The sequence below is a fragment of the Pipistrellus kuhlii genome, unplaced genomic scaffold (genome assembly GCF_014108245.1).
Source record: "Pipistrellus kuhlii isolate mPipKuh1 unplaced genomic scaffold, mPipKuh1.p scaffold_m20_p_19, whole genome shotgun sequence".
In the NCBI taxonomy this organism is placed as follows: domain Eukaryota; kingdom Metazoa; phylum Chordata; class Mammalia; order Chiroptera; family Vespertilionidae; genus Pipistrellus; species Pipistrellus kuhlii.
Window position 1 is genome coordinate 774,424 of NW_023425504.1, and position 144,179 is coordinate 918,602.

The following is a 144,179-nucleotide window of genomic DNA, read 5'->3' on the forward strand; positions in this document are numbered from 1 at the left end:
GAACTTTGGAAAAGAATTGACCTCACCAAAGCCTTATTACCCTCATTGTTGTGAGGATTTGATGTGTAGGAAGAAAGTACTTAGCCAACCACAGATAGAAGTTTAAGTAGCCAATAAGTTTAGCTAGTATCCTTTCCAAATCTCTCTTTCTGTATCTGAAAACAAGGACGGTTAGTAGTCGTGCATACGATAAGAAAGATAACACCTATTACAAGGGTTATGGAGATTAAATGCCTTTGATTAAATATACACTGAGTGGCCAGATTATTATGATCTCTGAACACATAATAATCTGGCCACTCAGTGTGTGTGTGTGTGTATATATAGTATATTACAGGTCCGGTGCATGAATTCATGCATGGGTGGGGTCTGGCCAGCCTGGCCAGGGGAGGGGATATGGGCAGTTGACCAGCCTGCCTGCTGGTTGAACTCAGTGTGTGTGTGTGTATATATAGTATATTACAGGTCCGGTGCATGAATTCATGCATGGGTGGGGTCTGGCCAGCCTGGCCAGGGGAGGGGATATGGGCAGTTGACCAGCCTGCCTGCTGGTTGAACTCCTGGTCGAGGGGACAATTTGCATATTAGCCTTTTGTTTTATAGGATATACACTGAGAGGCCAGATTATTATGCATTTAGAGATCATAATAATCTGGCCACTCAGTGTGTGTGTGAATGTAATCCTATATAATAAAGAGGTAATATACAAATTGACCATCACTCCAATACACAAGATGGCCGCCCCCATGTGGTCAAAGATGGCCACCCCCATGTGGACACAAGATGGCTACCACAAGATGGCCAGCAGGGGAGGGCAGTTGGGAGAAACCAGGACTGCAGGGGAGGGTAGTTGGGGGAAATCAGGCATGCAGGGGAGGGCAGTTATGGGTGACCGGGCTGGCAGTTGGGGGGGACAAGGTCAGCAGGGGAGAGAAGTTAGGTGAAACCAGCTGGCAGGGGAGGGCAGTTAGGGGCAACCGGGCCTGTAGGGGAGGGCAGTTGCAGAGGACCAGGCCTGCAGGGTAGGGCAGTTAGGGGCGACCAGGCCTGCAGGGGAAGGCAGGTGCGGGTGTCCAGGCTGGGAGGGGAGGACAGTTGGAGGCCATCAAGCTGGCAGAGGAAAGCAATTGCGGGGAGGGGGGGGGAGGGGATCAGGACAGCAAGGGAGGGCAGTTGGGGGAAAAATCAAACTGACAGGGGAGGATAGTTGGGCGTGACCAGGCTGGTAGGGGAGGGCAGTTAGGGATGACCAGGCCGGTAGGGGAGGGCAGTTAGGGGCAATTGGGCCTGCAAGGGAGCAATTAGGTATCAATCAGGCAGACAGGGGAGTGGTTAAGGAGTGATCAGTCAGGCAGGAAAGCAAGCAGTTGGGAGCCAGCAGTCCTGAATTGTGAAAGGGATCCCAGATTGGAGAGATTGCAGGCTGGACTGAGGGACACATACACACACCCGTGCACAAATTTTGTGCACCAGACCTCTAGTAACCTTAGAATATTGCCTAGTACATAGTAAGTGATATATAAGTGTTAACTATTTATTAATTCATTTTAAATATTATTGATAATGGCAATAATAATCACAGAGCCCCTTGAGAACAAAGGACTGTAATACTTGATTGTATTAAGCTCCAGCTTCCCAGGGAGGAGCATCTTGAGTTTTTGATCCTAGTAGATCTAGCTGGTTCTGTCTACAATGAACCATATGCCTTAGTACGGTGGATCCCAGCCCTACTACTTCAGAATCATCTGTAAGGTTTGAAAAATACAGTTGTCACAGCCCCCAACAAAACTATTGAATTAGACTCTTTGGGATGTATCCAAAGCATCGTTATTTGTAACAAGAGCTGCAGGTGATTCTGATGCATGACACATTTTGAGAAGCACTGCCTTAGATGGTCTTTCATGGGCCTATAAAATTTTATGAGACCATTATTCCATTATAAATGTCATCCAGAATCATACTCAGTGGACAAAATATTTTCTAAGAATGAGTTAAAGGCACAGGAAAGAGGTGATTAAAGTACAAGAAAATATGAACTACAATGAAAGATGAAATGTCTGTAATTACTTAATTTGAAGCAAGAAAGCCTAGGAAGGAAATTAATAATCTGAAGAAGTAAATGAAGGAAGACTACATAGAAATGAGAGTGGCCATATATTCTGGATGGAACAACACAAATACATCAACACAGTAATTTTATACATGCTACAAAACTCAATCAACAGACACTTATTCAGTGAAAGAATTAGGGCATCTGCAACATCTTTCTCTTCTCTCTCTCTCTCTCTCTCTCTCTCTCTCTCTCTCTCTCTCTCTTTCTCTCACCCACAGCACCTTAAACATTGACTGTTTAATGTTCCTAATAATCCAATAATGCAGATACTACCATTAACATCATCATCCCTATTTGTTATAGATGAGGAAACTAAGGCACATAGAAATTATATTACTTATTGAATATCACATAACTAAGAAAAGTTGGAGCCAAAATCAGAACCCAGGCAGGTAATGCTAGATGTCATACTTTTGACCACTATTTTATATTGCATCTTATCCTAATATATTTTTGAAAAATAAAATGTTTCCAGGTTCCCCACAATATTTTTCCACCATTGTCTAGGTTTATATTTCTATCACATCATTAATACCACTCAGAAGCTAGATTAGAATCATGAATGTGAAATGTGTATGCTATTTATTTATAGGATATTGACAAACTTTTTCTATGCCTTGATTTTTATACCTGTAAAATGGAATCAATGTCATTTAGGATACTAAATATTCGTGAGATAATGATGTGTAGGGCTGAATGACATGTATAACCCAAAATATTTATGAAAAATTATATATAAGCTAGATAGATGAATGCACTTCAAATCCTTATTTTTCTGTAGGAAAGTACATTCCCACATCATAATAAAGCTGTTTTTTTGCCTTCACTTTTGCATTAGCTGTGGCAAATGTTACTACATGTACTATCTGTTTGATGTATGTGGACTGCAAACTGATTGTAAATTAATCATAGAAGTTCCTCCAGCACAATTACAGGATGTCACAGCAAAGATCAAGTGGTTTATAATTATGATTGCTCAGTAAATTGATTGGTAGCAAGATAACTCACCAACCGGGTCTATTATTAATATAGCACACACTTTATAAAATCTGGATTGCTGATAAAAGTGCAATAAAAACGATTTTGGTGACAGAAGAATGCATTGAAAATACTTGGACTGATAACTGTATCATGTTCTTGCCTCGCTCTTTCAGAATTTGAGAGCATGTAGGTAGTAATTGGTAGGAAGGGAGAAAATAAAGCTGTTGAGTGAAGATTTTTTTCCCCTAAAAAATTTATAAAAAGTTCTTCGTGTTCCAGTGTCAACCAGTGTATTCCAGAGGAAAAATAGTGAGTTGCTGACTGACAGCTGTCAGAAAGGAAGAGGGTTGGAGGCTGGGTGAAAGAGGTGATAGGATTAAGCAGAAAAAGACAAGAGATTCATAAATACATGTAACAGTATGGTAATTTACCACAGAGAAAAGGAGGTGAAAGTAGGTAGAAGAGGGTAAAGAAGGGATAATAGGATGGCATGAGACTTAACTTTGGGTGGTAAAAACATAATACAATATACAGATGATGTATTATAGAATTGTACACCTGAAACCTATAATATATCATTTTATTAACCAATGTCACCTCAATAAATTCAATTAAAATTTTAAAGTACTTGTACCAGACTAGAGTATGCAGTCTCAGAAATGGGCTTGTACATGTAGAAATGGAGAGAGATCCCAGTGGAGGTTGTGATTCCTCTCTCTCTTCCTTCCCACTTATCTGTGGTAAAACAGAAAGATCAGGTTGTCAAAATACAACCTTTTATTTTATTGCATTGGAACCATGCATTATAGTATACTTTAATTAATTACAATGGTTAGAAAGGGATTTTTCTGGTTAATTGAACACTTGAGAATATTGAAATATTCTGTTGTCAAGCATATGAATATGCTATACATGCCCTACATGATTCTGAAAGGCAGTCTGATTTGTGAACTACCACTGTATGCCACATTGGGGGGTCCAATTTTTGAAGTGAAAATGAAATATATATTACTGTAACTACACTGAACAGAAATTCATTTTAAATTTATAATTTGTAAGATAAAACAAACTCTTGCCTTATTTTTAGTAGGCCATCTTTTTCTTAACCAGTACTGTAGGTAAAAGAAGTAGAAGAGAAAGTGAATCTTCCATAGTGATTCCAGGAAAAGCCCACAAAATTCCTTGCTTAAAAAGATCCCTGTTAGCTGCATTTCCTATATCTGGCTAACATCTTTCCACCTGCATGTCCCACCATTACCTCTCATATCAAAATCTTCCCTCCCAAATCTACTCCTCCGACTGTGTTCCCTCTTTGGATTAATGAAAGGGAAATATCAATAGTCTAACTAGATAGTATGGGAAGAGGAACACTTAAGTAAAAAATGATATAATAGGCGAAAGATTTATGCGGTCTGAGAACATCATGCTGAGTGAAATAAGCCAATCAATGAAAGAGAAACACTACATGACCCCACTCATTTGTGGATAATAAATATCATTATAAACTGATGAACCAAAAGATAGATATAGAGACAGTAAAGCAACAAGCAGATTGTCAAATTACAGCGGGGAGGGGAGGAGGATCTGGGGGAGATAATAGATCAACCGAAGGACTTGTATAAATGCATATAAGTACAACCAATGGACATAAAACTCTGGGGAGGGAGAGGATATGTGGGAGGGAGGGAGGAGGGCAAAAAAATCATTAAAATATGTAAAAAAATAAATTAATTAATTTAAAAAAAGTAAAAAAAAATGATATAATAATGGCCTGGAGACCTAGGAGCCTGGGATTCACTTGAGTTGCAAAGAAAAGGCTACTCTTAGAAATACAATCTTCAATCAAGGCAAGAAGATGTTAAAAGTGGCTAGAGAAAGTACTAGGATTATAATGAAACTACTTAATAATGAAATTGATATTCCTAAAGGCAAAGAGGAAGAGAGCTGAGAAGAGGAAAAGGGAAAAAAGGCAGGCTAGATGGGACTGCTGAAGTTAAATGCTGAAAGAAAAGGTTTGAACTCCAAAAGGAGATTGTGACTTCTAAACTTTGAGGTCCTTGAAAGCAGAATTGTGTCTCATCTCTTATAGTCTATACAGTACCCACTAGTAGGCAACCCGTAGTGAACTGGTAAATGTTGAACAACTGAATTCCCAAGAAAACAAAAGTCCTGATGTGTAGTGTTTGCTGATTTCTAGTGTACATATTCCCACCATGGCTGATTTCACATTACCAAACTTAAGTCACTGAAAGTAAAACTAGGAAGAAACATGTACAATCAGTTTTTGCTGGAAGATATGAGCTGGTTCCAGCACATTGCTGGTGTTCATTAAATATTTCTTAAATTCACAGAATGACTCTAAGTCTAGAATTGGGAGATAGGCAAGAGGAATTTTTTTTTCATCTAATTAATGATTGCTCGTTTGTAGGATTAATTATGTTCATCAGACAAAAGCACATCCTGGCTCTGGATATACTTCACAATGATTGAATTCATAAAGAATAAATATGATCATTCCCTCCATCTATTATCTTGCCTTTCACATACATTTAATTTTCTTTCAAGTAATGAATGGCAGGACCTTATACAGTGCAGTGCCTTGTCAATGTACCCTTTGTGTTTTCATCATTGGCCACTGATGGATGGGCCATAGATGTCATCTTTAGCCTTTACTTTCAAATAGATTAGAACCTAATTTACAATTTTTCCCAGCCGGCGTTCTCTAGTGTTAAAGCAGATATTTTACTAGGCTGTACAGCTACATATTACAACAGTTTTTGTGATTCTGGTTCAGGCTAGCAGACACCACCAGTGTATTAGAAGCCAAAACCAGCAATCAAAGGAAGGAGAATGGCATTAGGCCAGTGTCAGTCATCAAGGAGAGGCTGGAAATCCAGGCTTCTGGAGGCATAAAACCAGCCAGAAAGTTCATATACTAAGAGATCAAGAAATATCCAGCTGAGGCAGGGTCAATTTATATACTCCAGGCCCAAGCAAGGTAGGAATCTCAAAGCAAAGTGGGCCCAAAAACCTGAGGCAGGAAATGAGGTCAGTTTAGTCAATAGTACTAAGATAACAAGGACTGCTTTCATATCTGCTTACAGAGACAACAAAAGAGCTATCATTTGAGCTGATGAACAATAGTGCTCTTTTGAATCTCTCTACATTCTATTGTACTTGCAACTTCTTGTTTATTCTTTTCATTAAACTGTGTAAAGTTTTTGCTTTTTTTTTTTCAGGGGGAAAAAAAGCCCTGATAGGAGAATGAAAAACAAAGCTACAAACTTGGGAAAAATCTTAGTAAATTCCATATCTGAAAAAGTTAACTAATTTACTAGTGAAGTCCTCTGAACCGTTAACCCAGTCTCCACCAATAGTGACATTTTATATAATGTACTAAAATATCAAAATCAGGAAATTGATATGACAACACTGTTAACTGGACCATAGACCTTAAACAAAATATACTGTATATAAAAACTCTCAAAATTCAACAGTAAAAATAAAATAATTCAATTGGAAATTGTGCAAAAAACATAAACAGACATTTAACGAAAGAGAAGTTATGAAAAGCAAATAAGTACATGAAAAGATGTTCCAGATTAGTGATTGGGAAAATTGACATTAAAACTGTACATAGATATCACTATCTGCCTACATACCAAAATAACTAAAACAAAAATAGTTACAATACCAAATGCTGAAGAGGATGTGGAAACCAGATCACTATACATTGCTGGTGGGAATGTAAAATGGTACAGCCACTCTAGAAAGGGTATGACACTTTCTTCCAAAACTGCATATTCATCTATCCACAGCCAAGCAATTACATTCTTGAGCATTTGTCTCAGAGAAATGAAAAAATTTTGCCCCACTCAAAATCCTACACATCAATGTTCATAAAGTTGCTCATAAGAGTTGAAAACTGGAAGCAACCAAAATGTCTCTGGTACAAACTCTGCTACATATTCATAATGGAATACTACCACTCAGCAATAAAAAGAAAGAAAATATTGATACAAGCATTAACTTGAATGGATCTCAAGTATGTCATTCTGAATGGGGGGAAATAGCCAATTTCAAAAGGTTGCATACTACATGATTGAATTTATATGAAATTCTTGAAAGAGGAATACAAAATGGTCAGGCCAGAAAAGCAATTAAATCAGAGAACATCCACTCTGAATTAACAAGTTAGACACAGATGAGGAGACAATTATCAATAAGGAAGGGCAGAGGATGTGTAAAGAATGTTACTTGCCAGCCATAACCTTCATGAAACTATCACTGTTCCCCAACAGTGAGTGATGCAATACCTACATCCCGGCAGGCTGCCAGATGTCTACAAGGAGTGCATGCCGCAAAAGTGAGTTCCCACACCAGGCCTCCTCACCATCCCAATGGGACCCATAATCCTAGGATCCAGCTCCAAGACCCCACAGTGAGTGCAACCCAGAGGAAACCCTGTGCCCCACCACTAGCCCAGACCCCAGAACTGTGTTGCTAGCCTGACCTGGAATCAACCAGCACCCGCGCCAACATGAGACTTGGGACTTGCTGCCTTAGGACTTGCAACCCAGAGCAACCCAGAGCATGTTCCATTCTGGGCCAGAGGGGAGCTCTCACTGTACAACACATAGTAACCCACACCTACTCCACCCCAGTACTGGGGACAGTTTTGCTGGGGCCATCCGGAGCAACCCAATGTGCACCTCATTCTGGGCAACAGGGGAGCTTGGACTGAGTGACCCAGGGCAACCCCCCTAACTCCGTACTGAGGAGGGGTGAACTGGAGTAACCAGCACACATCTTACTCTGGGGTACAAGAAAGCTAGGATTGTGTGACCCAGAACAACCTGTGCCCACTCCACCCTAAGCCCAGGGTCTTGCTGTCAGGCAATCTGGAGTAACCCAGTGCTCTCCCCACCCAGGAAACAGATGAGCTCTGACTGTGTGACCCAGAGCAACCCACACCTGCTTCACCTGGGACCCCAAGACAGTTCATCCAGGGCCATCTGGAGCAACCCAATGCACACTTTACTCTGGGTGACAGAGGAACACTGCCAGGAGGGTCCATAGCAAGCCTGTGTGCCCAGTCAAATAGTGACAGTTCCCAGAAGTGGGACTTTTTAAGGAGCTACAAAATCCATGCACCCCTCCAGTGGCTACAAGATTCTGATAGTTATGAGGCTACTACTGTCTTTCAAGGCTATTGTGAAGCTATGGAGAGAAAGGTGGGAATAGGACAAGTTTAAAAGCCACAGATTTTTATGGTCACTGAGATTCAGCAGTTTTTCTTAAATACTCCTAAAATTGTTTTAAGTCTTTAATTAATATCCAGATTTCTAAAAAAAAAAAAAGTTGATTTTTAAAATACTTTTTCCGCCAGCTTCATTGCTTTTATGAATAAGCAGATTTATGGAGATCCTCACATTGTCATTCTTAGCATATTCACTTCTAAGTACATGACTTTAATAAATATATCTTTCAGATTAAAGTATTTTCTTGTATTCTTAGTTTGCTAAAAATTTTATTATGAAATGATGCGGAATTTTGTCACTTGATTTATCTGCATATATTGAAATGGTCATATTGTTTTTCTCCTTTAATTTGTTTATGTGGTGAATTACATTGTTTGGCTTTTTAATGCTAAAGTAATCTTATATTCTTGGGATAGATCCTACTTTGTCATGATTTATCCTATTTATATTTATATTTATATTTATATATTGCTGAATTATATTTGCTAATATTTAGTTAGGGATTTTGCATATATTATAATGAAAGAATATCTTTCATTTTGCCTTTATCTTAATATTTTAATCTTAATGTATTATAATTATGCTGGCATCATGAAAAAAGTCAGGAATGCTCATTCATTTTCTGTTTTCTAGAAGACTTTGTGCAAAACTTGTTGTTTTTTCTTGCTTGAGTACTTAGGAGAAATTGCCAGTGAAACCATCTGGGGCTGGCATTTCCTTTATGAGAAGATCCTGTTTAGTGACTGAATATCTTGGTTTCTAACTATCAAGTGAGTTTGCTATGTTACATTTTCCAGGAATACATCTGTTTTATCTATATTTTCTAATTTGTTGATAAATAATTCTTCATAATAATTTCTTATATTTCTTTAATATATGAGGCATCTTCAGTGACATCTTTTTCATTGCTGATGATAAATATTTCACAGGACAGATATAAAGGCATATGATTTTTTTCTCTTTTTGTAAAAAATGTTATCATGATGTGATTTTTTTAAAAATATGTCTTAATTTTAAAATTCTTGATACTCCTATTCTAAAACTAAAATTTTTGAAATTACTGGAATTCAGCACTTCTTCCCAATGAGATATCAGATGGCAAATTCTAAGGAAATTATCACTAGTAGTATAAGATTTCTTTTAAAAATAATTTAAAATTCATATTTTGCCAATCTTTATTTTTCATGCCATCTTCCCAGTCTTCTTTGTAACCTCCCATTCCTCTCTATAAACCCTACATTCTATCATATTTCTCTGATCACCATACCATAAACACATCACACTCCTTTTCACCTCTGATCTTTGCTTTGTCATTCCCTCTACCTGTAAGCCTTTTCCTCAAGTACCTCCATCTGTCAGAGTCCTAACTAACCATCCTCACTTAGGCAACTACTCCTGAGATGAGAGAATTTCATTCTCCTTCCTACACTACCTTTATCCTCCCCCAAAGGAATAGCTAATATAGTATTCTCTCTGATATGACTTTAGGGAGACTGAACTACTTACACAAGGAGGTAGAATTAAAAAGATCAAAATGAACACAAGTAACATGGAGATTTTGGAGATATCCCTACTCTGTAATGGAACTACAGAAAAATCCCACCTTACTTAGTTTTTGTGTTCGGTTGTGGGTGTCTCAAAACAATCTCCTTTTGAGATAGCATTATCTCCCTGTGACTCTGACATAAGAATTTGAAGATACCAGTTATTTGTTTTTCACACTACCTGAACATCTTGCTCTTTTAGAAAGTTTTGATGTATAAGCAATATTAACATCTGTTTCAAAGATCTCTGCTGGAATTGCAGCTTCACATAGCCAAATTGCCTATGCTTCCATCAAGGAAATGGCTATTTATTTTATGCAGCCATCTGGGCTCTAACTAGGATTGTTTTCATTTGTAGTTTTGTTTTCTGGCTTTTTCTCTTAAGGATAAAAATTTGATGACTTCAGAAGCAAATTTTCTATCAATATACATGCACATTCAAACTTATGAGTAAATGTTCCATAAGTTCTTCACAATGTTACTGTGGTGATAAATATTTGGGTCTGACATCCTCCCTTTCCTAAACTACTGTTATTTGGATCTACAACATTTACACATTGGTTAAAAACAAATTAAGGAACTCCACAGGGCCCATATTCAGTTGCTTGAAGACTTTTTGCAGGACTCCACTTTATTTGAAAAGAGGCAGGCTATATTGAGACTCAATATACTACTAAATTCAATTATCCCCTACTTTCCTACCTCTTGACAGTCTCCAAAGAAAATGGCTTATCTGATGACTTTAATAAACACTCTTTATCACCTCAAACATTACACAATTTTCTGCATCTTTTATGGTGGCTTCTCAAGAGGCATAGCACAAATGACTTGTGATCTAGAGTGAAATTTCAATGACTACCAGAGTAGGATATATTGGGGGTTGGGGTGACCTGAAAAAATGTTGTCCTTTAAAATGCTAGTCCCAGAAGAACCAAGATGGTAGCATAGGCAACTGCATGTACTCACCACCTTCCACAACCACATAAAAATTACAACTAAAATACAGAACAAACATCCAGAACCACCATAAAGCTGGCTGAATGAAAGTCCTACAACTATAGAAATCAAGAAGAAAGCACACAGAGACTGGTAGGAGGTGTGGAATCATTGAACAGGCTGGTCTGGCATTCACGTGACACTTTTTTAATCCAGAAGGAGACTGTCTTTGGGGAGGCCATCTGGAGGAGCAAGGGGTCCCAATCCTACACCAGATGCCCAGCCAAGGGTCTCAGAGCTGGGAAAAGAAGTCCCTATGGGCAGTAAGAACTACAAACTATAAAAACCAGTGCTGGTTGGGGCGCAGTGACACAGCGGATGCTGGAGACCCAGCTACTCATCTTAAAAGGCCAGCATATAAACTGAACTTACACGTTCCCGTCTCCTCTGAGCTCCAGTGCTGGGAGAGGCTCTGGGAGATCCAGACACATACCAGTAGGAACTAGACTATTTGGCATCTGGACAGGAACTTGGGGCAGCTTTCTCCCAGGTGGAGGTGTCTGCAGCAGTCATTGTTCCCATGTTGGTATCTCCCCAGTTGCAGGGCTGACTGGCAGCCATTTCTGTTTGCTCCACCCCACGATTCCCTGAGACCCCGCCCCATCCAATTTACAATCCCACCCAAGCTGTGTGCAGTTGGTTTTGCATATGAATGGCCTGTCCTTAATCAGAGTAAAACCTGTCAGACAAGCTGCAGCTGGGTCGGGGAGCCAGAAACCTATCAATAAAAGGCCCAACACCTGGAACCAGCATCAGCCTGCCTTGCTTCACAGCTGAGCCTCATCTGGGCACTTCTTTTTTTTTTTTTTTTAATATATTTTATTGATTTTTTACAGAGAGGAAAGGAGAGAGATAGAGAGCTAGAAACGTCGATGAGAGAGAAACATCGAGCAGCTGCCTCCTGCACACCCCCAACAGGGGATGTGCCCGCAACCAATGCACATGCCCTTGACAGGAATCGAACCTGGGACCTTTCAGTCCGCAGACCAATGCTCTACCACTGAGCCAAACCAGCTTCGGCTCATCTGGGCACTTCTAAACCTGCTACAAAGAGGAGGAATCTGCAGATATCTCTGTAACTCCTGCTGGGTGGCCCCTGACAGTGGCTGACTTTGCACCTCCCAAGAGCCAGTTGTCAGTGACAGACCATACCAAATTACAACACACTCAGGGGGGGCAGTCTCAGTGAACACCAAAGCCCCACTGAAGAAAATACTGCTCCATAAGGGTTTCTCCTTCACAGCAGCTCTCCCACTATAGTCACAGCTGTTCCCCACAGCCAATTGGCCTGGAGGTCAGTTCCTCCCAGCAATCAAGGCTCAGCTACAACAAGACTGTGCACATAGTCCACAAAGGGGTGCACCAAGAGTGTCCATCTCAGGTGAATCGGGAGGCTGAGCAACTGGGAGCTATAGGACACCAACTACACAAGGCCACTCTATCAACTCAAGGAAACATAGCAGCTCTACACAATACATAGAAACAAACACAGAGAAGCAGCCAAAATGAAGAGACAAAGAAACATGTCACAAATAAAAGAAATGGAAGAAAGCAAACTACTGGATACAGAGTTCAAAACCATAGTTATAAGATTGCTCAAGAATCTTCTGGAAACCTTCAAGGGACTTAGTAAGACTTTCAAGGATCTTAGTTAGAATGCCCCCCAAAAATGGAAAAGGACCAGTCAGAAATTAAGCATACACTCATTGAAATAAAGAATAATATACACAGTAGACTAAAGGGTCCCAAGAATCAAATTAATGATTTGAAATATGAGGAAGCAAAAAATACCCAACCAGAAGAGCAAAAAGAAGAAAAAAAAACAAAAATGTGAAAATAGTGAAGTTGCCTCTAGGACAACTTCAAGCATACCAACTTCCAAATTATGAGGGTGCCAGACAAAGAGAGAGAGCAAGATATTGAAAACCTATTTGAAGAAATAATGACAGAAAACTTCCCTGATATAGGGAATAAAAAGAAAAAAAAATCACACAAATCCTAGAAGCTCACAGAGTCCCAAGCAAAATGAATCCTAAAAGATCAACACCAAGGCACATTATAATTAAATTGGCAAACACCAAAACCAAAGTAAGAATATTAAAAGTGGCCAGAGAGAGAGAAAGTTATATACAAAGGCACACTCATCAGACTAGCAACTGATTTATCAATAGAAACTCATCAGGCCAGAAGGGAATGAAATGCAATATACAAAGTCATGCAAAGGAATGGTCTGAATCCCAGAATAATGTACCCAACAAAACTATCAATCAAAAATGAGGTGAAATCAGGAGCTTCACAGACAAAAAAGAACTAAGGTAATTTATTACCACCAAACCATCAATTCAAGAAATGCTAAAGCGTCAGTTGTAGAAAAAAAAATATAGGAAGCAAAGAAGGAACACAGGGGTAAAAAAATAAAAATGGCGACAAATAAGTACCTATCAATAATAACTTTAAATGTAAATGGATTAAATGCCCCAATCAAAAGACATAGGGTAACGAATTGGATAAGGAAACAAGACCCATATATCTGCTAACTACAACAAACCCACCTCAGAAAAAAAGATGCACACAGACTGAGGGTGAAAGGATGGAGAAAGTTTTCCCAGGTTAATAGAAATGAGAAAAGCTGGGGTAGCAGTACTTATATCTGACAAATTAGATCTCAGCTGGTCCCCACAGCCAATTGGCCTGGAGGCCAGTTCCTCCCAGCAATCAAGGCTGGAAGGACATAACAAGACATAACGAAGGCCATTTCATAATACTAATAAGATAAATTCTACAATAAGAAATAACTCTTGTAAACATATATGCACCCAATATAGGAGCACCCAAATACATAAAAATCCTCCTGGAGGATATCAAGGGAGAGATTGACAGCAATACAATCATAGTAGGAGACTTTAATGCTCCACTATCACCTTTGGACAAATCCTCTAAACAAAAAATCAGCAAAGAAACATCAATCCTAAATGATTCACTAGATCAGATGGAATTAGTTGATATCTTCATGACATTTCACCCCAAAGCCACAGAATATACATATTTTTCAAGTGCACATGGATCATTTTCAAAGATGGGACATAGGCAAAGTCTCTTCAAATTCAAGAAGATAGAAATCATATCAAGCATCTTCTCAGATCACAGTGGCATACAACTGGAAATCAACTACAATAAAAACAATCCCAAAAAACCAAACACATAGAGACTAAACAGCATGCTATTGAACAATGTCTGAGTTACCAGTCAAGGAAGAAATAAAAAACATCATGGCAACAAATGACAATGAAGACACATTGTCCCAAGATCTATAGGACACAGTGAAAGCAGTCTTGAGAGGGAAACTCATAGCTCTACCAGCCTACTGGGGGGAAAAACAAAAAACAAAAACAAAAAAAAAACACCCCACAATGGTATTAAATTACCTAACCCTACAACACAAATAGTTATAAAGAGAGCAAGAAGAAAAACCCAGTGGTAACAGAAGGAAGGAAATAATAAAGATTAGAGCAGAGATAAACGATATATAGATCAAAGAAACAATACAAAAGATCAACAAAACCACCAGCTAGTTCTTTGAAAGGATAAACAAGATTGATGATCCTCTGCCCAGGCTCACCAAGGAGCAAAGAAAGAGGACCCTAATAAACAAAATCAGAAATGAAAGAGGTGAAATAACAACAGACCCAACCAAAATACAAAGGACTGTTTAAAAAAATACAACAAACTGGACAATCTGGAGAAAATGGACATATTCCTAGAAATATATAACCTTCCGAAACTCAATTAGGAAGAATTTAAACAGCTCAATAAACCAATAACTATGGAATAAATTGAAGCATTAATCAAAAAGCTTCCGGCAAACAAAAGCATGGGCCAGACGTTTCACAAGAGAGTTTTATCAAACATCGAAGGAAGAACTAAAGCCTATCCTCCTCAGACTATTTAAGAGAAAGGAACACTTCCAAGCTTTCTATGAAGCCAGCACCACCCTAATACAAAAGCCAAATAAAGACAACATAATGAAAGACAATTACAGGCCAATATCCCTCATAAACATAGATGCCAAAATCCTCAACAAAATTCTAGCAAATTGGATCCAGCAGTATATCAGAAAGATCATACACCATGAACAAATAGGATTTATCCCAGGAATGGAAGGATGGTACAATATACACAAATAAATAAACATGATAAATCACATAAACAAATTGAGAGATAAAAATTACATGGTCATATCAATTGATGCAGAAAAAGCATTTGATAAAATCCAACTCCCTTTCTTGATAAAAACCCTCAGCAAGGTGGGAATAAAAGGATCAAACCTCAACACAATAAAATCTATATATGATAAACCCACAGCTAACATCATATTCCATGGGCAAATAATAAAACCATTTCCCCTAAGAACAGGAACAAGACAGGGATACCCACTCTCACCACTCCTGTTTGACATAGTACTGTAAGTATTAGCCATTGCAATTAGATAAGAAGAAGAAATAAAAGGCATCCAAATTGGAAAAGAGTAAGTAAAGCTGTCCTTATTTGCAGATGACATGATATTGTACATTAAAAAAAAAAACCTGAAAGTCTCCATCAAAATTTAATAGACTTATTAAATGAATTCAGCAATATAGCAGGATAAAATATTAATGCTAAGAAATCTATGGAATTCTTATACACCAATAATGAACTTACAGAAAGAGAAACTAAAAAAGCAATCTCATTTGCCATCGCACCTAAAAAATTAAGATACATAGGAATAAACTTAACTAAGGAGGTAAAAGACCTATATGTGGAAAACTACAGGACACTGAAAAAAAGAAATAGAGAAAGACGTACACAGATGGGAAAATATACCATGTTCATGGTTTGGTAGAATCAACATCATTAAAATGTTCATACTACCCAAAGCATTGTATAGATTCAATGCATTCCCCATTAAAATATGAATGGCATATTTCACAGACTTAGAAAGAACTCTCCAAAATTTCATCTGGAATAAAAAAGAACCCTAATAGCCACAGCAATCCTGAGAAAGAAGAATAAAGTAGGAGGGATCTCAATACCAGATTTCAAGCTATATTACAAAGTCACTCTTTTCAAAACAGCCTGGTACTGGTACAAGAACAGACATATAGACCAATGGAATAGAATAGGGAATCCAGACATTGACCCAAACCACTATGCTCAATTAATATTTGACAAAGGAGGCATGAACATACAATGGAGTCAAGACAGTCTCTTCAATAAATGGTGTTGGGAAAATTGGATAAATAATGCAAAAAATGAAACTATATCACCAACTTACACCAAACAAAAATAAACTCAAAATGGATACAGGACTTCAACATAAGACAGGAAACCATAAATATTCTAGAGGAATCCAGAGGCAACAAAATCTCAAACATATGCTGAAAGAATGTCTTCTCTGATACTGCTTCTAAGGCAATGGAAGCTAAAGAGAAAAGAAATAAATGGGACTACATCAAAATAAAGAGCTTTTTCACAGCAAAAGAAACCATCAACAAAACAACAAGAAAGCCCATTGTATTGGAGAACATATTTGCAAACCTTATCACTGATAAAGGTTTAATCTCCAACATCTACAGGCAACTTATATAACTTAACAAGAGGAAGATAAGTGATCCAATAAAAAAAAAAATGGCAAGGTACCTAAATAGGAAGAAGACAGAAGGAAAGCCAAGAGACACATGAAAACATGCTCAAAGTCACTAATTATCTGAGAGATGCAAATCAAAACAACAATGGGGTACTATCTCACACCTGTCAGAAAGGCTATCATCAACAAATCAACAAACTGACAAGTGTTGGATAAGATGTGGAGAAAAAGGAACCTTCGTGCAATGCTGGTAGAATGCAGACTGGGGCAGCCACTGTGGAGAACAGTATTGAGTTTCCTCAAAAAACTAAAAGTGGAGCTCCCATTTGACCCAGTAATCTCACTCTTTGGAATATATCCTAAGAAACTAGAAACACTAATCAGAAAGTATATATGCACCCCTATGTTCATAGCAGCACAATTTACAATAGCTAAGATTTGGAAACAGCCGAGGTGCCTATCAGCAGATTACTGGATCAGAAAACGATGGTACATCTACACAATGGAATATTATGCTGCCATAAAAAAGAAGGAATTTGCAACAACCTGGATAGAATTGGAGAGCATTGTGTTAAGTGAAATAAGCCAGTCGATGAAAGAAAAATTTCACATGATGATCTCACTCATTTATGGATAATAAAAAACATAAACTGATGAACAAAAAGATAGGTACTGAGTTAGTAAAGCATCAAACAGACTGTCAAATTACAGTAGGAAGGTTAGGGAGAGGTGGGGGAGATAAGAGATCAACCGAAGGACTTGTATCCATGCATATAGGCATAACCAATGGACTGGGTGGTGAGGGCATGTAAGGCAGTGGGGTGGGAGGAAGCATTGGTAAGATATGTACACATATAATACTTTAATTAAAAATTGCAAAAAGTTCCGAGATCGGATTGGCTCAGTGGATAGAGCGTCAGCCTGTGGACTGAAAGGTCCTGGGTTTGATTCCGGTCTAGGGCATGTACCTTGGTTGCGGGCACATCCCCAATAGAGGGTGTACAAGAGGCAGCTGATCGATGATTCTCTCATCAATGTTTCCAACTCTTCCTCTCTGTAAAAAACCAATAAAATATATATTTTTTAAAATAAAAATTGAAAAAAGTTATGGATGTGAAATAACTTTCCTGAAAAGGCAAGAAGATTACATAGTGCTGAAAAAAGAACATTAAAATCAGAATCAGAAAAAATAGGCTATTGCCCTTTTTCTCCCAAGCCACAAGTCTTATGACCTCTCTGAGCCTCCTCCTCCCCAGATGAAACTTGAGGAAATCAGGTGAGGCTATACAAGAGTGACAGATACTTCTAGGTGTCTAACCCAACATCCATTCTTCTATTCAAACTTAGTTTAGAACCCTAGGATGAATTACTAAACTAGCTGCAAAATAAGCACAGTTGACCAACTTGTTCAAAGAACAGCCAGATCCATGAATGCCCAATGAATCCCATGGTTTCAATAAATAGCAGCATGTATTGATCCAGAACTGAGGTTTGATCTACCTCTACCTGGACTATTAAGTCCAGAAGGCATAGGAGTCAGTGGCTCACACTAATTCACAATACTATTATAAATGCTCTCATTATCTGATGTTTCATTCTAGCCTATTTTTACTTCACAAATTAGATATTGTTTTATTACTATATACCATCAGTGTTACTCTAGATTTACATCCATGCTTACCAACATTTTATTCACATTCCTTAATGTCTGCCAGGCTTCCTCTCTGGGATCATTTTCCTCCTCTCTGAAGTATAGCCTTAACATTTTTCATTAGTCTGGGGTTGTTGTGTTTTTTTGTTTGTTTTTTGTTTTTTTTACAATAAATGCCAATTTTTGCTTTTCTAAAAATATATTTGTGTCATTTTTGAAAATTATTTTTGTTGTGTATACAACCTAGGTTGATGATTACACCATGGGGGGCACAGGGCAGCCAAGGGCTCTGCTCACCAATATTGCAGGTTAGACCCCAGGCATTGTATGTTCAGGCACACAGCTGGTTCTCCGAATCCCACCATTTAGGTGGATTGAGCCTCTATAACTGGTCTGTGTGCCCTAGGGGCTTTGGGTCCAAGCAGTGGGGCCACAAACAACCGTCCTTGGTTTAAAGACCCTGGAGTAGGGCCATTCCCAGCAGCCACCTCCCATGGAAGACCCTGTGGTTCCCTGAAAATGTCAAGTTCTCTACTCAAGTGGAGAGAAGCTCTAAGGCCAAGCAATATGCCACAGCTGCCGCTGGCAGTTCCTCCGCCAGAATGTCTCAAGATGCTCGCCTGGACTCCCATTCCTACAAACAGATGCCTTTCCACACTCACACACCCTCACTTATGATCTGCCTGCTGCCATGTCTATAGATATATTGAGACAACATTTTAGATACACATTAGGAGTTTTGTGGACCAAATTTAATAAATTGGTATTTATTCAATAAAAAGAATCCATAGAATGATACAGTGAAATGGCATGTTCTGTTCATACTTTTGTATATCTCTTCACGTAAGTGTATTCACAAAGCAAACACAATCTTTTATTGGATTTCACAACCTGCTTTTCAAATCAGAAAATAAGGTCACCTTATAAAAATCTGCAAACACATGCTAAATGTTTTCCTCTACTGCCATCTTGTGGATTCTTTCATGAAAAATAAGAAAAGGCTATAGGGTTTTTTATCTATAATTTTTCAAAACCCATATACCATTTACCTATATTCACCAACTCTTAAAATCTTGTTACACCCACTCCAACTCACAACATACCCAAACCCACACTTCACTTTTTCAAAATCAAAGAAAACTGAGCTATTTCCATCATGACACTTCACCACAAAATATTTCAGTATGCATTTCCCAAGAAAAGATCCTGTTATTTAGTTGAAACATCAACACACCTGAAAAAAAAATCACAATAAATCAAATATCTAGTATTCAGTACAGACTAAATTTTCTTCTGTTGTCCCTAAAATGTCATTTATAGATTCTGTTTTTTCTAATCCAAATTCCACTCAGTATTCACTCAAAGAATTTGGCTGTTATCTCTTTGGTGTCCTGAAATCAAGAATAATCACTCTACCTCCCTCTCTTCTTCATGACATCAAATCATTTGAAGAGTCCTGGTCAGTTGTTCATCACACCCCACATTGTAAATTGCCTGTTTTCTTGTGACAAAATTTGGGTCAAACATTTCTAGCAAGAGCCTCACATAAATGACATTGCAGGCATCTACAGTACAAAGTCAAACCACTATTGGTGCTGCCAAGCTTGACCACTTGCTTAAGGTGGTTACCACTGGAATTTTCCATTGTAAGAGTGCATTTGTTATTTTATTGACAAAAATCTGTGAACAGCCAGACTCATAAAAAAAGAGGGACCCAAATAAATAAAATCAGAAATGAAAGAGAAGTAACAACTAACACCATAAAAATAAAAAGGATTGTAAGAAAATATTATAAACAACTATATGCGAACAAATTGTTCAACCAGGACAAAATGGACAAATTCCTGGAAAAATAAAATCTTCCAAAACTTAATCAGGAAGAATCAGAAAACCTGAATAGGTTGGTAACAACAAGTGAAATTGAAGCAATAATCAAAATATTCCCAGCAAACAAAAGTCATGAACTGGATGGCTTCATAGATGAGTTTTACCAAACATTCAAAGAAGAACTAACACCTATCCTTCTCAAACTATTACAAATATTTCTAGAGGAAGGAAAACTTTCAAGCTATTTTTACAAGGCCAGATTTAGTCTAATTCCAAAACCAGATAAAGACACTAAAAAGAAAGAAAATTAGAGCCAATATCCCTGATCAACATAGATGCTAAAATTATCAACGAAATATTAGAAAATAGGATCTATCAATACATTAAAAATATCATACACAATAACCAGTGGGATTTATTCTGGGATATAAGGCTGGTACAATATTCACAAATCAATAAATGTGATACATCACATAAACAAAATGAAGGATAAAAACCATGTGATCATATCATTAGATATAGAAAAAGCATTTGACAAAATTCAACACCCATTTTTAATAAAAACTCTCAGCAAAGCATGAATAGTGGAATCAAATTTCAACATAATAAATACTATATATGACAACCTTACAGCCAACATCATACTCAATGGGCAAAAACTAAAAGTGTCTCCCTTCAGAACAGGAACAAGATAGGGATGTCCACTTTCCCCACTCATGTTCAGCATCGTTCTAGAACTTCAAGCCACAGAGATCAAAAGGCATTCAAATTGGAAAGGAGGAGGTAAAATTGTCATTTTTCACAGACATGTGAAGGCTATATTTATGTTCTTTTGTTTTTTGTTTTTGTTTTTGTTTTTTTGTCTAACGCATTATTTGGAAAGTCACACAGGTGTCAGTCAGCCCAAACCTTGTCTCCCAGCCTTGGTGTTCAATTAAGACAAAGTAAACAGAATACTTGGAAGTCATGTTGGCTTTTCCTGGAAGATGCTAGTTTCTGTTACCTATTTTTTGTTTTTGTTCCTCTGTTTTTTAAACTCTTTTGGAAATAATTATAAATTCAGAGTAAGTTGCAAATATAGAACAGAAGGGTCTCTATTATTTTTCATTCAGTTTCCTCCAATGGTAATATCACATATAGTTATAGTACAATATCAAAACCAAGAAATTGACATTGGTACAATGTGTGCATATAGTTCTATATAATTTTATCAAATGTACAGGTTCATTATTACCATTATCCAGATACAGCACTATTTCTTCACCACAAATATCTCGCTGGTGCTAGATTATAGCAAGTCTCACCTCCCCCCCCTACATAACCTATTTTTAAACATTTAGGGAATACACTGCCCCAGGTAGAATTTAACTGATTCCAAAGACAGTCCTCCATAATATTCATTACCAAGAAATCTCTGACAACTCATCAAAGCTCTGTTTTGAGCCTGGGCACACATCTGTTTGCTTTATTGCCATAAAAAAAATCTGAGCGATATCAGAACCTTTCCAATATTATCAAATATAGGCGGAGATCCAAGATGGTGACCAATGGAACAACAGGCTGCAAGATAGTGTGTGAGTGAGAGAGCAAGAGGAGAGTGCATGGACATGTGTCAGTATTTGTGAGTGAGGGACAGTTATATTTCACAGGACTCTTGGGAACTGGCAGACAATGCTACCCTGGCCAGGCAGCCTCTACTACCACTGAAAACCTCTCCCAGAATGGCTGGCTCTGCCTCAAAGACAATGCCATCTTGAAGGGGAGAGCAGCTGTGACTGGGAGCCCGGCCTCACCTCCACCCTGGGAGACCTCAGACACCATCTGGGGCTTTACAGCTACAACGCAAGGGGACCAGCTGCCTCAGTTACAAAAACAGGAACATAGAGACTCCAGTCTCCCAGGCTGCAGGCACCTAAAAATTATGTCCAGGGAAAGACAAGGTGGCGGCCAAATGCTCGGACGGGTCCTGCACCTTCTCACAGAGCAGGAAGAAAGAATAGCTGAATCAAATAACATACACCTGAAATTGGCAAATTAAACACAGCTGGTGAGGCAATCCGTGGATGGAAAGGTCATAGATCACCTGGAGAGAGGTGGGATCTGGGTTCCAAGCTGGAGGAAGAAACATGCACCACTGGGTCTAGAGTTGCAGAGGGAGATTGCTCTCCACCAAATCTGTAGCCCTTGGAGTAAGTGTAGCCCTCGAATGTGGAAGTGGGTCCATAAGGCTGCTGGCAGAGAGAGAGACTCTGAATCTAAGCCCTCAGCTGTGGGAGACTCTACCAAGAAAGGCAGCCTGAAGTTCTATTCCGGCCTTGCTGTGCCAGGGGAGAACGCAACACGAAGCAGCAAGGTTGCTTTGTATTTTTTACTTCTTTGCTTTTGCTTGCAAAGTCCAGGACATAGAATCTTCCGATTAAAAAACACTCACTGAGACTACAGGGAAATGTGGTTTTGGTGGAAACTGTGAAACAGAATAGGGAGAGATGAGCAGGAAACCAGCTCTGGGACAGTCTGTCCCTCCAACCTACTCTTGAGTGTGGCAAGAAAAGGAAGAGTCTAAACACTGGGTGGAGGGGCCATTTGGTCCCAGAAACTAAAACAGAAACACTGCTACTCAGGTGCTGTGTCAGAAATGGATGCTTCTGTAAATACAACTGAAAGCAGGCAGAGAAACAAAGTGAGCAGAGTGATCCTGTCTATTTGAAACAGAGGTTGTAGCTTATGACACAAAGGAGTGGTCATTGTGGGGAACTACAACACTGTGCTGACTACCTTACAGGAAACAAATGTGCCAGGCAGAAAAGTATAGAGAGGTCTTAAACAATAGCACAGGGGTCATTGAAGCTCTGCAGAAGCAAATGACCTTCACTACTTCACTTTTTTATGTTTTACCTTTTACTTAAGAAACTAGAATTGCTGAAACCGGTTTGGCTCAGTTTATAGAGCGTCGGTCTGCAGACTGAAAGGTCCCAGGTTCAATTCCAGGCAGGGGCATGTACGTTGGTTGCGGGCACATCCCCGGTAGGGGGTGTGCAAGAGGCAGCTAGTCGATGTTTCTCTCTCATTGACGTTTCTAGCTCTCTATCCTTCTCCCTTCCTCTCTGTAAAAAATCAATAAAATATATATTTTTTAAAAGAAACTAGAATTTTCTCACTTTATTTTACTTTTTATTATATTTTTAATTATTATTGCTATTATTTTACCTTTTTAAAAGTTTTATTTTATTTTTTCTTCATTTTATTTTTTGTATTAATGTTCTACATTCTATTTTTATTTTTATTTTAGCATTATTTTACTCTATCTCAATTTTTTCTCTATGCCAACACTTTTCCCCTTTTTCATCCTGTTTATCTTACTTTGTTCCTGCTTTAGTTTTTCTTTAGCCTTTAATTTCACTCCCTGTTAAAAATTGATCTTACACATATATCTAATTTCCTCTCCCCTGCTCCAAGTCCATGCACACTTCTCTTTTCTTTCTTCTTGACTAACCAAATATTTTTCTTCCTTTTCCTCCCCCCCCCTTTTCTGTCTTGTTGTTATTTGTTTGATTGTTTATTAATTTGCTTGTTGGGGATATTTTTTCTTTTCCTTTCATTTATTTATTTATTTGTTTGTTTGTTTGCTCGTTTGTTTTTGGCTTCTGTTTTTCCTCTCCTTGCTTGCACTCTTCTTCTGCTAATAGCTTAATTCATTTCAATCACCAACTCAGGCCTATCTACTCTCTATTCTCCTTTGCCAAAAACAGACAAATACATAGATATATAAAATTAAAGAAGGGGTGGGGGGGAGAAATATATATATAATTTTGTTTTTTATTTTTCTTCTTATGCACTCATTCTCTTTCTACCTCCTCTATACTGAATTGTGGCCATTTCCCTATTCATTCAATTCCTTGACATTACCTTCTAGAAATAAGCTCTGTCTCTTCAAATTCAGCTTCCCTCCTTTTTTCTGGATGTTTGTTGTTTGCATTTTTTACATTAGTTGTTGGTTTTGTGGAGTGTTCTCCCCATATACATATATTTTTACCCATTCTCTTTTCTTCTCTTTTTTTTCACTCCTACATTTTTTTTTCTTTTCTCAATATCATTTTTGCACTCTTTTCTCTCATCTAATTCTCTTTTCTCTGGTGGTTAATTTTATTTGAGTTATTTGCATCATGAATACATTTGTGCTTGGCGCCCTGTGTGTTGTATCTTGTTATGTTGTACTTTGTGCCTTTAAGTCAATGCAGAAGAGACAGGGCAACATAACCAAACACCTTGAGAGGAGCAAACATGGGGAGATAAAGAAACATCCCCCTTATGAAAGAAAAGGAGGAATCAATGGAAAAGGACGTAAACAAATGGAAGCAAGCAATTTATCAGAGAAATCATTCAGAGCAATGGTCATATGGACGTTGAAAAGGATGGAAGACAAATTCAACAACAAGTATAAGAACCAAGAGGAAATAAAGAAGAACCAAGAAGAAATGAAGAATGACATCACTGCAATAAAGAACACACTAGAAAGCATCAGCAGTACACATGAAGAATCAGAGGAATGCATCAGTAAGCTAGAACAGAAGATAGCAAAAAAATACCCAAGTTGCCCTAACCAGTTTGGCCCCGTGGATGGAGTGTTGGCCTGGGGACTGAAGTGCCCCAGGTTTGATTCCAGTCAAGGGCATATACCTTGGTTCTGGATACATCCCCAGTAGGGAGTGTGCAGGAAGCAGCTGATGAATGTTTCTCTCTCGTCGATGTTTCTAACTATTCAACCAAAAAAGAAGAAATAAAAGGCATCTAAATTGGAAAAGAAGAAGCAAAATTATCATTAATTCCAGATGACACAATATTATACATAAAAAACCCTAAAGACTACATTAAAAAAAAACTATTAGATTTAATAAATGGATATGGCAATGTAGCAGGATATAAAATTAACACCAAGAAATCTATGGCTGCCGAAACTGGTTTGGCTCAGTGGATGAAGTGTCTGTCGCCCTGCAGACTGAAGGGTCCCGGGTTTGATTCCAGTCAAGGGCATGTACCTTGGTTGTGGGCAATCCTCAGTGGGGGTGTGCAGGAGGCAGCTGATCAATGATTCTCTCTCATTGATGTTTCTAACTCTCTGTCCCTCTTCCTTCCTCTCTGTAAAACATCAATAAAATATATTTTTTAAAAGAAAGAAATCTGTGGCTTTTTTTATACACCTATGATGAACTCACAGAATAGAAACTAAAAAGAAAACAACAATCCAATTTACCATTGTAACAAAAAAAGTAAGATACCTAGGAATAAACTTAATTAAGGAGGTAAAGGACCTGTACTCAGAAAACTACAGGACCTTTAAAAAAGAGATAGAGGAAGACATAAATAATTGAAAGAATATAGTGTGTTTATGGATTGGCAGGATCAACATCATTAAAATGTCCATACTACCCAAAGCAGTCTACAGATTCAATGCAATTCGCATTAAGATACCAATGGCATATTTCCCAGACTTAAAACAAACTCCAAAAATTCATATGAAATAAGGAAAAACCTTGAATATCCACAGAAATCTTAAGAAAAAAGAATAAAGTTGGAGGGATCACAATGCCAGATATCAGGCTATATTACAAAGCCACTGTTCTCAAAAGTGCCTGGTACTGGCACAAGAACAAACATACAGACCAATGGATCAGAACAGAGAACCCAGAAATTGACCCAAGCCATTATGTTCAATTAATATTGACAAAGAAGGCAAGAGCATACAATAGGGTCAAGAGAGTCTGTTCAATAAATGATGTTGGGAAAATTGGACAGATACATGCAAAAAATTGAAACTAGACCACCAACTTACACATACACAAAAATAAAATCAAAATGGATAAAGGAGTTAAACATAATATGGAAACCATAAAAATCTTAGAAGAATCCATAGGCACAAAAATAGCAGGCATATGTCGCAGCAAAATCTTTACCTATACAGTTCCTATGACAATGGAAACTAATGAGAAAGCAAACAAATGGGACTACATCAAAATAAAAAAGCTTCTGCACAGCAAAAGAAACCATCAATGAAACAACAAGAAACCCCTCTGCATGGGAAAACATATTTGCCAATGTTTTCTCTGATAAGGGTTTAATCTCCAAAATTGACAGGGAACTCATACACCTTAACAAAAGGAAGGTAAACAATCCAATCAAAAAGGACAAAGGACTTAAATAGACAATTTTCAAAAGAAGACATACAGAAAACCAAGAGACATATGAAAACATGCTCAAAGTAGCTAATCATCCAAGAGATTCAAATCAAAATGACAATGAGGTACCAGTTCACACCTGTCAGAATAGCTGTCTTCAACAAATCAACAAATGACCAGTGCTGGTTAGGATGTGGAGAAAAAGGAACCTTCGTGCACTGCTGGTGGAAATGTAGACTGTTACAGCCACCATGGAAAACAGTATAGCATTTTCTCAAAGAATTAAAAATGGAACTTCCATTTAACCCAGTAATCCCACTTCTAGGACTATATCCCAAGAAACCAGAAACACCAATCAAAAAGGATATATGCATCCCTATGTCCATAGCACCACAATTTACAGTACCTAAGATTTGGAAACAGCCTAAGTGCCCATCAGAAGATGAATGAATTAAAAAACAGTGATACAATCCCACAATGGAATATTATACTGCTGTGAAAAATAATGCACTCTTACCATTTGCAAAAGCATGGATAGAACTGGAGAGCATTATGCTAAGTGAAATAAGCCAGTTGGAAAAAAATAAATATCACATGATCTCACTAATTTGTGGAATATAATGAACAACCTAAACTGATGTACATAAATAGGACAAGGATCATAGAAGCATGGAACAAACCATCCAACATAAGAGGGAAAGTGTCAGGGGGTACAGAGTATGGGGTAAGAAATCAACCAAAGAATTTGTATGCATGCATATGAGCATAACCAATGGATACAGATAGTAGGGGGTGAGGGCATGTTCTATGGGGTGGGAGCAGCTGAGGATAGGTCAATTTGGGAAAAGGAGAGTTATGTAATACTTTAAACAATAAGGAATTTAAATTAAAACAGAAGAAAAAATACCAATAGTATACCTCACAGAACTAGAATATTCCAAAAATTTCTATGGACCACCCCTGCCCCCCCCAAAAAATAATAATAAATAATAATAATAATAATAATAATATCAATAATAGAAACAGGGAAAGCCTTGGCAATCTTGAGAAAGAAAAACAAAGTTGGAGGGATCACAATAACTGATGTGAAACTATGCTATATATCTATTATAATTAAAACAGCCTGGTACAGATACTGTCATAAGAACAAGCATATCGTAGATCAACGGAACAGAACAAAGAGCCTGGAAATAAACACATGCCCTTATAGTCAAATAATATTTGACAAAGGAAGCAAGAGCATACAAAAACTCTATGGAAAAAAATAGAAGTAAAAGTTGGGGATCAGGAGAGCAGGTTGAAACTTCCATAAAACCCAAGCCTTTACACTCACTGTTTCTCTCCATCCTATTCTACCAATTACTGCACCATTATTTCAGATTCCCTTTACAGGGAAACTTCTTCAACAGGTTGTTTACACTCTCTGCTTTCACTTTCTCACCTCTCTGGCACTGCAACTCAGTATCTAGTTTCTGCTCCTACCTTTGTACTGAAACTGCTATTGCCAAATGCACCAATTACTTCTATGTTACTAAATCCAGTGGAAATAAAACCACATTTTTGTACTGTTGATCACACTCCCTCCACCTTGAATCATGCTTCCTCTTGGATTTCATTTTACTGATCTCTCCAGCTTATCCTCATCCCTCTCAATTCTCCATTGACAGCTACCCTACTTCTGACTATCCTTTTAATGTGTTTGTTCTCTACATTCTATTCCACTAACTTCCTTTTTTTTCATATTATTTCTGGTTTAAATCAGTCATTCACTGTGCCTTCAATTATCATCTATACTAGATGCCTGGTGCATGAAATTTGTGCATGGATGGGGGGTGTCCCTCAGCCCAACCTGCACCCTCTCCAATCTGTGACCCCTGGAGGGATGTCCGACTGCCCGTTTAGGCCCCATCCTATTGGGACTGGGCCTAAACGGGCAGTCGGACATCCCTCTCACAATCCAGGACTGCTGGCTCCCTACTGTTCCCCTGCCTACTTTCCTGATTGCCCCTAACTGTTTCTGCCTGCCAGCTTGATCACCCTCTAACCACTCCCCTGCCAGCTTGATTGATGCCTAACTGCTCCCCTGCCAGCCTGTTTGCCCCTAACTGTCCTTCCCTGCTGGCCTGGTCACCCCTAAATGTCCTCCAATGCAGGCCTGCCCCCCCAACTGCTCTCCCCTGCAGGCCTGGGTACCCCCAGCTGCCCTTCTCTGCAGGCCCAGTCACCACCCCCAACTTGCCTCTTCTGCCGGCCTGGTCACCCCTAACTGTCCTCCCCTGCAGGCTTGATTGCCCCTAACTGCCTTCCCTTGAAGGCCTGGTATCTCCCAACTGCCCTCCCCTTCTGGCCATCTTGTGGTGGCCATCTTGTGTCCACGAGGGCAGGATGTTTGACCACATAGGGGCAGCCATCTTGTGTGTTGGAGTGATGGTCGATTTGCATATTACTCTTTTATTAGATAGGATAGAGGCCTGGTGCATGGGTGAGGGTCAGCTGGTTTGCCCTGAATGGTGTCCCAGATCAGGGTGGGGGGTCCCTTGGGGCATGAGGCAGCCTGGGAGAGGGGCCTGTGGTGATTTGCAGGCTGGTCATGCCCCCTTGTGACCCTGGTATCTGGGATTTATTTATCTTCTATAATTGAAACTTTGTAGCTTTGAGCTGAGGCCAAGGCAGGCCAGGGCTGCAGAAGCTTGGCTTCCTTCATCACCAGGGAAAACTCAAGCCTCCTGTTCTCTCCAGCTCTGTGGCCACTGCCATTTTTGCTGGGATTTATTTTTCTTCTATAATTGAAACTTTGAAGCCTTGAGTGAAGGCCTGGGCCGGCCAGAGTGTGTGGAAAGCTTGGCTTCCTCCATTGCTAGGGAAACCCAAGCCCCCTGCTATTTCTCTGGCTGCAGCCATCTTGGTTGGGGTTAATTTGCATAATCACTCCTGATTGGCTGGTGGGCATGGCTTGTGGGTGTAGCAGAGTGATGGTTATTGCATATTACTTTTTTTTAGATAGTACATGGATGACTCCTAAACTATCAAAACAGACCTTTTTCCTGAGCTCCAGACACATATATCTGCCAAATAGTCATCCCTCCCTAGATGGCCCATAGGTACTTCAAAAATGGTATACAAATATAACTAATATTCCCCTGCCAAACCAGCCCTTCTCAAGTGTCCCATCTTAGTCAATAATACCACTATTTTTACAGTTGGCCCATCATTTAGAAGCCAGAAAGCCATACTCCCTTTTAAATCCCTACAATTTTTCCCACACATGCCATATTAATACATCAGCCTCACAACTGGTTCCTTTGACACTAGTATTGCTGGCTCCCAATTCTCCAAACAACAGTTAGAATGATCTCTAATGATACAGATTTTAGAATATCATTCCTTTGCTTAAAACCCTTCATTGGTTCCCTTCTGTCCAGAGTATAAAACCCAATTTTTAAATATGCATTATATTCTGATCTCACATTTAACTCGAGTTGCTGCCAACTTGCAGTGCTCTAGATACTCCATACACTTGGGCCTTTGTACCTGAGACACTCCTCCTACCACGCAGTGATTGCATGGCAAACACGTGCTGATTCTCCTTTTAATTTTATGTGTCATCTTGAAGTCTGGTCTATGTGCTCCTGCTATGTGCTCTTGTGGAACTTGGTACTCCTATTTTAGCCCTGCCATTACTTCTTTACCTAGCTTCCTCCAAAGTTGGACTGTAGAGCTCCATGAAGGAAAGGCGTAGTCTATCTTGCTCATGACTATTTCCCTAACACATAGAAAGCTCATGGCCCGCCAAAACCGGTTTGTCTCAGTAGTAGAGCGTCAGTCTGCGGACTGAAAGGTCCCAGGTTCGATTCCAGTCAAGGGCATGTACGTTGGTTGCGGGCACATCCCCGGTAGGGGGTGTGCAAGAGACAGCTGGTCGATGTTTCTCTCTCATCGACGTTTCTAGCTCTCTATCTCTCTCCCTTCCTCTCTGTGAAGGATCAATAAAATATATTTAAAAAAAAAAAAAAGTTCATGGCCCATAGCAGGAACTCAATTCATGTTCATTGAGTTCGTTGAATGAATGAACAACAAGCCCAGGTAAACTTGAGCCCTAAACATTTCAAAAGGGGAAAATGAATCATAAAATAAGATATAAACTTTTAAAATAACAATTTATGTATGTCACAGAATACAACTGTTTTCTTTAAAAAAGTAAAGAAAACATGATAACTACATCTTTGTGTAGTGGCAAATTTTTTTCTTTCTTCTACATAACCTTATTTACCAAATTTTCTATAACAAGTATGCCTTACTTTAGTGGTGAAGAAAATATTATGTTATAAAATAAAAAGAAGTACCCTACTACAAAATATTTTTACATCTTTTCCTTGAAATAATCAGAGTATCATATACATTGAAATATGATCACTGGTTGTTGTTTTATAACCCATTAGAAGGTGAATGACAATATAAAATCTCTGCCATTAGTATCTAGGACCTCAAATGTCAGGAGTGCTTTTCATATGTTTTTTTTAAATTCTGTTGAATTTGTTTTTAATAAAAAGAACTCAGATTCTGGTTTGATGCACAGAAACAGAACTATCAACTTTATTTTAAGGGAGAAAAATGACAAAATGAAGGACTAATGTTTATCCTTCTAAAATGCTCCATGAGGTTAAGTCTCCTCTGCATGGTTTGCATTCTTCTCAATGGAAAACTAATGCTACAGGAGAAAAATAAAGCAGAGTTAAACGACTTGAAAGGGCTACCATATATACATCATAGTTTGTTATAAAAGGAAATAACTGCAACAAAGTTCTCAATCTCTATATATTGAAATTTATGATTAGCATGCCTTTTCAGTTTACCAATATATCATCTTATATTACTGTGAGACATACAGACAAAATATGCTATCTCATAATGATGATTTTGCAATAAAAAATGTTAATTTCTATGCCCCAGTAAATAGCCACAGAGTTTGTATTGTTAATCTAGCTATAATGTAATATATGTGTGCATGTGTCTACATACATATATGCATTATTTATTTCATTAAACTTTATACAAAGTAATATATAGGTATGTGTAGTAATAATATGCATGTATAATTATATGTAATTATTATATTGCCTTATATGAATAGTATCATATACATAATACTTTGTATAAAGATTTTCTTTTGTTTCTTCTGAGATAAGTCAATTTTCCTACTCATCTAATCCAAACCTCTTATTTCACAATTTGGTAAACTGAGGCCCAGGAAAGTTAAGAGAATTGGCCAAGCCCCCACTGTAAACAGTAGTATAACTGGGACTAGAGCCAGAGTCTCCTGGTACTAAATTCAGTGGTTTGTTACTCCATTCTTCTACTTCTTTGTGACTGGGGTTAGAAATGAACACCTCAAATTTGAGTTACATGTTGCAATTTTTGAAGCATTAGTTCATGTATTATATTGGTTAAGTGACACAAAAACTTCAGCTGATGGTATTAAAGAGCTGAAAGTTTAAGTTACTTGCCTATGGAAATGCCACTAGTTAATGGCCTAAGTTTCCTGACTCCAAATCCAGTACTCTATTCCATGAAGTATACCTCTTTTCTCACTAACCATTTTATTCTTACTTCGCTCTTCACAATTATTTTAAGAGAAGACACTGGCCTAGGGTAAAGTATATGTAAGCATAAGCAAGTGAGGCCCAGGTCATCCCTAGTGTATGATTTTGTAGTCCTCTCTCTCAGCCTCTTCTAATAATGCATTGGATAAGTTTGGGGAGCAGATAGCTGATTCAATCCCAGATCTATCAGACTCCTGAGGCTATATGCTATGTCCTCTAGATATGTGGTGTGGTCTATGGCCATTATTATTTTGCAAGAGTGTCTATGTGTCCATCATAGAGTCACAGAATCAGAGAGGCCAGATTCAATCTATTTGTTTCCCATGAAGGGTTGAGCAATGTATACCAATAATGTAGCACCCAAATAACTTTGTACATTTCTTGTCCACCTTCCAACCATACAAATATCCCTAGTGATATAATCACTTCAGAAGTTGATACTCCTGTGATCCTAACATCTGTGGTAAAAAGTAAACATTAAATGAACCAAGATGATGGCAATAAGAATAAAATATTAAGGCTTCAACTTTATATTCTATTGTCATTACCTTAATCCTCTTGTTCCTTTCCATCACTGAATCCTTCCTCATTTTCAATTGCTGCTTTTAACATTTCAGCATCTCTCTTTAGTTTGTTTCTTTGTTTCTTCAACTTCTTGAAAATCTTGTTAATTTTCCTTCTTAAATAATTGGCCCATTTGCTGTAATATTAAAAGTTCAAAGTGAAACCTTGTTTGTCAACAGTGGTAGAATAATAACGACTGGCATGGTATAAGGAAAAGGCCATTTGCCCACATAACTCTCTACACATTCTAACCTGATTGTTTAACTCACAATTTAAAAAATCTAACAGAAAATACTACACTTGGCCCACTCATATTTTTCATTATAACCATTATTATTAATCTATTAGATGTCTTTTTTTATCATTTCATCATCTTCAACAGTAATACTGTCCTATTTCCTTCTGCTGACATCACCCACATTTCAAGGCTCAGCTTATATATTATTTCTCTAAGAATTATTCCCTTTTCACTAACCTACAAGGATCCCTTCCTTCTATGAACTTTAATACTAAATAGTAATAGTTCACATTATATTACCTCTACTTTTATAAATTTTCACTTTCACAAACTATTGCTATCCCTGGTATTCAGTTCTATACTTCCTTGCATTTGTGTGGACAGTAAGTGGAGGGGGCCCTTGAGAGCCTATGATAGGCCAAGAACTTGACCAGAAGCTTTATATAATTTATCTCATTTAATCCTCGCAACAACCCTAGAAGGTGAATATTGTATTTCCTATTTTGCAAGTGATTAAACTGGGGCCTAAAGAGGTTAGATAACTCATCCAAGGTCACTAATGGAAATGCTAGGTCTGCCTGACTAAAGTGCAGACTCTTTCCATTAGACCAAACTCCAGCATTAGTGAATAATGACTAGCAATGAGAAGTATGTGCCAAGGTTTGTGTATAAGTACTATATGTGAAAGATCTTATTTAATCTTCATTAAGATTAATGAGGCAAGTACTTCTTTCAAAATTTACATTTTCAGACGAGGAAACTGAAGCACCAAGAAGGAAAGTAACTTGTCCGAGGTTACCAGATTACCCAATAGTAGAGCCAGGATTCAAATCCAGACCTGCCTAGTCCTAAAGGATAATCTCTCACCTATTATGCTAACCTGTCTCTTTTTCCCCTTGGAGTTTGGAAATAACTTCAGGCTAAAGCCTTACCTTGTAACTTTATATAACCTACAAAGCCTGGAAACCGAGGGTTCAGAAACTATATTGATATTCATGTTTATAGAGTTTTCACTTTCTAAACACAAGTGAAGGAGAAAAAGGAATGCTCAAAGCAGAGGTAAGGATGGAAACTCACAAGAGAAATAAAAGAAGAAAGATTTGAATGTAATATTATTAAAAGTTAATAACAAATACATTCCTATCTTCAGCTCAATGCATGAAATAGGAGCAACCAGGTTCTGAGCATAGAGGGCCCAGAGATATAATAGATAAACCTGCCTTTGAGATGATGACTTTAAAGGTAATACTCACTTTTCTCCACTAAAACTTCATTACTGGGTGTCACTGAGCTCCACTAGGTAAGACAGATATGGAGCAAATACATATCTTTTTCTCAATTAATCATAAAAAATACTCTCCAGGCATAAATGAAATACTGGGTGAAGGCCAATTTATATTTATATGATTTATCTGTAGCCTCTTTATGTTGTAGTATTGTTAATTACAGTCGCAAAAAAATAATAACTGAAGCAACTATATATGTTTCTCTCTCTCTCTCTCCCTCTGCCTTCCTCTCTGAAATCAATATATTAACAAAATTAAAAATAAATAGGCCATGATTCAAATGTCACTGCTATTCATATATCCAGTCCCTTCACCCCCTCTTTTGTCTCTCTCTCTCTCTCACACACACACACACACACACACTGCTGACATCTGTAAAATGGGGTCAGGATGTCTATTTCAACCAGGGGTAACACTTCGCAGGACCCTCCTTCCCTGCCTATCTCTATCCCCAGTCTGTGGGGTCTCTCCCTACCTCCTCTCCATCTAACTTGGTGGATCCTGCTCTGTCCCCTCCTCCTGCGACCTCCTGTCTGCAGCCTCCCCCTTTCTCCTCCAAGGGAAGAGCTCCCCAAAGGTTGTGTAGGGCAGGGCTGTGTGGAGCAAGCTAGGTGGTGTGGGTAAGGCAGTGTGGGTGGGGCTGTGCAGGCCATGCGGTCCTGTTGACCTATGTGAGATGAGCCCAAGCTGGGCCTTGGAGAAGAGCTGGGTAATGGGTCACTAGGAGGAGGAGGGAGGGATGTGGAGTCTGCTCATGGGAGAGGCACCAGGCTCCTCAGCTTCCCCCACCCAGCAGCTTTTCTAAGCCCCTGCACAACTGTCCCCCTCAGCCCCTCATTGCCTTCTGTTTCCTTTCAAGTTTTGGACTCAGTTTCTCTGCCTCAGCAGTACGGGGAGTGCGGGAAGAGACTGGACAAAAATCGTACACCTATGGATGAAGACAGTGACGGGGAGTTAAGGGCAGAGGGTGAGTGGGAACTGGGTGGAGGGGAGAGTTGGGGGAAAAAGAGGAACAATTGTAATAATCTGAACAGTAAAGATTTATTAAATTTTTAAAAAAAGAGATATATTTTCCTAAGAAGGAGGGTTTGGCAAGCTTTGAACTGTATTTTAGCTCCTTGTTTGGTATCAAGGACAGGGTCTTTGTTCTGACACAACTGTTTCCCTTGATGCTAAAATCAGCTTGCTAGGAAACGTTGACGGTGGCCCATCTACCCTCAACCATCCACTTTCCTAGAAATTCAGCTAAGCAGCAAGATGAAACTGACACCTGCTCTGGGGTTCAACAAGCAGCTCAGGATGACTGAAGGAACATACTAGCACATACCACTCTTATACAAAACAGTAAAATAAGTTAATTAATTAATCATAGTAACCAAAATGTATGGTGTTCAATATGTATATAACTCTTCACATTGTTCTAATCTCTTCAACAGTTCTTATTGTGTAAAAAAGAAAATATATTCGTATCAGGAATAATGCTTTGAAATTTATTTCAGAGAAAAATCTAGTGTATTTGAACATCCCCATAAAACTCCTTGACAGAGGCACAATAAAGATGTCATAATAAAATATTATATCAGTCCTTTCATATAAGAGGCTAAATAGTACAGCATAATCTTAGCCACCAGCTTCTAGCAAATATAATTTCATTTTTATTTGTGGGTTATATTTTACTAGTATATGAAATCAAGCTTTGGGCGGGGAGAGAAGGGAGGAATCAGAAATTCCATTCCTATTCCCTGGGAAAGGAAGGAAAATGAGAGCAGCCAAGGAATAGAGACTACCTACTCAGTATAGTCAACTAAGTAAAAGCTGAGAAAATAATATATTGTCATATGAAAACTGAAGAGCTGAAAGGCTGTGACTCAATAATATCTTCAGAGTGTTCTAAGAAAGTGATGAGAGCAATGAGAAAGTTTAAATTACTATAGGACTGCCTTCCAGGCTAGCCAACTCTATCCACTGTATTTCTTTATTTGTTGAACCATTCATTTATTCAATAAAATATATTAAGTTTCCACTAATATGAGGCACCTTGCTATGAATTATATATACAATGACACCTTTATCAGACTTAAGGAAAAGATAAGAAAAGACTTAATGATCTTTACAGAAAATAAGGTAACATGTGTATAACATCTTCCAGTAAAATCTAATCAATTTTTGTAACCCAAATACCACTTTCTAATTAAAGTGAATAAAAATATCAAAGATGTTTAATCTTCAACAGGCACATTTTCTTTACCATAAGATATAAGGAGATACTTACTCTCAGAGTCATATTAGTGCCAACTCTGCATTTGCACAAACTTCACAGTGAGTGCCTTCTTAGATTTTGTGCTCCAAGTGCCTCATTCACCTCTCCCTAGTCCTGGACCCATTCTATCCCCAGTAGCTGGGGAATTATATATATATTAGAGCCTAAGCAACCGTTCAACTGTTCGACCATCCAAACAGTAGCTATGACATGCAATGACCACCAAGGGCAGATACTCAATGCAGGAGCTGCTAAGCTGTAGTGACTTGGCAGCTGCGCTCCTCAGGTGATGCACCTGGAACAAGAGAGGAGGGAGCCCGATTCCAGGGTGCAACACCTAAGAACTGCCCTATTGCAATCTGGGATCCCTCAAGGGATGTTGGAGAGCTGGTTTCAGCCTGATCCCTGCATGTCAAGCCAAGGGATCCCACTGGTGCATGAATCTGTGCACCAGGCCTCTAGTTAAAAAATAAACTAAAAGCATTATGTCAATAATGCACTGGAAGTTTGTATAAGATGCTAAGAGGAAATCTAATAAAAATCAACTTGAAGACACAATGGTAGATGACCATCTATTTAGACTAACTCTTGCTGGAATCCTTATATGCAGTTAAAAACTATTTCCACTCAACAAACCCCAGCTCACTGAATTAAGTTTTATTCCAATTGGCATTTTGTTTGATGAGACAATGTGCAGACTATGTAAGAAGCTATTTTAAATTTATGGAAAAATAAAATAACATGCATTTTTAAATTTTATGGCAATTTTGCTTTTGGATTTTTACTGAGCTCCCTTTTTTTAAACAAAGGAGACCCAAACATAATCACCATGTTTCTGGAATGTATGAATAAATGTGCCTAAACAGAAATATCCAAGTATACTCAGTATTCAACAAATGAATGTTTATGTTTGCCTACCTTCTCCAACGAAGAGAAAAGAAATAAATGGGCAGACATCCTAGGATGATCATGCTAACTACACCAAATCCAAAAATCCGGAATATCTGCAAAGGTTCTGTTGATTCAATTATATCTTGTTATTTTAATGAATTAAGAGAAGCAAATATGAGCTCTTTCATAAAGTCTTTATAAAAAATATCAGTTATTAAAGTAAAAGTATAAGTTATTAAAAGGGGTATTCATACATGATAAGTAAATGTACTTGCTACTTTGTAATTGCAGGAGTTTATGAAATGTTCTTGAAACACAACTAAAGTCGACACTTTAAATGCATGTCTTCCAATGGAAGTCTTAACAAAATGATCCTACTGTTTCTGTTAACATATCATTATGATTCATAATTCTTCCTATGATCTCAGCATGTTTTTTCTTTGGCCAAATTTTATACATCTTAAAGCACTCAGAGAGTAAATTAATCTATGAATAGTTAACTTGATAAAGGAATGGCTTCTTAAATATTTACTTCCAAATTATAAGCTTTAATTAAATAAATGTCAAAAATTTGCAGGTGAATAAGTATATTTTGTTTGGAAATACATTCTAATATGATTGGGGAATTGTAAGTCACGGTTCAAATTTTCCCTTTATAAGAACCAAATGTCTCTTCTCACATAATATAAAGACTAAACCGATGAATAAGTTATAAACACTGCATGACAGTGTTAAAGTCATAATTCTAATTTCATGATCAGATTTCAGCTCCCATTATTAATACTAGATGTTCAACAATAAGCTGTAAATTGAATACGGGCTATATTAACTTAAGACATTGCTTCGCATGCATCCTTTTTGTATTGATAGTATCTGTTAGTGTTTAATCATATCAAATATATTCATCATGGGACTCACTGGTAACATGTCCCTACTATCCAAATGAAGGAGCAAAAAGAGATTGTCTAGTTCTCAAAACGTTGAAAATAAAAAATATTAATAGAAGAACCTAATTCAAATACAATGAAACCAAGAAAAATGAATACAAAGACCTTAATAAGAAATATTTAAGTCTACTGTCACATAATAAGGTGCAGAAGATAAGATAAATGGGAAAAAGTCTACTCAGGAAAAGTAAATGGGGAGAGAAAAGTAAGCTAAGGAATGTCTCTGACTGGTGCATTCTCGCAGGCATTGAGAGTTACCTCTCAGAGAGTCCAAAATCTTTGGAACAAGATATCGATAGATAGTGAATAAAGCAAAAGAAGAGACTCATTTTGAACTTCCATAGTCACATCTATTGGCTAAGCAGAAACTGCTCATGAATGAGGTGGTCTGGTCACCTCAAGACATTAATACAGATAATTTATCTCTAGAAATGGGAGCCCCATTTAAGTGTGAAGTTGGGAAAGCCAAATTTAAATGTATACCGTTATGATCTGGTTATTCATTTTAAATAAAATAGAAATACAATAAACATAAAAGGATGAACTTACTATTGCTTAATGGGGCAAAACAGCGGAAGTTATTGGTCCCAAATGATGAATAACAGCATCTGTGTTCCAAACATGCACTCTTGTTAAGATTTGGCAGATTATTGCAATCATTCACTTCCTGATTCTCCTTTACAATGCATGCTTTTAGAAACAAAATCCAAGAAAAAGAATTCAGTGTGATTAATTATTATTTTCCTCAATTAAAATAATGAGTGAGAGAGAAAAAAACATTTAAGCTGGTACATTTAATGAAAAGTTTGAATAACATACAAATAGCAATGAATACTGAAACAATAGAGTTAAACTAAAAATTACCACAAGGTTATTTAACATCACACTTTCTATTCTAAATGAAATGCAGAAAATAAACAAAAATAAATGAACAAGTATAGACCAAAAATGTCCTTAAAATAACATCTTTTTAATGCAACGGATATCCTCTCACACATTTATTTTATTTCATTTTATTTTACAGTTTATTTTTTATTTTTGACATTACAAATGTCTCCCATTTCTCCCTTTGCCTCCCTCCACCCAGATCCTGCCCTCCCCTCTTTCATTCATTTTTGTTAAACTACAAAAACTCATTGAATGCATCAGTGAAAATGAACATAAATAAAATTCACACAGTTTATTGCTAGAGAGTAAGGTAAGTGATACTATTGGGACTAATCTACTTTCTGTGAACACTTGTCATTTTGGTACTACCACATATTTTAAGATCCTTTCTTTTGAACTTAAATTATGACTCTATAATTTTGAATATTCAATGATTTATGGCATAAATGCCAAGATTCATACAACTGCAATGAAGTCATGCATGTTTAAATCTATAAGACTCAAGTTCAAATAGCTTATTTTTTAATAATCTGTTTTAGAAGAGAAACAAATGACAACTAAAAAGGCAGATAACAGATTGTTACTCAAAAAGAAAATCTCCACAGTATTGCTAAAGGCCTGCTTAAATTATGTTCAATCTCCAGAGCCATCAACAACTACAGACTTTAAAGCTACTCAGCATACACAAATAACAACATAATGGTTAAAAGCATATTTTTACTTCATGGTTTATTTTATTATGTTCTTCTTCTTTAAAGATTGTCAATTTCTGCCGAGACCGGTTTGGCTCAATGGATAGAGCGTCGGCTTGGGGACTGAAGGGTCCCGGGTTCGATTCCGGTCAAGGGCATGTACCTTGGTTGCGGGCATATCCCCAGTAGGGGGTATGCAGGAGGCAACTGATCGATGACTCTCTCTCATCGATGTTTCTAACTCTCTCTCTCTCTCCCTTCCTCTCTGTACAAAATCAATAAAATATATATAAAAAAAAAAAAGATTGTCAATTTCTCATGCTATGGTAAAAATAATACCTACCATTCCAAGTACTGTTTATGCCTGTTTTTTTCTAAAGCTGAAATGGCAGCCCAGTAGCTCCTCTCTGAAGAGTATAGAGTTTGCTATTAATCATGTGGCATCTTTGAGCTGCACATCAGTGACACTTATTTATCTATGGCTTGTTATTACATTAAAGGCCCAGGAGAACCTCGTTTTGCCACATTGTTTGAAAATTAAACTGAGGTGAAGAGGAAACATGAAAAGCAATTCTTAAGATATCTAAGAGTATGTGAGAGCTGCCTTCCAGTGATTAAGAGGCTTGAGATAGATAACTGGCAAGCTGGCATACAAGCTCTAGACCAGTGGTTCTCAACCTTTCTAATGCCGAGACCCTTTAATACAGTTCCTCATGTTGTGGTGACCCCCAAGCATAAAATTATTTTTGTTGATACTTCATAACTGTAATTTTGCTACTGTTAATGAATCATAATGTAAATATCTATGTTTTCTGAAGGTCTTAGGCTCTATAGCAGCGGTTCTCAACCCTGCTAGCAGGATTACCTAAGACCATCGGAAAACACAGGTATTTACATTACAATTCCTAACAGTAGCAAAATTACAGTTATGAAGTAGATAGCAACGAAAATAATTTATGGTTTGGGGTCACTACAACATGAGGAACTGTATTAAAGGGTCGTGGCATTAGGAAAGTTGAGAACCACTGCTCTAGACTCTGCTCTGGAGTTAGAGAAGCAGTTAACCAACCTCATGTTAACCTGAAGACCATAGATTCAGCCAACAATGAATAGGATTGTCTTATGCTTCATGGGAATGTACCTGGATGAGCAAAAGAAACTATCTGGAATACCAGCTTGTATATCATTGGGAATTGGAAAGGCAGGTCCCAGGAGGAGAAAGACCCATTTAAAAAGCCTTTAAATAGCTGAAACCTGTTTGGCTCAGTGGCTAGACTAGTGTCAGTCTACCGACTGAAGAGTCCCAGGTTCGATTCCGGTTAAGGGCATGTACATTGGTTGTGGGCACATACCCGGTAGGGGGTGTGAAGGAAGCAACTGGTTGATGTTTCTCTCTCATCAGTGTTTCTAGCTTTCTATCCCTCTCCCTTCCTCTCTGTAAAAAATCAATAAAATACTTTTAAAATTTTCTAAAGAAAAAAAAATAATAAAAAGCCTTTAAATAGACCTAACATCTAAAGACAATAAAGCAAGTTTTCCTATTGTCGTAGGTCCCAAAATCAGCTACTTAAGAATTTTAATCTTCTACATATGACAGAAGACTGCTTTTCTTCATTGGTATGTATACAAATAAATCTGTTTTGACATTATAAAACAAACAAACAAACAAACAAACAAACAAAAACTAGAGGCCCAATGCATGACATTGGTGCACTGGGGGATAGGGGAGGGGAGGGGGTTCCCTCAGCCCGGTCTGTGCTTTCACGCAGTCTGGGACCCCGTGGAGGATATTGAAGAGCCAGTTCTGGCCAATCCCGCAGGCCAAGCCAAGGGACCCCACTGAGCAAGTTACCTTGCTTTACAAACATCATTTGTAAATCTTCACAAAAAAACACACCAAACTCTCAAAATGAACTTTACCACCTGCATCTAAAACCATAAACACATAGCCCTCTCCAGGTGGCTCAGTTGGTTGGAGCATCATCCTATACACCACAAAATTGCAGATTCTATTCCCAATTATGGGACATACCTAGGTTGCAGATTCAATCCCTGGTTGGGGCACATATGGGAAGCAACTGATCCATGTTTCTCTCTTACATCAATGTCTCTCTCTCTCTCTCTCCTCCTTTCTCTCTAAAGTCAATAAAAACATATCCTACCCTTGAGTGAAAATTAAAATTAATTAATTAATAACATCATGGATCACAATAACTTGTGCAAAGTCACAAATTTAATGCATTACCAATTGGCCTAGATATTGATTTCCCAAGCATTTTAGACATGTAAGAGTTTGCCTATTTTATTGTTGTATACTCTAAGCTATAATATTATTTCTTCAATTCTGCCAGAGTGACTCTACTCCCCAAGTTGGACTGCATGTGAAATACCATGTTCAGGCTGGGCATTACACACCCAGAAAAGAGTGACAATAGTCAGGGCCTGGTCAGAGAGGGGATGGACTTCCTGTGTGCTGAGTTTTTCACTATTGGCATTGTTCAAAGACCATTTGCAAGGAATGGAAATCATAGAAGAGATTTTAAATCATAGAAGAAAATAGACTAGATAATCCCTAAGGTCCCTTCTGATGCTGAGTTTCTATTATTTTATTCTTAAACTAGAGGCCTGATGCACAAAATTTGTGCATGGGAGGGGTGTCCCTCAGCCCAGCCAGCACCCTCTTGCAAGCCAGGACCCCTCAGGAAATGTCTGACTGCAGGTTTAGGCCCGATACCTGCATTGGGCCTAAACTGTCAGTCAGACATCCCTCTCACAATCTGGGGATGCTAGCTCCTAACCACTCTCCTGCCTGCCTGCCTCATCGCCCTTAACTATAATACTCAGCCTGCCTGCCTGGATTACCCTCAACCCCTCTGTCTGCCTGCCTGATTGCCCCTAACCACACACCTACCTCCTGATCACCCCTATTTGCCTGCTTGCCTGATTGCCCCTAACCTCTATACATGCCTGCCTGATCGCCCCTGTTTGTCTGCCTGCCTCATCACTCCTAACAAACAACTCTGCCTACCTGCCTGATGCCTCTAACTGCTCGCCTGCAGTGCCCCTAACCATCTCTGCTTCGGCCCCCGCCGTGGCATCTTCATTCAGAAGGACATCCAGAATGATGTCCAGAAGGTCATTCAGCTGTCCAGTCTAATAACATATTATTCTTTTATTATTATAGATAGATGGCATCTGATGAACTTTATGCCAGTTACTAAACTTTCAGACTCAAATTACTAAGAGACACTTGCAATTTTGAAGAATAAAAATGGTAGAACAATTTTTATCAGGTTTAAGTATATAATTTTCTCCAAGAGGGAAAAATCATGTGACCTCTCAAGCTTCCATGCCAGTCTGTCTCAAGGTTATAATTTTAATCTATAAGACATGAATCTTTTATAAACAACAGCCTAATGACAAAACAACAGACTTTTGTTTTAGTGCCTAAGTGGGAAGAGTAAAAGGGAGGAAATAAATTTGTTAAAATTATTTCACATTTTATAAACTTGTAGTTACTCTTTTCAAAGAAGGCAGTATATATATCACTGTTTTTGAAATATTTGAATTAACCTAGGCCATATGTTTCCCTTAAAATAGAACAGTTTGATTTTGTTGAGCAAAACATCTCATACACTTGGTTTTGACTCAAGTTACTGTACCAGGCTGGGGAAATATTTTAGAAATACAGATATTCTATTTAGATTTTTTAAAGTTGGCTTCAGTGTTTGTATAATATAATTATAGGTAACTATGGGAAACAAATTATCATTTGTTGTTGTTTATGATAAACTTTAGCACTCACTCAACCATTCTTTTAGCTTTACAACATACCATCTTCTCAGGTTTCTCTTTCTCCCCTCAACTTGACTGTGGCAATATATTTAATTTATTTATGGAGCTTGTTTACTTTGCTATTCTCATTGGTGGTAGGCATTATAATACCTGTTTTGTATTTCATGAAACCAGTATAGAGAAACATGAAGAGATTTATGCAAGGTCACAGAGGAATTCAGTGCTAGAGTCTAGAATTAAACAATGGAAATTATTATTTCTTATATATGTATATCAAATATTATTATAATAAAGTCTGCATAATTTTTAATGAAAGCTCATCTTTGTAATTCACATGTGTCAATTTATTTTCAGCTTCTCCTTGAAAGGGCGCCACATGTTGTACAAAACGAAAGGTTGTTTATTTGTGGTTCATAATTCTCAGGGGTCATCATGTGCTTGATAAACACATTATATACAGAATCACAAAAAGGCGGTGCGACTTGAAACATGAACTTTTTATCATTAAAACAGATGGGAAAACATCTGGTATATTCTGTACATTAGAGCTACACAGCACCCCGATTAATGCCACAAAAGATATTGATTTCACAAAACTGGGTCAGGGACTAAATTTCAGGCAGTCATTAAGGTAAATTGTAAAAGGTTCAGATAATTGAGAAGGAAAACTATTTTATCAAGAAAAACAAACATATGGAGTTCCTGTAAAATATGGCCTCAGTTTTTCCTTGCAATTCTTTGTGGTAAATATTTTCATTGTAAAGATGAGGACACTGAATTTCAAAGAGGTAATCTTGCCTAAGATAACAGGCAGAGTCAGGATGAAAATTCAGGTCTATCCCACTCCAATGCCAATAGACCATACTGCCTCCTAAACATTTAACTACTAGTTTCAAAAGAAGGACTCTAGGGGGAAAAAATCAAACAAGAACTTACTTGTGGGAAAGAAGAAACTTATCAGAGCTCTCCGTGCAGTAGATTGTCCGTTAGTGTTTTCACTGCTCCACATAATATACTCGCTTTCAGTCTCAGAATTTGAGAATCCTTAATAAAAAGTGAAATTATTAATACCAGCAAATAAAGCATTTATAACTCTCTTTGGTCCCCAAGGTTAATAATGGAAAATATAAGAGCTAACAGATATTGAACTTACACTTTATAACAACAGCTTAGGTACTATAAATACTGATGACATCACAAAGTTTAAACTATAGGCCAACATATTCCATTGTTGTGTTATAAAATGATTTACAATAGTGAACTTGACTCACAAACAGCACTGACATTCAGAGGTCCAATCAATTAACTATTTATAAACATTTTTTCTAACTAAATCAGACCCCATCACAGAAACTCTTGGAAACCATGTTGGCTTCTTTATTTACTGATAAAAATAAAGGCCTGAGGAGACACTGCAAAACCTTCCTATCCTTCTTTCTCACTACTTCAAACAACCTGCTTTTATATAGTTTCATTTGCATGATTCTCTCCCATATTAGAGGAAATTATATCTACCTTTGTTCCCATAACACGGATTTGTCCATATCATTAAATATTCTCCAATGCTATCTTTAATAACTTCACAGTATTTTATTATATGGCTCTACTACAACTAAGTAAAACATTCCCCTAAAGAAAAGGATTTAGCCTAAACCGGTTTGGCTCAGTGGATAGAGCGTCGGTCTGTTGACTGAAAGGTCCCAGGTTCGATTCCAGTCAAGGGCATGTATCTTTGTTGTGGGCACATCCCCAGTGGGGGGGGGGGTGCAGGAGGCAGCTGATTGATGTCTCTCTCTCATCGATGTTTCTAACTCTCTATCCCTCTCTCTTCCTCTCTGTAAAAAATCAATAAAATATATATTTTTTTCAAAAGAAAAGGATTTAGATTGCTTAACATTTATTGGTATTATAAAGAACATGCATAGAAATCACTACTACAAAGAACAGATTTGTGTTTGACAGAGGTGAGGGGTTGGTGGGGGGAGAAATGGATGAAGGAAGCTAAAAGGAACAAACTTTTGATTATAAAAACATCATGTGATGTACAGAATGGTGACTAATAATAAGTTAATAATAATAATAATAATAATAATCCGCTGCCTTCCCTCTGAAGTTTGACGGTCTGTTCGATGCTTCTCTGTTTCTATATTTATTTTTGTTCATCAGTTTCTTCAAATCATATGATATTTATCTTTATCCAACTGGCTTATTTCTCTTAGCATACTAGTAATGCTCTTCAGGTCCATCCATGCTGTTGCAAATGGTAAGAAATCCTTCTTTTTTACAGCAGCATAGTATTCAATTGTGTAGATGTACCACAGTTTTTTAATCCACTCATCTGCTGATGAGCACTTAGGCTGTTTCCAAATCTTAGCTATGCTGCCCTGAACATGCCCGATCTTGTCGGATTTCAGAAACTAAGCATGGTCAGGCTTGGTTAGTACTTGGATGGGAGTACCATTATTCTTGCACCCTCACTTTTTTGTCGTCAGTTTGATAAGCAAATAAAACTATCTCTTTTGTTTTAATTGATACTTTTTGTCATCAATGAGTTTACATGTTTCATACATTTGTTGCAGAGTAGAGAATTTAAACATTAATCTGCTACATATATTCCAAATATTTTTAAGACAGTCAGAAACCTTTATATTTTTTGTGGTGTTTTTGGAAGTTTAAAATGTTTTATGCAATCAAGTGTCTAAATATCTTCCTTTACTATTTCCTTCTTTTGAATCATGTTTAGAAACATTCCATACCTTAATGTTTAGAAACATTCTATACCTTAATGTTTCCTTATATTTTCACTTTTTATATTTACATTTTAATCCACATAAAATGTATTTTGAAGTGTATTATGAAGTAGGAATACATTGTTTTGCAGTTGTCCTAGTAACATTTATTAATTCCGATCTTTCCTACTTACGATATCGCCATCATATTGTTTCTTGACTTCCTATTCTGTTCCACTAACCAGTCTGTTCAATCATACACCAATATCAGTATTATAATTTATCTTATACTGTTACATATGTTGATAACTTATCTGAAATCATTTCATTAGTCTTTATTGTCAAAATTTTATTCTCGACTCTGAAAAATCTTTTAGATGGACCTTAGAATCGAGATTGGGTGAGAGAGGCCTGTAGTGTAGAGTGGAGGGGAGAGGGCAGCTCGTCGGTGGCTGCCATGGGGCCCCGGGGCACCCCTCCCCTGATGGCCTCCCCAGAAAGGTTACTCACTGAAACCCAAATGGTAGCACAGCAGCGTCATGAGAAGGATGGTGAGCAGGAAAAGGACCAAGCGATTTTCGGCCCACATATTCATCAGAGACTGGCGCCTCTCAGCTTTGAGGCCCAGCAGGGACGCCTCCCAGCCGGGCTGAGGTGCGGCGGCCATGATGGGATGGCCGCCACGGTTGGTGGTGGTGCTGCTGACATGCGACCCCTCCACCAAGTTTTCGGCAGGATAGTTCTCCTCACATCTGACTAGCCTTATGCGGGTCCCTTTCAAAGCCTTGCTCTTAGACCTGTTCTTCCCTCTCGAGCACCTCCCTTCTGAAGGCATGGCTCCGCTTCTGACTAGCTCAGAAGATGGCGCCCAGCCAACAGCCCTTCGCGCAATGAGCTTCTGGGTGCTGACGCATGCGCTCCTGGGTGCTGACGCATGCGTGGTACGCCCCGCACAGCACGTGCCAGCCCTTAGGCCCCGCCCCTTTCTAAAGGCCAGCAAGATAGCTTGTGCCCCCTCTCCCACTCAAGGCCTGGCCTTTCTAGTGCTTGTTAATTGTTGAATGAATGAATAGGGCCTGATGACCGTGCCGGGATCATGGCAGTTTGTCATAGATCAACAAAATGAATAAATGGAATTCAGACTCCAGCCTTGACTGTTAATTTCTACTCAGATTCAGTCCTATAAAAGGCACTGTAGCATCTATGGTCACTACAGTTGCTCACTACAGTATCCACTAACCAAATATGTCTGCTTAAATGTACATTTTAATTAATAAAAAGTACACAGAATTCAAAAGTACAAGAAATCAGTTCCTTGCAGAAGCTGGTATGGCTCAATGGATAGAGCGTCAGCTTGTAGACTGAAGGGTCCCAGGTTCGATTCTGGTCAAGGGCATGTGCCTTGGTTGAGGGAACATCCCCAGGGGAAGGGGGTGAAGGAGTCAGCTGATCGATGATTCTCTCGTCGATGTTTCTAGCTCTCTACCCGTCTCTCTTCCTCTTTGTAAAAAATCAATAAAATATATTTTTAAAAAATAAAAAAAGAAATCAGTTCCTTAGTCATAGTAGCCATATGTCTACTATTCAATATCTTTATAAATATATAGATATAGGTATAGATATAGATATAGATGACAGATATAGATAGATATAGATATAGATATAGATATAGATGATATAGATATAGAGATAGATGAGATAGAGATAGAGATATAAATATCTATCTCATGGTGCCTATGTTTGACGTGCAAATATGAAGCATTTTCATCACAGCAGAAAGTTGTGAGGGGCAGTGCTGGATGTGCACAGTGACTATAGTGAATAGGGTAGATATTCAATAGGTAGTAGGAGCTTTCAAGTGGAACAAATGGCATTTGCCTTCAGAGACATTAAGGTTGAGTTACAAACTCTACATAGGAAACATGAAAACAGAATGTGTGAGGAACACTAATGAGTGACATAGAACACTTAGATGTATTCCCATCATTTGCCACTAATGAATTGGATTATCCTAAATGCCTTCCTCTTGCTGGGCCTCAGTATTGCATGCGTAAATGAGTTAGCATTAACTCTAAAACCCCTTCTTGCTCTAAAATCTGACCTATAAGCAAAATCCCATTAAATGGCTTGGTTTGACCCCGCTGGTTAAATGTCGACCTTTGAACCAGGAGGTCACAGTTCAATTCCCAGTCAGAAAACATGCCTGGGTTGTGGGCTTGATCCCCTGTTGGAGATGTGCAGAAAGCAGCAGAATAATGATTCTCATCACTGGTGTTTTATATCTCGCTCCTTCTGCCTTCCTCCCAGAAATAAATAAAAATATTTTTTAAAGAAGAAATTGCTTGGTTTGGGCATGCCCACAAAGGGATGCTGTAAGTGGTGCTGGCATACTTGCAACCTACCTCATTTTAATTTTCAAGAGATGTGAAAACTACCCCCATCAACTGCATTTCCAGCCTAATTCTTCTACATTTTACTCTGGCTTTCAAAATGTCTTTCTACTAATTTTTATTACATTGTTCTTCCCAATGTTAATAGGTATTTCACAGGGGGATTGGGGAGAGAAAGGTTTCATATAAAAACAATTCTTAAAATTTAGCACACTCAACTCCACCCCAAGTTCACATACAGGAGCAATTAATAATGCTCTTTAGTTTTTTAAAGGATGTGACCAAAAGCAAACTGCTTTTCTATTTTTTTTTTTTTTATTTTAAGTGTGTTTGTTTTTTGTGGTTTTTTTTGTTTGTTTGTTTTTTGCCTCAGTTTTTCTTTAATTTGACCAGAAGATTCCTGTCTCACAAAATACTATTAACTGCTTCTTGAAACCACTGCTTGGAACTTGTGAAGTGTCTGAGGTTTTACTCTGTGAGTTACAAGGTAACCTGATACAGTTTCACATATTCTAGCAGAGTTTGCAAGACTATAAGGTTAAAGAAAAATAACAAAAGTTCTCCTGAGACATGCAGAAACTTGAGAGACCTATGAACAATTGCCACCCAATAGCAACCTTCTTCATATCAGAGTACATCTGGGAAATTATCTCATTGCTGGGCACCATACAGATGCCTTCAGAGAACGGGATTAAATTGGAGAATAGCCGAGACCGGTTTGGCTCAATGGTTAGAGCGTCGGCTTGGGAACCGAAGGGACCCGGGTTCGATTCCGGTCAAGGGCATGTACCTTGGTTGCGGGCATATCCCCAGTAGGGGGTGTGCAAGAGGCAGCTGATCGATGACTCTCATCGATGTTTCTAGCTCTCTATCTCTCTCCCTTCCTCTCTGTACAAAATCAATAAAATATATATTTTTTAAAAATAAAATAAATAAATAAATTGGAGAATATAGGCTGGGAACTCAGATCTTAACCACCTCATGGGTTGCATTCTCTGAGCCTTTGTTTCTCCTTCTGCAAAATACAGGCTGTGGACAGCCTGATTGGATTCCTTCCAGATCTGGCTTGCTATGTCTAGCATTTATGTTTGCTTTAGGCTAGGCATGGCAGTTCTACAACAGTGCAATATTCCTGAGGAATCCATATCATACCACTAGAAACCAAAATTTTAACAAGAACTCAGGTGGACAAAATTTCTAAGATCATGACTGAGCACTCTCTGGTTTATACAGTAAATGGCTGAGGTTGGGCTTCTTACTGATTAACCCTCCCTGGGTTCCTCACTGCCCTGAAAATTCCCCTTTCACTTCCATGTGAAGAGAAGGGGTCAATAAACTCCTTGGATGCTTTGTTTCCCCAAATCATGTGTTTAATGCTTGTGTTAAACCTCCTCTCTTTTGAAGCTTACCTTATCTGATTATAGCAACTGCTTCATTTTCTGCATTTCAAGTACCTATTAAATTCCAGAAAGTTCTATCTTCTTCTTTCATGTTTTAGCATCTGAATTTCTGACTTCCCTTCCATCACAACTCTTGATCATTATCTTTGGAATGAAACTGGCTGCATGACTCCTTCACCTTCCAATTTTCAAATTCCAAGACCACTGAAGTATGTATCCTCCTCAAATTCTTTACAACATTTGAAACTATTAACGTTTCTCTTTCTTTTTTTTTTTAAGTTTCATTTGTTCAGTTTCTGTAAATTTCCATTTTGTTGACAGTTGAAAACCAAATTATATAAATCTCCAATCTCACCATCTTTCTAGAAACAAAACATTTAGATGTCAGTGGTAAACCTTATACAGAATACATTTTAACCATGAGCTTACTCATACCACGTAGGACGCACCGATGTCTATGTCTTATTTCCTTTTACTTGAAAGCACACAAACAGCACCTCTGACTTTGGCATGTACCAAACACACTGCCTTCAAAATAATTCACAGATACAAGGTGTTTTTTTTGTGTGTTTTTTTTCAAAAACATACTTCATATTTCCTCTTTTATTATATAAATATCAGTTTAACCTTTTACTGTAAGAATATAAACATTTTAAGAGGATCTTTGTAATTTATACAATTCACAAACAGTACAATTACTTGATAAAGATCTCTGGGTTTCTTTTAACTCCATGGTCTCGAATGTTGCTGTGGAGGATTCTAAAAACAAACAAACAAACAAAAAACTCCAACAAAATATACATCCTACTGAAAAGCCATTTCTTTAAAGCCACAAGTCCCAACCCCCAACAAAATAAAGTCATCTACTCCTCCATTTAGAAACAATTTTTAAAACCCACAAACTCCCATTTTATTAACAGAACAGAGATAAGACATGAATTTCAGTCTCCTCCCCCTCACATTACAGCCCAGGGCTCTGTGGGCAGCTCTGCTCCTCTGCTTCCAACAGGAAGCCTCCCTGTGTGACCCTTTTTGTGAGGAAACTTGGAAGAGGGTGAGGGTAGGGCAGAATTTGCATATATAATAATTTTCAAGACAATCTGCATCTCAAACAAACAAAACAGTCCAACTCTCATTTCTTCCACACATTTGTGCTATAAATTAAGTCAAGATTTAGGAACGTTGTTTGGTTAATGTTTCTCTTTCCCTGAGCAAAGCTATATATCCCTATTGTACTGTAAACTCTATGAAAGCAGAGATCTTGCTTGCCTTGTTCATTGATGTGTTTTCATTGTTTAAACAGTGAGTGGCACATAGTATCCTCTGACTAAAAATATTTTAATGGATAATTGCTATGGCAAAGAAGGATTCTCATGTCCTTCTAATCCTCATCCTATTGGCTAAATGTAGGCATTCCCCAAGATTTAGCATACTACTGCCTACTACCGTGTTTCCCTGAAAATAAAACATCATCCAAAAATAAGATCTACTTACAGGTTTCCTTCTGAGTAAAATACAAGGTATCCCCCCAAAAATAAGGCCCCCCTAGGCTCTGTCTCAGAATGAAAATTAATTTACAGTAAACTGGTTGCGAGGGCCGCCCCAACTGGCATCTAGCAACCAGTGACCTTACGTGGTGAAGTCTTGACACCACTGCTGTGTGGAGGCGGAGCGGAGGTCAGAGTGAACAGTGAGCGGGGGTGGGAGAGAGGAGGAGACTTTCGCAGATGCATGTAGAAGAACAGGAGGATTAGAGCCCTCGGGATGCTGTGAAGGTGGTGAGTGCTGGTCTGTTTCTGGTAACACTACCTGATGCTCGCGGCCGCCCTCATGATGACTGAAGGTTCTCAGTCAGTGGCAGACCCTGCTAGAGCCCAGATCTAGGCCCCAGCAAGCCCAGTGACAGTCCCCAGGCAGGCCCCAGGGAGTAAATGTCTGATAAAGGGGTAGGGGGGATGTCTGGTGAAGGTGTTCAGTGGCACAGGGGTGTGGGGAGGGTGATCACTTAAAATGACACAGGAGGATCAAAAGCTATTACTAAAATGGTAAATCACCCCTCTGATTCTCCTGTGCCATTTTGATTCCCCCCTCTGATCCCCCCCTGTGTCATTTTAAATGATTCCCTCCCCCCACCTTGATACCCCAATTCCTTTTTTTTTACCCCTAGAAATGAGCGCAAAAAGAAAAAGCTACTCCGTGGAGTACAAGAAAGGAATTGTGGAAGACTCTTGGGGCCAACATCTTACTGCTTTCTGAAAAGAGAAGATGCTGAGAATCCGATTGGTCCGAAAATGGCGAGCACAGTATGGTAACCTCATTGAACAAGTGGACAAGGGAAATGCTAAAAAGCACAAGTGTGGATCAGGTTGGCAACCATTATTTTCCGAGCTGGAAGACCTGATCTGTGAATGGGTTGTTGACAGGAGAGCAGAGGCTTTGGTTGTGAATAGGGCTCAGATTTAAGAATTTGCCCTTGCAATGGCACCACAGTGTGACATAGCCCCCGAAGACTTCAAAGCATCACAACACTGGCTGGATAATTTCCTTCAGCGAAGTGAACTCTAAGAAGACCTACAACATTGTTTAGGTTGGAAGATACTCGTTATTAAGCGAGCATTTGCATTCAAGTCCTTTATTGATGATACTGACTTCTCTAAATACAGTCTTTCCAACATGATTGCTATGGATGAAACTGCAGTGTTTATGGGCCAATCATCTCAAACAACAATTGAACAGCGGGGTGCCTCCTTAGTGTACATTCCCTCCACTGCTTACAAAAGTGCACGTGTTTCCTGTATTTTTGCAATTCATCTGGATGGCACTAAAATCCCACCTTTAATCATTTCTAAGGGCAAGAAGGAAAAGATTGAATGTGTTTTGGGCATTTTTATTCTTGAAACTGAAAAAGCCTGGGCCACACAAGCAGTTATAAGGAAGTGGGTCGATTTAATGCTGCCGCTTGTTATGCAAGGGAGCCAAAGAGATCTGCTAGTCTGGGATGCAGCCAGCACTCACTGCGCTAAAGACATGAAGACATTTCTTCACGAAAGAAAAATAGATCAGATAATGATTCCCACAGGAATGACAGCCTATCTCCAGACTCTTGATATTGCAATAAACAAGCCATTCAAAGACAATTTGCGCATGGAAATTAATGACTACATTGAAAATAGAATGGAGAGAAATCAGCGTGGAAACTTTGTGAAACCTAAACTGCAAGAAGTTGTGACTTGGGTGAAGAATTCTTGGGAGAAAATCACTGACAGTTGCATTGCAAATGCACTGCCAGCAGGCTACCTTGACAAGAAGTACTCATTTGCCGAAGCCGGTTTGGCTCAGTGGTAGAGCATCGGGTCTGCAGACTGAAAGGTCCCAGGTTCGATTCCGGGCAAGGGCATGTAAGTTGGTTGCGGGCACATCCCCAGTAGGGGGTGTGCAGGAAGCAGCTGGTCTATGATTCTCTGTCAACGACGTTTCTGACTCTCTATCTCTCTCCTTTCCTGTCTGAAAATATCAATAAAATATATATTATTTAAAATAAATAAATAAATAAATAAAATAAAATAAAAATAAAGACAGTGCTATTGCTAAACATGAGAGTTTTGGTCCACTGATTCTGAAAGAAATGGAGTCACAAGAAATTCACCAGGAAATTCAGGAATTGGATTGTTATGATGATGTTCCAGAAGATGATGACATGATTGTCATTGAATAAATGAGTAAATTCTTGATACTGTAGGATTCCGTTTGTCTGGTTTGTGTTGACAACTACTGTATTACTGTACCGTATACAGGTAATAAATTTCCTTTGTTTTCACTTAACAATAAATGTGTACCATATTCTTCTTCATGGAAAAATAAGACATCCCCTGAAAATAAGACCTAGTGCATCTTTGGGAGCAAAAATTAATATGACACTGTCTTATTTTCGGGGAAACAGGGTATTTGTGTTCTCTAGTCCTCCCCCCTCCCACTCCAGTGATATATGCACTCCCATTTCTTCACAGATGACCACTATGTCAATGATTCTTTCCTATTTAAATATCTAGCCTCATCCCTGTCCACTTCCCCAAGCTGGAGATCAACCAAGCAAGTTCAATGGCCTTGTTTCTAGGAGAACAAAATGAAATAATTCAGAGGCTCTTGGCTCAGGGAGCTCCAGTCTAGTGTGAGAAGAGGCATGTAAAATACAATGACTGATCTTAAAAAATAAACGTATGGCCGGGACCGGTTTGGCTCAATGGATAGAGCATCAGCTTGGGGACTGAAAGGTCCCGGGTTCGATTCCGGTCAAGGACATGTACCTTGGTTGCGGGCATATCCCCAGTAGGGGGTGTGCAAGAGGCAGCTGATCGATGACTCTCTCTCATCGATGTTTCTAGCTCTCTATCTCTCTCCCTTCCTCTCTGTACAAAGTCAATAAAATATATTTAAAAATAAATAAATAAACGTATGAACACAGAACTGCAGGAACACAAAGGAAAGAGCAAATACAATAATTCTGCCTAAACTCAGTGAAAGCTACTGAGTAATGATATTTAATTTGTCCTTTGAAGATTGAATAGAAAATGTTCCTGCAAAAAAAGATGTGAGAGGTATTTTTCATGGTGGAGGCTTAAGAAAGACTTAGAGGAATGAAATGATATGATAGAGCCTAGTCAATGTTGTACAGTGGTTAAGCTTTAGAGAGATGAAGGGACAGGGAGATAGAAATATTGATCAGCTGTATCCTGCATGTCCTCTACTGGGGATTGAGCCTTAAACCTGGGCATTGAACCAGTGACTTGGTCCATGGGATGATGCACAACCAACCGAGCCACAGTTATTGATCTTATAACTTTTTTTTCATTCGTATGTTATGGCCATGCCCAACTTACCCAGACTCACAGTGTTCTCTCCTGCCTTTGCATATGCTATCCCTTCCTTTCTCCTCAACTATCTCCTCCTCCTCCTCCATCTGGTCTCAGCTTAAATATTATTTCTTCAGCAGATCTTACCTGAACCCCAAACCAGGTTATATCCTCTTCTCATACTTCCCTATAAAGTTAGGTGTGTTTTGTTTGTTTGTTTGTTTGTTTGTTTGTTTGTTTTAAATATATCTCTATTGATTCCAGAGAGGAAGGGAAAGGGGGAGAGAGACAGAAACATCAATGTTGAGAGAGAACCATCTATCGGCCACCTCCCTCACACACACACCCCTGCAACCTGGGCATATGCCCCCAGCTGGGCATATGCCCCCACCTGGGACCCTTCAGCCCACAGGCTGACACTTTATCCACTGAATCAAACTGGCCAGGGCAGGGTTAGGTTTAATATCATTAGTTATATGGTGCTTGAAAGTGAAAAATAAAATTCATAGTTAATTCAGACAAAGAAAAAGACATGCTGAATGTTTACCACTTTCTCCACTCATTGTTTGGGAAGTTTTGCAACACTGGATGGTTTGACTTAGCCATTAGTCTTCCTGGTGGCTTTTCTTTGTTTACATTGAGTTGGAATTCCTCTGTTAAACAAACATGCTTCTAAGCCTTGTGTCCAATTTTATCACCCTATCAACAAGGTGTGACTGTTTTTTCCTATCTAAAATTGGCATGGGACCAGCTTCCATCTCAACTTGAGCTTCAAAATTGCTGTGGAGGGGAAGAGAGTGTAGAGAAACACACCACCCTGGCTCTTCAGTGCTTTGGCCCATCAAGGACACATATCCTTTCTATTTCCTTCCACTTAACTGGCCAAAGGAAGTTATGGAACCATACTTCATTCATGGGAGGCCTGTGCCTGGAAGGAAAAAAGAACCAGAAAAAATGGCAAGCTCTAAAAATGTCTAACACCAGCCGAAACCGGTTTGGCTCAGTGGATAGAGCATCAGCCTGCGGACTAAAAGGTCCCGGGTTCGATTCCTGTCAAGGGCATGTACCTTGCTTGCGGGCACATCCCCAATAGGGGGTGTGCAAGAGGCAGCTGATCGATGATTCTCTCTCATCAATGTTTCTAACTCTCTATCCCTCTCTCTTCCTCTCTGTAAAATGTCAATAAAATGTATTTAAAAAAAATAAAAATGTCTAACACCAGATTTATTACTAACAGCTATTCTTTATTTAAGATGAGCCATGCGCTGGTAAGCTCATTATACTAATTCTCCTAACAAGCCTCAGGTAAGTGTTAATATCTCCATTTTGGGGGGAAACTACGGTTCAGAGAGATTGTGTGATTTGTTTGAGGCTGCTATAGGTGATATCTAAGCTGGGTAGAACCTTTGTCAATGAACTGGCAGTTAGTGCTACCCCTCTCTCCACACATACTTGACGGGTAAGCCTGACACTTCTGCTAATCCATTGCCTACGCTACACTATAGTACTCAATGCCTTCCAGAATTCTGTGCTTTTGAATCTTTGATGCCCTTGGCCTAATGAAAGTGTGAAAAGTTCATTTTTTGAAAACTCCGGTTCACATCTTAAGATCCAATTAAAATCAAAATCCCTCTGTGAAACTTCTCGTGACTTCCTCTCACAGGATTCATTTTTCTAGGCTCGGCTACACAAAGCTAAAGTTCCTAGCAGGGCCTTCATTACATGGTTTTATTATTATCTTGTAAGCTTTATATTATTATCTTGTAAGCTTTATATTTATATTTCTTCTATTAGCCTGTATCTCCTTGAGCAAGAGAGCCACATCCCATTTCTCTCTGTATTCATAGATCAGAGGCAGAATAGCTTAAACAGAGCCAATATTGATTATACAAATGTGCCACAGACAAGTGGAGTGAGGAAGAAAGGGTTGGCATAAAAAAAAAAATGAGATAGAGTAAAATAATGATAAAAAATGAAAATAAAAATAGAATGTAGAACACTAATCCAATAAACAAACAAAAACAAATAAATAATAAATAAAATTTAAAAATAAAGGTTAAAAATAATAGAAGTAATAAAAATAAAATAAAGAAAAATTTAGTTTGAGTAAAAGATAAAAAATAAAAAAGTGAAGTTTGTTTATTTCAGCTGAGTTTTGGTGTCCCATGGGAGCTGGTTTAAGACCCCTCTGTACTGTTCTGTCTGCCATGTCTCAGTTTCCTGTTAGATAGTCAGCAATGTGTTGATTAATCGCTCCTCTGTGTCAGATTCCACAGCCTTGGATTCAGGGAGGCAGGATCAATCTGTCTGCTTTGTTTTCTGCCTGCTTTCAGTGGTATTTACACAAGGACCTATTTCAGATACAGACTCTAGGTGGCGGTGTTGCTGTATTTGTTTTTGGGACCAAATGGCCTTTCAACCCAATCGCAGAGGGCTCTGTGGGGCTATTCAGAACCCTTGTTTCCCTGCTGAGCTCAAGGCTAGATGCAGCTGTGCTGTTAGGAGGGGCCTGGTCTTCAAGAGAAAAATAGCTGTTCAGAGTTGGAGGGACTGGAATATCCCAGAGTTGGCTTCCTGGTTGCCTCTCCCTATTTTGCTCCCCAGCTTCCACAAAACCACCTTCCCCTGCACTGCAGCCTCTGTGAGTGTTTGTAATTGAAAGATCCGATGCATTAGATTTAGTAAGTAAAAGCAAGGGTATTATAAAGACAGAGCAACCATGCTGTTGCGTGTCTCTCTCCCCCCAGGGACTAATCAGCTGGTGCAGAACTTCAGGCTGCCTTTCTGGGTATAGCCTCTCACAGCTGTGGGCTTAGATCTAGAGTCCCCCACTGCCAGCAGCCTTATGAACCCCCTTCCACAGTCGAACGCTACACTGTCCCCATGCTGGGCACGAAGTTGGTGCAGTGCAGTCTCCCTCTGACACTCTATTCCTAGGGTCTAGTAATAATTAATGTCGTTTTATAACATTCGTTTAAAATCTTGCTTGGCATTGACTTGTATTGACATAACCTTCAAACACGTGGTATCTACAGAACGTGTGAAGTGCAATTAACAAGTTTTGCTTGAAAAAGTTTGTGTTTGGTTTGGTTTTAGTTGCAAAACTAGGGCTAAGAAGATGGCAGATGAAGAGCATATTCGGCACTGCATGCTCTACGAGTTCCAATTAGGAAGAAAAGCAAGTGAGGCTGCAAAAAACATCTGTAGTGCTCTTGGTCAAGATGCAGTTAGCGCCAGAAAATGCCAGCGTTGGTTTGAGAAATTTCGCGAGGGAAATTTTTCGTTAGATGACAAGAGTGGTCGAGGCCGTGTGTCTAATTTTGATCAAGAAGCTCTTCAAGCTCTTTTGGTGCAAAATCCTCAAATTACCCAACAAGAGCTTGCGACAACTTTAAATTGTTCACAAAAAACAATTTCCAATCAATTGCGTGCACTTGGCAAAGTCCAAAAGTTTGGAAAATGGGTTCCTCATGAGTTGACCGACAACAACCGTAATCAAAGAGTCACAATTTGCAGTTCGCTCCTCTCTCGTCAAAACCGTTTGCCGATTTTAGAGCAAATTGTTACCGGAGATGAACAATGGGTGCTGAATGTTAATTTGAAAAGGCGGCCTCAATGGTTGGACAAAAATGAGGCTCTGCAGCCCACGCCAAAACCTGACTTGCATGCGAAAAAAGTTATGTTGTGTGTTTGGTGGAATTTTAAAGGAATTCTTCATTATGAACTTTTACCATCTAACCAAACCATTACAAGTGCAGTGTATAGTGCCCAATTGGAAAGGTTAGCCCAAGCTTTAAGAGAAAAAGAACCCGCGCTGATTAATCGGAAGGGCGTAATTCTTCACCACGATAACGCACGACCGCATACTGCAAGAATCACTGCTGAAAAACTGTGCCAGTTGGAATGGGAAGTTCTCCCTCAACCTGCATATTCTTCTGATATTGCCCCTTCCGATTACCATTTGTTTCGTTCATTGCAAAACTTTCTTCTTGGAAAAAAATTTAATAATGAAGAATGCCTCAAAAATGCATTGACCGAATTTTTTGCATCAAAATCACAAGAATTTTACAACAGAGGGATTAAAATGCTTCCTCAGCGTTGGGCACAAGTAGTAGAAAACAACGGCAACTATATTGTTCATTAAATTTTGTTGTATTGTTTAAATAAATTCGATTTTAAAAAGTATTAGAAAACGACATTAATTATTACTAGACCTAATAGTTGTGCATGTTTCTCCCTCCAGCCCAGAGTCCTGATCCCACCATTTTCCAGGCAACCTGTGACACTTCCGCCCATGGTTTGGTTTGTCACACTAGCTGTGTTTAATTCACTAATTTCAGGTGGATGTTATTTGATTCAGCCGTTTGTTTTTCTTTTTCTATCTGCTCCATGAGAAGGCATAGGAACTGTCCGCCTTTCAGTTACCATTTTGTGTCCCCGTGGACAAACTTCTTAGGTGCCCACGGCCAGGGAGGCTAGAGTCTCAGTATTTGTAGCCAAGGCAGCAGGTCCCTGGCCTCTGTGGCTGTAGGGTTCTGGGTGGTGTTCAAGGTCTCCCCGGGTGAAGGTAAGGCTGGGCTTCCGATCACAGCTGCTCTCCCCTTCAACATGGCATGGTCTCTGTGGCACATCTGGCTACCCTGGGAGAGATTGCAGTGGTAGTAGAGGCTGCCCAGCTAGGGTACCCTGGTCAGCCAGCCCCCAACAGTCCTGAAGAATATAATTGTCCCTCATTCACACATGCACACGCACGCCCGACACGTCCACGCACTCCCTTTTCGTTCCCTCACACACACTCTTCCTCACTGCTGTCCTGTCGGCCGCCATCTTGGATCCAACTTACTGCTTTTTTCTTCCTGCTTTGAGACTCCCTTTGGATTCTAAGATGGCTACAGAGTAGGTGTAAGCTATACTCACCTGCTCCCAGTGCCAAACTGAATTTGTAGCTAAATTATAATCAATCCAAATAACCAAATGAAGGCTAGTTTTTCGTGGTGGTTTTGTTACTGTGGTGGGTCTGGACATGGATCTAGGAGGTAACCATGGATAGGATGGCTCACAGGATTCATTGATTTTTCCCATTGAAGATATCTTGTTTTTCTCAGCATGTGGTCCTTTCAGGATATAGATACATATGTGACTTATTGAGCTGGTGGGTGCCTTATATGTTTCCATAGGATATGGCTTTAATAAGGCAATGGGGCCATCTTAGTACTTACTAGGTGGGCAGATGACCTAATGGCCTGACTAAAAGTGAGGCCATTAGCAGCAATCCATGAGTCTAGGTAAAGGTTTATTTCCTTCATCAATGAGAATGAATTATCAAAATTACCACTTGAAGTTACATCCATAGATACTACAGAGCAGCCAGTGCCACTGGTTGTACCAGTATTATAACAAACTAGAAGCCTGGTGCATGAAAATTCGTGCACCTGTGTGTGTGTGTGGGGGGGGGGGAGCTCAGCATGGCCTGCACCCTCTCACAATCCGGGACCCCTCGGGTAGGGCCCCTAGGCCTGGCCTGAGATCAGGGCCTATTAGGGCTGTCCTTCCCCAGGCTGCAGGCAGCTGGGCCCATCCCCACTGCTGCCACTGCTTGCCAACTGTGAAGTGCTGCCTCATCCTCCCCTGCTGGGGTGCAATGGTTTGGTTGGCCTGGGCCTCCCTCTTTGCTGGGAGGTGGGGCCAGCCCTTCGAGGGGCCATCTGCCTACCTGTTCACCCCTAACCTATGGTCTGCTTACCTGATCGCCCCTAATCACTCTGCTTGCCTGCCTGATTGCCCCTAACTGCTTGCGTGGGGGTGGGGTCAGCCTGGCACGGGAGCTGTTTGCCTACCTGATCACCCCTAACCTCTGGTCTGCTTACCTGATCACCCCTAATCACTCTGCCTGCCTGCCTGATTGTCCCTAACCACTTGCTCAGGTGCGTGCCAGCCCTGCGAGGAGATGTCTGCCTACCTGATTTCCCCTAACTACTCTTCCTGCCTGCCTGATTGCCCCTTACCATTTGCTTGGGGGCCAGCACTGACTTCCAGTTGGTCAGCCTCTGATCATTACAACCCAGGGTTTTTATATATTAGGATGGCTTAGCATCCCACTGAACTTGCTTACCCATTAGTGAAACAGGCTTCCTTGTATGGTACCTAGTCTCAAAATTGAGATCCCCACCAAGCTAGTAGTAGTTCAAGCAAAGCAGGCAAGCAAAGCAGGCAATGGGGCCATCTCAGTACCTACTGGGTGGGCAGCTATCCTTGCAGTTGACTGGACACCTAATTGGAGGCACATTTCCATTTCACAGGTTTTTGGATAGTTGCACTTTGTCAATAATTAAGCTGGTGTCCCTCAGTTCCACATCATCCTTCTTTCTATACTCTGCTTTGTGAGGCTTGTCTAGGATTCTAAATACCACACTTATCCTTTCTCAGTGCTGCCTATTAAGTTCTGATAGGAGGCTCTAAAGCAGTGGTTCTCAACTTTTCTAATGCCATGGCCCTTTAGTTCCTCATGTTGTGGTGACCCCCAACCATAAAATTATTTTTGTTGCTACTTCATAACTATGATTTTGCCACTGTTAATGAATTGTAGTGTAAATATTTGTGTCTTCTGATGGGCTTAGGTGACACTGCTAGCGATTCTCAACCTGTGGGTTACAACCCACAGGTTGAGAATCGCTTCTGTAGAGCCTAAGACCATTGGAAAACACAGATATTTACATTGCAATTCATAAGTGGCAAAATTAGTTTTGAAGTAGCAACGAAAATAATCTTATGGTTGGGGGTCACCACATCATGAGGAACTGTATTAAAGTGTCACAGCATTAGAAAGGTTGAGTACCACTGCTCTAAAGGGAGATTGGAAGACCACAGTTCTTCACTTTGGCAGAAATGGTTCAGTAGTAGCAGCTGAATCCAATTTCCAGATCACCTCCCCCCCCAAACACATACACACACTTTCTTTCAGAACCAGTATCACATCTCCTCAGAGACACCAGTATCAGCCAGTTGTTGGCACCCTCTCCTTAGTGGTCTAAATTCCAGCCCTATAAAGGACTGCCTGGGAGCTACCCAGGTTCCAGTAACAACTGTAAGTGCCCATTTCCTAGAGGTCTGAAATTCTAAGGGGGCCTGTATTGCTTCTGTGGCTTTTTACTGCAGCACTCCCGAATCAAATTTGGTTGACTTAGAACAGACTCTTAAATAAAGATAAATTTTAAAAATATCATCAATATAATGGAATAATCACCAACTTGTCACTGATATATTTCAGTTATTAAGTATTTCTGAGGAAGTCCAAAATGCCTGAGGCATGATAGTCAAGGTGAACTTCATGCTCTGTCAACTTAAAATGTTGTGGGGTTTTTTTGTTTTTGTTTTGTTTTTTACATAGAAAAACCTAGAGAAGAAAACACAAGATAATTTTTTAAAATATATTTTTATTGATTTCAGAGATGGAAAGATAGAAATAAATGATGAGAGCTAATCATTGATCAGCTGCCTCCTGAATGCCCCACAACGGGCAGGCATATACTCTGACCAGGAATCATGACCTCCCGGTTCATAGGTCAATGCTCAACCACCAAACCATGTTGGCCAGGCTCAGCCTTTTTTTTTTTTCTTTTCCTATTCTCCCTGAAACTTCTTTGGGGTGACTTAGGTTGCTTATCAGCCCACCAGCCCCAAAGCGTGCTCCCTTAGGGAGCCTCAGAGTGAAGTTTGGAGTGGTGCTCTTCTCCTTCCTTTTAATTTCTGCTGAGAATTGGAAAACCTTCAGGGCCCATTATATCATATACCACTTTAGGGTAGCACCTAAATTAGGGGTGTCGAACTCAATCAGAGAAGGGGCCAAAATCTAAAATCCAGCCTAAATTGCGGGCCGAATGGTTTACTGAACAGTCATAAACTGTCATTGTGATGGAAACGCAGCGGAGTGCAGTGATGACAGCGCGGTGCGGGCCACATTGCAAGGCCTGGCGGGACGGATTTGGCCCACGGGCTTTGTGTTTGACACATGTGACCTAAATCAACCCTAAAGTATTATCCCATCCCTTACTACCTGGCAGAGTCAAGTAAGAGAGATCCTCATGTAAGATTGCATCAACTTTTCCAGCATTCTCTGAATTAAGTTTATTTGGTCATGAGTTATCCCTGATGCCTAGGGTTTTCACCCACCCATTCTATAATGCCAGAGTGCTGCAAAGAAGCTGTGACCTCAGTAGACATATTCGTTTTCATTCAGCACCTTGGGAAAGTCTCCTCTTTGTGGCTATGTGAATCCAATTTTCAGGAGCACCTAATTCAAGCACAGGGCAGGCACATTTGCTCTCTTCCCAAAGGTTGGACTAGCCAATTCATTCAGGGAAAGGGAATCTGGTGGTAATCCCCTAATGTTTCCCATTCAGTGTCCCTTAACACATGGGTGTAGCCCAAGCATTTCGAGCCTCAAGGGACTCCTGTGACCATTGCTGGGAGTCAAATTCTCTGTTAGCATATTGAAGCCCCTCAGGCTGTACCTCAACCACCACCCTTCAAGCCCCTGGATGCTACACTACACAATGACAGATTTCAAATCTAAAAGGTTAGGTTTCATCTACTGTTTTAGTGCATTTGGGACCAAGGGCTCTTTTCTCTTCTACCATAGGCTCACATGGCTGGCTGACTTATAAGCGAGTGTGTCAAGGAATCAAACTTTCTCAATCTGCCTTACATGGAGAACTTTCCAGGGCCTTTGTGGCACATGGCATGGTCATACATATACACATGTTCACCAGTGATTTCAGCTCAGGTAGGTTTCCCACCACCAGCCCTAGGAGGGATGTGGTCCATCCCTTGGTATGGCTTATTTGAACCCTTTTGCTATTTTCAAAAGGTCAGATGGAATAAGTGGTTTGCCTATTGGGTACCATCTGTAAAGCAGTGGATAAAGGCAAACAGCATACTACCATGCAAAAGGAAAAGGGGAAAATACTAGCAAGGTGAATCAGAAAGAAGAGGCATATGGACACCCATTCACTCATGCAGACATGCAAAAGCTGGGGCACTGCTGGCTGCACCTTGTGGCTGTACTAAAAACCCGAGTCTACCCTTCCACAGGGCAGCCCTGACAACAGCCTTGCATGCAGATGATCAAATCAGGACTTAAATACCATCTGTCAGGGCAGCTGTGTGGGAACACAGACTGCTAACAGCTGTGACCTTGTGGGAAGCTAGATTTGGACTGAGGGGCAGAGGATTTGGGCCTAGTACCTCCTGCTAGCTGGTAACCAGGCAACTGGACAGAGGATTCAAGCTGTGCGGCAATCCTGTCTGTCTCCACACAAGTGTAAATCTGTTTCTAATCCTTCAAAGGCTAGCTAATGTGGCACCATAGACCCTCCTTGACAGTATATCTAGTTTACCTCTCTGTAATCCCTATCTCAAATTCTTTGTCTGAGTCACACTGAAATCTTGGAAGCTTCCTGAATAGTACACTTTTCCATACCTAGATCAATGCCTGCAGCACATTTTCTTCTGGCTAACTCTTCCAGCCAGTCCTCCTTCATATGTAAGATTTCACTTTACCTGAGAAGCCCTTTCCTGACAACAAAACCCATGACTGAATGTATTTCTCCAAAAAGCTCCCACCACACCCTGAGCATCCTCACACTTACTATACCGTATACCAGAACTGCCCATTGACTCATAAAGCTCACTCAACGCTGAGCTTTCACTGTGGTATCTTTACACAATGGAATACTAGCAGCCATTAAAAAGGAACTCTTACATTTTGAAATAGCATGGATGGACCTGGAGAATATTATGCTAAGTGAACTAAGCCAGTCAGAGAAAGACAAACACTATTTGATTTCACTTATATGTGGAATCTAATGAACAAAATAAACTGATGGAACGAAATAGAAACAGAGGCATGGACTGACAGCTGTCAGAGGGGATGGTGGTGGGGAAACTAGTTGAAAGAAGGTGAAGGAATTGGCCAGAAAACATGTAGACACAAAGACACAGACAACAATGTGGTGATAGCCAGGGGGAAGTAGGAGTGGAGGCTAGGTGGAGGTGGGCAAAGATAGATGAATGGGGATTGAAAGGAGGCTTTACATGGTGTGATGGGTACATGATAGTGTGCAGATAATATTTTGAGTTGTACACTTGAAACCTGTATGGTTTTGTGAACCAATGTCAACCCAATAAATTCTATTAAAAAAAACCAAACCAACAGGGACAGGTTTGGCTCAGTGGATAGAGCGTCAGCCTGCGGACTGAAAGGTCCTGGGTTCGATTCCGGTCAAGGGCATGCACCTTGGTTTCGGGCACATCCCCAGTGGGGGGTGTGCAAGAGGCAGCTGATGGATGATTCTCTGTCATCAATGTTTCTAACTCTGTCCCTCTTCCTTCCTCTCTGTGGAAAATCGATAAAATATATATTTTTTAAAATAAAAAAACAAACTGAGCTTTCAAAAGGCATGAAACAGAATCTTTGTATCCCTCCCTAAAAAGCTTGTTAAGTGCCTGCTATTTAGTAAATGTTTGGTAAATATTTAATGAGAACCTGATGAAATCAGGTGGGTGGTTTAACACTTTCTGTAGCTTTTTCCATATAAAATATGAACACTTTATTAATGTGTACACACTTTGGAGTTCAGATATCTTAGCAACTATTTATTTAATTCAGAAGATCAAAACCTAGAGGTGAAATGACTCATCCAATTATCACAAAGCTATTCCATGCCCTGCTCAAGTGTGGACTCTATCTCTGGATTCATCCTTTTTATAAAATAACTCTGTATGTCCTTTTCTATCATGTAGTATCTATGCTGCACGTGACCCTTCAATGATATATACTCCTTGACCACTAGTACTGTTCTTTGATGCAATTATCTTACAAGTATTGATCGCCAGAGAAATCTGATAAAGATGTCTTAGTATTTAACAAAAAAAAAAAAAAACTTTTCACTTGAAATAACACTAGCATTCTTTTTTTCCTCTTAACAAGCCATTCAAGTTCTGTATGATACTGAATAATAATAATAGACCCTAATTCCCAGGATTCTATGAAACCATCTTTTGTCGATACTTTAATCTTCTTTTCAATTTTCAAACTACTCCTGTGATTAAGTTGTATGGGTATACCAAAACTGGTGGCAAGAATTGTAAGCTATCAATTTTGAAGGTCAGTTTTTAAGCATTTAGCAGTTATACTTGCAAAGACTTTTTAAAATACCTCTCCCACTAACAATAAAACTCCTTAGCATAAAAAGTAATTCCCCCATTTCTTAAAGTTCTGCAAAATATAAGGAAACTTTATAAATAGTCCCAAATAAAATTTGTAAACAGCTCTAAACAAAAAAGATGCTCAAGATTTAAATGTTGGTACCTGTTAAACCTTCTAAGCGATCAAGCTGAGCATCTGGTAATGGCTATTTCTGAATAACTGGTTATCAGAGGGATCAGAGGGTTATGAGGGAAAGATGCTGTTTATGGTCATGAAACAAACTGGCTCAATAGGGATCAAATCAGCATATTGACTCTAAAAGAGCAGTAGACTCCAAGCTACCAGGACCTTCAAGATTAGGGGTGTCGAACTCAATCAGAGAAGGGGCCAAAATCTAAAATCCAGCCTAAATCGCAGGCCGAATGGTTTACTGAACAGTCATAAACTGTCATTGTGATGGAAACGCAGCGGAGTGCAGTGATGACAGCGCGGTGCGGGCCACATTGCAAGGCCTGGCGGGACGGATTTGGCCCGCGGGCCTTGTGTTTGACACATGTGTTCAAGATCATGATCAGATGAGAGAAATGCCTGAGTGAGCCCAGTTGAGTCTCAAGGCCATTACTGCCAGCAGACTGTTTATGTGTAGCACTGAAAAATACTGTGAAACTAAGAAAACTCAACCAAGTTACTTGAAGACTGTTTCTACCTACAACCTCTAATAGACTGTGATCAGCTCTTTTAGCTCTGGAGCCCAGAACTAAGCAGAACAAGTATCAAAGAACTAAAGTACCACAATGAAAAACTAGACAAGTAGAAAACAAAGGCATATTTTTCTGAAAAAATAAAACAAAAAAATCAATGTAGAGGAGATTGCCCTGCATCGTTGGATCATTCTGGACTAACACCACGTAGAACTTTGACACTGTTGCCTCTCCATTTCTACCCTTCTTTTCCAGGCTGTGCCAGAGTTCCTTGAAGTGACCACAATAGTCAATTCAGGCACATTCTACCTCAGTCTTGTCATTTATTTTCTGAGATATTGACATCAAAGTTATTTTCACTTTTAGCTACATAGACCACATTTAATATTTTCCAAATGGCAGGGTATGTTTATGGTTACAGACAAAAGTATGTGTTTAATATGGTGTAGTGGCATTCTATATAATTAATGTGTTGAAATCTTCTAACTGGAAATATGACGAATTATATTTTCAAATATCAACATTTTTACCTTTTAAGGACACATAAAAGATTTGCAAGGAATATATGCTATGCATGGTAAATAACTTCCCCCCCCCACATATCATTAATTTTTTTTAAATATATTTAGAAATTTAAGACCAGGAGCAAGCATTTGTCAGACTAATTTTTTGCTTTTTCATAAGTGCAACTTTTTAATAAAAATTTACATCTAGATAAACAATCTTCAGATTTTTTGAAACTTTAATAAGATTTTAAAAACATCATAACTTTTAACTGAAAAACATACACATTTAGCACACAAATATTGTAATATGAATCAACTCCAACTCTATTTGAAAACATGTGAATCAAATTACAGTTTTAGAAGTTAATAATTCACATTTAAGCAAGTTAGCGCCCTGCTGAATTCAGCCTTTGTAAAAAAAGAGACTTAGTGCATATTGTAATGGCACAATGTGCTTCTGTACCATTTTGTTGATTTTTTTCACCTTATTAAACATCATCAAGTTATTGAAAGTTGGTAGATAACGGCTAACTTTCTAGGACGTGAATTTCCAATGGTAACAGTTACATTTTATAACAACACTTTCTATAGATTTCTTTTTCTATCTTAAAACTTTAAAAGCAATCATTTGTAAGGATTGCATCAACATCAATTTCGCAGAGGAAGATCAAACTTTATTGAAACTGCTTGCATACAAAATATATTGCACTATAACCAAACAAATGTCAACATAAAATCCAATCTGTTGTCGCTAATATGTACAGAGAATATTGCCCAAGAGCAGTTACATTACAAGGTCATTCTACCTTGGTTAATTATCTACAGTATTTTAAACCAAACAGCTTACAGATGATGTGTGCAAGGTACCAATTTCTGTTTTCAAATACTATACATTCCAAGAATAAATAACTAGAAATCAACATTAATTTTGGCAATACTTTTAATAGACTTTTTAATATTCTTGAAATCATGTGCAGTTTGTTGCCATTTTATGTTTATTTGTATGCAAGGAAAAGTAACTGTAAAATGAAAATTCAAAGAAACAAACACAAAATACATCAGAGGCAGAACTTCTGTTTGTACGGCTCTACAGATTCAGTGGTACCACGGCTTGGGAGTTACTTTTTAAGAAAAATATAACATCTTAGAGTGAAGGTCCTTCACATAATTTGCCTCACTAAATTTCACCCATCAAAAAAAAAAAATTTTTGCCTCACTAAATTTCACCCATCAAAAAAAAAAAGACTTACAAACAAAAACAAAACCCAACCCAACACATCAAAAAAAGAAAAAGAAACAAAACAAAAAAAGTTATTTGTTAACCAATCTTAGTCTGCTTTCCAATTCTGCTTACCTATCCATTAGACCTAATATTTCAAAGTTTACAAAACATTTAACCTGCTTCCAATATTTCTTAGACAAAGTACCTGTACTTTACAGGTTTATTAATGCACACATAGAAATGACCCTCCTAGGTCCCCAAATTAAGCCTGAAATTAAAATATGAAAAACTTCACAAAACAAGGGGAGGATAAAATAAAATAAAAATGCGCTAAGTTAAAACTGGTCATCAGGCCAAAGAGCAGGCATATTTTACTAACTTTCAATCAAAAAGATTTGCTCCTAGCTGAAAACATTTTAGCCTCTCTCAAATGAAAAGACAGTTATTTCTTCTCCCGTCTATTCAGAAAAAAATTACACAACCCTCTCAATAACACTATTTGTCAAACTTCAGTGCAACAAAACAAAAACAATCCTATTCTTTATACTGCCTAACCTGATGTTTATGCAAGGAACAAAAGTGGAAAGCATGCATTCTTCTATAAAGTACTAATGTTTGACAGGGTTTGCAACATCTTTAATATTTAGTGTTCCAACTTATCTTCCCTGAACTCTGCATCCAAATATAATATTCCTACCTGCCAAGATATAGAAAAGGCACAGATCATACAACTTTTTTTTTTCTTTTTTGCTAATGGAATGACAAATGTCACATCACACACATTTCAGGGTCCACTAAAATACTGGAATAGTGGGCCAACACATAAACTGACACAGGACATGAAATGACGTATAATTTCATTGACTTCTAAACGAGACTGAAAACATAAGTGTAATATGATTACCATAAGTGCTATTTATTCAGAAAAACTGAAATGTACCAGTGTTATCACCTATGTAGGAAAATGATCCAAATTAACAAAGAATATCACTTCTCAGTACTTTAAAAAATAAACCAAACTAAAATCCTGTCCTGAAGTGCTAAGTATACTTAAAAGCAGTGCTTAGAAATTTGAAGATCAAGATATCATTTTTGTGCAAATCTGAGAATTGTTGCTTATAGCCAATACCAGAAAAATAAAATTCTTAAACAGAATTTGTGTTCATTTCATGCCCTGTGCCTCCTTGCCTACCTTTTGTCTTTGGCCTAACAAAGTTTTCTAATATGGAATAAGAATTACGGAAATGGTAATGGAAATACAACTTCAGAATTACGCAGCTTAGGGTACTCCGTTCACAAGTGGTTGCTGACCATCCACGTTGTCTGGCTTTTCCTTCTTCTGGTTACGATCTTTACCCGTGCGCAGCCGATTACCTTCACTGGAGGTATTCTGTAATGTTTTAGTGTGGACACTCCTTTCATTATTGCAGTCAACTCTGATCTAAAACAAGTTATATTTGTTATGTACACACAACAAATCCTATTGTAATCTGTAATTGGCCTGACGAGAAATTTAAGCCTGAAGTGTGAACTCGAACATGTCAAAAAGGGAAATGAGGGATGAGAATAGAAGTAGTGAAAGGAATTAGGCCAGGTAGGATCTTTATTTTATGATTTTAAGACACTCTTCTTCTTTAACTGGAACCCACTGGTTGCATTCAAAGTTAGATAAAAACTCACAATCCTACTGTGTCTTCTTCTAAGCAGAATAAAACAGTGAGAAACAAATAATTAAAATGAATGACTATTACAAAATATACATGGTTATAATATTAAGAGTTCAAAAGAATGGGTTATTCTTCTAAGATTATGAAAGGCAGGAGAAAAGAGGCAAATTAATATCTTCCAAACCTGACTTTACCAGAATAATAACTTTCTTATTAACTAGCCTTCAGTTTACACCTTTATATCCATCATGGATGTGATTAAGTTTGTCTATACTGAGCGTTTCCATTGTCTATGGTAGAAGAATATGAGCATTGGTTTCTAGCAGCTTCTATTTCAGTAAGGAAAGTCAGATGATAATATAACTTGAACTCTGAAGAAAAATTGTACAGGGAAATTTGAAGACACCAATTAGGAGAGGGACTGGAATCCCAGGAAGAATGTAAAGATGAATGCAATTACAAATAAAATACTGATTTATACAATATTTTAAGTGCCACTTAAAACACTGCTAACAGAATTCTAGACACTGTACAAAGGGAAAGTAATATTGACAAATGACAAATATTAATCTGCTTCAAGTACAAATACTACATATATCCCAAAATGGTTCACTGTAATTTCAAAGTGAGTTAAAATGTTGGGTATAGTTGTGGGTATAGTTGTATGTTTTAAATGTTTTATTGTCAAGGGTTTGGTGCTTTATTTTATTTTATTTTTGCATGCACAGAGGGACCTGGAGAGTATTATGCTAAGTGAAATAAGCCAGTCAGTGTCTGATTTACATCTATTATACTTACATAGAAAATACAGCCTTTCTTTCGATATGCCATTTTAGTTACCAATATGCATCCTTTTAACTGATGTGATAAAAAAAGCCTAGTTCATCAAATATTTCCGTTTAAGAAAGGAATTACAAAATTGGTACATTAAATGCCTTACATCTTGGTAAAATACATTATTTCATCCATCTCTTTACCTAGATCTAAGGTCTTTTCTATGCTGGTCTTAAAGAACCCATCAGTAGTTAACAAGTACTTATAACTACTATGAATTTTAAAGAACATTTTGTTATAAAGGTCTGCTTTTAAAAAGTTCTTTCTCACTTAACTGGGGTGTTGGTCCCAAACCAATCCATAGTCGAGAAGGAACCATAACTAGTTGGGTTAAGAATTAAGAGTCAAAGAAGTAGAAGAGAACATGTGCTTTGGAATTAGACACCAGGGTTCAAATATCACTGTACCATATGCTAACTATGTAACTTTGGGCAAAGGACTAAATCTTTCTCAACTTCCATTTACTAACCTTTAAAACAGAAGAACAAAATGACTTACCTTAGGTGGCTGCTGCAAAATTAAATTAGATAAAACACACACAAAACACTTAGCAAAGGCGTCTGGACATTGTCCGAGGTAATTTTAAAATCATTTTAACAATAGACACAGCACAGGTGACAACCAATTGATATGGAAGTTTCAGAATAGAAGCTAACTGTAAATAAGCAGCTGACTAATTCAGCAGGTTCTAGCCCTGCCTTTTACAATTACTACATTTGATAAACATGCCTTATTTTCCTTACTTTCCATTTAAGTATTCCTGCTTCTATTCCTGCTTCTCAGAGGCAGAGGGACCCACAAGGTTTACTCAGGTCTCACTCTCAGTACATCCTGGGGTGCTCTCTTCTTGGGGAAATCAGAGGGACCACCAATGTGGTATTGAAGTCATGTGACAAAGTTTTCACAAATACGTTAATTATTCTCTAGAGAAATCTTTGTATGTTTGCATGAAAATCAAAGATTATCACAGTTGTAACTGTAAAAGGAAATTATTTCAGATATCAAATCTATAATCTTTGAATATGCTTAAAAAGAAACTCATAAAATTCAAACTACTGTAAGGCAAATAATTTAGATGAAAAAGGCATATGGGTTTACCTGGAGGGATCCATCTGCAGTTCTCCCTTTAGCCTCTCTTGGATTACGAGGACGGTTATCTGTTCGGGAGTGATCATCGTTTCCTATAGGGACGTTTTAAAAAGGTTCAACAATTACTGATTACAACTACGCAACTGTCACAGGTCAATCTGAGCTAATTTCAGATGTTATGTTTAAACTCTGAAGAAGCTGAACTAGTTGTCATTGTTAATTTATATATTCTACATGAACCATAAGAAAGGCTAATATTCTGTTAATTACTGTATAATTGATCTTTATTTCTTACTAGAGGCCCGGTGCACAAAATTAGTGCACTGGGTGGGTGGGTGGGGATCAGGATCCCTCAGCCTAGCCTGTACCCTCTCACAGCCCAAGAGCCCTTAGGGGACGTCCGACTGCTGGCTTAGGCAGTTAGACATCCTTAGCGGTGCCGTGGAGGTGGGAGAGGCTCCTGCCACCACCACTGCGCTCACCAGCCATGAGCCTAGCTTCTGGCTAAGGGGCACTCCCCCCATGGGAGTGCACCGACCACCAGGGGGCAGCTCCTGTGTTGAGCATCTGCCCCCCCCTGTGGTCGGTGCACATCATAGTGACCAGCCATTTGCCCCCACTGTGGTCGGTGCACATCATAGTGACCAGTCAATTTGCATATTAGCCTTTCATTATATAGGATGGGGATGAGGGAGGGCTAGAAGAGGTCAATACGGGGGGGGGGGAGGGAGAGAAGAGAAGGGGTTATATGTGATACTTTCAATAAAGATTTAAAAAAATAAAATAAAATCTCTACCTTTGAAGCCGCCTCCACGCCCTCTTCCTCCCTGTCCTCTTCCTCCACCGCCACGTCGTCGTCCCTCTCCTCTGCGCAGAAAGTTCTCCCTCTCTTCCTCTGTTGGAGCTAATGACCAATCACTGAGTTCGTCTCTGTGGTCAGATTCTGTTTCAGAAGCATTTGATGCTTCAGAATTAGTTCCTATCGAGAGTTAAAAGTTATATACCATTGTCCGACTTAAAAAAAAAGTTAGGTTATCAGAAGCTTCCAGAGACCTTTTTGGGGTAATCTAATACTCTTCCTCCCAATTTATAAGACTACCAAAGGGTATTATCAGCTTTTATTTTGTAAAACAAATTATCTTAAATTCAAAATGAAGGGTTTTATAATTTTTGAGGTAATCTTGGAAAACATTTTTGGTTCTCATTTTTTAAAAAAGGTATTTTATTAGCCATCTAACTTCAAATCTAAGTATGCCACATCATTAAACAGCTATACTCCTTTAACCATCTACGCTCTCTGGAGGAAAAGTTGTTTACAATGGTTAAAAGCAATACTCTGAGAAACAAAACGTCTATATAGTTGCTTCTAATAAGGTTTGGTTAAGGAACAGAGGGGAATGCAAAACGCATTTTGGTCATCTCTGAGAGAGTGGCAAAGGTGGCGACCATGGCAACTATCTCAGGGAAGGATCCCTTGTGGGAACAGGGATTGGACCAGATGAATGGGGATATGCTTGCCTGATACCTGGTCCATAACTTTTCCTCCCATTCCCACTAGAATAATTTACTATTAATAAAAGTTCTATTATAATACACTCATTATGCCTGAGGGGGTGAGTTAATGACATAAGGGATGGGAGTGGAAGAAGAACTCCAAAGTGAAGTGAGACTTCAACATAAAAAAGAACAGACTTTTGAAAGAGGGTTACGGGTTAGGTTCAAAGTTGGCCATAGGAGTGGGTATGTCTCTCCCCAACTCCAGAATGTCAACTCTACTACCTCTCTCTCTTCCTTTGTTGGAGCTAATGACCAATTATAGCTTCACCATTATAGCTTCATTCCTGTGGATCTTGAAGGCTTTCCATCTTAAAGAGTTCCTTTTTGAAATGCAAATATTTGTGAGATGGATTATACCTTATACCACCATCAGCAAATTACATAGTAGTTACACAGTTGAGCAAGAAAGACAGTAGGCACTGGCAGGTGGGGACAGCATTCAGGAAAAGTACTGGGAGAGAAGAAAGAAGCACTGACAGAAGAGCTGGGAAGGCAAAGAGAAACTTCGCCGACTTCTTGAATGTGCCTAGGGCTGACTTTGGCCATGCCATACAAAATCACCTTATGAGCCACAGGATGTAGACCCCTGATTTACAGTCCATCCAGCAAGTATGACCAGCACATGCCTGACAAAAAATGAGCCACAGTACACAAATGTAAAAAGTTTTGGCTATACAGTAATAAAATTAGGAAAGGCCTTAAGAAAATCATCAACATACAAGGGTTTAAGCAGATTTATCCCCAGTCAGAGCATGGACAGAACTCACACCTGCCCTGTGAACGCTATGTGTCATTATGGTTTTAACTCTATGTCTCAACACAATTTGACCCATTGTGAATTGGAAAACATGTAGTGAGAAATAGTTATAATGGGGTTCTAATGAATATTAGAGGTTAGCAGCTATTAAGTGTAGGAACAGATAAAGTTACTGAGTAAAATGCTTAGTTTGTACCTGAAGTATATCCAGGACCGCGTCTGCCGTGCCCCCTATTTCTGTAAGGTCTACTACCTCGACCCATTCCTTGACCATCATCAGTCACATAGCCTTTTTCCTTATCTGTACGATTTGGTGGTGGTCTAGAACTAGCTCCAATCTGTCGCAACTGCTCATCAATTTGTAATCTCTCCAAACGCAACTGGTCTACTTCCTATTTAAAATATACAAGATAACAGTAAAAATAATTTGACATTTTACTTAATAATACCTTTCTCCTTTTTATCAGATAAAAAAGTATACTGGAAATATTTCAATTTCAGTTCTTAATTTATAGTAAACACTGTTATACAGAATTATCAAGAAACTGAATGATCTCCTTAAAAACAAAATTAAATAACAGATTACTGATGCCCAGAATTAGAGATATAGTAACAAAAATACTCAGCATTATAATAGAATTTAAAGTTGCTTGATTTGGCACTATTACTCAATAGAATCTGCTAAGGCATAGATATGCTAATTTTGGGACTTCTTGATGACAGGATACTGAATAAAACAACTCTAAAATGTGAATACAGAAAATAGACATTTAAAGGTTTAACCAGCTAACCCTAAAAATTACACATTGTAAATCTGAATCGAAATAGAGTTGCCAGTTAATATCTTAATTTACAAAGCATTGAGTTTGGGCCACCTTGTTTGCAAAGAACATATACTACAGTAGGTCTTTGGATGTGATTTTACAATTAAGAAACACTTATTTTCAATGAACTGAAAATTATCATATTCCTTATACAGGGCAGAAAACTATTTAATAGCTGACCAAAAAAGTTAGGTCTTACATCATGCCTTGTAAACCCCTTAAACACTACAACTCTGCTAGACCAAGTACGATGAACAATATAAATTTAGTTGATCAAAATATACACCTAGGGTCCACAGACAGATCCTTACATACAGTGCTTCCAATATGTTGGGTTCTGTCAATTCCATACACAGTCTCAATTATAACCTTCATCCTTCCAATCTACCAATTTATGGGCTACAGGGAGCTAGAGGCATAAATATAGTAGTACTAAGTGTTTCTGTCAAGCAGAGGTCACCAGGGAAACTGTCTACATGAACAGTCACTGGAGAAGCCCCTGAAAAGCTAAGCTCCTAAATTCTGATTGTGGCAGTTTCTGGAAAAGAAAGGGCAGGTAAGGATTTGGGTGAGTTTGATCTGAGCTCTGAACTAGAATCTGTTTTACAAAGGACTTAAACAAAGAAGAGACTGCGGCTGAGTGAGTGGCTTACTCCAAAAATATAGCTATAGCTCATGGAATGAGTACATCTTGCAAAACAGAATGGTAGTCCATGTTATCTCACTGGGGCAAAGCAGTCACCTTTTGGTGAAAGATGACAAGCCCAATCAAGTGAAGATCTGGTGATGGAAAGAATGGCAACGGGACAGCTGCTGATAACCAAAAAAGATATTCAATTCTGAAGAATAAATCAAAAGATCTAAGAAAGATTAGTCAAAAAGAACAAGGGATCAATACAATGCAACACTAACTCTCCAGGTCTTCATAATTAATGTAAGCTAAGAATATGAAGAAAAACACATACAACAGATTACACATAAACATGTTTTAAAATAAAATAAATAAGCAAATCAATGGGAAATCCTACCCATGCAAGCCTTGCTGGATAAAACTTTCCCATTTTCAATTATTAACTAACCACCATAAAAATGAATGAAATGCCTAACTACTGAACTTTTTTTCTTCCTTATTTGCATATAAGTAGAAATTGTTTAATTTTATTTCTCTAAGAAATTGGCAAAAATTCTTAAGATAGCATTATAAATAAAACAGAAAGTTGGATTACTTTTAAAATATTACTTAGTACCAGTTACATTATATTTTGATACACATGAATAGAAGGAATTATAAAGTGACATGGATAAGGCTTCATTTCATTGATTTATAGAACTTTTTTGGCCAAAAGACATTTTAAAAAGTATCTAGTCTAGGGAAGTGACTTGCCTAAAGTCACACAGCTAGTTCATGACAAAGGATAATCTAGAAGCATATCGCTGGACTGCCAATCTAGTGCCCTTTCCATTTATACCTTGTAGCCCCCTTGTTTCTGCTTTCCAGTTTGCAATCTAGAGGGGACATAAATGCTACAAAAATTGTTTCTATTTTGTATAACAGAGTATAGAGAAAAATATGGAGGGCACACATTTAAAAAGATTTCTTGAAACCCTGGGATTTCCTTAATAAATGACATAAAAGAGACAACAAAAGCAAGTGGAAAACTCACAAAGGCTAGAAAGGATCAACCTAATGAAAAAGCTGTGTACAGGATTAACCTAAATTGAGTGCAAGGGTTTAAAAGAGAAATAATGAGAAATGGGGGAAATTTATTGAGAACTGGGATACTGGTCCTTACATTTGTGATGATGATGAAAATTGACTTGTGTTTTCAAAAGGAATATAATAAGCTAAACAAAGTGAGTATTTTGTCTATTACTTTTTACAGGTCATTCATTGTAATGTTCAGAATGAATCTTAACTACTGAAAGGTTTACTATGGAGTTTTTAGTGCAAAAAGAATTTGAAATTAAAGATATTGCTGTTCTCACCTTTAAATAGTTCAGGTGATAATCCAAAAGAACAGTGGCATTAGCGATGCTGTCCTTTGTTCCCACAAAAACAAATGGTACCATACCCTGGAAAAGAAATGAGGACAATGATCCCATAATATTAATAATGTATTAATCTGAAAAACGCAAATAATGACTCAATTCCTAATACAGGTTCTGACAGACAGTAAGTACACAAATGTCTGTTGTAAATATAAATCAATAATACATGAAAATAAAATTGGCATACTTTACACATCTGTGAATGAGGACAGATCAATATAGCAACCCCTTATGCATCAGGTTACTATGTTTTAAACACTACAATTAAATGTTGGCAAAGTCGCAAATGATGTAATTCAAAATTATACAGGCTTTAACATGAGATGCATAAACAAAATACTCTAATTCATCTAAATGTTTTTTCAAATTCAACTTCTTTTAAAAATAATTAAAAATAACACTATATTACAAAATTAAATCAATTAGCTAACCAAGTCAACAGAGTACAAAAAAAAAAAAAAAAAAAAAAAAAAAAAAAAAACACAAACAGAATTAGGATACATTACAATGCACTGAGTAATTATTCCTCAAGGGGAGGGAAAACCTGGCATTTCCATGAGCATAAAATTTAACACTATAATACATTTCAATAATGTGCTCTGAAAATTACAAAAGGCTGAATCATAAGTTTCATCTTCTCTCTATGGTACTACTTTAATATAAGGATAGATTTTTGAAATTCGTATACTAAAATTTATATTTCCAGCCCATCAGTACAAATGAGGGGGAAAAACAAAACAAAAAACACTATTTCTTGTCACAGTTATAGAAAAGCCTAGGCCAGTTGTGCAAACTAACAGCTGTCAATGATGATATTCAAAGTTGAGAACAGCCGAAGCCGGTTTGGCTCAGTGGTAAGAGCGTTGGTCTGCGGACTGAAGGGTCCCAGGTTCGATTCTGGTCAAGGGCATGTACATTGGTTGCGGGCACATCCCCAGTAGGGGGTGTGTAGGAGGCAGCTGGTCGATGTTTCTCTCTCATCGACGTTTCTAGCTCTCTATCTCTCTCCCTTCCTCTCTGTAAAAAAATCAATAAAATATATTTAAAAACAAAACAAAACAAAAAAACAAAGTTGAGAACAGTTCAATATTTTGCTAAAGAAATTCACAAGTAACTAAAAAAGCACACAATGGCTCTGATGTGGACATAATATTATAATTTTCTAGGCGAAGTTTCTAGGTGTTAGAAGCCAAGAAGCTGTCTCTTTAGCAAGTATCACTCTTTTAAAAAGAGAATTGGATAGGTGTGGCTACTCCTGGGCTGCTTTTGCTTGCGTGCATTCAGTACACAGCATCTTAAACCGATGTGAGGCTGGAACACGTTTTTTTCTTTTTCCTTCCACATGAACATGGCTGCTACTGGGGAACAAAACTGAACAATTAGGAAATACAGCTTGCAGACTGACCTTTATCTGGTAGAAAATGAATGCTTCCTAGTAGCAATGACCATCTGAATAATCAGGTGCAACTGAAAACCCATGGGCTTCATAATGGAATTTTTTTTGGATCAAATAATATATGAACTATGGAAATTATCAAGCCCATGGATCAGATCTTTTTCTCAAAAACATGTTGAGTTTTTTCCCCAACAGACTGTTAGAAAGCAGTAAACCATATTATTTTCTAAAATGTCATATTGTAAAATGCTATATCCTTCCTTTTGGATCATATGCCACCAAAATAAGCTTTGAAACCCTGTCACTGATTTAGTTTGATCAACTTTGGGACAAATAATTTTAAAACATTTTCCTTTTCAACATATCCAAACTGTTAGCGTAGCGAGTGCCACTCCAATTTAAGCATATCGCTAGTGGACCAGAATAGTAAATTAAAATGAAAAAAATGGGAGTAAAATGGTAGCTTTCTATACTTGACACCAAGAAAAGTAATTCCCTGTTCTAGGGTGAGAACTGAGCTGCCCAGCAGAGAGGAATATCTAATGCACTTGCGGTTATATTTCTCTTTATAAAATGGCTTTTTTGCTTTGAATCTCTTGTGAATCACGACATTTTCCCCATAAACAGTTCTCATGAGCTATGTAGAAGTCCCTGCACTCAAGGAACTCACAATGTGGCTGAGGAGGTAGACAAGTAAATGTCTACGTACTGAGTGCTACGACAGGGGCAGCACATTCACTGGAGCATGGAAGAGAGAAAGGCTCTTCAGCCAGTCATGGGGAGGGAACCTGTGGCAAGTACACACAGAAAGCTGCATAAGGAATAAGGACAAAGCACAGTGGCAGGAAGAAGAGTGCTCTAGGCGGAGAAAACATATGCATCTGACTGTTCGGTATGACTGTTCAGAGACCTCTAAATACTTCAGTATGGCTTTAAGTCTCTCTAGAATGCAAGGGGGAGGAGTTGTAACAAATGATATTGGACAGGTTACCATGAAAAAAAGGCCTTATAAGCAACAGGAAGAAATCTGAGCTTTCTCCCCAGGGCAATAAATTCACGTACCCACAAACACTCCTCCACCAGCCTCCAACCCTGAAGGTCATTTGTAGTCTCTCTTAACAAGGGGGATAAACATTAAAAATATAAAATTAAAATGTATTTTTCAAGGAATGTTTTCCTACCTGCCAAGCCTTGAGTTCAGGTTTCTGGGATTCCCCTGCTACAATTGATGAAATCACTAACACCTAAAGCAGTATAAGGAATGCAAGTGATGTCATTAACTATAACAAATGATACACAGAAGCCTGAACGCAGGACTTTCACTGTAGGACTTTTAAACTAATTTCTAAACAGTTAGGTTAGTTCAAATATTGAAAATCAGTTTCTAAAATATGGTTTTAAGTAGTAACTACTGAATGTAACAGACGATACATTTTGAGCTAATACAACCTGCAAAATTTCAAGAGATACAACATGGGAAAATTACAGTCCACTCTCAAAAGCAAAATATGACCATTAAATGCAACCCTGCATTTTATGTTTACAACATAAGATTTGTCACTGTGAATAAGCTGAAAAGTAGGTATCACTTTGGTTTATAATATCTCATAACCTAAAAATCAGATTTGAAAAAAATACATGAGTAGCTTATAAGCCTAACCAGAGAAATACCTGAAACAGGCATTTGTAACATCTGAGTGGAAGAAATTACTTTCAGTGTAATTCAACTTGATAAATATTTCTTACCCTCTGTACTTTTGTACTGTTAGGTTGAGAAAAATGAGCGCTGTTTTCCTTTATATCTATATGTTTTTTTTCTTCCAAGGAAGTAGGTCCAACCCTTGAGTTACTAGTGGAAGGCAGGGAATTTGGTGGCATTATTTCCTTGGTAAAACACAAAAGAGAAAAAATAACTAATTTTAAGTCTTTATTTAGTTCCATTATTATATCAATGATATTTTAAGAAGACAAATTATTTACTGTATAATAAAGTTTTGGTAAACAAAACAAAATGTAAAAATCATGCAATAAAAAACCCCCAAAGATTTAATTTCAGCCAAAAGAACCTTTCACAAAAGACTAGATAATATATGAAAATTATGACAATTTAATTTTATTTTAAACACAGTACCATTGCACAGAAGAGCATGCCCTCATGTCCCCAACCCCCCACACAAATATTTATACATGCACACAAATAATGAAGGCAAAACAGAAAAGCCAGAAAACCTAAGAAGTGTCCCAATTTTGTTTCAGTTAGTAAAATTAAATATTTGAAAAGTGCTTTGTACTTTTTTTTTTTTTTTTTTTTTACAATTACAACCACCCATTTTAAAGATTGAGAAATAAGAGCTAAAGGGATTAAAGTGACTAATCCAAAGTCACAGCATTAGAGAATTAACAGAAGCCATGTCTACAACTATACTACTAACTGGCATATCTGATAATCAAAATTTTGTACATCTACATTTATGTGCATATCACAGAAGCCTCTAAATTAACTTCAAATAATAAAACTTTTATTTTTCTTATACAAACCAGAAACATATGCATTAGAACATACCTCTTCTTGTGGAACATTTTTCTCACTTTCGGCCTCAATTCTCACCCTCACAACTCCTGACTTGTCCACAATCTCCTGGATCAGTTTTCCATTTTTTCCTATTACTTTGCCTAAAGTAATAAATGAATAATTCATGTTTGGCTTTAAGAACACATAACTTACACCCCACTGTAAACTATAGCATTATCTATATATATAAAAGGATAATATGCAAAGTGTTCCCTTAGGAGTTCGATTGCTCACTATGATGTGCTCTGACCACCTGGGGGTAGCACAGAATGAAGGCAGGCCCCAGTCAGCAGCAGGCAGCCAGGGAAGGAAGGCCCCGGCTGGCAGCCAGAAGGCCCCAATCCATCCTGATCACTGGCCAGGACTAGGGATCTTACCTGTGCATGAATTCCATACACTGGGAGTCTAGTCTATAATAATAAAAGCATAATATGTAAATTGACCGAACCACTGAACAGAACTGTCTGAACAATCTTCTGGACGACCATGCTATGACATGCACTGGTGCCAGGCTAGCCAAGGCAGGTGTGATGCAATTGGCTGGGGGCCCTGCAATTGTCCCATGATCGCCCCACAAAGGGAGGCCCAGGCCACCCTCTGTGGAGCGATTGATGGGGGGGCTCCAAAATAGATTACCCCACAGAGGAATGCCCAAGCCACTGGCCAGTGGGATGATCAACCGGAGGGAGGGAGGGGGGACCCACAATCGCCCCAAAGAGGGAGGCCGAGCCACCCTCTGTGCTGTGATTGATTACGGAGCCCTCATCGGGTGGGCTGGGCTTCCCTCTGCGGGGGGATTGATGTAGAGGCCCCGTGATTGATTGCCCCACAGAGGAAGGCCCAGGCCAGCCAAGTGATCACACCCCACGCTTGTCGGCTGCAGAGGGAAGCTATCAGTTGCGGAAGAGGGGGGCAGCACCGCATAGATAGCAAGCAGTGGCAGTGGTGGAGGTGAGGCTAGCTGCCGGCAGTTGGAGGGAAGTAAAGCCCCGATAGGCCCTGATAATCAGCCAAGTCTGGGGACCCTACTCGAGGGGTCTCAGATTGCGAGAAGGTGCAGGCCGGGCTAAGGGACACCCCCCTCGTGAACAAATTTCGTGCACTGGGCCTCTAGTCCTATATAATAAAGAGGCAATATGTAAATTGACCACCACTTCAACACACCAGATTGTCACCCCCATGTGGTCAAAGATGGCCATACCCATGTGGACACAAGATGGCCACCACAAGATGGCCAGCAGGGGAGGGCAGTTGGAAGGAACCAGGGCTGCAGAGGAGGGTAGTTGGGGGCAACCAGGCCTGCAGAGGAGGGCAATTGGGGGCAACCAGGCTGGCAGGGGAAAGCAGTTAGGGGCGACCAGGCCAGCAGGGGAGGGCAGTTGGGTACAATCAGGCCTGCAGGGGAGGGTAGTTGGGGGTGACCAAGCCTGCAGGGGAGGGCAGTTGGGGGTGACAAGGCCTGCAGGGGAGGACAGATAGAGGCAACCAGGCTGGCAGGGGAAGGCAATTGGAGGCAACCAGGCCTGCAGAGGTGTAGTTAGGTGTCAATCAGGCTGGCAGGGGAGTGGTTAGGGAGTGATTAGGCTGGTAGGCAGAAGCTGTTAGGGGCAATCAGGCAGGTGAGCAGTTGGGTATCAGCAGTCCTGGACTGTGGGAGGGATGTCCCACTGCCCGTGTAGGCCCGATCCTACAGGGCCTAAACAGACAGATGGACATTCCTTGAGGGATCCCAGATTAGAGAGGGTGCAGGCTGGGCAGAGGGACACTCCCCGTCCCTGTGCACAAACTTTGTGCACTGGGCATCTACTTTTATATAAAACTGAAAGACCAAAAGACACTCTTTAATGAAAAGATATGATTAAACTTGGCTGTCCATTTTACTAGGTTAGCATTGTTTAAACTCCATTGGCTAGGTATTGGAATTGATTAATACTCATAAACTGAATGGAGAATTTTGAATTTTTAAAGCCTTTCAAAGATAGGTTCTTATTTTGCACAAAAGTGTACACTTTAAACTTGCTAGTACAGTGGTGTATATCAGTCTTCAACATTCTATTAAAATTTAAAGGATAAAAAAAAGTTATAGGATAATCGTATATAATAAAAGCATAAATATGCAAATTGACTAAATGGCAGAACCACCATTTGCCATGACATTTGGTGTGCACTAACCACCAGGGGGCAGTCGCTCAATGCAGGAGCTGCACCCTGGTGGTCAGTGCACTCCCACAGGGGGAGTGAAGCTCAGCCAGAAGCCAGGCTCACAGCTGGTGAGTGCAGTGGCGGTGGCGGGAGCCTCTCCCACCTCTGTGGCACCGCTATGGATGTCCAACTGCAGGTGGGCAGTAAGAAATGAGGAGGCTCAGCTTGCAAGAGCCCCAGACTGCTACAGGGCACAAGCCGGCTAAGAAAACCCACCTCTCCCAGTGCATGGTTCTCGTGCACCGGATCTCTAATAAAAATATATTTGTGCCTGGCTGGCATGGCTCAGTAGTTGAGCGTTGACCTATGAACTAGGAAGTCACAGTTTGATTCTAGGTCCAGGCTCAATCCCCAGTAGGGGTCTTGCAGGAGACAGCTGATCAATGAATCTCTCTCATCACTGATGTTTTTCTCTTTCTTGCTTCCTCTCCCTTTCTCTCTGAAATCAATAAAAATGTATTTTAAATAAATGTATTAATAAATAAAAATGTATTTGCAAATTTACTTGACAATTTCAATTCCATCTGTACCTGATTTAAATCTGCTTCTTTGCCCATGGTAAATACAGTCATGCATCACTTAATAATGGGGTATGTTCTGAGAAATGCTTAGCTGAGGAATTCTGTCATTGTGCAAACAGAATACACTTATACAAACGTAGATGGTATAGCCTACTGTAAATCTAGGCTAAGTTATAGCCAACTGCCCCCAAGGCTATAAGTCTCTATAGCATGTTACTAAATAAAACAACAAGAAATTAAAGCATAAGAGAAAATGATGCAATTGAGACACAGTGAATAGAAGATATACGAGGCTGCTGTTGGCATAACACGGTATACTTTTACAGTAAATTTTTTTCTTGTAAGTAGAAAGAGTACACTCTAAATAATGATAAAAAAATAGGATAAAAAATACATAAACTAGTAACAGTCATTTATTATCATTATCAAGTATATGTAGATCATTGTATGTGCTATATTTTTATATGACTGCCTTAGCACAGTAGATGTGGTTATACTATAATAGCATCACCACAAACATGTGAGTAATGCATTGCACTATGATGTCAGAATACCTACAGTGTCACTAGGCAACAAAAATTTTTTAGTTCCATTATGATCTCATGAAACCACTGAAGTATACGTTGACGAAAATGTCACATTCAGCATATGATTGTATTTTTATAATTTTGTGACACATTTATAAAAGATCCTCTAAATTTTAAAGTAGTTTAAGCAGCTACACATACATCTAAAAGAAGTGCACATTCTTTAAGCCAATGTGTTAACAGAGTATTACTCCTGTGTATTACTCACAAATTATATCAATATATTAAAAGTTGAAGGAATAGGTCACAGAGTAAAAGATTAAGAAATAACACTTTAAAATAACTCAAAACCAGTTTAAGATTAAAAAAGCTCAAAACCAATTTAAGATTAAGTATTACTCCATACATCTGTTAAAACTCCAAAGCCTTCAAGCACTCGATTCTTTCATTCATTTTATAAAATTGAGTCATATCATTAACTGAGAAGTGACTGCTTTCATAGACATCATAAATTACAAATGTAAGAAATACTGATTCAAGAAATCTACATGTAAGTTATATCTAACTCCAAGGGCTCTCCCAAAGTACCTAAAGCACCCTTGCACTGTCTACCTTCATCATGTGTTTGCCCCACCACCTCATCTAAGGAATGGATGGGGAAAAACTGGAAGGCAAAATTTGTTTTGAACACATGCCCGGGTTGTGGGCTCCATCCTCAGTGACAGTGTGCTGGAGGCTACTGATTAATGATTCTCTCTCATCATTGATGCTTCTATCTCTTTCTCTCCCTTCCTCTCTGAAATAGTAACAATATATGAAAGCAACTTAGGTGCCTATGGAGAGATGAATGGATAAATATCTGCTAAACACACTCACAATGGAATCGATCATTAAAAAGAATGATACCTTGCTATTTCTAACAGAACCTATGGGACTCTAGTAAAAACAGAATTACCACTGATGTTGCAGAAAGCTCCAAGGACCTTTGGAGTTACTTATAGCTTTGAAACTTACTAGATTTAAGCCTATATCAAGATTTTCAACTCTGAGAAATTAAGAATGCTATTGTTTTATAGCCTCATTAGAGGGATCAAATATGAATCTATTCCAAATTATAAAGCCCCCAAAATGTCATTTGAAAAAATATACTTAATTTTAATATATGTAAAATATACAGTGAAGAGTCTGTGCAAAATGTATCTTTCTTGGCACTAATTGGTTTTAACTAAACAAAGCAATATCTTTTGTACACCTTCTAAAATGTAATCTTGGAGTATCACATTTACCTAATATTTTCTGTACACTGAAGTATTTCAAAGATTACATTTCAATTAAATGAGTTAAAATGAAATTCTATTGGTGTAAATGATTTACCAAACTTTTGTTTTTGTAGAGTATGTCAACAGGATATTTTTCCATTGGTTTTTAGAGAGTGAAGGGGGGGGGGGGGGCAGATAAAGAAAGGGAGGGAGGAAGAGGGACAAGGAAACATCCACGTGAGAGAGACACATCTATTGGTTGCCTCCCACAAGTGCCCCAACGAGGGCAAGGGGTTAAACCTACAATCCAGATATGTAGCCTTGACTGGGAATCCAACCTGTGATCTTTCCTTGTGAGTGCCAGTGCTCTAATCACTTAGCATGTGGCCAGGGCTCAACAGCAATTTCTGACTCACCCACTAAGTTCCTTGGAACTTGTATGACATCTTCAGCAAATTCAAGAAAGCTTCTAGCCTTTTTAACTGCATCCTGATCCTAATAAAAGGGGGAAAAGATTTAAGCCAAAAAATGAACAATCTGAAATATTGGATTTTGTTTTAGAAAAGAGCTAGTCAAATACTTACCTCTCCATAAATATGAAATGTGCAGGTATCTTCATCCAGATCGATAGCAGTGACCCCAGGTACTTTTCTAGCTTGCTGAATATTAGCACCATGAGTACCAATAGCTAGACCCATCAGATCTTCTCGTACAATAAACTGTTCATGAAATCTTGAGGCAAGCTGTCTTGAACTCTGATGGGAAATGTATATCTGATTAATATTATGCTTTTCAACTATTGAGAAAACTGTATTTAGGTCAGCCATGTAAATTATCTTGATCCTGTATACCAGAGACCTATAAATTAGTTTATGTTGGAAATTAACAGATTTTAGAAAATAACACCCACCCATAGCATAAGTTCTTTTTAGGTTACTGAAAGTCTCTATACTATTTGAGGTATTTTTGTTAATAGGAAAAGGCTTGTTGACAATTTTCTACCATCCAAGTACTAACCAGGCCCGACCCTGCTTAGCTTCCGAGATCAGACGAGATCGGGCGCGTTCAGGGTGGTATGGCCATAGACTTGTTGACAATTTTCTAAGGTAACTTGGAAAACCTATTTGCAAGGTTGCCTTAGATAAGCAATGACATCAACAATATAGTGATCAAGAATCAGATAAAATGTTCCCAAATAAAAACCAACTCACTGGGTCTGTTAGACTCAATGTTTTTTAAGTAAAAAAAAAAAAAAAATTATATAACATCTCCACAGAAAACTGTATTAGCTTCACTTTTATTAATGGATATTAGCTTATATATTTTAGAAACAGTGCCATTTATATAACTGTTTAATTATAGACCCCAGTAAGTATTAATGGATATTATACAGCCCTTTGATGAAGTGATGGATGGCATTAAAATTACATCATCTCACTTCACCCCCCAACCTGAAAAAAGGGATTTATAAAAACTGTTGGTACAGTAATTGAATTACACTGAATAATTACAGAATGTCAACGATTTACAAGTTATCTTACATAGGCACCTACAACCTAAAATGAGATCAGTCTGTAAGATCTAATGATTTGGATCCACACATAATATGAATTCTTTCAAATATTCAGTGATGACTGAATTAAGTTAAAATGATACCCAAAACTTGTGGATAAGCACTCTGTTTAAATATTATCAAAATTTAATATTTAGTTCTAGCATGCCATTAATGAAGCCCAAACATATGAGTGACTCATGTTGAAAAAGGAAATTTCTTATCTGAAAATGTGTATCTCTTTAATAGTAGTGAGGAAAGACAGGCATGCATACTAGTTCCTCATTATTCAACCTACCTCTAGCTGTTTACTGGCTTCTTCATTTCTCAGTATCAGAGACAGCTTAGTGCGCAGACTTCGAAAGTGCATGTCAATCAGCATGTGTGCTCGTTTTGCGGTGACTTCATTGATAGACTAAAAGATATAAATTAACAACATTATTATCAAAGCAAATGCCCCAAATGATATACACCAAAATAAACAACTCAAAAACACTCACCAAAATGACAAGCTGGTAAGTTTCTGGATCATAAGTTACAGAAAAGGCACCAACTGCCTTTTTAAAGTCCTTATGTGCTGATTCTTTGGCACACCTAAAAATAAAATAAATATCCATTGTGAAGTTAAAATGAGTGATTACCAAATCCTGGCATAAATATATACACAGATTCCCACTTACAATTGTGGATTCATATTAAATTTGATTTATGCATGAAATACTTATATCAATTTAAAGGTTCAGTTCCTTTGCTGTTCACCTTAGCAATACTCAGCTCAATCAAGCATTTGAGATTACAGAAAAAGGAAAAAAAACAGTTACAGTATATTCTTAAGGGATTTTGGATGGTATTAGATTACTAAAGGAGACATATTTAAGGAAGCCAATATTCCTCTGCAGACTTCTTCATTTTAGTTACACATAAATTATTTTCTTGAATTAACTATTGAAAACAGCTGGGAATAGCTACAGAGTACCCAACTTGGTGGGGGTTTTTTTTCCCCTAAAGAAAAAGTGCTGATCAACTTAAGGGAGAGAAGGAAATGCACATGAATCAGAAGGCAAAAAAATGCAGATGCCTATTCAATCTCTATATTCAAAATTTAAGATTCCTATGTAGTATGAACTGCAAGTTAATGTTTAAAGTACATCATGTACAAATAAAACATTATATTCCCTTGATGCAACCTTTAAAAAGGAATCTCATAACTAAAAGTTTTAAGCATTACTCCAGATAAAGATAGAGATGACCTTTTGAAGCTTCATTAGCCCTAGTTATTACATACTTATCTGAAAATATTAGCTAAAAGGGAAAAAAAAAACCTGGAGTAATTTTCATTGTCCAGAATTTTATTTGTGACTTATGATAACCTATATTAATTAGTTTCAAATCCTTAAAAGTCTGATAACAAAGCTAGTTTATTTTAGAAAACAAATGTACATGAGCCAGGTATCTAGCCAAGTAAGTTTAAACAAGTGCAATGCGGCTTAGTTATATAACTCAAAAAGGCTAAGCACGTTTTTTCCACTACATTTTACAAATGATTTTCATTGAATTTAAAAATTGATTTTTATTATTTTAACATGTAAATTCTTTTAAATTCATTGCACTTCGCCTGTAAATTCTCAAGAGTTTCTTGCCCATTAACTTACATTTGTCGTAAGTCTTCTGGCACATCCAGTTTGATTTTATGAAAGGTATCTTTTGTGGCAGGTTTGTTGGGATTAACTGATCGTAGACGTTCAATTGTGACAATTTCATTGTACGTAGCATCACAGGCTGCATATTCTATCACATAAAACTGAGAGAAATAGATAAAAATTCATTCCTGGTCATAGTATTTATAGAAAGAACAATAAGCTTTTCCTATTCAGCAGTTTTTAAATTCTCTTGATGTCAAAAAACACTGTTTTTGATCAACTAACTGAAACACAGGAAACATAACATATACAGAAAGTATTGTAATATTAGTAAAATGACTCACATTACTTATTACTTTAAAATAAAAATCCAGACTGAAATGTAGTACCTGGGTTTAGAAAAGGGAAATAGTATAAGAAAAAAATTTTAAATATGCATTTTCCTACCTCACCCTTTATCATCCTCACTTTAGCTAACCACCAACAGCAAGGTTCTTTTTCATTTGCTCTGGAATAAACCTACACAAAAATTACAACAGAATATTTCATGATTAACATCACTCAGAAATTTATAGATTATCAGACATTGAGGAAAATTTCTTAAAATGACCCCACGTGTCTTTTGAACCCATATCCTATATCCTTAAATCAGATTGTACACCTACAGCTAGATACAGATACATGATCAGAAGCTGCCGATTACTTCGGAGAGCCCTGGAAAAAGAGCTTTCCTATTTATCTTATCTGTTCTAATTCAATAATAATTAGTATTCTGAATATGAATGCTTAGGAAAAGCTAACTCTCCATAAACCTGGACATACTTTCCTTAGAAACTTTGAAAACTAAAAAAATTACCTAAAACAGTGGTTCTCAACCTTTCTAATGCCACAACCCTTTAATACAGTTTCTTATGTTGTGGTGACCCCAAATCATAAAATTATTTTCGTTGCTACTTCATAACTGTAATTTTGCTACTGTTATGAACGTAATGTAAAATATCTGTGTTTTCCGATGGTCTTAGGCGACCCACAGGTTGAGAACCACTGCTGTAGAGCCTAAGACCATCGGAAAATACAGATATTTGCATTACGATTCATTAACAGTAGCAACATTACAATTATGAAGTAGCAACAAAAATAATTTTACGGTTGGGGTCACCACAACATGAGGAACTATGTTAACGGGTCGCAGCATTAGAAAGGTTGAGAATCACTGATCTAAAATGTACAATCTTGTTTTTATTTTGTTCTAACAAATAACTGGAAGTTGCTGATCCTGGCCTACACCTGGCTGCATGGTCACTAAATGGATAAGGCCGCTGACCACTCACAGCCCACTGAAAATACCATCCTGGCATTCATGTCTCCTAGGGACTAAACGAAGAAATCACTGGTCACTCTCTGTTCTGTCTGCTCTCTACTAAAATGGACAACTCCACATTGGCAATCCTCTGGATACCACTTTCCTACTCTCATCAATTTCTCTCATGACCACACCAAAGTTCACTTACTATGTCCAGCATGGAACCTTTTTTGAAGACACTAGAAAATTAAGGTTAATAGGAAAAGAGACAAGACAGTGTACATGGGAGAGAAACAGAAATACTCAGAAGCAGGAGTAGCAGCAGGGAGGACAACAAGGGTGGTGGGGAGGAGAGAACTGAAAGAGGTACAGAGCCTAAGGCTAACAAGCAACTCAAAGATCCAATTCGTGTCTTTCTTTTACAACTGAAGTTAATAGTTATAACTATAATTGGAATAGTTATACAACACAGTGACTAAATACAACAAAACCAAACCTACCTTTCCCTCTTGCCTCCATGACTTCCTATTAACTTTGCCCTACCCAGAGAAATAACCTGGTGATTATTATGTAAGACAAAGAGGTTGCCCTGGCAACAGTGTCCCATTGGTCCCCACCTGTCAGGACTAAGTTGGGGGGGGGGAATAAAAACTTCTATCCCTCACTATCATGAACATTCTTGATATAGACAGACCAAAAGACCTGGTATCTTACTTCCGTTTTATAACTTAAGTTAATGGTAATACAATACAGTTACTAAATACTACTTAATTTAACCTACCTTCCCCTCTTGTCACCATCAATCCTTCTCAACTCTGTTCTACCAGACCAGTACCTCAGTTATGTACTATTGTTAGGCAATATAGGGAGGTCACCCTAGCAACAGGGTCTCAATGGTTACCACTTGTCATGTATTTCATTTGGGGGGAAAAGTCCCATTTATCCATCCACACAGTATTCTGAGTACTCCCAATATAGACAGACCAAATGTCCTGATTCATGCCTTCAGGAAGCTGGTAGTCTCCTGGGGAAAATGAACAGTTAAAGGTACTCAAGTATAAACAGTTTTTAGTTCTCTACTGGGATCCCTCATATAATAAAACCAAGTCCAGTTCCTTCCACCTAGTAGGTACTGAGTACATTTTTGGTAAATAAATAGTACTTTATTCTATTTCTAATTTATAATTGTAGAGAAAAGAACACAGACCTGAACATCCAGAGACCTTCTCTGAGCACTCCTACCCCTACAACACCTTCTATCCTGGCATTTTTTTTTCTTCCTAGAACTTACACCTGCCATGTTAGCAATCCTCACTAGAATGTGACCTCATAAAGGCAGGGACTCTTCTGTTTCACTGCACATCTGTACCTAGTATAAAAAATAAGAATTCAAATACCTAGTATACTTTACCTTACCTGTACAAATGTCTATTTAACTGCTTCCTTAATACACACATACTCATAAAGTGGTATCTACTAACAAGGCATTGTGGAGAAAGAAAAAACTTCAAATGGAGTGTGTGAAAGATGAGGAAAGAGAGGATACTACACAGACCAATCATAACATAACCAGACTCTAAGTGTCTTAAGCCACGCCCCCCAATTTTCTGTAACTAGAGAAAACACAAACGCAATGTTTCTGTTAATGTGCTACATCTCCACAGCACCTTTTGGTCAGAGACATAAATAGCACATGAGCTGGTGGTTCACAGCATGCACTGTAAAAAGGTTTTACCTACATTTGTATATACTAAAACGCATACGTAGTTTTGAAAAATATATACCAGGATGATTTACAACTACTTTTTACTACCACTTAAAGAAATTCTAGGATGATGCTCTATTATGAAGTTATGATTTTTTTCTCTTGTAAAATTAATTTTCCTGATCCAAAGATTCAGAGATTGAGGGAAACAAGAAAAGAAGTATTAGTGGGCAAAGGAAATCAGTGGTGATTTTCAAAGACGGGCCCAAAATTGCTACTCAGGCAGCCACATTTAAGCATCATATATTATTTCAAATTAAAAACAAATGTCCATCACTGCTAAAATTCTCTAGGTAGTTTAAATATTGTTAAAAAACAAGGAGTACAAAAGGCACAGGGAATTTAAATGCTCCTACTCCTTCAGTGCTCAATAACTTGATAACATGGGAAACTTACCTCAACTTCATCACTTTCATTTATATCTTTATTATAACCTACAGGTGGTGGGAATCTCACATCATGGAATGGAATCTGCCTCTCTGGCTGCCAGCTGCAAATAAGCAAACACAATTATTTAACAAGCTTGTTGGTTTAATAGAAACAATGACCATGATGCCATCAACTTTGGTTAAATGTGACCCTCTGCTTTTCTAATTTAATGAAGCAAATGCTTTAAAACTGTCAGTGTTTTGCTGAGTGGGGCAAAAGGGCAATAAAGATACATCTCAACAAAGTCTGCATGCAGCACAGGAGCCTTGTACTTCTATTTGGAATATTTCTTTAAACACAACAGATCAACATTACAATTTTCCAAACAAGTTTTTTCTTTTCATTAATTACAATCTCTAAAAGTTCTAAATGTAAGGTCACAACAGCAATTTCCTTTGATGCTTAAATATGTTAGTATTAGTAAATGTTAGTAATACCATCACCATACTTCTACTTGCAAAAGAATTTTAACCACATTCCAATTACCACAGAAACTGGTACTAAATGCCATCTAATTCCCAAGCAAAATGGGGCAGTCAGCACATTAGCAATTCAGAACTCACTTTTCCCTATTTAAATTCTAGATCCCACGATGTGGCCAATTCTTGCCATGGATAGCTGGCGGCTGATCAGTATGGTGGGGCCTGATGGGGTCTCCTAAACCACAGAAACCCAATGGAGACAGCCTATAGAAGTTCAGTAAGTTGCCTATGTTTTTTTTTTTTTTTAAATGATATGGAACAATTTTGGAAAACACCAAATTATTCTTTTATATTCACAATGATATAAAACACTAAAAGACAAACTTAAAAACAAAACAAAACACTGGAGGATTCACCTGCTAGAGCAGTCGTTTCTGGTTTTTGTTTTGTTTTGCTTTTTTTACTAAAGAGCTTTCTTAGTAAAATCCTACTGAGAAAAATACAATTTTTTTTAAAAAAAGAAGAGCCATTATGTAAGACAGGAGGATAGTTAATTAAGTCAGAATGTGTGGAAATTTGATGAAGAACTATATTAGACTGAGCCCTTTAACTAGTATTATACATACTTGAAAACTATAAAACAAAAAAATTATCTTTACCTCAGGGAAGCCTTTTTCAACTTACTGAAAACCAATGACTTTTAACATATTACAAATCATTGCTAAATTTGATTTGTAAAGCAAGTATAATACATGATATAATTTTCTTGTTTCCTAGGATATTTTTCCTGTTGATCTCCAGAGGCAGTGGAAGGGAGAGAGGAGGAAGAGAGAGAAACATCCACATGAGAGAGAGACATCAGTTGGCTGCCTCTCGCACCCTACTGGGGCTGGGAAATTGCAACTGAGGTGCATGTCCTTGATTGCGAATCGAACCTGAGAGCCTTTGGTCCACAGGCCAGAGCTCTAAACACTGAGGCAAACCTGCCAGGGTAAAAAAATCAAATTCTTTATTCAAAATATATGAACTAGGGAAGGTTAAAAAAAATGCATGTAAAAACAATTTTGTATTACAGTAATAGGAGGTTATGAATGAAAAGAAGGGTAAATATAATCCAAAGTTCCATAAAATATTAGTTGTTTTTCTGTTTAAAATAAAACAAAGGTGCCTCATTAGCGCAGTAGGAAGCGCATCAGTCTCATAAAATAAAACAAAAAGGGGCAAAGAGCTGGTTTGGCTCAGTGGTAGAGCGTCGGTCTGTGGACCGAAAGGTCCCGGGTTCGATTCTGGTCAAGGGCATGTACATGGGTTGTGAGCACATCCCCAGTAGGGGGTGTGCAAGAGGCAGCTCGTCGATGTTTCTCTCTCATCGACGTTTCTAGCTCTCTATCTCTCTCCCTTCCTCTCTGTAAAAAATCAATAAAACATTTTTTTTAAAAGGGGGGGCGGCAAAGAGACTACTTTGGTAGGGACCTAGCAAGTCCTGGTGAAGTGCTTACATACAGCGTTGACTCTAAAACATACTCCATGAATTCAAGGAAAAACAGTTTATTTCAAATTCCAGAGATGGCAGGTAGTTTGAAGAGAAATTTTTATAAAGCTATAATACACAAGAGAAGTAGTAGGTCCAAAGATATAATAATTTTAAGTTTATAGTAGAAATTTGATTGAAAACAAGAGAAATGATCCGATAAATCAGTGTGTAAACTAATTCTTAAATGCAGAAGAAATGACTATTTGCTTAATACTCTGTATCAGTGGTCGGCAAACTCATTAGTCAATAGAGCCAAAATATCAACAGTACGATTAGAATTTCTTTTGAGAGCCAAATTTTTTAAACTTAAACTTCTTTTAACATCACTTCTTCAAAATAGACTCGCCCAGGCTGTAGTATTTTGTGGAAGAGCCACACTCAAGGGGCCAAAGAGCCGCATGTGGCTCACGAGCCGCAGTTTGCCAACCACAGCTCTAGATTAAAGACTATAGGAGAAACTAAGAGTGGCAAATAAAGATAACTCTCCTTTTATGGGAAACAGTGTGTAACTAGTGATTGGAGCAAGGAGTAAGAGTATAATTATGAGAAAAAAATTACTCTCCAAGTTATCAAAGATTCCTCCATTAGAGGTGTGATGCTATTATTTCGTGTATAACAATCGATACCAGAAATAGCAGAAATGCAGATTCTAGAACATTTGGCTCTATGTGTACAGATAAAGGTATTCTAATTTGGACTGAAATTATAGAACTAAGAACAGAGTCCGATACACTAAATCCTTTTCTCTCTGTCCCACTAAATGTGTTTTAGGGATCAGAGAATACTACTTTGCTCCGTTGATAACTAAAAAAAAATATGTGAACAATCTAATTACAGTACGTCTGGGTCAGATATTATATTTTAACAGACTTATTGAGATATATAATTAACATATTATATAATCCATCCACTTAAGTGCATGTACAATTTAATGGTTTTAAGTATAGTCACAGATATGTGCAACCATTACCAGTCAATTTTAGAACATTTTCATCATCTCAGTAAGAAATCCTATACTCTAGCTGTGGCTCCCTATCGCCCCAAGTGCTAAGCAACTACTAATCTATTTCTTCTCTCTGTAAATGTGTAATTTTCTTTTGAAGTACTATTTTTTTAAAATATATTTTATTGATTTTTTACAGAGAGGAAAGGAGAGAGATAGAGAGCTAGAAACGTCGATGAGAGAGAAACATCGACCAGCTGCCTCTTGCACACCCCCCACCGGGGATGTGCCCGCAACCAAACACCAATGTACATGCCCTTGACCGGAATCAAACCTTGGACCTTTCAGTCCGCAGACCGACGCTCTACCGCTGAGCCAAACCGGTTTCGGCTTTCTTTTGAAGTACTATTAATTCTCTTGGTATATAAAAACCAAAATGTTATCATTGTTGACTATACTTCAGTAAAATCCTAAAATCATGACCATGTCTATACTACAGTAAAGGAGTTTGTATGTACTTTAGAATCTTGGATGGCTACTCTGAAAACAGCCTTTAATAGCAATAAAAAATCTTAGTAAACATAGATACAACAGACTGACAGTTGTCAGATGGAAAGAGGTAAGGGGGGCTGGGTGAAAAGGATGAAGGAATTAAGCAGTATAAATTGGTAGTTACAGAATAGTCACAGAGATGTGGATTACAACATAGGAAATATAGTCAATAGTGTCATAATGACTATGTGTGGTCAGATGGGTGCTTGGGCACTCTGAAAAGTGCAGGATTTTTCTGGCCACTTTTCTGTACATTTGAAATTGATGCAGAATAACAATGAATGTAAAATGTAATTGAAAACAAGTTTTAAGCAAGAGACTGGTCTCCCCAAATAAAATAGCATCTACATTACTGATACTTTTGTATAGATAATATTCCTAGACCTATAAATATGATGTTTACTCATCCAGCAGAAGAAAGCAGAAAAGATCAGTTACCACTATTTTTGAATATAAATACTAGTATATGTAACAAATAGAAAATAAGTTAAGGGGTAAACATGATTATATCGAATAAAATATACTAGAAAACTAAAACCACTAATTTTAGATTTAATGTTACAAAACTCCCATCAATTTTACCAATACCTGTGAATCCATTAATTTTTATCCTTTAACAATACAAATATTCCTATCCAAACTCTCAGTTATTAATAGAGAAGGATCTGGTTTCTTTCTTCACATTCAAGGAAACTGAGATGTAAGGATCAAGATTACACAAAAGGAATTTCTGAGGTCATTAGTGGGAACAGTTTTTCCATTGGTTTAATACTGAATTGTTCAGGAACTTCCTGGTCAGTAACACGAAGATCCATTCCTGAAAAACACTCAAACTAGACTTGAATTTTTTAATGAGGAGTAAAAGGAATAATTAGCATAAAATATTAAAGAATCTGAACACTAAAATTACATCAAGACACTTACTTGTTTTCAAATGCAACTGTTATTGAATCTTCATGAACGTCCTTTACAAAGGCCTGTAAAAACAAACAGTTAAATTACCTTCTAAACTTGAAGATCTTTTGTTTTTAAATTTCACAGATACAAAAAAAAAAAAAATTACACCAATACCAAATATTTTATGTTTAAGAATAAAACGGAGCCTGGCTGGTGTGGTTCAGTGGTTGAGCACTGACCCATGAACCAAGAGGTTTCCAGTTCAATTCCCAGTCAGGGCATGTGCAGGAGCTGTGGGCTTGATCCCAAGTGGGGTGGGGGAATGCAAGAGACAGCCCATCGATGTTTTTCTCTCATTGATATTTCTATCTCTCAATCCCTCTTTCTTCCTCTCTAAAATCAATACATATTTTTTAAAAGAATAAAATGGAGATTTAAATGAAAGTTTGTTCATTTTATGAGAATAACTCATTCATGAACCACATCTATATGTGCTAGGCCCTGGGACTATTGATTAGTTAAAACAAAACATGAAAAAACTACTCCAGAGTTCAGCATCTAATAGGAGAGGTAGTGAGTACAAAGCTGGAGGTATACTTTATACTACAATTATTGGAAACTATAAAATTTGTTCCAGAGCCCTTAGCACAGCTGTTGTAACATATCTTTTCTCCTTAATAAAATGTTAGTATCTATACTAATAATAGAGGAATATGCAAATTGTCCAGGACACCATCACAGTAATGACGGAACAACAGGCTGTGTGGGGCGACCAGGCAAGCAGGAATATTAGTGAGGGACTACCAAACAACTGAACAGCAGGCTGCGTGGGCAACCAAACCAGAAGGGGGTTTAGTGAGGGATGACTGAACAGCAGCCTGTGTGGGGCAACCAGGCTGGCAGGGGGGAGAGTTGAGGGCAACCATGCCGGCAGTGGGGGGCAGTTGGGAGCAACCAAGGTGGCAGAGGGGGGAAGTTGAGGGTGAACACTTTGGCGGGGAGGAGGAGGGTGCAGTAAGGGACGATCAGGCCAGGGGGAGTGGGGCAGTTGGGGGTGACTAGGCTGGCAGGGGGGGGGGGGCAGTTAGGGGCAATCAGACTGGCAGGCAGGTGAGCAGTTAGGAGCCAGCAGTCCCAGATTGTGAGAGGGACTGGGCCTAAACTGTCAGTTGGACATCCCCCAAGGGGTCCCGGATTGGAAAGGGTGCTGGCTGGGCTGAGTGAATGCAGTCACATTTAGTTATTACTGTACTAGAATCCCAGTGAATTTCATGCACCGGGCTTCTAGTACAGTAATAACTACACGTAACTGCAAACCTATATATACATAAGTATACCAAATTTTGTTTAACAACAATATACTTCTAATACCACTAAAATGCCCTATTACTAGAGTTTAATTAAATTCTCAATCTCATATGTACTTGGAGAAAAATATAGTAATATAAAGCACAGAGGTTTAACTCTTTAAAATCTGATACAATTGCTACCGTGTTTCCCCGAAAATAAGACATCTTCCGAAAATAAGACCTAGTGCATAGAAAGATAAGACATCCCCTGAAAATAAGAACTAGCGCAACTTTGGGAGAAAAAATTAATATAAGAAACTGTCTTATTTTCGGGGAAACAGGGTAGTAACCTGCAGAAAGTAATAGCTAATTATGCGGGATTAATTAACCTGCAGAAAGTAATATCTAATTATGGGGAATTAATCAGTATGCTGTCCATAATTCTATAAAATGACATAAAAAAGTAACAGCTTAATTCATTAAGAATTTGTTAATCAGCATGCTGTCCGTAATTCTGTGAAATTAAGTTTTTAACAAGGGTGGAATGTTTTGTTTTTGTTTTCTGACAAGTAAAGGAGGACAAACCATAAAGAAACCCAAGGAGCTTTATATCTTAATTCATTCTATAATGGCTTGAGAGGTTTAAGCTTCTTACTCAAATTTATTCTGTACTTTTCTCTTCGGTAGTTTTTCCCTACCTGCAAAGATCATGGCCAAATTCCTCTGGCTGTAAAAGTCCTTTCATGACCTGGCCCCACTGCTTATCTCTCCAAGCTTCATCTTTCACATCCTTGGAGGTTATGACCCAGCAGTGCTAAACTCCTTGGGCTTCTCTTTGTATATGCTGTTTCTTCTTTCCAATTGTCCTTCCTGTCTTTTAACTTAGCTACTTCCTAATGGTCTTTTAGGTTTCAGTTCAGAGCTCACCTTGTATTACAAAAACCCTGAAGACTAAGCTAAATTCTGTCTTCTTCATTCTTATACATCCTATGCTTATCACTTCTATAAACATATCCCATTTATTACTACTGCCCATTTTCCCACTGACAGCAAACTTCTACCAAAAACTGTATGAGGACCACTGCCTAAGGGTTTCCTATGCTAACTTTGGAGGAAAGGTATGTGAGTTAGAGGGAAAGTGTGTAGATGTGTTGATCAGGAAGACACACAAGAAGATAAGGTTCCTATTGAGTTTTAAAAGGAAGAATTAGCACAACAAAAGGGAGTGGAGGTTAGGGAGGCACAGGCCTAAGGGGCAGCAGGAACAAAGGCTTAGAATTGGAGAAATGGGTGTGGTAGAAGGGCCACGGCTTCTGTCTAAAGCTTTATGTTTGTGTATTTTGGCAGTATAGTTGACTTTTGAACAACATGGATTTGAATTGCATGGGTCCACTTACACATGGATTTTTTTTTCCCAATAAGTACCTGAACTGTTTTTGATTCACACTGGAGACTGCAGATGTAAAGGGCCTACTATGCATTCATCTACACAATTTTATACAGCAGATTTGAGCATCCAAAGATTTTGGTATTCTCGGGAATTCTGGATCCAATCTCCCACAAATACCAAGGGAAAACTAAGTTTTGGGGGAGTCAAAAGTTATACACAGGTTTGTGTTTTTTTTTAATGCATGGAGGTTTGCATCCCTAAACCCAGGGTTATTCAGAAGTCAACTGTAATTAATATTAATTCCTTACTGTATATTAGATGCTGAAAATGTTAACACCTTTAGTAAGGTAAGAGAACTTTATTACTGCTGGATGAAAAACTGTTGCCATTAAATCAGGTGTCTTTCCAATACTATTGTCATTGTGTAAAACTGTGCCATCCACCTTAGCAGCCACTGGTCATATGTGACTTTCTATATTTAAATTAATTACAATGAAATAAAATTAAAAATCATCCAAAACCGGTTTGGCTCAGTGGATAGAGCGTCGGCTTGTGGACTGAGAGGTTCCGGGTTCGATTCCGGTCAAGGAGCATGTACCTTGGTTGCAGGCACATCCCCAGTGGGTGGTGTGAAGGAGGCAGCTGATTGATGTTTCTCTCTCATCGATGTTTCTAACTCTCTATCCCTCTCCCTCTCTGTAAAAAAAAAAAAATCAATAAAATATTTTTATATAAAAAAAATTAAAAGTCAGTCTCCTGCTCATACTTGCCACATTTCAATTGCTCAATAGCCACACATGGCTTAGTGCCTACTGTAGGGGACAAAGTAAATAGAAACTATTTCTTTCATTGAATAAAGTTCCACTGGACAATACTGATTTAAAACATTTGCATATGTTGGGGATTATTTTCAAAACCACCTTAAAAGCACTCTGAAATCCATTATTTCATTGCTATATATTTTTTTTTCTATTTGCCAAAAAGATATTGCACAGTTTAATCAGATTCATTCACCACATTTGTCTATTTCCTAAATCAAACATTCCCTCAAAGGAGGAAGATGTACAACTGTTGTGACTATTTCAAACAAAACAAAACAAAACAAAAATGCTTTCAAAAGCTCTGAAAGCAATTCTTGATGTAGTGTCAGAAATGGTTTGCGTAATCATCACAGCTTACCAGGGCCACTGCCTTTGAGTTAAGGAGGCTTATCTTTATATATAGATGGATATTTGTATGATTGTTCCTTCACTGTTTGCATATTAAGTAAACACAGAAGGCATGTAACTAACTGGTTTCTTCGGCACTCACGCCAAGAACCGCCTCCTATGACTTCTAAGGCCTTTTGCTAAACTGTCACTTCCAATGAGGGTCCCATCTTTCTGTTTCTTATTATTTCTCCAATAACCCCCCCTTCTGGCCCTGTCCTTCCCTTATCCCAACATTCATACTCTCCCTTCCCTGGTCACTTCCAGAGCACTATCATACCACCCACCAGCAACTTGGAGAACTACATTTTGCTGTAATTCCTATCTATCTATATCAAGCAAAATTGGTGTTTGTGGAGAAAATAGTCAAGTTGGTATTTGGGGAGGGGATCTCTGAGAGGTTATCCAAGAAGGCAGATTGAATGGGTTTGAATGACTACACAAAGGGAGCTGTACTGAATGAGCTGTAAGAATCAATAAACTTAGTGGCTAAAAATTTTGCTGTGAATGATATCTAGATTCAAAATCTTGATTCTATCACATCATAGCTGTGGAAATCTCCAAAAAGTGGTTTAGACCTTAGATTCCTCATTAATCTGCAAGTAAGGAACAGATACAGGGGAACAAAACCTGCCTTTTAATGCTGTTGGGAGTAATAAAATCACACATGTCCAGTGTCTAGCACAATGCCTGGCACATAGTTGTCTTCATTAATTTAGAGGTAAAGCATAGGGGAACATGCTTTATAAAAGATACAGAGCCCTGACCGGTTTGGCTCATTGGATGGAGCATTGGCCTGCGATCTGAAGGGTCCCAGGTTAGGTTCCCATCAAGGCCATGTACCTTTGTTGCGGACACATCCCGCCATGTGGGGAGTGTGCAGGAGGCAGCTGATCAATGTTTCTCTCTCTCATCAATGTTTCTAATTCTCTATTCCACACCCTCCCTCTCTGTAAAAACATCAATAAAATATATTTTTAAAAGATGCAGAACCGTAAGTGCTCTTGCATTTCAGAGTTACATCTCAACAAAATCACACTTTTAAAGTTTTAAAAATTGAGACAGAAAAATAAATGGCTATTTCCTCGAAGATAGATAGTAAGTAGTAAAAGGTTTTTTAGACTCTGAGAAAGAAAAAAGACGATGAAAAAATCTTTGGGGTCTGAGAAAGGTGCTAAAGTGCAGCTAAAGACAGACATAAGTCAAGGGGAATAAATAGGAAATCAAAAAATCTTTTTGGGATTCCCAACTTATTAGCAACTGGTCCAAAGAGACAATCACAAAAGTCATACCAAAGTGTATAATGACTAGAAATCCAATTCAACTATTAAAATTTCAGAATGGATGAAACTAAGAAGAAAATCCATCCCATTTGAGTGAACTCTTACTGCCTCACTATACCTCACACCCTTTGGTTAGTAAACTATCTCACAAGTATGAATCACCAGTCACAAGAGACGTTATCATGTAGAGAAATTTCATTGAAAGCCCCTGACCACTAATAAATATTACTTCTATATTATCACTGAAGAGAGCACATACAGTGCAGTGCTCTCTTCAGTGATAATAATTCTCACTAGAAAAAAAACTTAAGAGCATTATAAAATAATCCTTCAAAAGAAAACCTGTAAGAGATAGAGGATAGATAAAATATGTGATAAAATATGATTCAGCCTGGCTGATGTGGCTCAGTGGTTGGGCATCGGTCAATAAACCAGAAGGTAACCGTTACATTTCAGGTCAGGGCACAGGCATTCATACGAAGAATGACAATGTAATATTTCAAGTTGCAAGAGTGCATAAAAAGGAAACTCATACATTAGTTGAACATTTTATATGTCATGACATTTTATATCAATAGTAAAAAAATGGCCGAAACCGGTTTGGCTCAGTGGTAGAGCGTCAGCCTGTGGACTGAAAGGTCCCAGGTTCGATTCCGGTCAGGGGCATGTACATTGGTTGTGGGCACATCCCTGATGGGGGGTGTGCAGGAGGCAGCTGGTTGATGTTTCTCTCTCATCGAGGTTTCTAGCTCTTTATCTCTCTCCCTTCCTCTCTATAAAAAATCAATAAAATATATTCAACTTACTTGGAGAATGCTAAGGCAGTGTTAAAACAATCCTCTCTAATAAAAGAGAAACATGCAAATTGACCATACCTTCGCCACACCCACAAAGCCATGCCCACCAGCCAATCAGGGCAAGTAGGCAAATTAACCCAACCAAGATGGTGGCTAGTTTGCATATCCAGGCCAGAGAAAAGACTGAAGACAGCATAGAAAGAAGCCAAGCACTGCAAAAGGGAGCGAAGCTGCGGAGAAGCAAACAAGCAGGGTCAGAGAGAAGAGAGGGAAGCAGGCCGGGCAGCGGAGACCGCAGCAGGAATCTTCCTGCTAGGGGCCTCTAGTAAATACAATAAAAGATTACAGTGAAGTAAAAAAAAAAAAAAAAAAAAAAAAAAAAAATGGGTAGGAAATCCAATCCAATTCATTTCTTCAAACTAAATTTCATCATTTCAGTAAGTCAGACTACCTGATCTCATATCTCATATCTGACCCTTCTAGCTAATAATAGATCTCATCTATAAAATGGGAACCACAGTATCTCAGAATGGAAGAATATTAAATAAATTAACAGAGCTAAAGCACCTAGAACAGTGCCTGGCACCTAGAAAGCTCTCAGCATCTGTTAATAGCTATCATAATCAATAAATACATTCCATAGAGGGCAGGAATCAGAAATCCAGTTATTACAACACTGAACTTTCTATTTAGTTCATTATTTGGAGGTTTTCAGAATGTTTGAATATGAAGTTGGAAAAAACACAGTTTAAAAGGGGGAAATAACGCATCCATAAAGATACTACACATTAAAAAAAAATTATTTAGACTCTCAGAAGAAAAAAATGTGGTTGAGTTGAATAATTTATTTCCTCAAAGTACAGAATATCACTGGCATGCAAAATTAGGTCTAGAGACTTCAGAGAAAACATGAATAGTGCCTTATGCAAGTTTAGTAAAACAGTGATGTCTAGCAGGTTATGTAGTTGATATGACATGTTGGACCACTTTATGTCTTCAGTAAAAAAAATAAAAAATTCCTGGATCGTAGATTTTTCCATCTTTTAGCTGCTAGCTCCATATCATTATTCACCAAATTAAAGTCTATCCTAAGATTCCAATCTTAAAAACCTAAAATATATTAAAATATAATTTAGCAATAAGAATGTAGTTTATTATATTTACACAATATTACTTATCACTCAGTATATAAGGTGTCCTCCAAAAATGTATATACACACTTTGAATAATTATAAAGAAGTATTTATTAAAATACATTTTTTTCAAAAATAAAGTGCGTATATATTTTTTTGAGAAGCCCTGTGATTTCAGAAAACAAAAAGGTATTGTATCTTATGTTTCCAACATACAATATTCATTTTTAGTAATTTCCATACTAGTATTCAAAACCTAGGTATCTTGGGGTGTATTAGTGTATTCATATTGAAATGACATACAATCTACATTTAAAATGGAGTTAATTCATTACTATTCTCAATATATAACTCAGCAAAAGAAAAACCCAATAACAATAACAACAAAACCCCCACTGAACAATTTTAGGAAGATGCCCCTAGAATAAAGACTGTGTTTTCAAAATTATTCATTTAGAACTGCTTTATAAAGATTTTGTGAAGTATGATGAAAGTGTCTTCATGTCTCAAATAATGTAAGGCTCTATAGGTTGTACACGTGACTATCATTTAATAAGTCAAAGAAATAGCTAAGCGTAATAGTAGTGGTTTTGACAATTACCGTATTTTTCAGACCATAAGACGCACTTTTTTTCCCCCAGAAGTGGGGGGGAAAAGTCCCTGCGTCTTATGGTCCAAATATAGCCTACACATATACTTTTAAAAAAAAAAGTTTTTTTACTTGCCCGGCTCTGTGTGGTCTGTGTGCTTGCCCGGCTCTAAAATGGTTCTAAATGCTGCTGTTTACTTTACAGGGTTGATTACATGTGTTTATGACTGTGATGTTGGGTTTTAATGCACATAAAATATTTTAGGACACTATTTGTTTCAGAATCTTTTTTTCTTCATTTCCCTTCTCTAAAAACTGGTGCGTCTTATGGTCCGGTGCATCTTATGGTCCGAAAAATACGGTAATAAGTCTAACTTCCAAATTTTTAAAAATAAACACCAAAGGGAAATATAGAAATGAGCTGTTGCAATCTTAGGGTTTAGGTTTCATGGTTCTGTTAATTCTGCATTCTGAGCTTAAGTTATTTTTTAGAAAAAATAATTCAACTGTTGCCATATCTATCCAGTTTGTATTGCAAGCTTTATAATGTGCTCACAGAAGATGAAGAACTGATCCTTATAATATGGTGGTTCTGTTAGGCAAATTAAAGTCTGAGTTCAATTATACTGAAGTTGTTTTGTTTTCAAAACCTTTTCTATCAATTTAATGAACCAGGTTCCTTTTTTTCATAAATTTAACATTTCTCCATAATAGTTTATTTTTTATTGGTCTTTATGTCCGTCCCATCTTTTCTGCCAATCCCACTGGACAAGCTATTTAGTTTACTTTTATAACTCACAACAATGAGTCCTATAAAAGTTTTAAAACTTTTTTCATTATAGAAATTATTTTTCCACCAATACAGATCATTTGATGTTTCCTTAAAAATAATCCTAAATAAAACGGCAATTTCATTACACACATTTGTTCAAATTTCCCCCAGGAAACTATAGAATAGGACAACCCATTCGTTTTATTCACCTTCAAATTAAGTAACTTAGTTAAACAAACAAACAAACAAACAAACAAAAGACAACTGGGGTTGATAGCAAAGACAAAGGTCATTTTTAGCAGTCTTAATTCACTTTATTTTTCTTGTATAAAAACGTTGTGGCTTCTTATACTCAATCGGTTTGCAAGCAAAATCATGGGTACAAATCATAGGTTGCTGGAAGAGAATGATAAATCCTTCAAGACCAGGATGTGCTACTTGCCCTGTATAGAAAGCAAACTCCACTACAAGACCGTTAAGAGTGGCATCCAATCTAAGCTAATAACACAGATCAGAATATTATTCAACCATTAGCTCCTGCTTATATTTATTTAATACTTAGCACCATAAATCTAGTAAGCTTATTTAATACGTAGCACCATAAATCTAGTAAGCAAAACTGCCAATCTTGGAACCAGAGAAAATTCTACACAAACTAACTAGCAGATATTATGGATCCCTAAAATAAATGCAATCAAAATTCCGACTGCAGAGTCAACAGAAACAATTTTATATTGGTGAGATTTACGAACATAAATGTTGGGTTATTTCTTCCTCCTTACAGCAAAACGTTTTATCTTTTGCTAAAAGCATGGAACACTTTGTATACTTTACTCGCTTATGAAATACATTGATTTATAAATATCTCCATAAAATTGGTAAGCACATATATAATTGAGTCAATTGTTTATTTTCCTTCAGCCAAATCAGTCTCATTTGAAATATTTAAGTTGTTCTATAATAAATTTAAGAATCATGCTGGACAATGGCAACAGCTACTTTACATACTTCCTGCCACACACACCTTCTATTGCCAAGACTGTAGTAAGGTGAGATATTACCTGCAGAAGTTACAGGATACTGAAGATGAAACAAGAATTTATAGATTACTAGATCTAGAGTTGGTGTCTAACAATAGATGCACTACTGATCCCTCAAAATATTTTTTAAATCCTCCATTTGAAAATGTAATATATTAGTTAATTTGCAGTGGCATAACTTAAAAACACACACACAGTAAAACCATCATGCCTATTTAAAACCTCAATAATATAATCCACTGCAACACTGCACATGCAGAGCGACACGTAAGTATAAAACAATTATTTTTACTCATTTTTAAAAATTCCCTGTAACATTCAGTTAATTTCCTGAAGTTTCATGGCTTATATTTAGGTCTTTGGAGGGTTAACATTTTGTTTTTTAAGTGGTAGAGCAGCTAATGTTTTTAGTTACTGAAGCATCTTTATTCCTGGATTTGCCCACATTTATAACGAGGTTGAGAGGCCACGAATATTCAAGATTACTAACTTCTTTAATGCATTACTCGGATATGTCAGTGTTTTGCCGAAAGTTTTGGGTCTAAAAATCGCTTCCGAAACCTACAAAGAGAAGCCACTCAAAATCAGTTGCCATTGTGATTTGGTAGTGGCTGCAGTTTCTTACTACTCTTTCTTCACCTCCCTTGCCCAGAACGGCGGAGCTCTCCGAAGTCCCAATGCTGGACCGAAAAGGGAGAAGCCGAAGGAGAAATCAAACCCTTTGCAAGGCAGAAGGTGGCTCCACAGAAGCGCCCCCCCTCACCCCCTCCCGGTCCTCGGCAACTACCATCATGTCAGGCCCCGATCCCACGGAGAGAGGATCTTTAGGAAAAGAGAAATAAGCCATGCAGTCCCTTCACATCGATATCGGCCCTTCCTGCAGGGATCTCCAACCTGCCGCCAGCCAGCGCCCATCCCAGCTCTCCCCGGCGGGGCTCAGCCCCCCAAAAGGGGTCCCTCTCCACCTGGCTCGCTTCTCGTTCTGTTCGGCGCCAGGGCCGCTCACGGGAAAGGAAGCGGAGCTCGAGGGGCTCCCTACAGGCCCCGAGTCGGGTCCTTCCCTTTCAAACAACATCCCGCCTAGAGCGTCCTGGCCCCGAGGGCGCAGCGCTAGGCAAAGAGGGCCCCAGGCCTGCCTCCCGCCCAGGCCGCCGCCGCCGCCAAGAAAAGGGAGGGAAAGCAGGGCGAAGATGAGGCCTGCCCGGGAGCCGAGTACCTTGTAGAAAGCGCCATTGGAGCCCCGCACTTCCACCACCAGCTCCTCCATCTTCTCGACGGCCCTGCTGGCACCTGGAGTCCGTCCTGGAGACGTGGTCCGAGGCCACGAGAGGCCCAGCCGCCGCCGCCGCCTGCCGCCGCCGCCGCCGCGCTCCCGCACGCCCCCCGGCACAGGCGCCGCCGTCACCGCCGCCCGTTCGCTCTCCCCGGAGGCCCGCCGCCAGTCGGAGGCTGCCCCTCACCGGAAGTGAAACCGAAACGGAGCCGAACGACGGACTGAGGCCAGAGGCTCAGGCCGTTCCGCGTGTAAACAGTGAAACCGAGTCACGTGATCGGCACCGCCCCCCCCCCCCCCCCCCCCCCGCCCGCCCCTCAGGGTTCGGCCCCTCATCCCCGCCCTCTCTCTCCCCGCGCGGGCCTCGGGGCGCGCGCCTGCGTACAGCCCGCGATCGGCTGCATGCGACCTGGAATCCGCTGGGCGCGCGGCACTCAGGGTTCCCGGTCTCTGAGGAAACGCGGGAAGGTGGGCAGGGCGGCGGCTAGGCGTCCGGAAGGAGGAGGTCAGGCCGCCTGGCGTCTCTGGGGGACCGCTGGAGTGCCCATGGCCGCGTGGAAGGGCAAATGGAGGCGTGGGAAAGGGCCTACCATAGCGATCAAGTGCATTCACTTGGAACCCTGGCGGGCTCGGTTTGGAGGGTTTTTTTTGTGTTTGTTTGTTTGTTTGTTTTTGAGTTGTTTTTTTTTTAAGTGGACAAAGCTTGATGGAGGTGAAGGTGGAGTGTGTAGGGGGCGGCGGCGGGGGAAGAGGTCAAGAATAAAGGTGAATCATTAAAGAAGACTTTGAACTAGTAAAGATGGCAACTGCCAGGAGAGTAATGCCGCCTCTTCCCCAAGATATTTCGGGCTGTCCTGTGGACACGTCCTGTGTTCTCTGAGGGGCAATGGATTGTGGACTGTACCCTTAGAAATGTTATTCCTTCAGACCCAGCACCGACCCATATGCTTCCCTTGATTTAGTTCCATAATTTTACTTGACATACCAAAAAAAAAATGTGTTAAACACTTGTTCATTTACTTGCAGCTTATTTCCCTAAAGAGTGGGGTGGGCAACCCATCCATAGGGGCTCATGCACCTATTTCCTTGCAGCTCTTCCGCCTTACCCCCCACAAAAGAACAAACCCCAACTTTCTCATCCCTACTTCTGCAGTATAATTGGATCCACCTTAACCTAGGTTGCTTTTAGAAGGCTTGTATCCCCTTGAGAAGTTTATTAAGCCTCTACCATATGCCAGGCACTATGCTAAGTACTAATGAATCATTGGTGAAGAAAAAAAGAAAGGACGAAAAGACTGTCAGCGTTGAACTTGGATCCAGAGGCATAGATGGACAGAAATCAAATGGTCAGAAAAGTTAATGTGGGGCACAGGACCCAGCCAGTCTGGGATGAGGGAGGGGTGGCCAGATTCCACTTGGAATATGAGCAGTGAGAGTTACCTGGTAGCACTGAGTTGGGGTAGCCACCGTGAACTGTCTCCAGTATTAGTAAGTGCCCCAAAATGAGAGGCATCCTTGGGCCTCCAGTTCTCTTCCTACCCCATTCCTAGCTAGAGCATCAGTGTTACTTGCAAAAGCAACAGACCAAGGGGTTACATTCCTTGAGCCAACAGCAAATAGGAAAGACTTATTGGACTAGGGTTTCTGGTGTAGTCACAGAAGCAAAGACTGCATTAGGGCCGAAATAAAATCCTATAACCTGGATGGGGGCACAGCATGATCTTTAACCCCAGTAGTGTAAAAAGCGACGGATTGATGAGAATGATAATACCTTCCATTTGTAGGCTGTTGTTGCTTTTACCGAAAGCTTTCAGTTATTATCAGCTTTTCACAACCACTGCAAACCACACTAAACATGCTGCTGTTCCCTGAACCTAGGACGCACTATCATGCCTTCATGTCTCTTCACCCTTCCTGGCCCCCAGATATACCCTTCTCTGTTGGGTTATCATCCTGATTCCTATTACCTAGTTATTGTAACTCAGGTGCAGACATTTTAGCAAACCTTGCTCTTCAATTCTCAGCACATTATCATCAGTCCCTGCAAGGCCTTTTTATTATTTATATTATTTTATATTGTAAATATTATTTTTCCTCGGCTTTCCCAATCCCCACTCTCATTCTTTTTCTAGATACCAACTGAACCATGTTTGATATAGATCCTTGATCATTTAAGGCATGTTGTGTTTTATGTATGCCTTTTACATTTATAGAGATAGCATTGAACTGTAAATCTGTTTCCCACTGTTTCCACACAGGACCATGTTCTTGAGCTAATCCACATTGCTGTGTGTACATCTGGTTTTTGCTTCTAGCTGTTGCTGAGTATTCCATAGATTTTACGAATACATTTCCCTGGTGATGGGTGTCTAGGTCACTGCCAACTCCCTGATGACACAGTATGGTGAAAATCCTTGTGAATGTCTTTTTTAAAAAATATATATTTTATTGATTTTTAACAGAGAGAAAGAGAGAGGGATAGATAGTTAGAAACATCGATGAGAGAAACATCAATCAGCTGCCTCCTGCACCCCCCCCCCCCCACTGGGGATGTGCCTGCAACCAAGGTATATGTCCTTGACCAGAATCGAACCTGGGACTTTTCAGTCCGCAAGCCTACACTCTATCCACTGAGCCAAACCGGTTTCAGCCCTTGTGAATGGTTTCATGAACCTTTGTAAGAATTTCTTTTATGCTCTTAAAGAATTTTATTCATATCCCCTGCTTCCTCACCACACTGCTTGGCATATGGCAGGGACTAAGTAAATGTTGACTACTTCTATTATGCTTCATGGACTAGGATCACTTATTTATATTTATATTTCCCTAATTGGACTATGACTTCTTTCTAGTCAGGAAAGATATCTTGTTCACCTTTGTGTCTTTGGCACATACAAGGTGGCTGATTTTAGGAAATGTTCGGTGAATCCACATGACTATACTAGATACCTGTGTATACTGTGACTTAGTCTTGCCCAGTTAACTCTGCATCTCAGCCTCTCTCTGATCTCTAGCTCTTGAAATGCCCTCTTTTAAGACAGCTCCAGTGAATGCTGAATTCAGACTCAGGCTCAACCCTGGTTGTGATCCTGATCCTCCCATATCCTCCTCTCAGTCGCTGGCAACCTTTTCTTCGAATTAGTTGCTCAGGCCTAAAACTGACTCATTTTGACTCTATCTTTCTCTCATCTAATTCATCAGCAAATTCTTTCTGAGGCCACAATCTATTTATAACCAGTTGAACTGGTAAAACCATAGTGTAAGCCCCCATTGTCTCTTACCTATATTACTGCACCAACTTCTCTGGGTCCCTCAGCTGAATAGAGGATGACCTTATTCAGTCAAGACACTTTGCCACTCAAAACCCTCCAATTGTTCTCTAAATGCCTCAGGGTAAAACTCAAAGTCCTTATTCTGGCCTTAGTGCCCTTTACATACTGGCCTCTATTATCTCTTCTATCTCACCTTTTATCTCCATTCCATTCCAGCCACACTGGCTTCTTTGCTATTTCTTGAAAATACCAGGCAGATTCTGTCTCCTCTCACTAGAATGTAAACTCAGTGAGAACAGAAAGCTTTGTCTCTTTTACTCACTGCTTATCCCCGGTGCCTACTACAACACAGTTTTGGGAACATAGTAGGTGCTTACTCAATATTTATTGAATGAATATGCATTGAGGACACAGCCCTGGTAAAGTCTACTTCCATGCCAGTAAGCCTTGGTTCCTAGCCTCCATCAAATTGTTGCCTGTTATCTTTGCATTGATTTATTCTGTGTTATATTTCCTGCTTCTCAATTTGAACCCTTTGAGTCTTTATCATGCCTCAATTCCAGCTGAAATTCCTTGTCCTTTCTAACTCTAGTAATCATACATACCCTCTATAGCCCAGCTAAAGCTTCATTTCTTTCATGGCACATTCTCTATTTTGCTTCACTTTGACATCACCTTTGAACTAGATAGTAGAAAAAAATTATGTCGTCTCTATGTTTTCAAACAATTTCAGACTTACAGGAAAATTGAAAAGGTAGAGTTCCCATATCAGTTTCCTGACACCTCCCTCCCAGTTTCCTCTATTATTATCTTGTATTAATGTGCTAAAATTGTTATCATTGATGAGCCAATGTCAACGCATTGTTATTAACTAAAGTCCATAGTTTACATTAAGGCCCACTCTTTGTGTTGTACTGGGTATGGGTTTGGACAAAAGCATAATGTTCCATCACCCTAAAAATTCTTAGCAGCTCAACCCTCTAATCCCTGGCAGCCACTGAGATTTTACTGTCTCCATAGATTTGTCTTATCCAGAATGTCGCATAAATTAGAATTATACAGTATGTAACCTTTCTATATTGGCTTCTTTCACTTAACAATATGCATTTTAAGCTTTCATCATTTTTTTTATGATTTGATAGTGCATTTCTTTTTATTGGGAACTAGAGGCCCAGTGCCTGAAATTCATGCACAGGTAGAGTCCCTAAGCCTGGCCGGTGATCAGGGCTAATTGGGGCCTTCTGGCTGCTGGCTGGGGCTACTAGCCAGAGACTTCCTTTGTTCTGCGCCATCCCCTTGTGGTCAGTGCACGTCATAGAGAGCAATCAAACTCCTAGTCTCCTGGTTGAACTCCCAAGGGGACAATTTGCATATTAGCCATACACACACACACACACACATTACAGGCCTCGTGCATAGAATTTGTGCACAGGAGGGGAGTCCCTCAGCCCGGCCTACACACTCTCCAATCTGAGACCCCTTGGCAGATGTCCACTGGCTCCTAACCACTTTCCTGCCTGCCTGATAGCCCCTAACCACTTTGCTTGCCTGCCTGCCTGCCTGATCATCCCTAACTGCCTCTCCTGCCTGTCTGCCTGATTGCCCCTAACTGGCCCCCTGCCACCTGATCGGCCCTAACTGCCTCTGCTTTGGTCCCCAGCCTTAGCCTCAGTCTGGCCTCCCTTTGCCAGAGGCGACCTGGCCATTCAGGGGAAGGTGCCGCCCCTATCACCCTGCTACTGCTGCCACTGGTGGCCACCATGGCTGACTGAGCCTTGTGCTTTGTAGCCGGGTGTGGCTGCCTGAGCCTCAGACTGGCCCTCGCAGCAGCAGCTGCCATCTGCAGCTTGGCTGAGCCTCAGACAGCCGCTGTGGCTTTGTCTGGAAGGATGTCCTGATGGTCGCCTGGAAGATGTCCACCCTAGTGAGCATATTACCCTTTTATTAGTATAGATTAGAGGCCCTGTGAACAAAATTTATGCACGGGTTGGTTCCCTAGGCCTGGCTGGTCATCAGGGCCAATCAGGTTCCCCACCTCCCAGCCTCCTTGCCTCCTCCTTTTCTAGCTGCCCGTGCAGCCACCGCATAGTTCCCAGCCTGATCTTGCCCCCAACTTCCCTCCCCAGCTGGCCTGGTTTCCCCCAACTGCCTTCTCCTGCAGACCTGGTAGCCCCCAATTGCCCTCTCCTGCTAGCCTAATCTTGTCCACAACTGCCCGCCCCTGCCAGCTTGATCTCTCCTCATGTGCCCTCCCCTGCAGCCTGATCTTGCCCCCAATTGCCCTCCCCTGCTGGCCTGATTGCCTCTAACACCCTGTTAGCCTGATCTCATCCCTAACTGCTTTCCCCTGCCAGTCTGATCTCGCCCCTAATTGCCTCTGCCTCGGTCCCTACCACCATGACTTTGTCCAGAAGGAAGCCAGACATCCAGAAGATGGCTGGTTGACCTAGTCTAATTAGCATATCACCCTTTTATTAATATAGACTAGAGGCCCAGTGCATGAAAATCAATGCACGGGATGGGAGGGGGGGGTCCCTCAGCCCAGCCTGCCCTTCTCACAATCCAGGAGCCCTCAGGGGCAGGAAGCAACCCAGTGATCAGGGGAAGGTGATGCCCCATCACACATCTGCTGCTGCCACTGGTTACCTGAGCCTCAAGTGGCCCTAGGCACCTGGGAAGCTGAGATCTGAGGCTTGCCTGCACCTCGGGCCAGCCCTGGGCAGCTGGGGGGCTGAGGGGACTGGGGGACTCTGGAGGCAGGTGTGTGGCAAGGCTGTGCCTACCACATGCCTGCTGCCCCAGCAGAGCTGAGGAGATCGTGTGCCGCCATCTTGTGGCTGTAGGCACTGCCATCTTTGAGGGTATGGCAGTCAATTAGCATATTCCCTCCTTATTGGTTGTAGGCACCACCATCTGGGGGGAGAGTCAGTTGATTAGCATATTCTCTCATTGTCTGTGGGTGCCACCATATTTGATGGCAGGGCAGTCAATTAACATATTCTCTCCTTATTGGCTGTGGGTACTGCCATCTTTGTGATGGTATGAGGGTCAATTAACATATCCCCTCTTTATTAGATAGGATAATATTCCATTGTCTGTTATAAGTATCATGGTTTGTTAATCCATTAACTTATGAAGGATATTTTGGTTGCTTCCAGTTTTTTGTCAATTATGAATAAAGCTACTATAAACATTCATGTGAAGTTTCTGTGGACATAAGTGTTCAAGTCTTTTGGGTAAATGCCAAGGTACATTATTGCTAGGTCATATGGTAAGAGTATGTTTAGTTCTGTAAGAAACTGCAAACTCTCTTTCAATGTTGCTGTATCATTTTATATTCCCACCGGCAATATATGAGAATTCATGTTGCTCCAAATCCTCATCTTTAGCTTGTCAGTGTTTTGAATTTTGGCCATTCTAATAGGTGTCTCTTGGAATCTTGTTGTTCTAATTTGCAATTCCCTAATAACTATGTTGAGTATATTTTTATATGCTTATTAGCCCTCTGAATATCTTCTTTGATATATTCCCTGTTCTGATCTTCCTTTTTAATTGAATTCATTGATATTACATTGGCTAATAAAACTATATAGGATTCAAGTTTAACATTCTATAATACATCATCTGTATATTTTATTGTGTGTTTATCATCCAAAGTCTAGTCTCCTTCTGTCACCATTTATCCCCCATTTTTCCTCTTCTACCTACTCCCATCCCCTTTCCTTCTGGTAATAACTATACTGTTGTCCCTGTCTATCAGGCTTTTTTTTTCTTCTTCTACCTAACCCCCTCATGTATTTCACCCAGCCTCCCACCCCCAACCCCTCTGACAGCTGTCAGTCTGTTCTCTGTATCTGTGTGTCTATTCATTTTGTTCATTTGATTTCATATGTAAGTGAAACCATATAGTATTTGTCTTTTTCTGACTACCTTATTTCACTTAGCAATTAGTTATAAGTCCATCCTGCTATTGCAAAATGTAAGAGATCCTTCTTTTTTTTTTTTAATAAATCTTTATTGTTCATATTTATTATTACAAAAGTTCCTCATTTTTCACCCCTCCACCAGGTTCCCACCCCACCCTCTGCCCTTTCCCCACCCCCCATTGTCCTCATCCATAGGTACACAGTTTATGTTCAGTCTCTTCCCGTACCCCCCTCTCCTCTTTTCCCCGAGAATTGTCAGTACACTCCCTTTCTGTACCTCTAATTCTATTATATTCAACAGTTAATATTGTTCATCAGGTTTTTTAATTCCCTTAGTTTTTAGATTCACTGTTGATAGTTACATATTTGTTGTTCATGATTTTTATCTTTATTTTCTTCGTCTTTCTAAAGAATCCCCTTCAGCAATTCATATAATTCTGGTTTGGCGGTGATGAACTCCTTTATCTTTATTTATTTATTTATTTATTTATTTATTTATTTATTTATTTTTATTTGTGAAGCTCTTTATCTGGCCTTCAATTCTGAGTGATAGCTTTGCTGGGTAGGGTATTTTTGGCTGTAGGTTCTTGCTATTCATCACCTTGAATATTTCTTGCCATTCCCGTCTGGCCTGTATGGTTTCTGTTGAGAAATCAGCTGACAATCGTATGGGTGCTCCTTTATAGGTAACTACCTGCTTTTCTCTTGCTGCTTTTAATATTCTCTCTTTGTCTTTTGCTCTTGGAATTTTAATTTGATGTGTCTTGGTGTGGTCCTCTTTGGATTCCTTTTGTTTGGGGTTCTGTGTGCTTCCTGGACTTGTAAGTTTATTTCTTTCACCAGGTGGGGGAAGTTTTCTGTCACTATTTCTTTCAATATATTTTCAGAATCTTGCTCTCTGTCATCTTCTGGGATGCCCATAATTCTGATGTTGGTTTGCTTGAAGTTGTCCCAGAGGTTTCTTACACTATCTTCAACTTTCTGGATTCTCTTATCTTCTTGCTTTTGCGGAGGAGTGTCTTCTGGCTCTTTATGTTCCAAATCTTTGACTTGATTCTTACTATCTTCCATTCTGTTTTTAGCACTCTGTATAATATTTTTTATTTCAGACAATGTAGTCTTTATTTCTAGTTGATCCCTTTTCATATCCTCATTGGTGTCATTTATTTTATCGGCATTTTCTAGGAAATTCTTGAAAAACCTTATAAGCATGGTTTTGAACTCTATATCCAGTTGCTTTTTGTCCTCCATTTCTTTCGTTTGTGATCTGTTTCCTTGTCTCGGCATTTTCTCTGCCGAGGGTGGGAGGATCAGCTGTATCTATGGCAGGAGACAGCCTTATTCGACTAGACTTGGAAAGTTGCAAGAGCCTCTGTGCTCATCTTGGATGGGGCGGAGTTTCAGGGTGGAGCCTACAGCCTTGGCTTCCGGTTAGCCCTGCCCTATGAGGTTCCTGAGTCTCAGTGTTCCTCAGTGTCCTTTGGTACTCACTGCAAGCACCTCTGAGAGAAAGGTGCCCTAGAGTTTCACCTGCTACCAGACAGTCTAGTCTCTCCCCCAATGAGCCTGCAACTGGGGTTCTGTGCAGTTGTGAGTGGGGTTAAGAGCAGTCCAGAGCTTATGTCTCCTTCCTGCTAGGGCAACCCAGCGGCTCAATCAACAGTCTGTCCTCTGCGCGAAATGTGCGTGACTCGGGGCTCTGCCTTTCACTGTTCCCCTGAGCTTCTGCCTTGCAGCCCAGATTCCCTCTGTATGAGCCTGGGGCCCGAGGGTCTTGCTCAGAACTGGGGTTCAGTGCTGTCGGAACTGGGGCTCAGCACAGTCCAGAGCTTTTGTCTCCTTCCCGCTAGGGCAATCTAGCAGCACAGTCAACAGTCAGTCCTCTGCATGCAATATGCACGACTCTGGGGCTCTGCCTTTCACCGCTCCCCTGAGCTTCCGCCTTACAGCCCAGATTCCCTCTGTATGTGTCTGGGTCCCCAGGGTCTCACTCAGAACTGGGGTTCAATGCTATCGGAACTGGGGTTCAGCACAGTCTGGAGCTTTTATCCCTTTCCTGCTAGGGAACGCCAGGCAGGCACTCAGCCGCCCCTCCTCTCCGGCTCCATCCTCCCCACGCACGCAATGTGTCTCCATACCTTAGGCTTTTACAGCTCTTCTGATTTTCCTTCTGGTTTTCTCTTTTCTTCTTCTTGTAAAATTTCCAGTCAGTCAACTTTCCTGTAGTTCTGGATAATGTCCACTTTATATTTTAGTTGTATTTTTTGAAATTGTTGTGTGAGGCTGCAGTTAGGTGGTTACCTATGCCATCATCTTGGTTTCCTAGAGATCCTTCTTTTTCGTCTGCATAGTATTCCATTGTGTAATTGTTTCACAGCTTTTTATCCACTCATCTACTGATTCTTGAACTGCTTCCAAATCTTAGTTTTATAAATAACTCTGCAATGAACATAATGGTGCATATATTATTTTGAATCAGTGTTTTGGGTATCTTCTAATATATTTCCAGAAATGGAATCACTGTGTCATAGGCAGTTCCATTTCTAATTTTTTGAGGAAACTCCATACTGTTTTCCACAGAGGCTGAACCAGTTCTCATTCCCACCAACAGTGCAGTAGGGTTTCCTTTTCTCCACATCCTCAATAGCACTTGTCATTTGTGGATTTATTCATGATAGCCATTCTGACAGGTGTGAAGTGATATCTTATTGTGGTTTTAATTTGCTTTTCTCTGATGATTAGTGATGTTGAGCATATTTTCATATTCTTATTGGCCATCTGTGCATCCTCTTTGGAGAAGTCTATATGCAAGTCCTTTGCCAATTTTTATATTGGATTGTTTGTTTTTGGTGTTGAGTTGCTTGAGTTCTTTATAAATGTTGAATATTAATTCCTTATCAGATTTATCATTAGAAAATATGTTCTCCCATTCAGTGGTTTTCTTTTGCATTTTGTTGATGGTTTCCTTCATGCTGATGGGAAAGGTATTGTGTTTTTAATTTCAAATTCCAATTGTTCATTGCTGACATATAAATCCCTTTACTGATTTTTCTACACCCCATAAATTTTGATGTTGTATTTTTTCATTTAGTTCAAAATATTTTAAAAATTTTTTGGAAACTTTTCTTTTGATCCATATATCATTTAGAAATGCATTGTATAATCACCAAATATTTGGGGATTCCCCAATTATCTTTCTGTTATTGATTTCTAGTTTAATTTCATTGTGTTTTGAGAGCAGGCATTGTATGATATCTGTTATTTTAAATTTAAGGTATGTTTTATGGACCATAATGCAGGAAGCCAATTCCAGCATTTCAGCAGGGCTGAATCACCCGGAGATAGCTGAGGGCATTTCCCCAAAGCTGAAAAGGATTGCTTGCTACCAGACAGCCCAGGGCATATTAAACTACATGTTATTGCCTCCTATTGACCAAACACCTGAACAGCCTTAGGCACATTCTTCCAATCTGACAATGGGCTCTGTATGAAACCCTACCCTTTGATGTGTATATGTCTACCTTGCCTTAGGACAAATTGCGTTAATAAATAGCAAAGAGTCCTGAAACAAGGAGAACTTAGTTCCTTTAGCTAAGTCTTCTCTGACTTCCCATAATGCCTTCCAAAATTATGTTTCGTCTTTGGACTCTTATTTACACACAGTGCATTCTCCAGGTTCCTGAACCCTTCTAGATGCTGGCTCAAGATCACTGGCCTTACCAGAGTGTGGTCTGTCTTGTTGAATGTGCCATATGAATTTGAGAAGAATATGTGTACTATTGTTTTTGTGTGAAGAACTCTATGGGTGTTAATTAGATCGAGTTGATTGATGGAACTATTCAGTTTAACTATATTCTTACCGAATTTTTGCCTTCTCAATCTATCAATTATTGAAAGAGGGGTATTGAAGTCTCTAAATATAACAATGAATTTGTTTATTTCTCCTTGTAGTTCTATCAATTTTTGCCTCATGTATTCCATACTCTGCTGTTGGCTGCATATACAGTAAGAATTTTTATATCTTCTTGGAGAATTGGTCTCTTTATCATTATATAATGCCCTTCTTTAATTCCTGATTATTTTGTGTTCTGAAGTCTGCTTTATCTGAAATAAAAATAGTTCCAGTTTTCTTTGAATTAGTGTTAGCATGTTTTATATCTCTCCATCCTTTCATTTTTAATCTAGCTTTGTCTTATATTTATACTGGGTTTCTTAGAGACAACATATAGTTGTTTCTTTTTAAATCTATTTTGTTCAATTACAGTAATTGTTGATATAGTTGAATTACTATACCATCTTTGTAACTGTTATATGTTCATTGTACTTTCTGTTTCTTTTTAAATCTTCCTCAGTTTTTCTGCCTTTTCTGGTTTTAATAAAGATCGTATATGATTCTATGTTCTCTCCACTGTGAGGATGTCAATTATGCTTCTTTAAAAATGTTAGTGGTTTCCCTAGAATTTGCAATATGTATTTACATTTAAGTTTACTTTTGAGTAACACTATACTGCTTCATTGGTAGAGCATATATCTATTACAGAGTGTTTCCAATTCCTCTCTCCTGTCCATCCTGTCATTTAATTTCACTTATACTATAAAAACCAATAGATTGTTTCTATTCTATATCTACTTGAGGCCTGGTGCACAAAATCTGTGCACGGGTTGTGTGTCCCTCAGCCCACTGGGATCAGGATAAATGGGTAGTCAGACATCCCTCTCACAATCCAGGACTGCTGGTTCCCAGCTGCTCTCATGCCTGCCTGCCTGATTGCCCCTAACTGCTTCTGCCTGCCAGCCTGATCACCCCTTAACCACTCCCCTGCCGGCCTGATTGATGCCTAATTGCTCCCCTGCCAGCCTGTTTGCCATAAACTGCCCTCCTCTGCTGGCCTGGTCTCCCCCCACCCCCTCAACTGCTCTCCCCTGCAGTCCCGGTCACCCCAAACTGCCTTCCCTTGCCAGCCTGGTTACCCCTAACTGCCCTCCCCTGCTGGTCTGGTCACCCCTAACTGTTGTCCCTGACCAGCCTGGTCCCCCTCAACTGATCTCCCCTGTTGGCCTGATCATCCCCAACTGTCTTCCTCTCCAGGCCTGGGTCCCCCTCAACTGTCCTCCCCTGCAGGCCTGATGGCCCCCAACTGCCCTGCCTTGCAGGCCTGGTCCCTTCCAATTGCCCTCCCCTGCTAGCCATCTTGTGGTGGCCATCTTGTGTCCACAAGGGAGCTGACATCTTTGACCACATGGGGCGGCCATCTTGTGTCTTAGAGTGATGGTCAATTTGCATGTTATTCTTTTTTTTTTAATTACATACATGTTATTTTCAAAACTTGAATGTCAAGAGCAAAATTCTGGCTATTAAATAATAACAACAATGCCAATGCAAAACAACAAAATGAGAAATCAGAATTATGGACGTGTTGATATTTTTAGCTACTAAATGAGTCTCTTTTGTTGCTGGTGTAGATTTACTCAGAGTCCTTGGACTTGCTGCACAAGACTTTGTAGAAGACTGGAAGCTAACAGATGCTAGCATGAGCAGGAACATGATTAAAGAAGTAGCTTCCACTTCAGTCTTTAATTTCTTCAGATGACTCCATGTTGGCACCTCAGTCCCTTGCGTAGCTTTCAGAGAGGGTGGGCCTGGCTGAGTTCTCTACTGGCTTACTCCCGCCGCATGGAGAGGGCAGACAGCTAATGCGCGGCTGGCTTTCTTGTTCTAGAGGAAAACAGAATCACCCTATTGCTCTGATAGCTGGCCCCAGACAGGGAGAGGCCAGACTGTCAGGCAGCGGGCAGAGATCTCTCGGAGGTGTGTGAAGCTAGAGGCCATTACTGTAGGACTTGGGGAGGAGCCACTTGGGGAGGAGCCTACGGGAAAACAAAGCTTGTCTGCACCAACCCGAGACTCCGCCCCATCTGTGGCTGAGCACAGAAGCTCTCCCAGAGGCTAGCTTTCTCTAAGGAGGGACTGGCTGGAATCCAAAGCTTGTCTGTGCCTTTACCAAAAAGGTGCATGTGCCTGCAACCAATCTTCCGAAACTCTCCATGAACAGGACTTTCCTAAGGCGAGACTGACAGGGAATCAAAGATTTTCTGCGCCACCCTGAGACCTCGCCCTATCCAAGTGAGTACAGAAGCCCTCCTAGTTGAGACACTGCTGATCCTCACAGCCAATTGGCTTGGAGATCAACGCTTCCCAGTGATACCAACAATAAGCAAGGCTTAACAACAAGACTGCACACACATCCCACAAAGGGCTACACTAAGACTGTCCACCGCAGGTAACTGGCAAGGCTGTGCTACTGGGCTCTACCAGAACACCTAGCACACAAAGCTATTCCATCAAATCAGGGAAACAACTAAAATGCAGACAAGAGGAAGGATACAAAGGAAAGAGATGGAGGAAAAGAAAAGATTGGAATTGAGTTCAAAACTACAGTTATAAGGTTATTCAACAATATCCTTAAAAAGGCCGATAAAATAAATGAGACCTATGAGGATATGAAAAGGGAGCAACTGGAAATAATAATGGATCAACTACAAATGAAGAAAACATTGTCTGAAATAAAAAATATTATGCAAAGTCTTAAAAACACACTGGAAAATCGTAAGAATCAAGACAAAGATTTAGAACACAAAGAGCCAGAGGACATTCCTCTGCAGAAGGGAGAAGATAAGAGAATCCAGAAAGTTGAAGATAGTGTAAGAAACCTCTAGGATAACTTCAAGCAAACCAACATCAGAATTATGGTTGTCCCAGAAGATGACAGAGAACAAGATACCGAACGAATACTGGAAGAAATAGTGACAGAAAACTTCCCCCACCTGGTGAAAGAAATAAACTTACAAGTCCAGGAAGCACACAGAACCCCAAACAAAAGGAATCCAAAGAGGACCACGCCAAGACACATCAAATTAAAATTCCAAGAGCAAAAGACAAAGAGAGAATATTAAAAGCAGCAAGAGAAAAGCAGGTAGTTACCTATAAAGGAGCACCTATACGATTGTCAGCTGATTTCTCAACAGAAACCATACAGGCCAGACGGGAATGGCAAGAAATATTCAAGGTGATGAATAGCAAGAACCTACAGCCAAAAATACCCTACCCAGCAAAGCTATCACTCAGAATTGAAGGCCAGACAAAGTTTGAAAGTGGGGCTTCTCTAGGTCAGTCAGGTGGAAGATTCTAGACACACCAAGGCAACAGTCAGGAGGCTCCCAGGGAAGAAACCCTTCCGTAGCCAAAGTGAGTTAAGGAGAGGTCAGGCAACCACACCCTTTCCCGCACCTAACTAACATAGAGTGCAATGAACATAGTTTAGGCCTCCAACATAGCTTTTGCTGTGCTACCAAAATCCTGTACTCAACAATGTAATCCTATTTCCAAGTTAAAAAAAAAAATTTATGTAGAAAAAAAAAATTAACCATGTACCCAGAAAGACCATAAAAAATGACCTAACATTTTTGTAATATATTTTTATTGACTTCAGAGAGGAAGGAAGAGAGATAGAAACATCAGTGATGAAAGAGAATCATTGATCATCCTGCATGTCTCCTGCATGCCCCACAATGGGGATAGAGACTGCAACCTGGATGTGTACATAGGTCAATGCTCAACTACTGAGTCATGGGCTGGTCTACCATTTTAAATCTAGTTCTTCATCTATGGAAATCATATGACAACATCCACATATCTACTTTATAGAATGTGAGTCTTAAGATCATTCTACCAAAGCGTATAGCATATATGAAATTCACTAAATGCACTTGAATATTTAGATTTACCTTTAGGAGAATGCACCTTTAGAAAACTTTGTTATTAAGCTTTGGATTTGGAGTAAGACTGTAGTCAGTGAAAGCCCAAAGTGACCTACCACTAAGAAAAAAAAACAAGAATAAATATCACACGATCTCACTCATTTGTGGAATATAATGAACAACATAAACTGATGAACAAAAACAGATCCAGAAACAGAGAAGCATCGATCAGACCATCAAACCTCAAAGAGAAGGTGGGGGAGGGTGGGGATAAGGGAGAGAGATCAACCAAAGGACTTGTATGCATGCATATAAGCCTAACCAATGGACACAGACACCAGGGGATTGAGGGCATGAGTATGAGGGGGGAGGCAATGAGGGGATAAGGATACATATGTAATACTTTCAACAATAAAGAAAAAATAAAATAATAATTAAAAAAAAGAATTGAAAGCCAGATAAAGAGCTTCACAAAAAAAAAAAAAAAAAAAAAAAAAAAAAAAAAGCTAAAGGAGTTCATCACCACCAAACCAGAATTATATGAATTGCTGAAGGGGGTTATTTAGGAAGAGGAAGAAGATAAAGATAAAAATTAAGATCAACAAATATGTAACTATCAACAAGTGAATCTAAAAACCAAGGGAATTAAAAAATCTGATGAACAATATTAGTTGGTGAATATAATAGAATCAGAGGTATGGAAGGGGAGTGGACTGACGATTCTCGGGGAAAAGAGGAAAGAAGGATGTGGGAAGAGACTGAACAAAAACTGTGCACCTATGGATGAGGACAATGGGGGGTGGGGAAAGGACAGAGGGTGGGATGGGAACCTTGTGGAGGGGAGCAATTGAGGGGGAGAAGAGAATCACAATTGTAATAATATGAACAATAAAGATTTATTTTTTAAAAATCTGCTGATGTACGGTATTTTAGTTCTTATTCTATTTTACACCCATCATTTATATAGACCACCTCCTACAAATTAAAAGGTGCCATCAGGAGGCTTAGACAAAGCTGGTTTAAAATAAATTTTTATTGCCCAAGATTTTTTTTTTTGTATGGGTTATTTTTTCTTGTTTTCTTTTTTAATAACTATAATCGCAAGCTTAGGGAAACTTGCCTTTGTCTTGCAAAACAAAATAACAAAGCTTTTACGTCATTTGCTGATCTTATCTTGTTTTATGAGCAAGATGGTAGTCATCTCGAGAGAGTAAAATTTATACCATGAGTGATTCTGGTCTAAGCCTAGTGGCACTAAAAGGAGACAATAGCATTATTGACAAAATTATTATCTACCGGTGGCATTTGCGGAAAGGAAGTCCTTGCAAATTTCTAAACAACAGTAAACTCTGTTAGGAAATCCTAAAGTTTTACAGGTCCAAAGAGAATGGGGTTAGTAAAATGCCTCAACAACATTTGAATAAAATACTGGATTTGAGAGTTACTGGAGTTTGGATATGTAAAAATAGGACTGTAGGTTGGGTCATGCTTACAATGGTCTCAAGTTCAAATAAACTACTGTGACAATACACCACTTCACAGGGTGCATGTGTTCCGGGGCTCTGGCTTTCAGTAGGTGCTGGCAGAAGATGCCTAGCCCCAAAGCCAAAACATGAGAAAGGAAGAGATATGGAATGAATACCTTAAGAAATTCCCTAGAGAAAATGCCCCCCCCCCCTTTTCATGGCTCTTCTTTTCCTCATGCTTAAAGAAACAGAATGTTTAGGGTGGCTGAAGTGGAACCCCTTCGGGAGAATGTTTTCAGGCCTACTGGACCAGTCGGACACCCAGTCTATACTTTTCTTAAAGCATCAACTTCTCTCTCTCTTTTTCTACAACTTCTCTGACTGAAAGCTATGGTCCCTACTGGTGTGCATTTCCACATCAAACATAATTTGTCCATCTTCTTGTGGGGATGGGCAGTCACAGTGAGAACTGCCTCTTAAATTAGTCTGTCCTGATTCATGTTGTGCATCCAAAAGAATTTTCTCCATGTCTCCATTGTGGATAGAGGATGAGGAAGGGATGTGCTCCAGTCCCCCATTTTTCCCATTGCTATTATCATTACTATTGCTGCTGTTCATGGGTAACTCCACCTAGGAACTGTTGAGGCCAGCTGGCAGGGGCATAGGCAATTCCCCTCCTTCGCAGTTGTGCAGGGGCGGTGGCTGGCTGTTCTATTAAATGAGACGACATGGTTGGCACTGCTGGAGGAGCAGTGGCCACAGCGGGACTGCCTCCGGCTCTCAGACAGAAACACAATAAGCTGAGTCCCCTGCCCCCTTATTTACATTTTTTATCTATTTCTTCTTATTCCTTTTCTTAAAGAATACCCTTCAACATTTCATATAAGATGAACTCCTTTAGCTTTTTCTTGTCTATGAAGCTCTTTATCTGACCTTCAATTCTAAATGATAGCTTTACTGGGGAGAGTAATCTTGATTGTAGGTCCTTGTTATTTATCACTTTGAATATTTCTTGCCACTCCCTTCTTGCCTGTATAGTTTCTGTTGAGAAATCAACTGATAGTTGTATGGGCATTCCTGTGTAGGTAACTAATTGCTCTTCTCTTGCTGCTTTTAAGATTCTTTGACTTTAACTGTTGGCATTTTAATTATGATGTGTCTTGGTGTGGTCTTCTTTGGACTCCTCTGTTTAATACTCTTGGTGCTTCCTGGACAGGAAATCTATTTCTTTCACCAGGTAGGGAAAATTTTTTGTTATTTCTTCAAATAGGTTTTCTTTTTTGTTGTTGTTTAAAGTATTACACATATTAGTAATATGTCTCCCCTTTTCCCCATTGACACCCCCCAGCCTCCCCTACCCTGCGACATATGCCCTCATTCCCCTTGAGGTATATTGTGTCCATTGGTTAAGCTTATATGCATCTATACAAGTTTTTTGGTTTGTCTCTTACCCCCCAACCCTATCCTGCCTTCCCATTGTAGTTTGACAATCTGTTTGATGCTTCTTAACCTCTGTATCTATTTTTGGTCAGTGGTTTATATTGTTTATTATATTCCACAAATGAATGAGATCATGTGATATTTATCTTTCTCTGCCTGACTTATTTCACTTAGCACAATGCTCTCCTTCTTCATCCATGTTGTTGCAAATGGTATGAACTCCTATTTTACTGCAGTGTAGTATTCCATTTTGTAGATGTGCCACAATTTTTAAAAATTTCTTTATTAATTAAGGTATCACATATTTGTCCTCATCCCCCCATTCCCATCCCAAACCCCTCCCAATGTATGCCCCCACCCCACTGTTGTCTATTACCACTGGTTAGGCTCATATGCATGCATACAAGTCCTTTGATTGATCTGTCCCCTATTCCCCCAACCTCCCCTACTTTCCCTCTGAGGTTTGACAGTCTTATTGATGCTTCCCTGTCTCCAGGTCTGTTTTTGTTCATCAGTTTATGTTATTCATTATTTCCCCTAGATGAGTGAGATCATGTGATACAAGAAATACACTTATAAGAACTGAAAATTAGACAAGCAATAATGTTTATGCTCGGAGGCAAATGAATCTGTCTGTAGTGAGTTTCTTAAACTGTATAAAATAGTGCCAAATTGTTTGAAAAGTGTTTCTACTGTTTCTAATCACAGCAATAGTTCCCAGTGACTTGCATTCTGACAAATATTTGATGATATCATATTTCTTAATTTGTGACAAACTAGTAGATATGAAATTATGATAAAAATATATTCCTCTGATAATTAATATGGCTGAACATCTTTTTACATGGTTTTGTGCCACTCATTTTTCTTCTGTGTAATGTCTGTTCATGTCTTTGTCCAATTTTCTGTTGATTGTCTTTTCTTATTGATTTGTAACATTTATTTATTTATTCTAGATATTATTTTGTCAGGCATATTTGATGCATATATATTCTTCTTTTTTATCACTTATCTTCTCACTTTTTAAAAAATCCTCATTTGAGGATATATTTCCATTGATTTTTAGAGAGAGTAGGAAAGGGAAAGATAGCGAGGAACATCAATGTGAGAGAAACACATCTATTGGTTGCCTTCTGCATGAGCCCTGAACAGTTTCCAGGCCAGGGAGTAGCCTGCAAACATGGTAGATGCCCTTGACTGGAACTGAACCTGGGACCAACTCTTCAGTCTGAAGGCTGATGCTCTATCCACTGAGTCAAATCTGAGATTCTCTATTCATTAGCCAAAAGAAAGTAGCTAGGGTTCACTTTCTCTTTTGATGAATAGGAGTTAATAATTTTTGAGTGTGCCATATAGTAGGACATTCAATTGTCCCGGCAGCATTGTTTGAATAATCTATCCTATCTCTGTATTACCACTTCTGACATATACCATTTCTAATATCCATGGGTCTATTTTTCCATACTCTTTTCTGTTTCACTTTTTAGTTCTTTATTCCTATACCAATATCACATTAATGTTGCTTTATAATAATTTTGACATCTGATATAGCAAAAGCAAACCTTGGATATCCTAGAGCACATACACTTTAGAATGCACCCATTGAAAAACTTTAAAATATATGTTGGTATTTTAGTTGGAATTACACTAAATTATGGATCACTTGACAATGAATAAGATATCCCTTTCTATTTTTTTAAGATTTACTTTAATATTTTGAGGATTTAAAGACACTGACAGCTGATCATTAAACCAGACAGTGTTTCTAGGCTCTGTATGATTGCACAAATTGTATGTCCAGAAAACTGGCCCTGTCCACATTCCACATTCTATGTTGCTATTATTACTTGTACTTACATTATGTCCAAGAGATACTACCGTGTTTCCCCAAAACTAAGACATCCTCCGAAAATAAGACCTACTTACAGGTTTCCTTCTGAGTGAAATATAAGGCATCCCCCCGAAAATAAGGTCCCTTCTAGGCGAAACATGAGAGATTTGGTCCACTGATTCTGAAAGAAATTTACCAGGAAATTCAGGAATTGGATTGTTATGATGATGTTCCAAAAGATGATGACATGATTGTCATTGAATAAATGAGTAAATTCTTGATGCTGTAGGATTCACAGTTTGTCTGGTTTGTGTTGACAACTACCGTACTACCGTACCGTATACAGGTAATAAATTTCCTTTATTTTCATTTAACAATAAATGTGTACCGTATTCTTCATGGAAAAATAAGACATTCCCTGAAAATAAAACCTAGCACATCTTTGGGAGCAAAAATTAATATACGACACTGTCTTATTTTCGGGGAAACAGGGTATCAAAAGTTGATAGAACTAAAAATAGAACTTTAAATACAGTATTTAAAATTACCAAGATAACCAGATCGAGATAACTAGAAATAAAAAGATAAAAAATCAGTAAGATGAGAGACAGCCAGAGGGATCATGTGAATTAAGTGCTTCTTTCATATCAGGTATATTAGGGAATCAACACATACAAATCAAGAAATAGATGTCTAAGCATAGCAGCCATATTTCCAGAGAGCCAAAAAGATGAATAGTAAAAATGGATTGGTGTTGATAAGTGGAATTAAGGTTGAGGAAGGATGAGATGGGAGAGGGTTTACAGCCTTTTTGTCCTAGGATTTTCTGTTTTCTTTGTGTGTTTTTTTATTTATTTATTTATTTATTTATTTATTTATTTATTTTACCACTTACATTCATTACTTTGATAAAATAAAAATAGAGACAGGAAATGTTGCTTTTGGTTTTGTGTTGTGATAAGCTAGTATGCATTAATTACTATAATTAATTCTTAGCTGATTGTGGACATAGTTAATTTTATAGCTCTTTGAATAAGAATATGCAAAGTTTATAATGATTAATTAAATCCAGATGTTTTCTCATTCTCATAAATTGGATATTAATAACCATGACATTTCCTTATATTTTATATACTTAAAATGGTTTGTGTTGTGACAGAAGCTGATTTGACTTTGGGTGGTTGACACACAATACAATGCACAGATCATGTTTCATAGATATGTATACTAGAAACCTCTTTGACCCTTTTGACCAGTTTTACCCCAATACATTTAGTTAAAAATGCTTTGATCTGAGTAGATATTTATTAGGTGGCTGATATTTTTATTAGTTTCAGAGATGAAGGGAGAGGGAAATATAGAAACATCAATGATGAGAGATAATCATTGATTGGCTGCCTCCTGCACCTCCAACCTTCACTCCCCACTGGGGATTGTGCCTATAACCTGGGCATGTGCCCTGACCAAGAATTGAACCGTAACCTTCTGGTTCAAAGGTCTACACTCAACCACTGAACCATGTTGGACCCAATTTTTATATTTAGTGTGGTTCTCTGTCAGACAGGATATACTAAGATTTTTTTTCAGACTGATCATCTACTTCCAGGCAGCATTTTCAAACCAGTTCTGAGTAGTAGGCATTAGAGAGAGAGGGTTAAGATAGTGGAACCATAGTGCTGGAAGTTCAGATCCTGGTTCCCCCTACTTACTAGCTGTCATGTCTCTAGCAAGTTATTTAATAAATGTATGCCTCTGTTTCCTCCCTTCTAAAATGCAAACAATTATAGTACTCATCACATAGAATTCCGGGTCAATTAAATGATAAAGTATGTAATATACTTAAGGAATGTCTGAAACAAAAAGCAACTGTCTAGCTCCTAAAGATATAGGAGAAATGTACCTTTCTTTTCATTTAAGAAATGGTGACAAAAGCCAATAATTTCATGTATTTTAACTATTCATGAAAGACAATCCAACGAATCAGGATCTGGTGATTAGAATATTATTTGATTTTTAACTTCCTTAGGAATCCTAGTTGGCTCTATTTTCCAGGGTGAATAACATAGATAAAACCAAAATTCTGGATCAAGTGTTTTGATGGCTCTAAATACATCTCAGATATGTCTAATAATACATGTTTTATTATACTGTCATTTTTTATTCTGGAGACAGCATGACATTAAACTGTAAGATAAAGCAAACTGAGTTTGGAACTTTTTTCCCTGTGAGGTACTGTCATGGGAAATACATTCCCCTGTGTTGTTTTATAAATTATGCAAAAAATTCTGCCTTGTATTTTGTACCTGGAAATTTGATATTATCCTCATAATTAACAAAAAATTGAAGTCCTACTTAATATTGCTTTTCCTCTGCTTTTTTTCCCCCCTCTGTCTCCTCTCCTCTTTTTCTTTTCCTTCCTTACCCTCCTTCTGGAAAGGAAAATGAATATGTTTGGTTTCCAAAAGATAAACACCAAAGTATAACCTCACACTAGTCTGATTACAACAGAGTTTGAAAATATCTTTCTCTTTTAATTTTGAATATATGCACTAGAGGCGTGGTGCATGAATTCATGTACCAGTGGGGTCCCTTAGCCTGGCCCGCGGGATTGGACCAAAATGGGCTCTCTGACATTCCCTGATGGGTCTCGGATTGCAAGAGGGTGCAGGCCAGGCCGAGGAACCCACTAGTGCATAATCGGGGCCAGGGAGAGACATGGAAGTTTGGCCAGCCAGGGAGGGACTGTGAGAGGGTTCCAGGGTGTGTCCAGCCCATCTTGCTCAGAACCGATGGGCCAGACCACAGAAGCAAGCTAACCTACTAGTTGGAGAGTCATCCCCCTGGTGGTCAGTGTACATCATAGTGACTGGTTGACCGGTCAACTGTCTGCCCCTGGTGGTCAGTGCATGTCATAGTGAACAGTTGAGTGGTCTTATCATATCATTAGCATATTATGCTTTGATTGGTTGAACAGACTACTGGACAACCAGACACTTAGCATATTAGGCTTTTATTGTATATATAGTATGAATAGTAAGTTATAATGATTATAAAGTGTTTAGAAAATTAAAGAGATTACAAAGGATCTTTGAAACAGATCAGATTTATAAAGTTTTATCATGTTTGCAGCTGTACTATATAACTTAGAACTCACATTTAGGATATATGCTATTTCTGAAAATAACGGCATTGTTGTTTTAAAAAGTTAACTTTTGCACACATATCACTAATGTTGAATTACAAGTAAAATTTTATTTTGATAACTCAATAGGATCTTCCTCTATTTTTAAAAAAAATTTACTCATTGATTTGAGACAGAGATAATTTGTTTTTCCACATATTTATGCATTCATTGGTTGACCCTTGTATGTGCCTGACTGGGGATCAAACCAGCAACTATGGTATATCTGGATGATACTCTAACCAACTATTTACCTGGCCAGGACTGCATCTTTCTCTGTTTCCTTAAAGTAGCTCATTGAAATGTGAGTAAATCCTGGGGGCAAAATCTTTTCTAGTTGTTATTTGAATTTTTTGAGTGCCCTAGGAATGCTTGCTACTATAGGAATCTAACCTTGGGAATTGACAAAGTTTGTACAGTATATTCTGGTGATTACTATCTCATGTGGTTATTCTTAGTTGAAACACCAATGCAGTGAATTGATGAATTAACCAGGACTCTTGGTTTATGACAGAAACATCTCAAATCAGCTTAAGCAAAAAAATAAAAACAAATAAACAAACAAATAAATAAATGTGGGGCTGAGGGTGGAAATTGGTTGACTTACCTAACCATGGATGGCCAAGGGTACAGCTAGTTCTGGGCATTCTAACAATATCATTTTAATTCTTTCTCTTTCCATCTCTTGGCTCTACTTCCATTAGTGCTGGCTTCATTCTCAAGCAGGCCTTTCCCACTTGGCTGAAAAGAGATGCTGGCAGCTCCAGGCTTACATTGGCCCTGTTGCTTTGCATTCTCAGAAGAGGCTCTTTTATAACCAATAAAAGTCCCCCTAAATAAAAGCTAGGCTTGGCTTTATTTGTGAAATGTGTCCATCCCTGAACCAACCAGCATGCTTAAGAGTATGAGGTACATTAATTGGCTTGGGGCAAGTAAGTATACTCTCCTAAGTTAGGGGAAGTAGAGTATGTGATAATGCATAGTCTCCCCAATGGAGCAGTGTAAGATTCCAAAAATAAAAGACATAGGAGAGTCAAAAAATTAACCGAAGATTGCAGGGTCTTCTTTTTGACCTCATGTTCTGAAATTTCTCAATAAGATGATTTAGTGTGGTTCTATTTTCATACAATGGATTGTGTACCTAATGCATCCTTCCAAGTTGGAAACTCATATCCTTCAGTTCTGGAAAATTTTTCCTTTACTTTCATTTTTCTCTGAAGTTTTTCTACTCTGGCAGATTGTATTTTCCAAAGATGATGCCAATATATATACTTTCCTACATACTCTTCTTACAATATGATCTTGGCATTCCTCCAAGGAGTGGTATAGTTTATATTTCCTCCCTTTGAGCAGGAGTGGACCTATGTAACTGCCTCAATCAATAGAATGTGGCAGAAAAGACACTGTGCATCTTCAAAGGTTAGGTAAAAAAAAGAAATACGATTTCTGCCTGGATATCTCTCTATTTCTTTTCTCTCTCAGGATACTTATTCTTATAATCAAGCTGCCATTGTGAGAAAGCCCAGGCCACATGGATGTACCAGTTGAAAGCCCCAGCTAGTCCTTCACTCCAAAGCCAGAACCAACCACAAAGCATATGGATGAGCAATCAGATTATTCCAATCTTCTGCTTTGAAGCCTTCAAGCAGAAGCCCAGACATTGTGGAGCCTTATCTGAATACCTGTACCACAGAAACCAGAAGAGATACTGATTATTGCTGTTTAAACTACTATATTTTGGTGAAAGATATTTTGCAGCAGTAGATAATGAAAAACTTTCTAGGTTTTCTCTCTATTCTCTCTTGTCCTGCCATCATTTGTGGGCTGTATCTCTTGAACTGGTCCTCTAATTTTCTACCTCCCCCAACCCTTATTATTTTGCTCTATTTTCTGGGAGATTTTCCCAATTTTATATTTCAATCCTTCAACTGAATTATTTTTTCACTATAATGTAATTTAATATACAGGAACTCTTTTTATGTTTTTTAATGTTCCTTTTTTATAGTATCCTATTATATTTCATATATATCCTATCTTTTTATACGTATGTCTCTAAGATTATTATATAATTTTTATAGAAGTTTACTGAGATATAATTCAGATCCCATAAAACTCACCCTTTTAAAATATAAAATGCAGTTATTTTTAGTATATTCAGTTATGTAACCACCATTATTATCTAACTAGGGACACAGTGCATGAATTTGTGCATCTTGAAAGGAACTGTGGGCTGCAAGGCTGCTGTGGGCACAGGGATGGGTCTTGGTCCATCCTCCGCAAACCCTCCCAGGGTCCTCCCACTGTGGTCCCAAGTCCCCTGTCTGCTAGCAGTCCCACTCCCGCCACCACTGTTCCCATGTATCCATGGCGCTGGCCCTGCTCACACTAACTGACAGGTGCGTAGCCATTGGGGCTGGTGCCAGCAGCAGATGTGAGCTGCAGCTGCTGCCCTGATCACCCCTAAGGAGCAGGGGGAGGTGGAGAAGCCCTCATGGGCAGATCAGGGCCAGCAGCCACCGCTCACACCTACAGACTGTGCTGGCCCCACTCACACATGCTGTTGGCGCTGGCCCTAATTACTCTGCACTGGAAGCTGGTGCAAGTGGGGCAGTTGCTGGCAGCAGGTGTGAGAGGTGGCTGCTGGCCCCAATGGCCCTGTAGGAGCAGGGGGAGGTGGAAAAGTCCTGGGGGGCTATTGGGGCCGGCAGCTGCTGCTCACACCCACTGATGGTGCTGAGTGATCTGGGCTAGGGTCGGGCACCAGCAGCGGGTGTGAGCAGTGTCTCTGAAGCCAGCAGTAGGTGCAAATGGGGCTGGCACCGGCATCAGGTGCGAGCGCTGAGTGGGATGCCGTGTGGGGGAGCAAAGAATTTTCAATAACCACTAGAGGCTCATCCTAATGACAGCAACCAGTGCCCTGCCTTGGTCTGGCACCCTGCTCACCTACTCCACCATCCCACCATGGCCAATGCCCGCCATGTTCCATGCACTCCTTCTGGTGGTCAGCACATGTCATAACATCAAGTTGTTCAGTTGTTTGGTTGCTTTGCTGTCTGGTCTATTTGCATATTAGCCTTTTATTATATAAGATCCCCTCCAACTGAAGAACTTGTATGCATGCATATAAGTATAACCAATGGACGAAAAACTCTGGGGAGGGAGGGCATGTATGGGAGTAGAGAGCGGCAATGGTAAGATATGTACACATATAATACCTTAATAATAATAAAAAAAAGATTCCCCTCCAAAACCCAGTACTAATTAGTGGTCTCCCCTCACCCACTGGCAACCACAAATCTGCTTTTTGTCTATATGGATTTGCCTATTCTAGGTATCTACACTAATAGAAGAGAAACATGCAAATTGACTGTACCTCCATTATGCCCAAAAGCCACACCCACAAGCTAATCAGGAGCCAGTATGCAAATTAACTCAACCAAGATGGCTGTGGCCACAGAGTGAGCAGGAGGCTTGGGTTTCCTTGGAGATGGAGGAAGCCAAGCTTCCTAGTCGGCCCTGGCTTCTGCTCAAGGCTACAATTTTTCAATTAGAGAAGATAAATAAATCCCAGATACCAGGGCTCCCCTTGGGCCATCAAGGGGTGTGGCTGGCCTGCAAACCATCACAGACCCCTCTTCCAGGTTGACCCACACCTCAAGGGAATTCCCACCCTGATCCAGGACACCCTTTAGGGCAAACCAGCCGGCCCCCACCTGTGCACAAGGTCTCTATTCTATTTAATAGAGTAATATGCAAGTTGACCATCACTCAAAGATGGCCACCCCCATGTGGTCAAAGATGGCTGCCCTCATGTGGACACAAAATGGCTGCCACAAGATGGCCAGCAGGAGAGGGTAGTTGGGAGGGACCAGGCCTGCAAAAGAAGGCAGTTGGGGACAATCAAGCCTGCAGGGGAGGGCAGTTAAGGGTGACCAAGCTGGCAGAGGAGGGAAGTTGGGGGCAACTGGGCCTGCAGGGAAGGGCAGTTGGGGAGGACAAGGCCTGCAGGGGAGGGCAGTTAGGGATAATCAGGCTGGAAGGGGATAAGTTAGGCATCAATCAGGATGGCAGGAGAGTGGTTAGGGGGTGATCAGGCTGGTAGGCAGAAATGGTTAGGTGAAATCAGGCAGGAAGGCAGGTGATTGGTTGGGTGCTAGCAGTCCTGGATTATGAGAGGGATGTCTGACTGCCTGTTTAGGCCTGATGTGACATCCCTCGAGGAGTCCCAGATTGGAGAGGGTGCAGGCTTGACTGAGGGACACCCCCCCCCCCCACTCCCACACGAGTTTCGTGCATTGGGCCTCTAGTTTTATATAAACAGAATAAAAAAAAAACAGAATAAAATAATATAATATATGGCCCTTAAAATCTGGCTCCTTTCATTTAGCATAATGTTTTCAAGGTTCATCTATATTGTAGCATGGATTAGTATTTTAGAATTTATTTTTTCCTTTATGAATAGTCCTTGCTTTCTCTGAATCATTTTTATTTGTTTTTAGTTTGTTTCTTTGGATTCTGTCTTTCATGTTGTAAGTATTCCACAGATGTCTAATAATCTTTGAATGTCTGGTTTAGTACTGTACTGGTTGGCTAGGGCTGCTGTAAGAAAGTACCATGGACTTGATGATTTAAACAACAGAAGTTTATTATACTCCAATTCAGAAAGCTAAAAGTTTAAGACAGCTTTGTTAGCAGGGATGGTTTCCTCTCAGGCCTCCCTCATTGGCTTGTAGATGATCATTTTCTCCCTGTGTCTTCATAGTTTTCCCTTTATGTGTCTGTGCCCAAATTTACTCTTATAAGAAGATCGATCATTATTGGATTGATTAGGTCCCACCCTAATGACTTTGTTTTAACTTAATTAATTGCCTATTTAATACCATGCCTCCAATTATAATCACATTCTGAGATGCTGAGTAGTATTTCAACATATAGATATTTGGGAAAACATATAACAAGTACTTTTAGGTCTCACTTTTTCTGATCATCAGATTTCTTCCAAACCTGTACCTGAAAGTATACACCTAGCTACAGAGCTCTGAGAACTTAGTAGGGGGATGAAAGCGGGAGATCTCAGCATTAACTGAAACTCTGATTTTAGTTACAGTACCCCCAGCCCAGCACTGTGTCTGATTCTCGCTGTCTAGAAACCTTCTATTTTACTCTTTCCAGAAATAAACTTTAAGCTCCAGCTGGTGTTAGGAAGGGTATCTGGAGTTTTAACTGGATCCTAAGTAAACTTTCAAGTGGCCTTTTCTTTCATTCTGCCACAGGTACCTGCTACTACATCAGGGGTGAGGGTTCTGTCTTATAAACTATGTTATATTTTTCAGGTTTCCTTATTATGAGTTCAGGATTAGGCTTTCTTGGTTTTAATAAGTTACCACTCAAATGCTTTCTAGCTTACAAAATTGTATTGCTGTTTTTCCCTATTATTTTTTCAGTTTGTACCTTTTAAAAACCTTATTATTGTTTTAGTAGACTTTCAGGAAGAAGTAAGAGAAAATGTAAGTGTTTAATCCATCATCTTTATTCAGAAATCTCACACATTCATTTTTCTAATGAGCTCATGCTATACAGACTGTTCTAGAATTGCTTTTATTATTAGATACATTCCAGTGAATATTTAAGTTGTTTTCATTTTCAATAAATAGAAATCAACATCAGTGGCTCTTAACTGGGATGTATATTAGAATCATTAGGCATTAGGTGGGGGGAACTTTAAAAAGTATTGATATCTGGGTCCCATCTCCAGAAGTCCTGATTGAATGTATAAGAGGTATGGTGGCACTGGGGATTTTACAATCTACCCAGGCGATTTAAATATCCAAAGTATAAGAACCACTGATCTATACTATTGTTAATCATGGTAATATAGTATGCTATAGAAGATATGGACATTAGTATGTTTAAATAACTCCCTTTCTGGACACATAGGGTGTTTCAGATTGCTTGATATTATAAACAATGCTGTTATGAACTTTGGGCATAAAACATTATCTATATTTATGACTACTGTATTGGCTAAAGTACTAGAAGTAAAATCATTCTGCTAAAGGATATGAATATTAAAAAAATTTTGGGTACAATTTGCCATAGTTCCTCTAAAGTTTTTTGGCCATTTCATACTCCACCAGTAATAGCATGTGAGAATCTTTGTTTCTCCACACTCAGAAATCCTTAACCGTCATTAACAATATTTGAAAATTTAAAAAATGTAGTCAGTTTTTATTTTTATTTATTTTTTAATGAAAGGAAAAAGAAAGCTTTAATGATAATGATGAGGTATTCCATTTCAAATCATATGCAACCAGAAAAATGGAATTGTGACCTCAGAAGATTGACCCCCAATAAATGAGATCTCCAATAAATATGGAAGATTTGTATTTCAACACTATTTTATTTTTTCCTAATTTTATAGTATTTTTTTATTGTGGTAAAGTATATATTAACAATATTTATCAATTTAATAATATTAAGCATATAGTTCAGTGGCATTAAATACATTCACATTGTTGGGCAACTATCATCCACATATAATTTCCTAAACTTTTTTTTATCTTCATCTGAAACTGTCCATTTAGCATTAACTTTTCATTTTCCCCTTCCCTTTTCACCAGCCCCTAGCAACCACCATTTTACTTTCTGTATGAATTTCTATATATCTCATGTATGTATGTGTCCTTTTGTGATTGGCTTATTTCACTTACCATAATATATTCAAGGTTGATTTTTTTAAAAGTCTATTTTATTATTTATGAGTTAAAACAATGTTCATGCTTATTTATCTACCTGTATCTTACTTTTTGTGTATGAGTTGCTTAATCATATGAAGAATATCTGTGAAGAATATTTTTGGCTCAGAGTATCTGAAAACCTCATTAACAGTGGCTTAAAGTAATAAGGGTTCATTTTTTTATTCAGACAAACAGGAGTCTGGAAGTAACCAGCTGTTGGTCGTATTAGTTCAGCAGCTCAATGATATCATATTTGCAAGATGACTGCGCTAGCTTCAGCAATACCATCCTTGTCCAAGGAAGGAGGAATGAGGTAAGGAATATGTATGAAATCTATACTTTAAACCAAGAGAACATAAATTTTCCTAGAAATACCCTTCTCCAGCAGCTACTTACTAGCAAGATGGTGTCACATTACTCCTAGTTACAAGTGAGGCAGGCAAGAGAGAAGAAGGGTGGGAATGCATGCTGAGTCAAACAATGAATAGTACATGGTTCTTTGCTTATTAATCTATTAGAATGTTTATCTTTTTCTTATTGATCTGTAAAATTTCTTTGAATATTAACAGTATTAACCCTTTTTGTCACATCATTTAGCAAATACATTTTTCTTATTTGTACTTTAATTTTGTTTCAACATACAGAGATTAATATTATTAACATTATTTAATTAAAAAATGTTTTTATTTATATCAGACAGGAACGAAGAGGGAGAGAGGGATAGAAACATCAATGATGAGAGAGAATCATTGATCAGCTGCCTCCTGCACACCCCAATTGGGAATGGAACCTGCAACCTGGGCATGTGCCATGGCCATGAATCAAACCCTGACCTCTTGGTCCATAGGTTGACGTTCAACCACTGAGCCATACCAGCTGGGCGAGATTAATACTTTTTATTGCTAGGGCCCTACATCTTTCATTTTATGGCTTCTTTTGTTTTTGTGCTTACAAAAGCCTGGTCCATCCTGAGGAAAAATATGAATATTCTTTCATACTGTCTTCTTGATTTTTCATAGTTTCATTTTTTAAAAACTTGAAATATTACCCTTTTGACTTCTTACCTGAGACCAGAGATGGATTGATTCAGGGATGTAGGTGCAAAAGAATAGAAAACAAATTTAATTTACCACTAACCATGGAAAATACAACCCAGTTCTGCCAACTATTCAAGAATCTTATGTGAAAATGTGGGTAGTGGATAAGGTAGACTCTTAGGGGCCTATTGAAATGCAAAGACATATTTTGTGTCAGACAAAGCTTAATTGTTGACTGGAGAGAAGAATATGAAACAAAGACTCTGGCTGAATTTCAGAAAAAAAAATGCTGAGAGGAATCAGGGAAGTATAATGAAACTGAATTTAGATAGACAGTGCTCAAAAGTAGGTTTTAAAAAATTTTATTTTTCAATTATTGTTGACATTCCATATTATTTTATATTAGTTTCAGGTGTGCAGCATAATAGTTAGACAATCATATAATTAAAAAATAATTTTTATGGCGGGTATAGGAAATAAAACCCAGCTTGTTTAGTAGAGACATTCCCTATATTCTGCATTAACCTAGGGCTTGACACAGTCTATATTGGTGATGAAGTTGCTTTAAAGTGAAAGCCAAGTGACAGGCAAGCCCTGTATAATAATGAGAAAATATACAAATATATAAGACATTTTAGGCTTAGAAAAAATATATTCTTGTAGGGTTTCATGTAATCCCATCTGTCTTTGATAGAAAAAGATGACAAACTAAAATCGACAACAAATTTCCAAAATTATTTTTCTCTGCTCCAAATACAAACAACAATATGGCCTAAAGAATAATCTGTAAATTCTGACCTATGGCATAAAAATTTCTAGCATCATGATATTTTTCCAGTTAATTTGAAACTGAAGACTAAATTTGAGAAAAAAAGTTGTATGATGATGCAATATTTCTCAACATTTATATGTGTTCTCTGTGTTGGATAGTTGATTGGGTGCTCGGGCAATTAGAAATTAATAAATTTGATGAATATTAGCCTTGGAAGGGACCTTTTCAGTCAATCACTTATTTACTGAACTTTGGTCATCATTTGTTGCACATAATGCTTCTTCTTTGAGATCACAATTCACTTCACAGAAGAAGAAGTGAATTGTGATCAAGGAGAAGGTAGAAAACTACAGAAACATCCATTTAACTAATTATTCCTCCTCAGCTCTTTTATTTATTTATTTATTTTAATTGATTTTTTATAGAGAGGAAGGGAGAGAGATAGAGAGCTAGAAACGTTGATGAGAGAAACATCGACCAGCTGCCTCTTGCACACCCCCTACCGGGGATGTGCCCTCAAGCAAGGTACATGCCCTTGACTGGAATCGAACCCGGGACCTTTCAGTCCGCAGACCAATGCTCTACCCCTGAGCCAAACCGGTTTCCACCTCAGCTCTTTTTAAAAAACACTCAGTATTTCTTCAAAAGTTAAGTGGGTTTCTTTTCATGTTTTAATCAAATATTTTCCTACTTATTGGACTGGCTACTTCAGGTCATTTTTGGAAACCACATGAATTGAGAGCTTTGTTCATAACTTTCAATCTTTGGATTCACAATTATATTTCCATTTTGCTTTTCAGAGTACAATAGACCTTGAAAAGATTGGTTAGTTTATCATACTTTGTACCCATCTTATTACATTTGGTTCTTCCACAAGTTACTATTAATGACTCAAATGTTACAGCCTTTGAATAATTTGTTACTTTCTGCTTTTGTCCAAAGAGTTGTTTTGATCACAGCTAGATCCAAACAATAACTGGCTGAAGATGTCTTATTCCTTTTTTAGCATGTTATTTCCATCTATATTAAAGCAAGGCTAAAGCACTTTAATAATCCCATCTAATAAAAGGATAATATGCAAATTAACCATCACTCTGTCACAAAGATGGCAGCACCCATTCCTCTCAGTCCCACTGGAGTCCCCCAGTCCCAGGGGATGGGAGGGGACCAGCGGCACTGAGAGCTGGCAGCGTGAGTGGCTTGGAGGAATCCTTGCTTCATTGCCCCGTCAATGAGGCAAGAGTTCTGTGCCTGGCCATGTGGATGGGCCTCTGGGCCACAGAGAGCCTCTGCATAGCAGGTGGGGAGCAGCCAGGTCTTGCAGAGTGCTACTGGCACACAGATTCATGTGCAGGGCTACTAATGAGCACATAATAGAGAAAATTGGGACTTAGGATTCATGAGGGTATTAGCAACAGATCTCTTTTTGTCTGGTGCTACCAAACTACTCAGCAACTTCCTCAGGTGCTGCCTTGTTAGATCTTGCAGTACACATGTGGATCTTACCTCCACAAGGCATTTTCAATTGTGGGGCTTTAACTTTGTTGATCTAATTGCACTTTCACCAACACAGCAGTATGTAATATAGCAAGTGCACATTTCCTATGTGCAGTGTCTTTATGAACTTCATGCCTACAAGCTCTTAATATATCTGTCTTTTGCTGGCTTGGGAGTTTGGAATATATAGAGCTTCCATGTACTGATGCTTTGAGTAGGCTCCATGCTGCTTATAAATGAAATTTGTATCACTGGCTTTAAAAATACAATGTTTAGCCTGGAACGATCCTACACTATTAATGATCATGCCCTAACAATGGAGAAGCAGCCTTCCTTTTCTTTCTTTCTTTCTTTCTTTCTTTCTTTCTTTCTTTCTTTCTTTCTTTCTTTCTTTCTTTCTTTCTTTCTCTTCCTTCCTTCCTTCCTTCCTTCCTTCCTTCCTTCCTTCCTTCCTTCCTTCCTTCCTTTCTTTCTTTCTTTCTTTCTTTCTTTCTTTCTTTCTTTCTTTCTTTCTTTCTTTCTTTCTTTCTTTCTTTCTTTTGAGAACTGGTCTCTGTGTGTTGTTCTCCTAACAACATTAAAGAGGACACTTGTTTAAGAAGTGGCAACAGCATGGCAAGTCTCCTGTGAAATAGTAAGGGGCCACATACTTGGTTAGATGTGAGCCAAGTCTCATTAGAGCCTCCATTTGTATTCATGACCTCCTTTAGGAAGATGAAATTGAACTGTTGCTGTTGTATTGATTATTCTGTGTAAACCTGGGAGAGATAGCAGCAAGCTTCATGATGATGGATGGGCAATTCAAGATGATGGACACTTCAAGCCTTGTTTGGTAGCTTCCCTTCTTAATGACTTCATTGTCTTCAGGCTTGATTGTTGGTGGTGTTGAGCTCCAGCAAAAAGAAGGCAAGACGGGAAGGAGGAGGAAGCATGAGAGACAGATCAGTATTATGACCCAACTTTCATTAGATTTGTTCCCCAATGCTGTCTTGAAATCAGAGAGTAGATAAATGCTGAAGTATACCATGTGATCACAGTTATGTGGGGAGAAATGCATTGCAAAACAAGGGGGAGGGAATAAACCAGAATGTTAACAGTTGTTATCTTGCGAGTGGGAATAGAGTTGACTGGCTTTTTGCTCATCTCTTCTGCATTTTCCCCATATTTTCTATGCTGGTTTTGTATTATTTTATAATAGAGCAATAGTTTTATAAAAATGTAAAGAAAAAACTTATGCATGTCGAGATAGAGTTGCCTTTATATCTCACTACAAATATATTATGCCATGAGATATAATTACTAAATATTTTTCTACTACTGGGAGTAAATAACAACATTAAATCATGTCTTTAATTAGCATCCTTGGAAGAGCACATTTAACAAAGAAGTAAAAGCACATCATTGACTATTACTCCAAAACAATTTCATAAGCAATTTTAAAATTTCAATAGCAAATAAACTCAGTGTTAAGAAATCATGTCTTCATATATCTCAGAGTTATTGAGATATAATTCACACACCATTTAATTCACCCATTTAAAGTGTATAATGCAGGCATTTTAAATATATTCACAGAATTAGGAAACTCTGACCACAATCAATTTTAGAATATTTTTGTCTCCTCTAAAAGACATCTCATACCACTTAGCCATCTCTCCTCAGTGTACACCCAACTCCACCAGGTTCTAGTGACCACTTAGATCACTGTTATACAAAGTAGCTGCCCCATTTTGCATTTCTGTTAGTGATATATGAGGGTTTCAATTTATCTTCATCCTCATCCAACACTTGTTATTATCAATCTTTTTTATTATATCTGTTCTAATGGATGTGAAATGGTATCTCACTGTGGATTTGATCTGTGTTCTTATGAAGCCTATTCATGCTGAGCATCTTTTAATGTACCCATTGGTCATTTCTTTTATTTATTTTTAATACATTTTATTGACTTTTTACAGAGGGATAGAGAGTTAGAAACATCGATGAGAGAGAATCAATGATCAGTTGCCTCCTGCATACCCCCTACTGGGTATGTGCCCGCAACCAAGGTATATGCCCTTGACTGGAATCAAACCTGGGACCTTTCAGTCCACAGGCCAATGCTCTATCCACTGAACCAAACCAGTTTCATCTCATTGGTCATTTCTATTTCTGTTTTGGAGAAATCCTTTGCCCATTTAAAATTTTTTTTTTATTGATTTCAGAGAGGAATGAAGAGGGAGAGATAGAAACATCAGTGGTGAGAGAGAATCATTGATTGGCTGCCTCCTGCACACCACACACTGGGTATTAAGCCTACAATCTGGTAATGTGCCCTGACTGGGGATTGAACTTCCTGGTTCATAGGTCAACATTCAACAACTGAGCAACACCGGCCAGGCTAACTTTGCTTATTTTTAATTGGGTATTTTTTTTTATTGTTGAGTTGTTGAATAATAAAAAGGATTTGGAGCCTGAAAATTCTGGATTTGAACTTAAATCAGGCACTGAATGAAGTTGTTCAATAAGTGACAACCATTCTTACTGCTTATCTTAGAGCTCTATAAAGAATAGGATGTTCTCTGTGGAGGAACAGGGTATTCTTTGTGATTGTATTTTCCACATAACTGAAGTTTATCTATTTGTTTGCCAAAAGTTGAAACATTTCTTAACTTAGTTATATACATTTTTTACTTTGTGAAACAGAGAACAATGAACCTTTAACTATTTCATGATGACCCCCTGGACTATCCTGGATTGTATTTATTTGTATCTTTATCAAGGCACTGAGGGGTGACTAAGTTGTAGAGGTTTGTTTGCTGAGGCTCTGTGACTCTTCTAGTGACTTCTTTCTTCTACTTGGAGTTCATTTTTTTTTTAGCTAAACTCTTTTCAGTGTTCTTCCACCCCCTTATTGTTTCAAATTTGACTGTAATTTTAGAAAGAATGGAAGATAACCAGGGGAAACCAGATAATATCACACATAATTCAAAAATATTAGTTTCTATTTCAGAAGGCAGAGGGTAGCTTCCATGTCTACTACATAACAAAATACACCTCTGTCTAGGTAGCTAAGTTGGTTGGAGTGTAGTCCCATAAACCATAAATTTGTTGGTTCCATTCCCTATCAGGGCATATATCTAGGTTGTGATTTTGATTCCCCATTAAGGCATGTACATGAGGCAACCAATCAATGGTTATTGCCTCTCCTCCCCTCTCCATTCCCGCCCCCCTCCAACCTTCCTCATATATTATACTTGGAGGATTAAAAAATAAATAAAAATAAAGTTTATGCCCTTTGTTTCAGCTTTTTCATTAAAGGTTCAGGTATATTTTTGTTTACTTTCAAAGTCCAGATTGAGCTTCAATTAGTTAAGGTTGCTGAAAGTTATACTATTAGGCAAGTGGAATAATGTATTCATTCCATGTTTCATAAAGGCTTTTGTTTCCTTGGTAATATTCTTTCAGGTATATGCATGAAATTTCAAAATTCAAAACCACATAGTGGAGAAACCAAGATGGTGGCATAGGTACCCTGTTTTCCCAAAAATAAGACAGTGTTTTATATTAATTTTTGCTCCCAAAGATGTGCTAGGTCTTATTTTCAGGGGGTGTCTTATTTTTCCATGGGCTAGGTCTTATTTTCGGGGAAACACGGTAAATACCTATACTGTAGCCTTGCACAACAATTTCAAAACTGAAACTGGAAGACAGAGCAGACATTATCCAGAACCACCAGTAAGTAAGCTGGCTCAGTGGAAATTCTACAACTAGAAGGAAAGATAAAAGGACACTGAGACCCAGAGGATCTGTGGAGGATAGGTGCGGAGACCCGCGCACATGGAAAGGGCAGGCAGCTGAATAGGCTGCTGGCTTACTCGCGG

General features: G+C 38.8%; 2 protein-coding genes and 1 pseudogene across 31 annotated transcripts; all 3 read right to left on the reverse strand.

The window, feature by feature from the left end:
• Window positions 1-32,318: 32,318 nt before the first annotated feature.
• FMR1NB (FMR1 neighbor) lies at window positions 32,319-46,894 on the reverse strand. Its single transcript, XM_036443196.2, has 5 exons — window positions 46,570-46,894; window positions 44,267-44,374; window positions 38,505-38,645; window positions 37,036-37,132; window positions 32,319-32,469 (listed from the first exon to the last, which is right to left on the reverse strand). The coding sequence occupies exons 1-5, from the start codon at window positions 46,892-46,894 to the stop codon at window positions 32,319-32,321; spliced, it is 822 nt and encodes a 273-aa protein (XP_036299089.1).
• Window positions 46,895-67,271: 20,377 nt separating this feature from the next.
• On the reverse strand, window positions 67,272-107,658 carry FMR1 (FMRP translational regulator 1). Of its 30 annotated transcripts, none has more exons than XM_045583457.1 (17): window positions 107,343-107,656; window positions 96,653-96,705; window positions 92,245-92,338; window positions 89,228-89,299; window positions 88,793-88,941; window positions 87,641-87,734; window positions 87,439-87,555; window positions 86,173-86,343; window positions 86,005-86,083; window positions 81,071-81,180; window positions 80,254-80,391; window positions 79,689-79,751; window positions 77,049-77,135; window positions 74,435-74,630; window positions 72,721-72,828; window positions 71,934-71,992; window positions 67,272-69,775 (listed from the first exon to the last, which is right to left on the reverse strand). In XM_045583457.1, the coding sequence occupies exons 1-17, from the start codon at window positions 107,391-107,393 to the stop codon at window positions 69,614-69,616; spliced, it is 1,803 nt and encodes a 600-aa protein (XP_045439413.1). In that variant the 5' UTR covers window positions 107,394-107,656; the 3' UTR covers window positions 67,272-69,613. The 30 variants fall into 30 exon arrangements, with proteins under 30 accessions (XP_045439413.1, XP_036299210.1, XP_036299206.1 ...); XM_036443317.2 differs by having other exon boundaries at window positions 67,272-69,724; window positions 71,934-72,016; window positions 107,343-107,655; XM_036443313.2 differs by having other exon boundaries at window positions 71,934-72,016; window positions 107,343-107,655.
• Window positions 107,659-123,291: 15,633 nt separating this feature from the next.
• Window positions 123,292-124,566, reverse strand: LOC118721905 (annotated as a pseudogene).
• Between the last annotated feature and the right edge of the window lie 19,613 nt (window positions 124,567-144,179).

Coding starts and splice junctions, on each gene's coding strand:
- FMR1 (XM_036443307.2), bottom strand. CDS start 107,393: ATGGAGGAGCTGGTGGTGGAAGTGCGGGGCTCCAATGGCGCTTTCTAC. Junction 74,631..77,048: donor ATCACCTGAACTATTTAAAG/GTGAGAACAGCA, acceptor TATTTTAAATAG/GAAGTAGACCAGTTGCGTTT. Junction 69,776..71,933: donor CTGCAGATGGATCCCTCCAG/GTAAACCCATAT, acceptor AACTTGTTTTAG/ATCAGAGTTGACTGCAATAA.
- FMR1NB (XM_036443196.2), bottom strand. CDS start 46,894: ATGCCTTCAGAAGGGAGGTGCTCGAGAGGGAAGAACAGGTCTAAGAGC. Junction 37,133..38,504: donor TTTTGCCCCATTAAGCAATA/GTAAGTTCATCC, acceptor TTGAATCAACAG/AACCTTTGCAGATATTCCGG. Junction 32,470..37,035: donor TTTTCTCTTCGTTGGAGAAG/GTAGGCAAACAT, acceptor TTAATATTACAG/CAAATGGGCCAATTATTTAA.